The sequence below is a fragment of the Leucopleurus acutus genome (assembly GCF_964270905.1).
Source record: "Leucopleurus acutus genome assembly, chromosome: 15".
Classification (NCBI taxonomy): Eukaryota; Metazoa; Chordata; class Mammalia; order Artiodactyla; family Delphinidae; genus Leucopleurus; species Leucopleurus acutus.
The window spans coordinates 66,815,213-66,959,391 of record NC_139157.1 but is presented as its reverse complement, the minus strand read 5'-3'; the positions used below and the strand labels follow the sequence as shown (position 1 = coordinate 66,959,391).

The window sequence follows — 144,179 nt, the reverse complement described above, 5'->3', positions numbered from 1 at the left end:
CTTTTATTCTGGGCCGTATGGGAAGCCGTGTTCGGGGCTGGGGGAAGGGAGTTTGAAAATGTAGAAGAGTGACACGATCTGACTTGAGGTTTCATCACCTTGGCAGTTGTGATGAGAAACAGTCGTGGGGTGAGGGGAAGGGCTGGAACAGAAAGAACAGGCAAGAGGCTGTGCAGCGCACAGGTGAGATGGGATGGAGGCCTGGACCAGGATGGTGGTAGGAAAACGAGGCAAAGTGGTTACATTCTGGACCTCTTGAGTAATATCCATCTGATGGAGTGGTTGTGAGGTTAAGTGAGATGCATACAGGGTCCTGGCATGTGGCGGGTCCTCAGTAAAGGCCAGCTGCTACTATTGTTATTGAGGGGCTTGTCGTCTTGCAGGACAGTCGTGACGTACACAGGAAACAGGTCAGGGATTTGTCCATCCGGCCAGCAGTAGCACCGTTGGGACTGGAACTCAGAATCACTGGCTTTGAACCAAGTAGAATGCTTCCTGCCTTTCCCTTTAACTGCAGATCTAGATCACTGTGAAACCACAGCGGGGAAGTGCTCGATTAAATCACACATGGAAAAGAGCTGCTCCGTCACACTTTATGTGGTGTGAGCTTTGACAGTAAAGCACTGAGCCTGGTTTCCAGGCCCAGTGTGTCCACAGGCAGGTGCTGCAGCTGATCGGCCCGTTACATCTACTTGAGTTCAGCCTTTTGGTTTTGGTTTCCCCGGGCATCCTCCACCCCCTGCAGGCAGTGGGCCTGACCCTACCCTGGCACTATGTGGTTCTCCACTCCTTACCAGGCCTCTGTATTCTTGTTTACTCCAGGCCTTTGCTGCCCTTCACCCACGTTGAGAGATTGAGCTTTGGAAAGTAAACGGAGGAGGGTAAATTGCATTAGCATTTTTTAATAATTTAAAAGACATAGGATTTCTGTTGTGAAAAAGTAAGGGTTCAGTGCAGGAAACAAACCACTCTGAGTATTGATACTTTAAGCAGGAAGAGGTGGGGATTAAGTGGTCACAGACTTACTGGAAGGGAGAGAGCCCTGAGGAGCCGTAGGCTTGGCCCTGGGGTGATTCCCAGAAGTTTGAAGGACAGGCCTACCAGCAGGCTCCCAACTCAGAGGATGTTAACTGGGGCTGTGGATTCAAGAACCCACTCCCTGAAAAGGAAACCCTCCTGCACTGTTGGTGGGAATGTATATTGGTGCAGCCGCTGTGGAGAACAGTATGGAGCTTCCTTAAATAGCTAAAAATAGAGCTACCATATGATCTGGCAATCCTACTCCTGGCCATATATCCAGAGAAAACCATAATTTGAAAAGATACATGCACCCCAATGCTCATTGCAGCACTATTTACAATAGCCATGACATGGAAGCAACTTAAATGATGTGGTATACACACACACACACACACACACACACACACACACACACACACACACACACAGTGGAATATTACTCAGCCATAAAAAAGAATGAAATAATGCCATTTGCAGCAACATGGATGGACCTAGAGATTATCATACTAAGTGAAGTAAGTCAAAGACAAATACCATATGATATCACTTACATGTGGACTCTAAAAAGATGATACAAATAAACTTATTTACAAACAGAAACAGACTCACAGACTTCAAAAACAAACTTATGGTCACCAAAGGGGAAAGGCATGGGGGAGGGATAAATTAGGAATTTGGGATTAGCAGGTACACACTACTATATATAAAATAGATAACCAACAAGGACCTACTGTATAGCACAGGGAACTATACTCAAAATTTTGTAATAACCTATATGGGAAAAGAATCTGAAAAAGAATATATATGTATGTGTGTGTACATATGTATATATATATATATACACACACATGTATGTGTATAACTGAATCACTTTGCTGTACACCTGAAAGTAACACAACATTATAAATCAGTTATACTTCAATAAAATATAAATTAACTTAAAAAAATAGAACCCACTCCCTGCCTTTGTTTCAGGGATCAGGCAGCCTGAGTGGAGAGAGGCCTGCCACCACCAGGCAGGAGAATGGTCCTGGAAAGCGGCTACAGAAAAACCTCCCGTCTCCGCACCTTGCTCCCCAGTCTCCGCTGTACAGGCCAGGCCTCCTCTTGGCTTCCTAATTTGGCAGAGGTGCCTCTAGTTGGATCACGTCCCAATCACTAGCTGCAGGTGTGGGATCTGCAAAGTGTAGTTTTTAGCTTTCTGCCCTCCAACCAGGAAGAGGATGAGGTGAGGTTAGACAAGCGACCCCCAGTCCCCGTGACCTCCCACTTGTCTGCGGTATGGCAGGGCCCCTTCTTCTGGTCTTGTTAGCTTGGCCGGTGTTGAGAGGATACCACCCACAACATAAAACTCTACGTTAAACACCAAATCCAACTGTCAATATTTCCCAAGCTTATCTTTAGTACAGTGCTGTGTACTTTGTAATGGAGGAGCTCATAATTACATTGTGATGACCCTGTGATGTCTATAAAATAAACAAAGTGGGCCTCATCACTGACGGGCAGATTTCGGTTTATTTATATTTGCAGAAAGTAATGAGTCTGGATTTCTGTTTATCACAAAATGTTTTTATGGTTCGTGTCATTACATAAAAAGACTAGGCTAGTCACACTATTTATCTAAAATTACATTATCAACATTTGGTATGAACAGAAATTTTAGCAGACTGTTTTCACTGTAAAAATGTGCAGGAGTGGGTGTCAGGTCCAGGTAAAGGTTAAGGAAAACATGAACTGGCATCGACACTGCTCTGACCAGTCTGATTTCTCTGGAGCCCAGAAATAGCCATTTCTTGCAGCTCTGTGTCAAGTACATTTTGTAAAAGTTAATCAAATTCCTCTAACCATTACCTGACAAAGCAACAGGGAATTAAGCTAGCCTAATTAGTTTGGGAACTAAATCAGACAGAACAAACAAAGCAAAGCACAGGGTAGGATAAATGGATTCCGGTGGCCTCATCTGAAGGATAAATTACTTTTGACATAATACTAAGTCCTGTCAGTCATAGGGTTCTTGAAAAGTGCCCTGGATGATAAAACCTGAAATTGGAAGATCGGTGTCTTTTTGAAAATTGGAGGTTGGGATAAAAAAATGAGTAAAATACATGTAATACTACTTTATATACACAAATGGATACTTTAAAATATATATAATAAATAACACTCTAAAGACATCTGTTTCCAAAACATACTATGTTCCTTGGTAACCCTTTCAAATCACTCTCTTCTGTCGTTCAGGGACCATAACTGATGCTGCGTCATGGACTGATCCAGCTGCCAGTTTTTTGTTGTGCAGCCTGCACTTTCTTCTCCAACATTTGATTACGAAAATTTTCCTGCACACAGCAAAGCTGAAAGAATTTTACAGTGAACACCTGTGTACCCACCACCACCTAAATTCCACCATCAACATTTTATTAAAATTGCTTCATTACTTATCATTATAGGTGCTTTATCACTTACAGTCAGTTAGGTATTGCTGCATAACAAATTACCTCAAACTTAAGGGCTTTTTTTTTGGGGGGGGTTTTGCTGCTCCTTGTGGTTTGTGGGATCTTAGTTCCCCAGCCAGGGATTGAACCCAGGCCCATGGCAGTGGAAGCATGGCGTCTTCACCACTGGACCACCAGGGGATTCCTGGAGCTTATTTAAAACAATAAGCATTTATTATCTCATTTAGCTCTTGTGAGTCAGGAGTTGGGGAGTGGCTTCTCTGAGTGGTACCAGCTCGGGGTCCCCTGTGAGGCTGTAGTCCAGACACTGGCAAGGGGTTACAGTCATCTGCAACTTGACGGGCTGGACAATCCATTCCCAAGAGGCCTCAGTCACATGGCTGATGGCTTGAACCTTCAAAGATGGAACAAGGCAGTTTGAAATGGGTGCTTCTGAGACTGGTGGTTGCCAAGGAGGAGGGGATTGGGGGAGGGATGGAGTGGGAGGTTGGGGTTAGTAGGTTTAAGCTTTTATACAGAGAATGGATAAACAACAAGGTCGTACTGTATAGCATAGGGAACTATATTCAATATCCTGAGATAAACCATAATGGAAAAGAATATGAAGAAGAATGTATATATATGAATAACTGAATTACTTTGCTGTCCAGCAGTAATTAACACGTTGTAAATCAACTATACTTCAATGAAAAAATTACGTTACAATTGCAAATATATAACCTAATATAAAAAGTTACGACCACAGGGAATTCCCTGGCGACCCAGCGGTTAGGACTCCGAGCTTTCACTGCCGAGGTTGCCGGGTCAATCCCTGGTTGGGGAACTACGATGCCCGCAAGCTGAGAGGCACAGCCAAAGAAAAAAGAAGTGACAACCACAGATGCACACTCAAGCTTATCATTAAAAAAGTGAAAACATTTTGTATGGAAATTTTAGACAAGTTAAATATTTAATATTTTTCCTTATTAAAAAATGGGTGCTGGGCTTCCCTGGTGGCGCAGTGGTTGAGAGTCCGCCTGCCGATGCAGGGGACGCGGGTTCGTGCCCCGGTCCGGGAGGATCCCACATGCCGCAGAGCGGCTGGGCCCGTGAGCCATGGCCGCTGAGCCTGCGCGTCCGGAGCCTGTGCTCCTCCACGGGAGAGGCCACAACAGTGAGAGGCCCCCTCCCCACAACCTTACCCCTTAGCAGTCACTCCAGCCCCTCCCCCCAACCCTAGGCAACTACAAAGCTACTTTCTGTCTCTGTAGATTTGCCTTTTCTGCACATTTCATATAAATGGATTCATATAGAAGGTGAGTTCCATGAGGGCAGGGATCTGTCTGCTTTGTTCTGTGTTGTGACTCCGGCACCCAGTGCCTGGCACATAGTAGGTGCTCAGTAGCTACCTGCTGGATGAGTGGATGGCTCCAATGGCAGGGGCTGAGAGCAGGGCGGCAGTAGCTGGCAGCTGGTAGCTCCAGCATTGCCCTGGATGGAGGGTAAGCGGGCAAGAGAATAACCTGCTAGCAATCTTGGTCTCCTGTTGATCCAGAAACTTCTGTCTCAGGGCTTACCATGAAGGTTGAGAGGCAGGCCCAGTGAAGGCCACGCACTTGATGTGGGGTGAGTCCTAAATAAAATGCCCCCTTTAGGGGTGAGGTGGAGTAGTAGGTTACAGGGTCACCACACCCTATAGATTCCTGTTCCTCCATAGACTCTTCCCAAACCCACAGTGACAGCTGCTGCCCCTTTAACACAGGTGCATCCACCACCCGGGACAGGGGTGGGAGGGTGAAGGTGGGCAGGGGGCTTCTGCGTGGGTGCGTGGGTGTTGAGGTCCTCACCCAGTAGTGGGCGGAGGTGAGCTCAGCCTGCTCCGGGGGAGGCCAGCTGCCCTCTGCATGACTGTTATCCACCCTCTCTGCTCTCCTGGGAGGTGAGGCTCTTTCTTGGAAGTGCACCCAGGACCTGCTTCTCTCCTGACGGCTTCCTGGTAGTCGGGCTGCAGTGGCAGCAAAGGTAGGCCTGCCCAGGGGGCAGAATCCAGGGGAGGTTGACCTTCCTGAATGAGGTAGAGAATGTATTAGTGTCCTCTTGATTCGGAGGGGAAGATTATCCTTTATGGTCAAACAATGAAGAGTAAACAATGAAAAATACCTTATCAGGCCAAGTCAGTGACCCATGAATCAAAAAATTCCAAGTGTTTAGTGCTGGAGAACCTTGGCAATCACCTTGTACAGCTCCTCTTTTAAAGATAAGAAAGAAACCTGGAAGCCAAAGGACCGGGCAGCTGGTTCAAGGCCTGGCCAAGCGGGCCCTGGGCCTCCTGGTATTCTGCTAATAAAGGCTGCCATTTATTTTGTACCTACTTTGTATGTGTTGGCTTCTGTGCTGATACTTCACACAGTGCCCATCCATTAATTATATTACAAAAATAAATAAAAACATTGCCTTAAAATTTTTTTCCCGAAAATAATACAAGTTGTGTGGTACTTATGATATTAGCACTTGCCAGGAACTGTTCTAAATTCCTTACAGATAGAAATACTCAATCTTCTAACAAACCTAGGAGGCACATACTATTACTATCCCCATTTTCTGGATGAGGAAACTGAGGCATGAAGAGATCCCTTTGACTTCTCCGAGGTGAGGTGGTGATGTCTAGCTAGAGAGTGACTGCATGCTGGCTGCACAACCCATGCTCTTAACCACAGTACGCCCTAATACCCTGTGCAAACGTCAGTGCTACTGACTGAATCTTCAAACCTTCAAATCTTCAAACCTTTCTGTTTTCTAGGCATGTGATGGGCTTGTGCTTCCCACCTCCTTGTGTTTGTGGAGCCATGTGACTACTTCTGGCCACCAAGTTGTGAAAAGTGTGTTGTGTCACTTCTGGGCTAGATCATGTGATCACCATTGTGTGACCCTCCAGATCTGTCTTTACCTGTGCCCTGGTGGCTTGTCAGCCTGGGCAAATCAGAGAGGAAACAGAGCCCCAGCCAAGCCTAGGTGGACAGAGCTGGAGTGTGAAATAAACTCCCGTTGAGCCACTGAGATTTGGGGTTGGTTTGTTACTGAGCCTATCCTGACTGATGTATTGATGTGCCTAATATTTTAAGGAGTACATTAGTAATAAGCTGGACACAAAGGTCTCTCCAATTTATTGAATTATTTTACTTATTCACGTTATTATTTACCCAGATTATTATTTGTCTTTCCAGTACCTCATTGGATAGCATTCACTTTCTTCCGTATATATATAGAAAGCAGGCTAGTACTATAGAAATAGCATGGAGCTTGAGGTTGAAAGTTCTGGGTTTGGGTCCTTATTATATTTTTAATACAACAGTTCTATTGAGATATAATTCACATACAGACAGTTCACCTATTTAAGGTGTGCAATGAAGTGGTTTTTAATATAGTCAGAATTGTGCAGCCATCACCATAATCAATTTTAGAACATTATTATCACTCCGAAAAGAACCTCCCCATAACCCTTACCCCTTAGCAGTCACTCAGCCCCTCCCCCAACCCTAGGCAACTACAAAGCTACTTTCTGTCTCTGTAGATTTGCCTTTTCTGCACATTTCATATAAATGGATTCATATAGAAGGTAAGTTCCCTGAGGGCAGGGATCTGTCTGCTTTGTTCTGTGTTGTGACTCTGGCACCCAGTGCCCGGCACATAGTGGGTGCTCAGTAGCTACCTGCTGGATGAGTGGATGGCTCCAATGGCAGGGGCTGAGAGCAGGGTGGCAGTAGCTGGCAGCTGGATGGAGGGTAAGGGGGCAAGAGAATAACCTGCTAGCGATCTTGGTCTCCTGTTGATCCAGAAACTTCTGTCTCAGGGCTTACCATGAAGGTTGAGAGGCAGGCCCAGTGAAGGCCATGCACTTGATGTGGGGTGAGTCCTAGGGCTGAGGACTAAAATAAAATGCCCCCTTTAGGGGCATTTTAAATAAAATAAAATGCCCCCTTTAGGGCTGAGGTGGAGTAGTAGGTTACAGGGTCACCACACCCTATAGATTCCTGTTCCTCCATAGACTCTTCCCAAACCCACACTTTTCTCAGGACCTCACTGAATTCCCTCCTCTCCAGGGAAACCTGCTGTCCCTGTATACTTGGCTGGGGATGAGACCCACTTCTCAGAGGCACACACTGAGGCCTTGGGAGGTTCTTACTGCTCTGAGTAGTGCTGCAGGCACTGCTGGCTTGCCGGCCTGTGGAATTCCTACTCCCACCTGCAAACCCAAGCCTGGGCAGCCTGTCTGCCTTTCCCTGAGTACTCAGCTCACATCATTCAAAACACCAGGAGGGGGCTTCCCTGGTGGCGCAGTGGTTGAGAGTACGCCTGCCGCTGCAGGGGACACAGGTTCGTGCCCCGGTATGGGAGGATCCCACATGCCGCGGAGCGGCTGGGCCCGTGAGCCATGGCTGCTGAGCCTGCGCGTCTGGAGCCTGTGCTCCACAACGGGAGAGGCCACAACAGTGAGAGGTGTGCGTACTGCAAAAAACAAAAACAAAACACCAGGAGGCAGAATAGTACAGTGATTAAGTCTAGGTTTGAGGCCCATACCTACATTCTTTAGCTAAGAGGCTATAGGCAAGTTACTAAACCTTTTTTAGGCTTTATTTCCTATCTGTAAAATGGGGATAAGAATAGTATAATAATATGAATAGACGTGTGAGCTTGTTAGAATGATGCATGTATAGTTCTTAGTGTAGTACCTGGCCCAATAAAATGTTTTGACATTGTTTTTGCTATTATCAATAATTTGGTCATGATATTGTTGATGTTACTATTTCCTAGAGAAGAAAAGAACTAAATTTAAATTAGTTTTTTTTCTAAATTGCCCTAAGATTTGCTAGATGATTTTTATGGTGAGTCACTGAATACCTCTGTGTTATCTCCTGAAAGGGAAGTGGAGGGAAATGGAGAGAGAGGAGATGGATGGCCACAATGGCAGAGACACACTGACCCATGGTTTGGTCTTGAGAATGGTTCTGATCATAGGGTTACCCTGACTATTGTTTCGGTCCTGGGGAATCCAAGTTGAGAGCAGGTGCAGGGCCATGTTGTCAGCCTCTGTGAACCATTTAAACCTCAACATACAAATGTTCTAGAATTTGACGATAATTGTTACCTCCAACGTAAACTTGCAGCAATATTTTTAAAAAACAGTAAATTCTATATTCGCTAAACTCCAAGCATAGCCCGGAGAGAGGCGGGAACTTGGGATCAAAAAAACAAAGGAACAATGTTAAATTTTTATCTTTCAGATATATCGCTCTTTGTACCCTAGTCTCTCCCCTCCCTCAGGAACTGCCAGGAGGCAAATCTGAGCCACCTGTTGGTTTTGTTTTTGAAAACAACCATTGAGTGTCTCTGCCTACACTTGGCGGGGGCGGGCGGAGGTGCAGTCCCGGGTTTGCAGAACCCCAGAACGTCCCCGGGAGCTGCTGTGCAGTGTGCAGCTGTAGGCCAGGGCTGCTCAGGGAGTAGCAGAAGCTCCTCTGTGGCTGTGCACTTGGATTTTGACCAGAAGGAGGTATTTTCAGTGCTTTTGCAAAATCAGTGAACTAATTACTTGGCAGTGTCAGAAATGCCACTAAGCTTAGAGAATGGCTGCTGCAGCACTTTATACATCAGTGTCAATTTTAACCAAAGATCCTGATTGGACTGGGGGGAGATTTCTCAGCTAATCTGGAAAGGAATCATCCTGTTGCTTTTCTTTTCTTAGACGAGTGAGTGGTTTCCTCTCAGAAAATTCAGATCCAGAGGTTTAGAACTTTAACCTTTTTTTTAAAATTAATTAATTTATTTTTGGCTGCATTGGGTCTTTGTTGCTGTGCATGGGCTTTCTCTAGTTGCAGCGAGTGGGGGCTACTCTTTGTTACGGTGCACAGGCTTCTCATTGCGGTGGCTTGTCTTGTTGTGGAGCGCGGGCTCTGGGCATGCGGGCTCAGTACTTGTGGCTCGCGGGCTCTAGAGCGCAGGCTCAGTAGTTGTGGCTCACGGGCTTAGTTGCTCTGCGGCATGTGGGATCTTCCTGGACAAGGGCTCAAACCCGTGTCCCCTGCATTGGCAGGCGGATTCCCAACCACTGCGCCACCAGGGAAGCCCTAACCATGTTTTTGGATTGAAATATAGTGTACCAACTGAAAAGTGCACAAATCATGAACATACAGATGGATGAGTTTTCACAAAGCGAACATAACTATCACCCAGATTAGGAAATTGAATGCTGCCGGCAACCCAGAAGCCTTTCACATCCTCCCAGTTAATACCTGCCTTCCTCCCCAGATCACTCTCCTGACTTCTAACACGATAGGTTCCTTTCGCCTATTTCTGAGTTTTATATAAGGAGAATTATACCGTGTGTCCTTTCTGTGTTGTGAGGTTTGTCCATGCGGTTATCACTTATTGATTTGCATTGCTATATAGTCAGAATGCATCACAATTTATCCCTTCTGCTCTTGATGGACATTTTTGTTGCCCTATGGATTTAAAAAAATTATCTGTATTTAAAACTTTATTTTCAACTTTGTGTGCTACTAAAGCACTAAACAATTACTAAACAATAACTCCTTCAGAACATAACTCAGATACTTTGGTTAATTTTATTCTGGAATAGAAAGGCATTGATGCCAGTGTTAGGTGGCAGTGAGCTTCACAGAAGAGACAGAAAAGTTTATACTTCATTATAAAATAATTAGTGTCTCCCTATTTATGGCATGGTAAAGGGATTCAGGATGTATTTGTTACTTCTATAGATAAATTTAGAAAATTATAACTTGGTGGAAAAATTAAAGTTTCAATTTGTGACAACAAGAATTATCAAATTCTGTCACATTTCAGTTACTTAAGTAGTCAAATCATAAATGGAATTACAGTGCACGTAAGACATCCTCAGTAGCCTGTCATAGCATATTTGTTGGAGATAGAGACAATTTACATTATCCTTATGTTCAGATTGATTACCAGTAACTTATTTTACAGTTTTTTTACAATTATGAGTGATGCTGCAGTGAACATTCCCCGTATGTCCTTTGGTGTATATGTGTTTGCCTTTCAGTGGATTACATACCTAGAGTTGGAATTGTCCGGGCATAGGATATGTCTGTGTTTGGCACTACTGAACACTTGTCAGTGTACACCCCCAACCGGAGGTGTGGGAGAATTTCCATTGCTCCAGATCTGTGCCAACACTTGGTATTTTCAGTCTTTTAAAATCTTAATCATTCTTGTCAGAATGGTTGTTTTCTTTTTCCTTGATGACTTTTGAAGTTGAGCACCTTGCCATATGTTTCTTTGCTATCCAGGTAGCCTCTTCTGTGAAATTACCTGTTCAAGAGTCTGGACCATTCTCCCACTGGATTGTCTATCATTTTCTTGTATTTTTTTTCCCTCTTTTCTCTTTTGGCCGTGCTTCGAGGCACGCAGGATCTTAGTTCCCCGACCAGGGGTTGAACCTGTGTCCCCTGCAGTGGAAGCACGGAGTCCTAACCACTGGACTGCCAGGGAATTCCCTGTCTTTTTTTTTTTTTTTTTTGCGGTACGCAGGCCTCTCACTGTTGTGTCCTCTCCCATTGCGGAGCATAGGCTCCGGATGCGCAGGCTCAGCGGCCAGGGCTCACGGGCCTAGCTGCTCTGCGGCATGTGGGATCTTCCCGGACCGGGGCACGAACCCGTGTCCCCTGCATTGGCAGGCGGACTCTTAACCACTGTGCCACCAGGGAAGCCCCCCCTGTCTTTTTCTTAATGGTTTTGGAACCATTCTTTATGTATTCTCGACATCAGACGTTAACTGGATGTATGAACTGTACATTTCTTCTCTCACTCTTTGATTTCACCAGAATCGATTCCAAGCTCGGTCTCCGTGAGGGCTAGTGTCTTTCTACTTTATCCTCATTCCTAGGGTGATGAGCCCTTTTCAGGGTTCCCCCACTGAAGTGTAGGGGATTTACTCAGGCCCTTCTAACTGGCTCTGTTCCCTGAAGTCTCCTGGCAGCTACTTGCAAATCGGCAAATGCCACAAAGGAAATGTGACTGCAGACGGTTGACTCACCCTCTTTACACTAACCTTTTCTTCATGTTCGTGGCTATGTAGGTGGCTCTCTGATGTCTTCAAACAGATTTTTTAGTGTTTTGGTGGGCTTCTCTGGTTATTATCGGTAGTAGGGGTGGTGTGATTGGCATTCAAAATGGCCCTCTAAAGATATATTCACTTCCTAATCCCCAGAACCTGTGAATATTACTTTACATGATAAAGAGTGAATACTATTGATATTTTGTATGCTGCCCCAATGTGATTAAGTTAAAGATCTTGAGAGGAGGCTTTTATCCTAGATTATCTGAGTGGGCCCTAAATGGTGGGCCCTAAGTGGTAATTTGTTACAGCAGCCAAAAGAAACTAATACAGTTGATCTGATGTAAGTCAGCTTTTCCATAACTTCTTTGAACGAGTAGTAGTTTAATAACTTTGTTACAGTCAGCTTCTAGATTTTAATTGCTATTTCAGATTAAATTCGTGGAATGCAGTTCTTTCTTTGATTATAGTGATGACAGCTGTGTAATTTTTAATACATTGTGAAAGGAAGCATGATGAAATTCCATTATTACTACAGAGCTGGTTTCTTTTATTGTATTAATAGAATCAAGCAACAAATCTGATGAAATTCAGATAGGTTGAAAGTCTGACACCCATTATTTTTCTTCAGTATAGTATTATATTTGTTAAAGAATTTGTGGAGAAACTGATTAAAAACGTCAAGTGGAAAAAAATCAACTTATAGTGGAACCATTACAGATGAAGAAATTGGGATTGATAGTCCCGATAGGTGAGTTATGTTCAATTAATTATGTGCAGTCAACATAATCATCTTTACAACTTGCTGTAAGGAAAAACTGATACTTGTTTATTCTGACCACTCCTAAACATTCAGTGGCAAAACTTAAAAAGAGAAATGACCTTGTCCTTTTGATAGTTAAAAATTGCCAAGTAGAGTAGAAACCCAGCTGTTTGTTTTCCTATGGTTGTTAGGATATGTAGTGGGATGTGGATAAACAATGGTAACACCAACTTGGATCCTGGGATCTTACTGGTCAATTGCTTGATTTTTAAATTTTTTTATTTATATATTTTTTTGATACATGCCTATCTGCAAGTGGTTGAGAGCAAAGCCAGTGTCTTCATACCTTCACTGATTCATTCATTAAATTGTTATTACTTTCCTACCTTGTACCACGTGCTGTGCTAGGTACTAAAGATACTTTGAACAGCAAAAACTGACATGGTTCCTGCTTTCATGGTGTTCACAGTTGAATTGGAGACAGACAAGCAAAGAATCGTTAAAATGAGTAGGTTATATAGACTGAGATAAATGACCTGAAAGAAAGGAGTGTGAGTCTGTGAGAACATGGGAGCACGAGCTCTCGGTGCACGGGCTTCAGTAGTTGTGGCACGCAGGCTCAGTAGCTGTGGCTCGCGGGCTTAGTTGCTCCGCAGCATGTGGGATCTTCCCGGCCAGGGCTTGAACCCGTGTCCCCTGCATTGGCAGGCGGATTCTTACCCACTGCACCACCGAGGAAGTCCCGTATACGTTGTTTTATAATCTGAACTAAAAAAAAACAAAAAACAAAACAAAAAAACCAACTAATTTATTTTATTTTTTTAGCCACAGTGCATGGCTTGTGGGATCTTAGCTCTCCGAACAGGGATTGAACCCTGGTCAATCCCTGGTCTGGGAACTAAGATCCCGCAAACTGCTGCACGGCCAAAAAAAAAAAAAAAAAAAAAAAAATAGAGATGGTTCTCATAGAATTTTTTTTCCCTTTTCTTCACAGCAGATTAGGAGGGAGAGTCTCATGGCCTTGAGCTCCACTCATTTCGACTTGCACCCAGCTGGTCTTAGGTATCTGGCCCCAGCACTGCATGCCGAGGAAAGGATCAATTCTAGTGGCCCGAAGCCCGGTCCCAACCCTCCTGACATCCAGCCTTCAGCACGTCAGTGGTGTCAAAGGTGCAGGGACTAGGGATTGCTCCAGCATTCCTAGGCATCAAAGCAGGGATGACCTTCTGTGCCCTGGGTCTGCCTAGGTCAGAAGGAGATGGCAGGTTTCCCCCGAGAGGGAGCAGCCTCTTCAGCCCGTTGTTTTATTCGCACGCAGTTAACTGGGTTAATGTGTGTACCGTAGTGCTGGAGGGTAGGCCTCAGGAGAGGGTGATGTTTAAGGAGCCGTGACACACCAGGCAGTCAGTTTGGCGGTGAATGAGATTTGCATCTTCCTTTTCCCTCTGAGAGGCAGTTTGCTTCTTTGCATCCGTGAGCAGCTGTCTTCACGGGAGAGGCCTGGGAGGGCTGGCTCTCAGTAAATATAAAAAGGGAACTTGCCTTCGAAGACTGTCATGTGAAGGATCTAAGGAGAAGATGTTTCAAGAAAGTGTTTTCCTTATTTTTTAATTGAAGTATAGTTGATTTACAATGTTGTGTTAATTTCTGCTGTACAGCAAAGTGACAGTTATACACATATAGACACTCTTTTTTATATTCTTTTCCATTATGGTTTGTCCCAGAATATTAAATATAGTTCCCTGTGCTATACAGTAGGACCTTGTTGTTTAAGGAAGGCTTTGTCTGTTACTGGGCCAGCTTATGGTTGGAGGACTTCAGGGTCTTTGGGGGGGTATGCATACTTAGGTATGTCACCAAAAGTGACAAAACCAAGCACTGAACCTTCCATAAGAAGAGCTCAGAGATACTGTTCTGTGGTCACAAGGGGACAGTTCTTTTTATATTTATCATCTTGGTAACCCATTCTTATCCTGCCCAGAGAAGAGCTTCCAGTCCTTTCTGGATCTAGAGTTCTCCATTTTCACCATAAGTGATGCTGTGAAAGGTTTGCTGTCGCAGGATCTGCAGTGTGCCAAGGCTGCCAGCCCCACACCTCTGCTCCGTTTCCTCAGTGGCTGGAGAGTCTGTTTTCACTTATTCATTCAACAACCACTTAGGACACTACTGTGATAGGTGCTGAGCATGTCGCAGCAAGTCTGTTGAAGTCACTACCCTTGAGGAGTTCACTGCTTGAATCAGTCTCTTGGGTGGCGTTGGTGTCTAATATCAGAGACTAGTCCTAATGCTACCTGCTCTTACCTCTAGAGTGTAATAATGGTGCAGTTTGTTGGCTACAGAGCATGTTTCTATAATGAAATGAGCTCGTATGCAATTGGATAAAAGGGAATAACGTCAGTTCATATACTTTTCACCCTCATGGAAGAGGAGCTGGAATAGCAGGGATAGAATTATAACCTTCAACAGGAAAGGGAAATGCCCTCAGCTCAACTTCGGCATCCACAGGACCTCTATCTGCTCTGTTTTAAGAAAATTAGACATGGTTGCCTATGCCCAGGGCTCCATTCCTAGAGACTCACACCCTAGCCTTGAGGGCAGCTGGCAGCAGGTTGTACGTCCTCCTGTCTGGTCTGTCGCTGGGAAGCCAGCATCTTCATCTTGTTGTTTTTGTGTGTACTTTTATTATTTCCTGCAGTAACCTCTTGCTGCCATGAGCTGCTTGCTGGTTTGCTTCTGAGGTACTGATTGTGTGTGTGTGTGTGGGCGCATGCGCGTGGTCTGGCTATCCTAGGCTTTGAGAGGTCCTTGAGTGATCTGTCCCATCCTATATTTATTTCCCAGATGCCCTGGCGCTGACATTTGGAGGGCCAAGACGGTTAAACAACCGTGAACCGAAGAAGTGGGGATTCTGAGCGTCCCATTCCCTCCGTTCAGCCTTGCCCCGGCATCCTTCATCTGTGAACCCTCAAGGAAGAGAGCCCCAGGAGGCCTGTGCGCGTGCAGGCTCTGCCCTGTGGCCACAGCTGGAGAGAGGACTGTCGGGGGGCCTGGCCAGCTCTCAGTGGTTGAGAGTCTGCAGGGGAATTTACGCCCCATTTACTATTTCCTGCATTGGGCACGGAGGGAGGCCTCCTAAACTATCTTAATATCATACAGGGTGGGAACTGAAGGCTGTTTGGAATCCCTTTTTTTGTGGCCTGATTCTGGGGTGACCTTAAGTGAGTCATAACACCCCTTCAGTGGCAGCAGGGAGTTAAGGAGCCTAGTTCCTTTTCAGAGAGACAGAGCATCAGCGGTCCTCACTTTGCGCAGTGCCCAGACAGCATCAGGCCGGCCACTCACAGCGCTCCAGCTCGGGGCCAGTCCAGGCCGCAGGAAGGGCCCAGGTTGGAGGAATAAATAAAGAATGCGGGACACTCTGCCAGGAGGACTTGCTTTGAAAATATTCCCAAGATAAACGTATAACCTGATTCTGAACGTCGTATCTCGCTGTGGGTGGAGAGGTTCCAGCAACAGTCCCACCGAGCTCTCCTGGCCCCTCCTTTCTTTGTACTGAGCGGTGGCAGACCATTTAAAAAGCACAGAGGTTGCTCTGAGGAGCAAATCTGTTTATTCAGCCACTGTATTTGAATGTCAAGGGTTAAAAAGATGCTTGAGATTGTTTGCACTACAGGGATCTAAAAATGCAGCCGTGGGAGTTCATGGGAGGCTTTATTATCCTCAGTCTGTTTCAGGAGTTGTAAGTGAAGGAGCTGATCCTTGTTGCTGTGCACCCCAGAGAGCTGTGTCTGTGTAAACAAGAGGTGGCTCAGTGTGCCTGTGACCACGCACCCCTCCCCAGTGGGTGGGAGGTGTGCTCCCATCTGGGAATTGAGCCAACGTTCCCATCTGTTCTTTCTCTTGGCTCCTGTTTTCACGGTTATGTCACTGTTAGGCTGACGAAAGGAGATAGAGGCATCAATAGAATGGAAGATATGGGCAAATAAATATGTTCCAATTGGAAGAACCAGTGGATCCATTGTACTTTCCTTGAAGGAGAATTACGGGATGCTTTATCTCCCTTTTCAAAGAGAAAAGACATTAATGGCCAACCACGTGGATGAAAGCTCCTCGCTCTTTCATGGATCCTTCTATTTCAGCATCTCTCCGTCCTAACCCCAGTCCAAGCCTCTACATCTGCTGACGCTGCAGCAGCGAGAGCCCCACCGGTAACCCGGGGCTCTACCGTTGCCCCGCCCTCCGCCCTTCATGCTGCACCACACGGACCATTTCAAAATCACAGACCTGACCATAGGGCTTCCTCTCAAAGGCCCTCCCAGGGCTCCCCATTGCCCCATACACCTTCCTTGCCCTCTCATCCCGTGACTTAACCACTGGGATCACTGGAGCTTTGAGTGGCTTCCACCCACACCACCACCTCGTCTCTCCTTACTCCCTGTATTAGTCAGGGTTCTCCAGAGAGACAGACCAATGGGCTATGTGTATATACATATATAGAAGGAGATTTATTATAAGGATTTGGCTCTTGTGATTATGGAAGTTGGCAAATCCAGAATCTGCAGGGTGGTCCAGTAGGCTGGAGACTCAGGAGGGCCGATGTTTCAGTTCCAGTCTGAAAGCCGTCTGCTGGAGAACCAGAAAGAGCTGATGTTGCAGATGAGGTCCAAAGGCAGTCTGCCGGAGAATTCTCTCTTGCTTGGAGGACACTGGTCTTCTCGTTCTAGTCAGGCTTTCAACTGATTAGGTGAGGCCCACCCACATTATGGAGGGCAATCTGCTTTACTCAAAGTCCACTGATTAAAATGTTAATCTCATCTAAAAACAACCTTACAGAAACATCCAGAATGTTTAACTACATATCTGTGCACCCCGTGGCCCCGCCAGATTGACACATAAAATTAACTATTGCACTTCTCTTTGCTTTCTGTCATCTGTCCACACTGGACTTCTTCCAGCTTGTCTAACGTGCTACACTATCTTCTGGCCTCTGGGCCTCTGCACAGGCTGTTTGCTCCACCTGGAGTGCTTTTGCGTCTGGTGCATTCTTATTCACCCATCATATGTCAGCTGAAATTCTGCTTCCTTAAAGGGGCCTTCCCTGATCTCCCAGGCTAGGTTCATTCCCTCAGCTATATATTGCCAGAGCACACTAAACTTCCCTTTAGTATCACACTTAGAGTTACTTGTTCAGTGCCAGCCTTCCCCACTAGACCTTAAGCTCCATGGAGGCAGAAAGCCAGGAAGCATATCTGTTTTGCTGTTATATGCCTGGCTTTTACTACCTATTCAAAGATCATCCAACGAATGAATAAATGCATGTATTGAAAGTTTACACTATATTAAAAGCTTACAAGCTATGAGGCTCTTAACATACACAGATGCAACCCTGTGAAGTAAATATTATTATCTTCACTTTTTCAGAGGCCCACAGAGGTTAGGGACTTGCCCAAAGTCATGCCACTTGTCATATAGAATCTGGGCTTCAAATAAAATAATAATAAAGGTAACCGCTAGCACTTACAGCACTTAATAAGGGTCAGGTACTATTCTATGTATTTGACCATCGACAGCAACCCAGTGTGATAGCATCCAGTAATTGGCCCGCCGTGTTCCCTCCTCCCAGATTCACTCTGGAGGATCCGCTTCATTGTGTCTCAGGAACCCGGAATCCAGAATTCCAGGGGAGGGAGGCTGGTCCCCTCTTCACCCTGGGGGGTCTTCTCTGGACCATCTTCAGTTCTCTTCTCCTCTGCCCCAGGAAATAGGGGCAAGTCAGCAGGTCTGCTGGTCAAACAGTTGTCCAGTTGGGGAACGGAATGCCGCTCTCCCCTTCTTGAAGGCACCTCTAGTCTGTACAGGAATCCCCTTGCGGGCGGAGGTGGGCCTGGCGGGTCCGCGCGGCCTCGGGACGGGAGCCCAGGTCCCCGCCCGCCCCAGCGCCCGCCGCCGGCTGAGCCCCGCGCCCCGCGCCTCCGTCCTGGGTCGCGGCGGCCGGAGGTGCGCCCGGGTCCGCGGAGAAGACGGGCGCCGAGGTCGTTTGTGTTGGGGGAGCGGTGCGCTGAGGTTAGGCGCCTCCCCTGAGCATCCTCCGCGGAGCATCGCGGCCCCGGGGCTGGGGGCGCCGCGCCTTGCTCTGCTCTCCGCACTGTCCCGGCTCTGAAGCCTCAAGAACACGGCTAGGCAGCAGTAGTTTAATGGGGAGTTGGCCTGGTGGGAACTAGGGGTCTGCTGGGGTCTCAGTTCTTGGCTGGCCCCGGAACACGAGGTTGCCAGGCGTGTGACGGCAGCAGGTAGGAGTGAGCCGCTGGTGCGGTGATGAGCAGGGAAGGAAGGACACTGGCTGTTGGCCTGTGAACCTAGGCAAGAACGAGCAGCCAACACAATACAGACCAAGGTCCGTGGGCCCAGCTCGGTCCTGTGCGGCTGGTCAGTGGAACAGACCTGCAGGTGTGGCTCTTGTCACTCTAGGACTGGCTTCGGGACAGATCCTGCTGATGAGCCCGGGGCGCCGCCCGCAGTCCTCCCGGAGAGTGCGCCGGAGTGGAGCCAGGGGGGTGCGCCCGACTCAGGACCACGGCCACATGCATCCAGTCTGCCGGCAAGGGCAGTGGGGAGCCCGGGGAAGTCAGGGCCTTGGGAATGTCCTCTGATGAAAAAGAACCTGCAGGCTTATCAGATAACTTTGGTGTGGAACGTTGGTGTGTTGAAAAGCAGTTCTGTGTGCTTTCCCCCTTGGTGTGGATCAGCAGTGCTGAGGCAGCAGGCGTGATACAGAAGTGAGCAGAGACCGTCTAGAATTCCCAAACTCCAGGGAAACTAGAGGTGACAGCCACCCTAGTGAAGAGGACAGGAGTTAGGGGGCTGGTGGCAGCCCAACAGATATCCCTCATCTCAGGGCCCTAATCCTGGCTCCAGCCGGCTGGTCAGGGGAGCTGCAAGGTCTTCTGGGCGAGCAGAGCCCACAGTCCTGAGCTGTTTTTCGCTGTGTTTGGTCATCGCCCCCATCCCAGGGGAGAAATCTAGATGGGGTTTAAGAATTAGTGCTTTAAGAATGTGGATCTCATAGTTGACACCTTGGAACACGTGTTTTTAGCACAAGGTGTTAAAGTGAACGGAAGGATTCAATGCCTTTTCAAGGAGGGTGTCTCCATGTGGGCAGAACTAGAGAATAAATGGGTCTTGAATAAACGAAAAAGGAGAAACGCTTCTCTTCATGATCATTCTACTCTCCAAAAAGCAGCCCTCTCCCCCTGTCTGCCACTTCTGTAGACCTAGTTGGGGGCTATGGGGTAAGCCAGATTCTCTGAGTGACCTGGGGAAGGTGGGTCCAGGGGCGTCAGATAGTACCTGGTACCAATAAATAGTAGGGCTTGGTTTTCTGAAATCCAGTATATACATGTATTTTTTGAGGCTATGTGTCTTCTCAAGATGACTTGAAAATACATTTGCACTCCCAGAATATGGGGGGATTGTTAGCTAAACATCTATTTCATTGTGTGAAATTACAAACTGATGCCCTAGGAGAATTAATTCCCTAGAGGATGGGGCAGGTCTTTTTCTTTATATATCAAGTTGCAGTATTAATAATGCAGCCACATGTGGCTCTGCTATGGAAGAGTTTAATTTTCAAAGACAGACAATTTTATGGCTGACTTGAAATATTTGTCTCCAACCACTGGGTTGATATCATGTTGCCTCCCTAACAGATTCTTGCTTAGTCAAAGGAGAGATGAGTTGGGGGGAGTACAAAGCTTTTCAATTAATTTATGATCCTGTTAGGTGTCAAGACTGTAATTACTCTGTGATTGTTGCCTTTGCCAAAAAAAAAAAAAAAAGAAAGAAAAGAAATAAAAAAGAAAAGTTGAAAACCTGTTTTATGGAAAAGTTCTTTTCTGAACTTGAAAGATAACATAGGTTAAAAAAAAAAAAAAAAAAAAAAAAAAGCTTGTATCTCCCCTCTCCAGAGCAGGGAGTGGGGAGAAATGAAGATTCCTGGCCTATTCTTTTTCCTAACCAGTGAATTTATAAAGTACTTTTTGGTGAACGGGACCTTTGTTTAAAAGAATCTTTAGATCTTACTTTTACATTCTTGACTACACATCTCACATCCAACTCATTTAGTCATCCATTCATTCAATATCTATAAGTACTGCTGTGCCCAGGGACTGTTGCAGGCTTGGGGATAAAGTGGTTAGCATGGAAGAGGCCCCTGCCCTCTTGGAGCTCCCATGGGATGGGGGTGACGAGGTAGACAATATGCAAGTAAATAAATTAATGAACAAGATGATTTCCAGTTATGTTGACTGTTGTCAGAAAATAGAATTCAGCCCTGTGATGAAGTGTGTGCACTTGGGGAGGAAGCAGCTAGTCCATTCCGACCTGCCCAAAGCATTGTAGACCTAGGGACCTGGTGCCTGAGCAAGGTTCCCCGTTCCCGCCCCTGCTACCAGCACCACTGCAGGGTTGTACCACATACCCGGCAGGTAGAAATGGAAACCTTTGTGAGAACCTGGAAAACTGTTAGCAGGACTCTCTTTGGACTTCCAGTTCAGCTAAGTAGAGCACAGAGTTTCTTTAGGGAAAAGAGAAGAAGGTATTGCAAGTCTTAAACAAGAGTAAGGTTCCCCAATCACTGCCTTAATCAAGTTCATTAAAACTGAATGTATATTTAAAACTTTCCTTATGATTAATTCTGTTATAATATAAGTAGTAATACTTGAATTTCTCCATGAGGTCGAAAGGCCTCTTGATTTAGGAGATAGGGAATCGTGTGCCCCCAGTGTAAACCTTTGGCTTTCATTAAGTGTAAGTAGTAAACCCCAAATGCCTGCAGTATAAATAAGGTAAAATTTCTAAGAATTAGCCATTCTGGGAAATAAATATTTGGTTTGAAAAGCTCTACTGTTGTACTATCTACTGTTTGCATGTTTCCCCAGCCGCTGTATTTTGACAGCTGAGGCAATTAAAACAGACAAGAGTTTAAAACACACACACACACGCGCGCACACACACACACACACACACACACGGAAAGATCAGCGCAAAGCAAAGATCTGAGTTTGTACTTTTGGTTTCACTGATAAATATGGAACGTGATACACATATGGTTGTGTGGCCGCATTCCTGCCCTGTGCCACGCCATAAAGTACCCGGGACACTTCTCTGTTCAACAAGATGCTCTCCAGAGAACCCTTGGCAGCAGTGACCAGTATAATTCAGGGCCTAGTTCTGTATGGAGAGCAAATTTAAGTCAAAAATGCATTTATTCTGAAAGAATGCCATAGAACTTGGCCTCTACTTGGCCTAATGTAGAAAGTTGATGTTTTCTTGAAGCTGGGGAGGCAGCACCCCATAGTTGAGAGCAGTTGCCCTGGAATTTGGCAATCTGGACCACATCCTGACCCGACCATTTTCTAGCTGTGCAATCCTGATTAAGTGGCCTGACCTCTCTCTGGTTTATTTCTTCATCTATGAAATGTGGGTAATCATAGGGCCCACCCCTATGCTGTCAGAAGGATTAAGTGAAGACCTTACCACGATGCATGACCCAGGGTAAAAAGCTCCGTCACTGATCATTCCCACCATCATCGCTACTGGGCTCCACCTGCTGTCCAGGTGAGGCTGCTTTTGCCCTGTTGTGTTTACTCCGCTGCCCTTTCTCTGTAAAGCAGCTTACAAGCTACATCCCCAGAAGTGGAGGTGCTCCTGGGAGGAAGGTGTGTGCTGCTATGAACTTGACTCCAAGTGGCTCTGCTCCCAGTCTCAGAGCTGTGGAATGCGCTCTTGGTGAAATGCTGCCTGACTCTCCTCTCTGTCGCCCTGGTGTGCAGAAAAAGACATGTCTGGGAATTTTTAAAGGAATGTAGCTGATCCAGTAGGAGTTGTCTCCAAAGGCTAACTTGAATGTATGTGTGTGTATATATATACCACACACATATAATTGTATTATATTATTTTATAAAGTTTAAAATATATATTTAATATATATATTTAAAGGCATCAGAACTGATTAAGTAAAATGAATGATCTTATGTAGGGAGGACCTTGGAAAGCACGCCAGTAGACTGGTGAGTCTTCTGCTTCTGCTCTAGGCCATACTGCAAAGCTGGGCAAGATGGGTATCTTCTTTTACCTTCGTTTTCCCATCTCAAAATGAGTGTGATGGATGCAAAGAGACATTTGTTCATTGCCATGTTATTCATGACAAAAATAAAGAATTGGAAACAACCTAAATGATTATCAATAAAGGAATACCTAAATAAACTAGTATTCCACAGAATACTATACAGCAGTTATTGAAAAAAGCAAGTTACAAATAATTCATATAATATAATTATATTAAAATGCACATACACACAACTGTATACCATTGAGAGAGTGTGTGTACTGGTGCTTCTGGGTGTGTGTATGTGTGTGTGCCCATAGAAATGGTTTGGAAGGGAAGACACCAAACTGGGAATGTAGTTTCCTACAGGAAGGGAATTGGGATGGAGAGGAGGTTGTAGTCAGGGGGAATTTTGCTTTAGCTATCATATTTGGGTTTTATTCTATAATGAGAAATTATGTGTGTATTACTTGTACAGTTAAATTTAAAATAATTTCTAAAATAGGCATGTGACCGACTATCTTATTCAGTTCAGACTGCTATAAGAAAAACCATAGACTGGGTGGCTTAAACAACAAACATTTATTTCTCACAGTTCTGGAGGCAGGAAGGTGTAAGATCAAGGTGCTGGGGTGATTCTGGTTTTGTCAAGGACTCTCTTCCTGGCTTGTGGACAGCCACCTCTTTGTTGTATCCTCACATGGCGGAGACAGAGGGGGCTCTGGTCTCTTCCTGTTCTTGTAAGGGTACTAATCTCATCATGGGGCCCCACCCTTATGACCTTATCTAAACCTAAGTACCTCCCAAAGGCCCTGCCTCCTAATGCCATTACACTGGGGATTAGGCTTCAATGTATGAATTTGGGGAGACATACAGTTGGTCTATAGCACCAACCTGCAAGGCTTTTGAAAAGCCCCATTGCAAGAGTATAAGGTCACGTACTTGTGAAGATAACACTTTAAATTCTCACTCCAGGACCCTGGTAGTTTTCAGATAGACTAGCCAGTAATTCTTTGTTAACTAAAATCCATGTTCCATTTAGATTCTAAGTTTTAGATGACTAAGCAAAATGAACGGTGTACCTGCAGTTAGTTAGACTTTGGTCTGCAAAGGGGCTGACTAGACCTCAAACAGCTGGATTCCTTCATCAAACAACTTAAACCTGGGTCAGTAAAAAGGGGTGTGACTAAGAAAGTACTGTAAAACACCCAGGTGGTTCAGATATGACGGCACTTGATCTGTGAGAGCTGAATTTATTAGGCTTCAAAACTAAAGTTGTGCTCTTAAGGGAATAAATGCTGGGCTTGAGAACTGAAGGAGGGAAACCAACTTCGTGGGCAGCAAAAGGAGGGAGGCATGGGGGAGAGGCCACGAGGAGGGAGGGAGGGAACGGGAGAAGCTGGCATTATTGATTTTTCGGTGCAACTAGTTAGGGGTGAACTGTACTCCATCAGTCCGAGCTCAGAGAGGCTGTTTCTGAAGATGGTGTGAACTGTGGGCAGTTAGAATGAGTCTCCTGGAATGGTGGTTTTCAATAGGGAAGAGGGTGTATTTGAAGTGTGTGTGTGTGTGTGTGTGTGTGTGTGTGTGTGTAAGGGGGGACAAACTGTAGAGTTTTAAAAAGCGTATTGTAGATATCCGTATTTGTAATACAAAGGAATAAAAATAATCAACAAAATCTTCTAGATTGGTTGTAATATCCAGAAAATACCATAAAGAACCTGGGTTTTAAAAGATTGAGAACTACCCTAAAACAAGCTTGAAGACGAGGACCGTGGGTGTCTGGGAGGTGTGGCTCTTCTGTGAATCCACTACTGCACTAACCATTTTCCGTGGCCTGGATAATTTATACATACGTGCTACTACTTTTTTTTAATGTCTGTAGATCAATATTAAAATACCAGTTGTTCATAGTAGTAGCTTTTGTCACTGAGTATTTTCCTGATCTTTTAAAAGCTTTTATTATAAAACATTTCAAACACATACAAAGGTAGAAACTAGTACAATGGACCTTCTGTACCAATCACTCCAGCTTTAACACTTTTTCAGGACCAATCTTACGTCATCTGTACCTCTCTCCCCCAGTCCCAGATTATTTTGTGCAAATCCCAGACAACATGTCATTTCATCTGTGAATATTTTCATTCATATCTTTAAAAGCACTCTCTGGAAAAAAAAACATATCCACAGTATATCACACATTCAAAAATTAACAATCACTCCTTAATATCCTAAAATATTCAGTAATTATTTACATTTTTCTGATTGTCACATAAAATTTTAATTGGGATACAAAGAAGGTCATGCATAGTAATTGGCTGATATGTCTCTTAAGCCTTTCTTAATCTCTAGGTTTTTCCTCCATTTCTTTTTATCTTTTGATTTTTTTTTTCGGTTGTTTTGTTGTTGAAGAAATCAGGTCATTTGTCTTACAGAACATTGCTTCTGAAAGTGTGGTCCAGTGCTGGTTTGTGACAGGTACAGAGTAGATGTTTAGAAACTATTATAGCAATTAGATATTTCTGTAACATCCAGGAACGTGGTTATTATCAGCAAATGTGGTTTGGACTTAAATTTTGTGTATGAGGATGTTCTAACGGTGCAGCTAGGATGATAGAACATTCTAGAGTAATTGTGAGGATAAAGAAGCTTGTGTCAGAATGTAAATAAATATATTGCTTCCTTCGTCAAGAATGTCTTGCTGTGGAAATGTGTCAGCAGATCCTGATCGGTAGTTCTGGCTGTAGCTAGCAAGGTAGAGACGAGAGGATTGTGAAGTAGTGCGCAAAAGGTGTCCGAAACAAGCGTTCTCCGCGGGACTTTATTTACAAGATGAGGTCAGAGAAATACTTCATTTAAACCCAGAACTTCCTGGGTGACAGATACATTCACAGGGTTCACAGGAGGCCAGGTGTCTTCAAGTGTCTCCAACCCCCAAAGGTGGATTTAGTCTTGAAGAAAGCAATATTGAATTAAAGTCAATCATGGTTGTCTAACCACAAAGTTGCAATAATAATAGTGGTTACTGAAAGCTGGGATCTGTATACATTCTAGATACATTATCTTATTTCTCTAAGGTAATGTTCTTATATGTGATCTTATTGAATTTTCATAACCATTTTATCAAGTAGATAATATACCCAGTTTACAAAAGAAGCAGCTGATACTCAGAGAAATTAAGTAGTTTCTCCACAGTAAAATAACCAGTAAGGAGTGGATCTAAATTTATCTGACTCTAAAATGTTAACCAACTGATTTTTTTTTAACATCTTTATTGGAGTATAACTGCTTTACAGTGGTGTGTTAGCTTCTGCTTTATAACAAAGTGAATCAGTTATACATATACATATGTTCCCATATCTCTTCCCTCCTGCGTCTCCCTCCCTCCCACCCTCCCTATCCCACCCCTCCAGGTGGTCACAAGGCACCGAGCTGATCTCCCTGTGCTATGCGGCTGCTTCCCACCAGCCATCCATTTTACGTTTGGTGGTGTATATATGTCCATGCCACTCTCTCACTTTGTCACAGCTTACCCTTCCAAAGACACAGACCTAACCAACTGATTTTTTTTTTTAACCAACTGATTTTTAATATGTTGACACCCCAACAAAGCCATGAAAATTTAGCGGAAGAAATTTATATAACGGAATTTTTCATACACATGTAGATAATTTCTGAAAACGGAACAGTACAGCAAGCCAATGATGTTCTAAAACATCATTAAGAAAAAAACCTGAAAGCAATGTGATGCTTTTAAAAATTGCGTTAAACTACATTTAGGAAAAAAATAAATAAAAGAAAAAAAGACAATAGAGGGAAGCCCTTGTTACATAGGATCTTCTCACAGTGATTGGCATTGACATAAATTGCAGCAATATCTTTTTGGATCTGTCTTTTATAGTAATGGAAACAAAACCAAAAATAAACAAATGGGACCTAATGAAACTTAAAAGCTTTTGCACAGCAAAGGAAACCATAAGCAAAACGAAAAGACAACCTACAGAATGGGAGAAAATATTTGCAAATGATGCAGCCGACGAGGGCTTAATCTCCAGAATATATAAACAGCTCATGCATCTCAATACCACTAAAATGAACAACGCAATCAAAAATGGGCAGAAGATCTAAATAGACATTTCTCCAAAGAAGACATATGGATAGCCAAAAAGGACAATGTCATCAAAATAATGGAGCTCCAAGAGACAAGTCCCCTCGGAGAGCCTGCCGCTCCACACTACAATAGTGTTCTAAACACTGCCTTAGAAACTACTGTATTTTATTTCATATTTTGAGAAGAAGACTCAAGAGTTTTCAAGTAAAAGCCCAGTTAAGTCATACAGGTGCCGTACGAGCAGCTCCAAGATGGCCCCAGGACCATGAAGAAGGGCACCCGCTGCAGTCAGTCTTTCTTCAGCCCTTGGTAATTAGAGGATAAATTTGGAACCGCCATCCTGAAATATTACTTTTAAGGAAACTTCTGATTTATGGAGTACTGTTGGCATTGCTCAGTGTGATAACTAGAAAGATCCTACTACAACTCATGTTTTGGGGGATTACATAGAATGTAGTTCAGCAACAAGTTATGGCAGACGTGGCGGGCAGTGGTTGATCTGGCAAGAGCTGGCTCTTGGAGAGAGGGAACCGGCATTACCACACCTTTCTCCTGCCACCGCTGATAGGAGCAGCGTGCCCTGCAGTTTCAGAGGTGGGGTGATGGGACCTGCCTTTTCTTGGACCTGCAGCCCGGGTGTTAATATCCTTGCTCGTACTTGAGCACGAAGGGGGAAGATAGGAAGCCATCGAGCATGGTGTCTTGGGGGGATTGGAGCGGGGGCCACCTGTCCAGCTGATTCTCTGACAATAAGCACTCCCAACGGTATCTGCTTGACAGCCCATCCTCGGGGAGTCTGGAGACAGCTCTTCCCACCCCGTTTCTCTGCTTGTTGATATTTCTTCCTTTATGGCCGATTTCCCCCTTTTGACTGAACAGCAAACCTCACCAGTTTAACTCCTTACATAATATATAGAAAATTATATCCTTTACTGGCTATAGTGGTCTGATAGATGTCATTGATGAGTATATCCCGGGAATGTCAAAAGGTATGTTTGCTAAGAGCTAGTTTCTACTATTTCTGTCACTTTAATGTCAACAGTAGTTTATTGGGCATTTTCTTTTTTTTTTCTTTTATTTTTTTATTGAAGTATAGTTGATTTACAATGTTGTGTTGGTTTCATGTGTACAGCAAACTGATTCAGTTATACACATACATACATATATATATATTCTTTTTCAGATTCTTTTCCCATGTAGGTTATTGAGTATAGATCAAAATATTGAGTATAGTTCTCTGCACTATACAGTAGGTCCTTGTTGATTATCTATATTATATATAGTAGTGTGTATCTGCTAATCCCAAATTCCTAATTTATCCCTCCCCACCACCCTTTCCCCTTTGGTAACCATAAGTTTGTTTTTGAAGTCTGTGAGTCTGTTTCTGTTTTGTAAATAAGTCCATTTGTATCATTTTCTTAGATTCCACATATAAGCGATATCATACGGTATTTGACTTTCTCTGTCTGACTTCAGTTAGTATGATAATCTCTATGTCCATCCATGTTGCTGCAAATGGCATTATTTCATCCTTTTTTATGACTGAATAATATTCCATTGTGTATATTTATACCACATCTTCTTTGTCCATTCATCTGTTGATGGACATTTAGGTTGCTTCCGTGTCTTGGCTATTGTAAATAGTGCCACAATGAACATGGGGGTGCATGTATCTTTTCAAAGTATGGTTTTCTCCAAATACATGCCCAGGAGTGGGATTGCTGGATCATGTGGTAGCTCTATTTTTAGTTTTTTAAGGAACCTCCATACTGTTCTCTATACTGGCTGTACCAATTTACATTCCCACCGACAGCGTAGGAGGGTTTCCCTTTCTCCACACTCTCTCCAGCATTTATTGTTTGTAGACTTTTTGGTGATGGCCATTCTGACTGGTGTGAGGTGATACCCCATTGTAGTTTTTTTTTTTTTAATTTTAGAATTTTATTTTTTTATACAGCAGGTTCTTATTAGTCATCCATTTTATACATATTAGTGTATACATGTCAATCCCAATCTCCCAATTCATCACACCACCCCCACCCCCACCCCGCCACTTTCCACCCTTGGTGTCCATACGTTTGTTCTCTACATCTGTGTCTCTATTTCTGCCCTGCAAACTGGTTCATCTGTACCATTTTTCTAGGTTCCACATATATGCGTTAACATATGATTTTTGTTTTTCTCTTTCTGACTTACTCCACTCTGTATGACAGTCTCTAGATTCATCCATGTCTCTACAAATGACCCAGTTTTGTTCCTTTTAATGGCTGAGTAATATTCCATTGTATATATGTACCACAACTTCCTTATCCATTCGTCTGTTGATGGGCATTTAGGTTGCTTCCATGACCTGGCTATTGTAAATAGTGCTGCAATGAACATTGGGGTGCATGTGTCTTTTTGAATTATGGTTTTCTCTGGGTATATGCCCAGTAGTGGGATTGCTGGGTCATATGGTAGTTCTATTTTTAGTTTTTTAAGGAACCTCCATACTGTTCTCCATAGTGGCTGTATCCATTTACATTCCTACCAACAGTGCAAGAGGGTTGGTTCCCTTTTATCCACACCCTCTCCAGCATTTGTTGTTTGTAGATTTTCTGATGATGCCCATTCTAACTGGTGTGAGGTGATACCTCATTGTAGTTTTGATTGGCATTTCTCTAATAATTAGTAATTTTGAGCAGCTTTTCATGTGCCTCTTGGCCATCTGTAATGTCTTCTTTGCAGAAATGTCTATTTAGGTCTTCTGCCCATTTTTGATTGGTTGTTTGTTTTTTTTGATATTGAGCTACATGAACTGTTTATATATTTTGGAGATTAAGCCCTTGTTGCATCATTTGCAAATATTTTCTGCCGTTGTGTAGGTTGTCTTTTTGTTTTGTTTTCCTTTGCTGTGAAAAAGCTTTTAAGTTTCATTAGGTCCCATTTGTTTATTTTTGGTTTTGTTTCCATTACTGTAGGAGACAGATCCAAAAAGTTATTGCTGCAATTTATGTTGAAGAATGTCCTATTGGACATTTTCTGTGTGTCATCACCGTACCAAACTTATTACCTTGTTTTCTTAAGGTTATGCTATTTTTTTAATTGAAGTATAGTTGATGTACAATATTATATGTTATAGGTGTACAATATACTGATTGACCATTCTTAAAGATTATACTCCATTTAGAGTTATTATAAAATATTGGCTCTGTTCCCTGTGCTGTACAATATATCCTTTTTGCTTATCTATTTTATACACAGTAGTTTGTACCTCTTAATCCCCTACCCCTGTATTGTCCCTCCCTACTGGTAATCACTAGTTTGTTCTCTGTATCTGTGAGTCTGCATCTTTTCTTGTTATATTCCCTATTTTGTTGTATTTTTTAGATTCCACCTGTAAGTTTGAGTCTCACAAGAACCATTTGAGATCATTCTTTTATTATCTCCATTTTACAGAGGAGGAGACTGAGGCTTAGAAGGCTTAGATGGTTTGCCCACAGAATCATGCATGCAGCAGACTGGAGTCAAATCCATGTCTGGTTTCAGTGCCCTGGCTCTTAACTTGATGCTCTTTAAAATTGAGATACATTTCACATGTCATAAAATTCACCCTTTTAAAGTACACAGTTTCGGGACTTCCCTGGTGGTCCAGTGGTAAAGAATCTACCTTCGGGCTTCCCTGGTGGCGCAGTGGTTGAGAGTCCGCCTGGCGACGCAGGGGACACGGGTTCGTGCCCTGGTCCGGGAAGATCCCAGCGGAGCGGCTGGGCCCGTGAGCCATGGCCGCTGAGCCTGTGCGTCCGGAGCCTGTGCTCCACAACGGGAGAGGCCACAACAGTGAGAGGCACGCGTACCGTAAAAAAAGAAAAAAAAAAAAGAATCTGCCTTCCAATGCAGGGGACGCGGGTTCGATCCCTGGTTGGGGGACTAAGATCCCACATGCTGCGGGGCAACTAAGCCTGCACGCCGTAACTACTGAGCCTGCGCGCCTCAACTAGAGAGCCCTCGTGCCTCAAACTACAGAGCCCACGCTCCCTGGAGGCCGTGCATCACAACTAGAGAGAGAAAACCCGCACGCCACAACTAGAGAGAAGCCCGTGCGCCGCGACGAAGAGCCCACGTGCCGCAACTAAGACCCGACGCAGCCAACAATAAATAAAGTATACAATTTAGTGGTTTTTACTATATTCAGAAAGGTGTGCAACCATCACTATCTAACTTCAGAGCATTTTCATCACCTCAAAAAGAAACCCCAAACCCACTAGCAGTCATTCCCCATTCTTCTGTCTCCCCACTCCTCCTGCTAGCCAGCAGTCTACTTTCTGTCTCTATGGATTTTCCTCTTCTGGACGTTTTGTATAAATGCAGGCATACAGCATGTGACCTTTTATGTCTGGCTTCTGTTTACTTAGCTTAATGTTTTCAAGGCCATCCATGTTATAGCAAGTATCAGCCGTTCATTCCTTTTTATGCCTGAATAATATTTCATTGTTTGGATATAGCACATTTTGTTTGTCCATTCACCAGTTATGGACATTTGAATTGTTTCTACTTTTTGGTGATGAATAATGCTGCTCGGACAGCACCTGTATGACTTAACTGGGCTTTTACTTGTTGAAAACTCTTGTCTTTTTCTCAAAATATGAAATAAAATACGGTAGTTGCTGAGGAAGTGTTTAGAAGGCTATCACAATATGGAGAGGCAGGCTCTCTGAGGGGACTTGTCCCTCGGGGATTCATTATTATTATTTTGATGACATTGTTCAGTGGCAAGCAGTGTTGTTGTAAAGGCATGAAACACTGAGTCTCAGCGTGTGGCTGGAGAGCACGTGGTTTACGTAGTAATAATCGTACGTTTCCATTTCTGTTGTCATCACTGCAATGCATTCAAGTGCTTTTTAAGTCTAATTTGATAAAAAAACAAGTCATGGACTAAAGGAGATGCTGTTCTCAGTGTCCTCTTTTTTCCGTCAGTTGGGTATTTACTGCGGGTGGGTAGTTTACTTCTCTGTGGACGGGGCCAGGCTGCTGTTGACCTAGAGAGGAGGGCGGTGCTGTCTGGGGTCAGCCTCCTCCCTTGGTGATTTTTCAGTTAATGATATTCAGGCAGTGGTTGTTCTTTTGCTCTAACATATTTATAAAAAATAACAGAAACACATTAGAGTTAAAGGTTTATTCTCTTTACATGACTTGTTGAAGGCATGGACTGCTTCTCAGTGGTAAGTGATAGAGACCCAGCACCCAGCACTCTTGCCTCTGGGACCCTCACATAGACGCACAGGATACATTTGAATCTTGAGCGATATACATAGAAACATTCGGTACAGTTGAACACACATATGCACACCTAGGACCCAGCAGTTCCACTCCAGGTAAATGTATGTATATGGAGAGTCCCCCAAAGACATACATATAAGAATGTTTACAGCAGCACTGTTTTCAAGACACAAGATACAGAACTACCCAAAAGCCCATCAATAGAAGAATGAACTGTGGAATATTCATTCACACAGTGAAACACTATACTGCAGTGAGAATGAAGGGAGTATAATAACTCGAAGCAACAATGTGGAGGAAGCTCACAAATAAAATGTGGAGTGAAAGAAGCCAGGCGGAAAGGAATACATCCGCTTTGCTTCTGTGAACACAACATAAAGTTCAAAAATAGGCAAAACTAATCTGTGATGTTAAAAATCAGGACAGTGTTTCCTCTTGGGGTGGGAGCGTGGGTGCTGGTTAGTGATGAGAAGGGGCGTGAGGGGGGCTTCTGGGATACTGCCAATTTATTTCCTTGACTAAGGTGCTAGTTACACAAGTCTGTTCTGTTTTTGGAAGTTCAACATTCTGTACATGTATGATTTGTACACTTTTTTGTAAATCATACATTTTAAAATATAAAATGTAATATATACATATATAATTACACATTAATATATACATATACATAATTATTTTCAGGTTTTCCCCACCTCTAGTTTTCATTCTAAAAGAACACATTGTCGGACTTCCTGGTGGTGCAGTGGTTAAGAATCCACCTGCCAGTGCAGGGGACACGGGTTCGAGCCCTGGTCCTGGAGGATCCCACATGCCGCGGAGCAACTAAGCCTGTGAGCCACAACTACTGAGTCCACACGCCACAACTACTGAAGCCCATGTGCTCTAGGGCCTGTGCTCCACAACAAGAGAAGCCACCGCAGTGAGAAGCCCGCGCACCACAACGAAGAGCAGCCCCCGCTCGCCGCAACTAGAGAAAGCCCGCGCACAGCAACGAAGACCCAACGGAGCCAAAAACAAATAAATTTAAAAAAATAAAAAATATTTTTTAAAAAGTTGTTAAACATGATACAGACTATCAGAAGGAATCCTTGAATTAATTCAACAAATTCTGATGAGCAGAGACTGGGCGGGCTGGATGGTGTCTAGCTTGGGCAGGACTGGGAGTTGAGAGGGCTGCAGCATCACCCTCTTCCCCATCAGTAACTGCATCCTCACAGGGGGCGCTCACTGTCTTTTCACATTGTCTCTCCTCCTTTGTTCCCCACTCCCACCTCCCCACCTTTCCCCTTCTTTTTTTCTCTATTGCCTTCCCCCCACCATGCTCCTTGTTTGGACATTGACTGGATACAAATAATCATCGAAGAGGGGATCTGCCTGAAATTGGAGACCGCGCCGTACTGTCCTCACCTAGATTTTTGGGAGAACCCCCTGGAGAAGGGCTGTCAGGAAAGGAATAGTGACTCAGGAGAGGGTCTGTGGATTCTCCCCAGGGACTGGCTGCCAGGCCTCCGAGAGCAAGGAAGAGCTAAGCCTGAGAGCGAAAGCTCCACCACTGACCATAATGAGTCCAGACTCAGGCTTTGCTGAAGAGAGAGCACGACCCTGTGCTCTGAGAAACCATCAGAACGGGGAGGGCACAGGCTTCACCGGGGCCCTTCCGCAGAGGGGCTCATGCTGTGTAATTCCTCAGGTCACCCGTCTCCTGAAGACTGCTGAAGTTCAACTAATTAAATGTAGTTTCATTGTGGAAATAATTTGACAATAATAATGAGAAAATCCTGCGACATAACTATTTTAAGATTGTTTGAAACTCTTGAGAATGAGCATGTCTGGGGCTAATTCTGGGCGTATAATAAGCAAGTCAAGGTCACTGTCATTCCCGCTGCCTTCACTGTAAGGACCTCTTCTTGTAAAGAGGCAGCAGAGTTTTAATTTCGAATAATGCACCATAACTGATGATGTTGACAGTGTTTATCATGTGATAGAATTATGGGAGGGAATTTTGTGGACCAAACTTGCTTATGGTTTATCTGTGACTAAAACTTAAAATATGAACAATCACCAATTTGAGAGAAAGTCTTAGCTGAGAAATAACCAGAAATAACCGGGGCGAGGGAGAGGCTGGTGTGAGGGAAGATGAGTTCCGGCGGGGCCTTCCCGGGAAGCCTGTTTCTCCTCCTAGGTCCTCACCTCCCTGGGGGTTGGAGTCCACCAGGGGGGCTGCATCTTCCTGAGCCGTGGACTGTGCACGCACGTGTGTGACCGTTGGTATATATGGACACGAGGACAGGGACAGAACCGCAGAGCCTCCTGGCTGGCGGCTCTGCTTGAAGTCCTAATTCCCTTTCTCTGCAGGGAGGAACACTTACTCCCAGCAAAGCTCTGTGCTGGAGCCAAACGCTGCATCATGCTGCGTGCTGAGCAAAACCAAGGGAGCAGAGCCTCCTTGGGGCAGCCCCTCTTTAAAGAGAGGTGAAGGTGTAAGAGATGCAGGAAGGATTCAGAAATCTAATTAGAAAGTTTAGCCTCCCGTAGACTTGATACTATACATGCACACACGCACACCTACTGTTGCCTGCGTGCTTACTCTGTGCAAGCGCTGTGCTAAGTGCTTGCTGTCCACTCCCACAGGGAGTCCTTGTAGCTGCCCTATGAAGTCAGTAGCTACCATTATTAGCCCCATTTTATAGTCGAGGACATTACGGCCCAAGGAAGTTGTGTAACCTGCCCAGGGTCATGGAGCACGCTCTGTGGTGGAGGGTCTTCATAGACACTCTTTTCCTCTTGATTCTCCCCAGTCCTGCCTCTGCCAGGAGGAACTGGAAGGGAATTGAGATGAGGGGTCCAGGCGTGGAGCTTCTGCAGGCAGTGGTGTATACGTAATACCGGCATTGCCGGACCACTGGTGTCTCCTCTTGTAGGTGATGGGCAGTGTTACCATCAAATCACATCTAACCTAGACGTGCTTGCTGAAAGCTGTAGCTTTTAAAAAGAGTTATTGTGCACCCCAATGTTCGTTGCAACACTGTTTATAATAGCCAAGACATGGAAGCAACCTAAAAGCAACGTGGAAGCGACAGATGAATGGATGAAGAAGATGTGGTACATATACAATGGAATATTACCCAGCCACAAAAACGAATGAAACAATGCCGTTTGCAGCAACATGGATGGACCTGGAGATTATCATACTAAGTGAAATAAGTCAGACAAAGACAAATACCATATGATATCACTTATATGTGGAATCTTAAAAAAAAAATGACACAAGTGAACTTATTTACAAAACAGAAACAGATTTACAGACTTAGAGAACGAATTTATTGGGGGGAGGAATAGATTGGGAGTTTGGGATTGACATGTACACACTGCTATATTTAAAATAGGTACAAGGACCTACTGTATAGCACAGGGAACTCTGCTCAATATTCTGTAATAACCTAAATGGGAAAAGAATTTGAGAAAGAATAGATACATGTGTATGTATAAATGAATCACTTTGCTGTATACCTGAAACTAACACAACATTGTTAATCAACAGTACTCCAATATAAAATAAAAATAATAAAAGAGTTATTGGACACTAGTATATAAAGTAGATAACCAACAAGGACCTACTGTATAGCACAGGGAACTATACTCAATATTTTGTAAAAACCTATAAGGGAAAAGAATCTGAAAAAGAGTGTGTGTGTGTGTGTGTGTGTGTGTGTATAACCGAATCACTGCTGTACACCTGAAACTAACACTACATTGTAAATCAACTATACTCCAGTAAAAAAAGTAAATAAAAATAAAAGTTATTGGAGAAAGCCATGTGGTTTAGGAGAGATGGGAGTGAGAGAAGGGTGGTATGCATCATAGCATCTGGAGTTTCTAGTATCACAGACATTATGGTAAGAAATACTTCATTGGCAGCGCTACTGAATAAAATGGGACCCCTGCGATGAAAACCTGCTCCAGCAGAGGTAAAAATGACCATTTCTGGAGGATCAGGTAGCAGACATTGATAGGCAGAATCAATCAGTATGTGGCTGGGGGAGTTTGAGTGGTTTCACAAGTCATGGACATGAGAGAAGGCCTCTGTCCTCTGAGGAATATGGTGGAGGAAATACGCTGAAAAACAAATTATAGTGGCAAGTCACAGATGGTGTTTACTTCTGAGTAGATGACACTCCTGTTAATCCCTGACTTCCCTTTGCCTTATTTGGGATTGTGTTTGCAGGGTTACATTCGGACACACTTAATTCCTGGCCAGCAGAGCAACTTCATGTTTTGTCTTTTTTGTGTGCGGAATCGGAAACTGACAGCCCGACGTGGCTTCCTCTCAGTTCTGCGTGTTTCCTGTAGGGAGGCTGCCGAGTCTTCAGCCTGAGTCGGCTGCCAGCTGGAGAGACCCCAGTGAGGTGTTTGTCCATCGGAGGGGCCATTGCTCCTCCTGGCATCATACCATCTCCTTCCTGAAGGAATGGGTGAAGGATGTTTTATAGGAATAAGTTGTCGAAACTGTCCCTCAGACAGCAGTGAGGGACGCCTTGGTTACAACAGCATTTACAAGTGTTGAAGTGACATAATGGAGTACTGGCTTTTGGCCAAGAAGGTGTTGGGATGTGTGAGTGACTTTAAAAAGGAAGCACAGGGCTTCCCTGGTGACGCAGTGGTTGAGAGTCCGCCTGCCGATGCAGGGGACACGGGTTCGTGCCTCAGTCCGGGAAGATCCCACATGCCGCGGAGCGGCTGGGCCCGTGCGCCATGGCCGCTGAGCCTGCGCGTCCGGAGCCTGTGCTCCGCAACGGGAGAGGCCACAACAGTGAGAGGCCCGTGTAACGCAAAAAAAAAAAAAAAAAAAAAAGGAAGCACAGCCTGTGATTGTAAGTGACCCAGACAGGTCACTGATAGAGTTATTGAGCATGCATTATGTATAAGGCGTTTGTACGCGTTTCCTGTGGCCACTGCAACAAATTACCACAAACTAAGTGGTTTAAAACAACAGAAATTTATTCTCCCATGTTCTGGAGGTCTGAAGTCTGAAGTCAAGGTGTCAGCTGGGCTGTACTCCCTCTGGAGGCTGTAGAAAACAATCCTTTCTTGCTTCTTCCATCCTCTGGTGGCTCCAGGAGTTCCTTGGCATGTGGCCACATCCCTCGCGTCTCTGCCTCTGGGGTCACGTGGCCTCCTCTTCTTCTGTCTTAAAACTCTCTCTGCTTCTTTTATAAAGATGCATGTGGTAACGCAATTATACTCCAATAAAGATGTTAAAAAATAAAATAAAAGAGCATCCCTGAAAGAAAAAAATTTAAAAAATAAATAAAAATAGAAGAGCATCCCTGAAAAAAAAAAAAGAAAAAAAGATGCATGTGATTGCATTTAGGACCCACCCAGATAATCCAGGATAAGGTTCTCCTCTCAGGATCCTTAACATAATCACATCTTTCGTCATATAAATTAATACTCACAGGTTCTGGGGATTCAGACGTGGACATATACTTTTGGGGGCCACCATTCAGCTCACTACCGCATTCATTGATGTATTTGGACGCATGGAAAAATAAGAGTAGCTCCTTGCTCTGTAGGAGTCTATAATCCACTGGATAGGCATAAGTGTATTTATTTATTCAGCAAGCATTTATTGTCCATATGCCATATGCCAGGCTGTGTTGTTGCATCGGATTTACACAGCTGGAATGAGACACAACCCCTTACTGGGGGAGCTGAGTCTGAGAAGAAAGACATTGAAAATGAGGGTAACCCTAAAGAACCTCAGTCTCATAGTCTAGTGTTTGTTTGGAGATAGTCAAAGCACAGTCCAAAGACCAAAAGTAATTTTTAAAGGAATAGTAATCATTTACTTATCAAAACACTTAAAAGAAACCCAACTCATAAACTCCCAGAAACAATTTTCATATCCCCTTTTCTCTCTCTAATTCTCTCACATTCCGTAGGGTTCAGAAGCCCATTGTTTACCATCAGCCCCTGGAAACACTTGTTCCATTTTCCATTCTGCACAGCACAGTTATATAGATTAGCTTAGCTTCCCTTGACAAGTCAGCCTTCCTTCCCATCTTTCTTGCCTGTCCTCTAATTCTGCATCCTAAAGTCCAGAAACTTCTCTGGCTAGGGCAGTCCCCTTACAAGAGGAGGTGAATGGAGAAGGCTTTTAATCAGAAGGTAGGAAGAGAGGACAAGAACACTGACATCGCACACGTGCAGTCTGGTTTGGTTACTACTAAGAAGGATTTGAAAGAATACAGTTTGTTATGGCCTCATTCAACCTTTGCAGCAACCCAATGGGTTAAAACGGTTGTTCTTCCTGTTTTATACACAAGGACAGGAGCTTAGATTCATTAAGTACATTGCCCAAAATAAGTGGCGGAGCTGGGATTTCATTTCAGGGTACCTGGGGTTTTGGCCTTGGGTACCTGGAGGGTGGAACAGCATTGGAGAAGGACACCTTGAATCAGGTTGGAAGATATAGAAGGAGTTTGGAAAAGAGCTAAAGATCATTCTAAGCAAAAATGACGGGATGGGGCTTCCAAGGTATCCTGAGCACCCCTGTGGCCAAGCGAGGGTGCAGGATGGGTGGGCAGATGGGGTATCAGAAGAAGAGGCGGTGGGGATGAGCTGAGACCAGACCACGCATGGGTTTGTGTATTGCTGGACTTTGTGCTGGGGGAGTGTGAGTCATTGAGGGTTATAGGCAGAGGAAAAACACTACCACATTTGTGCTGTGCAAACAGCATTCTGATATCAGTGATCAACATACACTGAGGTAGGGGAGGGAATTGAGGCATGGAGACCAACATGGCAGAACGGCTTCTACATGCAAACTTCAGTCCTATAAACAGAGCCTCCAAGCCCCCTGGATGGTCCATTCACATGAAACGCTCTTTGTTAAGAAGCACAGAGGAAGAGAGGTCCACAGACAAAGGCAAAATAATGGGCACCAAAGGCCCAGGTGCCACCCCCCAGCAAACCACCGCCTGGCAGATAGGAACGGTGTTGATGGCCCCTCCTGCACTGTAGCTCGGCTGTCTGTGCTCCAGCTCTGCCATCTTGAAACAAGCTGGAGGAGAAGGCTGTTTCTCATGACTCCCTTTCTTCTAACACTGGCATATCAGAAGCGGGGACTTACCTGTTATTGGCTCAGTGGTCTCTAAGAAGAGAGAGAATTTAACCACTGTTGGCTCAACGGCTGTCTTTCCTGAGAGTCAAGTTTAAGAAATCCCAGCAGCTCTCTGTCTGGCCAGGTTGTGGTGAACTCTACAAAGTTATCTTTTATTGAAGATACATTTCAGGCCAATGTACACTCACCATCTGAATCCTGAACATTAGTCTGGCCTTGGCTTCTACCGTTTCCTAGGCAAAAACTCATCTGCAGAGGCAGATTCTATGATGCAAGCTGAAACCTAGGTCACCTCTCTCATCCCAACTCTAAGTTTAGAACAATTTCAGGAAACATATTCAGTGTTCCGTTGGAGACCACTGCAACAGTTCAGGTAAGGAATGCTGACAGCCTGAACGAAGGCAGTGGCAGTGCAGCTAGAGGAGAGAGAACAGATCAAGGAACATTTAAGCAGTAACCATACAACCATGCTTAATGTTTACTGAGCACTTTCTACGTGCTAGGCTTGTATAGCCTGTGTATTATATCATTCAATCTTTGCAACAATCCAGTGAGGTAGGAGTTGTTATTCTCTCTGTTTTACACATGAGGAAGCAGGCTTAGAGTCATTAGGAAATTTGCGCATGTTAAGTGGCAGAGCTGGGATTTGAGCCTGGGCAATCTGACTTCAGAGCTTGCATTTTATTTTATTTAGTAATTTTTTAAAGATTTATTTATTATTTTTATTTATTTATTTTATTTTTAGTTTTGGCTGCCTCGGGTCATAGTTGCGGCACACGGGGGATCTTCGTTGACGCATGTGGGCTCTCCGTTGTGGTGCGCGGGCTTCTCTCTAGTTGCGGCATGCGGGTTTTCTCCTTCTAGTTGTGGCGCACAGGATCCAGAGTGCGTGGGCTCTGTAGTTTGTGGCATGTGGGCTCTAGTGGGGTCTAGTTGAGGCGTGTGAGCTCAGTAGTTGTGGCCGGCGGGCTTCCTTGCCCTGCGGCATGTGGGATCTTAGTTCTCTGACGAGGGATCGAACCCGCATTCCCTGCATTATAAGGCAGATTCTTTACCACTGGACCACCAGGGAAGTCCTCTCAGGGCTTGCATTTTTAAATCTCTATGTTTTACTGTCTGAAATCAGGAGGATTTGGTAAATTATTGAATGTGGAGGTGGGGAAAGGGGAATAAGAGGAAGGAGAGGAGTGTTCCAGATGAGGGAGCTAGGCAGACGGATGGAAGGTGGAGCCCCTCCCCAAGAGGGAAACACAGGGAAAGGCACGGGTTTAGAAAGAAGGATGGTGATTGGCTGTGAACACGTTGATAGGGGACATCCGAGTAAGATGTCTGTTAAATGGTTGGGTGTTTAAAAAATGGAGTTTTAGAGGGAGTGATTGAGGCTAAAGAAGATTTGGAGCAATTCGTATCTAGGCAGCAGAGGAGTGCGTGGGCAGCAGGTGTGGAGGATATGTATGTACTGAGATCTTCTAGGGAAGAAGATGAGCAGAGACAGCAACCTGGGATAGAATCTCAGGGACCTGCAACATTTAAGGGACCAGTGAAAGAAGAGCCCTTGGATGGGAGAAAGAGATAGTCCAAGGGATGGTAGGAGCGTGAGGACAGAGTGGGTCACGGAAACCAGAGGAGGAGGAAGTGTGATGAGGGAGGGATGGTAGCAGTGCCTCGTGCAACAGAGAAATCGTGTATGGTAGGAACTGAAGGTTACCATTGTGTTTGGCAACTAGGTCAATGTAAAACCAGCTGGTTACAATGCAAAATGTTATAGCCACTTTGGAAGGCAGTAAAGCAGTTTCTTACAAAGCTACACATTGTCCTACAATACGATTCAGCAAATGTATTCCTTGGTATTTACCCAAATGAGAGAAAACTTATGTACACACAAAAACCTGCACATGGGTGTGTTTTTTTTTTAAGGTACTTTTTACTTTTTAAAATAAATTTATTTATTTTTGGCTGCATTGGGTCTTTGTTGCTGCGCCTGGGCTTTCTCTAGTTGCGGCGAGCGGCAGCTACTCTTTGTTGCGGTGCGTGGGCTTCTCATTGCGGTGGCTTCTCTTGTTGCGGAGCACGGGCTTTAGGCCTGCGGGCTTCAGTAGTTGTGGCTCGCGGGCTCTAGAGTGCACGCTCAGTAGTTGTGGCTCATGGGCTTAGTTGCTCCGCAGCATGTGGGATCTCCCTGGACCAGGGCTCAAACGCGTGTCCCCTGCATTGTCAGGCAGATTCTTAACCACTGCACCACCAAGGAAGCCCTGCATGTGGGTTTTTTTAAATTGAAATCTACTTGACATACAGTATTGTGTTACTTTTGTGAACTGCACAGTGACTCAACATTTACATACATTATGAAATGATCACCATGATAAGTCTAGAAACCATTTGTCCCCATACAAAGTTATTACAGTATTATCGATGATATTCCTTATGCTGTATATTACATCCCTGTGGCTTATTTACACACGGATGTTTATAGCAGCTTTATTCATAATTGCCAAAACTTGCAAGCAACCAACATGTCCTTTATTTATTTATTGAATTGAATTTTATTTTATTTATTTTTTTATACAGCAGGTTCTTCTGAGTTATCCATTTTATACATATTAGTGTATATATATCAATCCCAATCTCCCATTCATCACACCACCAGGCCCCCCCGCCACTTTCCCCCCTTGGTGCCATGCGTTTGTTCTCTACATCTGTGTCTCAATTTCTGCCCTGCACACTGGTTCATCTGTACCATTTTTCTAGATTCCACATATATGCGTTAACATATGATATTTGTTTTTCTCTTTCTGACTTACTCCACTCTGTATGACAGTCTCTAGATTCATCCATGTCTCTACAAATGACCCAATTTCGTTCCTTTTTATGGCTGAGTAATATTCCATTCTATATATGTACCACATCTTCTTTATCCATTTGTCTGTCAATGGACATTTAGGTTGCTTCCATGACCTGGCTATTGTAAACAGTGCTGCAATGAACATTGGGGTGCATGTATCTTTTTGAATTATGGTTTTCTCTGGGTATATGTCCAATAGTGGGATTGCTGGGTCATATGGTAATTCTGTTTTCAGTTTTTTAAGGAACGTCCATACTGTACTCCATGGTGGCTGTATCAATTTACACTCCCACCAACAGTGCAAGAGGGTTCCCTTTTCTCCACATCCTCTCCGGCATTTGTTGTTTGTAGATTTTCTGATGATGCCCATTCTAACTGGTGTGAGGTGATACCTCATTGTAGTTTTGATTTGCATTTCTCTAATAATTAGTGATGTTGAGCAGCTTTTCATGTGCTTCTTGGCCATCTGTATGTCTTCTTTGGAGAAATGTCTATTTAGGTCTTCTGCCCATTTTTGGATTGGGTTATTTTTTTTTTTAATATTGAGCTTCATGAGCTGTTTATATATTTTGGAGATTAATCCTTTGTCCATTGATTCGTTTGCAAATATTTTCTCTCATTCTGAGGGTTGTCTTTTCGTCTTGTTTTTAGTTTCCTTTGCTTTGCAAAAGCTTTTAGGTTTCATTAGGTCCCATTTGTTTACTTTTGTTTTTATTTCCATTACTCTAGGAGGTGGATCAAAAAAGATCGTGCTGTGATTTACGTCAAAGAGTGTTTTTCCCTTGAGCTATGTGTAATGAGGTGGATAGACCTAGAGTCTGTCATACAGAGTGAAGTAAGTCAGAAAGAGAAAGACAAATACCGTATGCTAACACATATATATGGAATTTAAGAAAAAAAAATGTCAAGAAGAACCTAGGGGTAAGACAGGAATAAAGACACAAACCTACTAGAGAATGGACTTGAGGATATGGGGGAGGGGGAAGGATAAGCTGTGACAAAGTGAGAGAGTGGCATGGACATATATACACTACCAAACGTAAAATAGATAGCTAGTGGGAAGCAGCTGCATAGCACAGGGAGATCAGCTCGGTGTTTTGTGACCACCTAGAGGGTTGGGATAGGGAGGGTGGGAGGGAGGGAGACACAAGAGGGAAGAGATATGGGAACATATGTATATGTATAACTGATTCACTTTGTTATAAAGCAGAAACTAACACACCATTGTAAAGCAATGATACTCCAATAAAGATGTAAAAAAAAGAAAGAAGACTGTTCTTCCTATGCCTTCCTCTAAGAGTTTAATAGTGTCCAGTCTTACATTTAGGTCTCTAACCCATTTTGAGTTTATTTTTGTGTATGGTGTTAGGGAGTGTTCTAATTTCATTCTTTTGCATGTAGCTGTCCAGTTTTCCCAGCACCACTTATTGAAGAGACTGTCTTTTCTCCATTGTATATCCTTGCCTCCTTTGTCATAGATTAGTTGACCATAGGTGCGTGGGTTTATCTCTGGGCTTTCTATCCTGTTCCATTGATCTATATTTCTGTTTTTGTACCAGTACCATATTGTCTTGATTGCTGTAGCTTTGTAGTATAGTATAGTGTATATATATATATATATATATATAGTATAGTGTATATATATATAGTAGTATAGTCTGAAGTCAGGGAGTTTGATTCCTCCCGCTCTGTTTTTTTCCCTCAAGGCCGCTTTGGCTATTCGGGATCATTTGTGTCTCCATACAAATTTTAAGATTTTTTGTTCTAGTTCTTTAAAAACTACCATTGGTAATTTGATAGGGATTGCATTGAATCTGTAAATTGCTTCGGGTAATATAGTTATTTTCACAATATTGATTCTTCCAATCCAAGAACGTAGTATATCTCTCCATCTGTTTGTATCATCTTTAATTCCTTTCATCAGTGTCTTACAGTTTTCAGCATATAGGTCTTTTGACTCCCTAGATAGGTTTATTCCTAGGTATTTTATTCTTTTTGTTACAATGGTAAATGGGAGTGTTTCCTTAATTTCTTTTTCAGATTTTTCATCATTAGTGCATAAGAATGCAAAAGATTTCTGTGCATTAATTTTGTATCGTGCAACTTTACCAAATTCATTGATTAGCTCTAGTAGTTTTCTGGTGGCATTTTTAGGATTCTCTATGTATAGTATCATGTCAGCTGCAAACAGTGACAGTTTTACTTCTTCTTTTCCAATTTGGATTCCTTTTATTTCTTTTTCTTCTCTGATTGCCGTGGCTAGGACTTCCAAAATAATGTGGAATAAGAGTGGTGAGAGTGGGCAACCTTGTCTTGTTCCTGATCTTAGAGGAAATGCTTTCAGTTTTTCACCATTGAGAATGATGTTTGCTGTGGGTTTGTCGTATATGGCCTTTGTTATGAGGTAGGTTCCGTCTGTGCCCACTTCCTGGAGAGTTTTTAATCATAAATGGGTGTTGAATTTTGTCAAAAGCTTTTTCTGCATCTATTGAGATGATCATATATTTTTTCTTCTTCAGTTTGTTAATATGGTGTATCACATTGATTGATTTGCATATACTGGAGAACCTTGCATCCCTGGGATAAATCCCACTTGATCATGGCGTATGATCCTTTTAATGTGTTGTTGGATTCTGTTTGCTAGTATTTTGTTGAGGATTTTTGCATCTATATTCATCAGTGATATTGGTCTGTAATTTTCTTTTTTTGTAGTATCTTGGCTGGTTTTGGATTCAGGGTGATGGTGGCCTCATAGAATGAGTATGGGAGTGTTCCTTCCTCCGCAGTTTTTTAGAAGAATTTGAGAATGATGTGTTAGCTCTTCTCTAAATGTCTGATAGAATTCACCTGTGAAGCCATCTGGTCCTGGACTTTTGTTTGTTGGAAGATTTTTAATCACAGTTTCAATTTCATTACTTGTAATTGGCCTGTTCATATTTTCTATTTCTTCCTGATTCAGTCTTGGAAGGTTATACCTTTCTAAGAATTCGTCCATTTCTTGCAGGTTGTCCATTTTATTGGCATAGAGTTGCTTGTAGTAGTCTTTTAGGATGCTTTGTATTTCTGTGGTGTCCATTGTAACTTCTTTTTCATTTCTAATTTTACTGATTTGAGTCCTCTCCCTCTTTTCCTTGATAAGTCTGGCTAATGGTTTATCGATTTTGTTTATCTTCTCAAAGAACCAGCTTTTAGTTTTATTGATCTTTGCTATTGTTTTCTTTTTTTCTATTTCATTTACTTTTGCTCTGATCTTTATGATTTCTTTCCTTCTGCTAACTTTGGGTTTTGTTTGTTCTTCTTTCTCTAATTCCTTTAGGTGTAAGTTTAGATTGTTTATTTGAGATTTATCTTGTTTTTTGCGGTAGGGTGTATTGCTATAAACTTCCCTCTTAGAACTGCTTTTGCTGCATCTCATAGGTTTTGGATCATCATGTTTTCATTGTCATTTGTCTCTAGGTATTTTTTTATGTCCTCTTTTATTTCTTCAGTGATCTCTTGGTTATTTAGTAATGTATTGTTTAGCATCCATATGTTTGTGTTTTTTATGTTTTTGTCCCTATAATTGATTTCTAATCTCCTAGCATTGTGGTCAAAAAAGATGCTTGATATGATTTCAGTTTTCTTAAATATACTGAGGCTTGATTTGTGACCCAAGATGTGATCTATCCTGGAGAATGTTCCGTGCGCACTTGAGTAGAAAGTGTAATCTGCTGTTTTTGGATGGAATGTCCTATAAATATCAATTAAATCTATCTGGTCTGTTGTGTCATTTAAAGCTTGTGTTTTCTTATTAATTTTCTGTTTGGATGATCTGTCCATTGGTGTAAGTGTGGTGTTAAAGTCCCCCACTAATATTGTGTTACTGTTGATTTCCTCTTTTATAGCAGTTGCCTTATGTATTGAGGTGCTCCTATGTTGGGTGCATATATATTTATAATTGTTATATCTGCTTCTTGGATTGATCCCTTGATCATTGTGTAGTCTCCTTCCTTGTCTCTTGTAACATTCTTTATTTTAAAGTCTATTTTATCTGATGAGTATTGCTACTCCAGCTTTCTTTTGATTTCCATTTGCATGGAATATCTTTTTTCATCCCCTCACTTTCAGTCTGTATGTGTCCCTAGGTCTGAAGTGGGTCTCTTGTAGATAGCATATATGAGGGTCTTGTTTTTGTATCCATTCAGCGAGCCTGTGTCTCTTGGTTGGAGCATTTAATCCATTCACATTTAAGGTATTTATCGATATGTATGTTCCTATTACCATTTTCTTAATTGTTTGGGGTTTGTTTTTGTAGGTCTTTCCTTCTCTTGTGTTTCCCACTCAGAGAAGTTCCTTTAGCATTTGTTGTAGAATGGTTTGGTGGTGCTGAATTCTCTTAGCTTTTGCTTGTGTATAAAGCTTTTGATTTCTCTGTTGAATCTGAATGAGATCCTTGCAGGGTAGAGTAATCTTGGTTGTAGGTTCTTCCCTTTCATCACTTTAAATATGTCATGCCACTCCCTTCAGGTTTGTAGAGTTTCTGCTGAGAAATCAGCTGTTAACCTTATGGGAGTTCCCTTGTACATTATTTGTCATTTTTCCCTTGCTGCTTTCAATAATTTTTCTTTGTCTTTAATTTCTGCCATTTTCATTACTATGTGTCTCAGTGTGTTTCTCCTTGGGTTTATCCTGTATGGGACTCTCTGTACTTCCTGGACTTGGGTGGCTGTTTCCTTTCCCACGTTAGGGAAGTTTTTGACTATAATCTCTTCAAATATTTTCCCGGTCCCTCTCTCTCTCTTCTTCTTCTGGGACCCCTATAATGTAAACGTTGTTGTGTTTAATGTTGTCCCAGAGGTCTCTTAGTGTGTCTTCATTTCTTTTCATTCTTTTTCTTTATTCTGTTCTGCAGCCGTGAATTCTACCATTCTGTCTTCCAGGTCACTTATACGTTCTTCTGCCTCAGTTATTCTCCTATTGATTCCTTCTAGTGTATTTTTCATTTCAGTTATTGTAGTGTTCATCTCTTTGTTTGTCCTTTAATTCTTCTAGGTCTTTGTAAAACATATCTTGCATCTTCTCAATCTTTGACTCCATTCTTTTTCCGAGGTCCTGGATCATCTTCACTATCTTTATTCTGAATTCTTTTTCTCGAAGGTTGCCTATCTCGACTTCATTTAGTTGTTTTTCTGGGGTTTTATCTTGTTCCTTCATCTGGTACATAGCCCTCTGCCTTTTCATCTTGTCTATCTTTCTGTGAATGTGGTTTTTGTTTCACAGGCTGCAGGATTGTAGTTCTTCTTGCTTCTGTCTGCCCTCTGGTGGATGAGCCTATCTAAGAGGCTTGTGAAGGTTTCCTGATGGGAGGGACTGGTGGTGGGTAGAGCTGGTGGTTGCTCTGGTGGGCAGAGCTCAGTAAAACTTTAATCCGCTTGTCTGCTGATGGGTGGGGTTGCGTTCCCTCCCTGTTGGTTGTTTGACCTGAGGCAACCGAACACTGGAGCCTATCCGGGCTCTTTGGTGGGGCTAATGGCGGACTCTGGGAGGGCTCACACCAAGGAGTACTTCCCAGAACTTCTGCTGCCAGTGTCCTTGTCCTCACGGTCTCCAAAACTAGCAGGTAGGTCTGGTTCAGTCTCCTATGGGATCACTGTCCTTCCCCCTGGGTCCTGATGTGCACACTGCTTTGTGTGTGCTCTCCAAGAGTGGAGTCTCTGTTTCCCCCAGTCCTGTCAAAGTCCTGCAGTCAAGTCCTGCTAGCCTTCAAAGTCTGATTTTCTAAGAATTCCTCCTCCCGTTGCCAGACCTCCTGGTTGGGAAGCCTGACATGGGGCTCAGAACCTTTACTCCAGTGGGTGGACTTCTGTGGTGTAAGTGTTCTCCTGTTTGTGAGTCACCCACCCAGCAGTTATGGGATTTGATTTTATCATGATGGCACCCCTTTTATCGTCTCATTGCAGCTTCTCCTTTGTCTTTGGATGTGTGGTATCATTTTTAGTGAGTTCCAGTGTCTTCCTGTCGATGATTGTTCAGCAGTTAGTTGTGCTAACTGTTCAGCAGTTACGGTGCTCTCGCAAGAGGGAGTGAGAGCAGGTCCTCCTACTCCACCATCTTGAACCAATCTCCAACATGTCTTTTAATAGGCAAATAGGTAAACCCTGATACATCCATACAATGGAATGTTATTCACCACTAAAAAAAAATGAGCTATCAAGCCATGAAAAGACATGGAGGCATCTTAAATTCATTTTACTAAGTGAAAAAAGCCAGTGTCGAAAAGCAGCATATTGTATGACTCCAACTGTATAACATTCTGGAAAAGGCAAAACTGTAGAGACAGTAAAACGATCAGTGGTTGTTGAGGGTTGCGGGGGAGGGAGGGATGAGTGGGTGGAGCATTAGGCCAGTGAAGCTATTGCGTGTGATACTATAGTGATAGATACATGCCTTTATACATTTGTGCAGAGCCAAGGAACTGTACAACACAGAGTGAACCATATGCAAACCATGGGCTCTCATTAATGATAATGTATCTATATTGACTCATCAGTTATAGCAAATGTATCACACTAAAGCAAGATGTTAATAATAGGGGACACTATGTTTGTTGTGAGGGCGGGAGTATGGGTGAAGTGGTATAAGGAACCTCTTTATACTTTCTGCTCAGTTTTTCTGTAAACCTAAAACTGCTCTAAAAAATAAAGTCTAGGGCTCCCCTGGTGGCACAGTGGTTAAGAATCCGCCTGCCAATGCAGAGGGCACGGGTTCAAGCCTGGGTCCAGGAAGATCCCACATGCCACGGAGAAACTAAGCCTATGCGCCGCAACTACCGAGCCTGCGCTCTGTAGCCCACGGGCCACAACTACTGGAGCCCGCACATGTAGAGCCCGTGCTCCGCAAGGAGAGAAGCCACCGCAATGAGAAGCCTGCACACTGCCACGAAGAGTAGCCCCTGCCTGCTGCAACTAGAGAAAGCCAGTGCACAGCAACGAAGACCCAACGCAGCCAAAAATAAATTTTTAAAAATTTTAAAATAAATAAATTTATTAAAATAATAAAGTCTATTAATTAAAATAAAAAGAAAGAAGAATAGAAGAAAGGAAGGAATAAAAGAAGAAGTAAAGGAAGGAAGGAAGAGAAAGCTGTGTACATACAGTCTTGAAAGTGTAGCATGAACCCATAATTATGACTAATCCATTCTGTATGTTTGAGTTCCAAGTAGTACACAAATCTGACTAGTCTCTCTTCTTACCAACATTTAGGATTCCCCATCACAAATGCAAGATACAGTCCCATGTCTTTGGCATGATGTGAAAATTTTTCCACAGACTGACTTTGCAACATCATCTCTGGTCTTTGCCCACGTATTGTAAGCTCCAGCTGCAAAAGTCTCTTTGTTCCTCTTTCCTACCCTTCCAGACCACTCTGCCTTTGCTCTTGCTGTTTCCTCTGCCTGTGTCCTCCCCCGCTTCTCTATCTAACAAAATCCTCCAGTCCTCCAAGACCCAGCTCAAATGTGACCTTCTCTGTAAGAACATTCCTGACCTGCTTTCCACCCCAGCACACCAAGCAAGAAAGCTGTCTCGCCCAATTTCCATAGTTCTTTGTGCCCATCTGTTCAATCAATGCTTAATACACCACAGAATTAACAACCGCAGCATCAGCAACGGTTTAGTAGGAAAATTCGGGGCAGAAAGAAGCCAGATCAAAGTAGATTGAAGGAGTGGGTAGGAGGTGAGCTATGGATACATGGCAGGTGGGCTACTCTCTGGGGATTGGTTTTCTTGTCATTTGGTGTTGCTTGTTTAGGTTTATCTTTAGCATTTGTGGTTTTACCCAACATAAGTTAAGGATGGTGAGAGGAAAATTCCAGGGGTGACTGTGGTGCTGTCCAGTGCTTGGGTGCTGACGGACCTGTGTCACTTGAGATCAGTAATTCTGATCCCAGGAGCTGGGATCATCCTCAATTTTGGGGAGGAAGTAAAAGGGAAGAATGAAAACATCCACCATTTGTTATCTCTTGAAGGTTCTGCAGCCATAGCCTGTTTGAACTTTGGGGAAAGGGAAAAGGCTAGCTGACTCGGTTCGTATCCCCTCTATTTCTCATGGGATCTACAGACTCCTGAAGACCAATTAATGATTAGAAAAAGCAATTGATTATTAGATTTTCTAGCATCCACTGAACAGACATTAAAGGCTAAGTATATTCCGGGAACTGTGCCAGGCACTGGAGATACAAGATAAACAAAATAGGGTTCCTGCCCTCAAGGAGTTGCGTCTAACCAGGAAGACCAACCTTGAGCTCATGCCAGCAAATTACACTGTGAGGGAAGCTCGGGCCTTAGTCACCAGGGCTGCCATAACAAGATACCGTGGACTGGGTGGTTTCAATGACAGGCATTTATTTTCTCACAGTTCTGAAGGCTGGAAGCCCCAGATCAAGGTCCAGCAGAGTTTGGTTTCTGATAATGATTCTCTTCTTGGTTTGCAGATGGCCACTTTCTCGCTATGTCCTCACATGGCCTTTCCTGTGAGCGTGGCTCGGAGGTGAGGGTGCAGGTGTGAGAAGAGGGGGCTGGGGAAGAGAGTGAGCGGCGGGGGGGCTCTTTGGTGTCTCTCCTTATAAGGACATTAACCCTATCAGATCAGGGCCCCACCCTTAGAACCTCGTTTTACCTTAATTACCTCCTAAAGGCCCTGTTTCCAAGTACAGTCACACTAAGGGTTAGGGCTTCAATACCTGAATTTGGGGGCACACAATTCAGCCTCATCTTGTCTAGGGAGAGATGGGGCAGCGGAGGGCTCAGCAGTGGATGACTGTCGGTCTGGATTTGGGGTCATTTGCTATGTGATGTGAGTGCCTGGCCCCCAACTTGGAGGCTCTGGTGATCTAGCAGTGCCAGGCAACTAAACAGTAATTATTGCCCCCTGTAAAAAGGGAAAGTGTCTACATCGCAAGCCTCCTGTCAGTCATATCTGTATTCAGTGATGTGTCCTTGAACCTCCGATATATTATTTTTACATTTGTTAGCAGCTCTTCTTGATGGTAGGGTATGTCGTAGGTCTACTGAATAGTATCCAGATGTCACTCGGCTTTCACTGCAACAGCCTCTCCACGCCTCCTGCAGAGGTGATTGTTTCAAAGATCCTCTAAGTGTCAGACTCAGAAGAGAATAGTTACTGTACTTGACGTCCTCAAGAAATAAGCATACGTGTTCCTTTGCCATGGTGGGCTTGCCAAGAGGTGCCTCTCCGCCCCTGTCTTTTGCAGATAGCACTTGTGAACACCAGACTCTGCGAGCAGCCAGTGTTGTTCTATCCTCATGGATAGCATTGTGTTGAGGGGCCCCATCTGGGGAGTCCGTTTTCTCAGAAGAAGGAAATGTCAGAAGCTCTGAGAAAATTAAGCACTCCTTGCTTTATACTTCTGTCGCATTTGGTGTACAGTTCTCATCTGGCATCTGGCCTTTTGGGCCCCATCAAGGCTGATCAGGGCCAGATGATGAGTTTTTTCAAGGTAGGGAGCGGGTCACGTTCATCTATATTCTAACCTCACTGGTCCTCCAGTGGTGGTTGCAGTATCCCGGCAGTGATCACTTCTGGATAAACTAGTATGAGGGTCGTGCATTAAAAATAGGATTATCATTCTCCTGGCATTTTGTGTCCCCAGGGGAGTTCATTCTCTCTGCAGCGCACCAGCCCCGGTCCCTGGCTATTCTCCTGCCCTTGGTGTAAGGCGAACACTGGCCAAAGCAGAATCCCAGCCCCTTGCCCATAGGAGCTGCTACCCTTAGGGTAATGGAAGCAAGGCTTTGGGCCGGGATGGTGCTTGGAGGGTTCATGTTGACAGTGTTCTCTTCCCCTCTCCAGGACCAACAATTCTTGCTTTAGAAATGAGGGGGAAAATAGTAATATTGGTTCAAGTCAAAACCAAAACCCTCTTCCTTTCTATGATTACTCATAGAAATAGTTGGGAAGTTGGTTTTCTGTTGCTTCAACAAGTGGTCTGGAGGACACACCTGCAATGTGGAGGGCCATTGACAGCACTTGAAAAAGCTCCCTGTTTCCTCCCTTCCCCCTTTCCTGCAGAGACTCCGTTCAGAGGAGGATTTTTGCGACAAACTATGGGTTCACAAACACGGGGAATGGCTCCTCAACCAGGCCCTAGTCTCCTTGCTGCTGCGGTCACTGTGCTGGAACTCTCTGCCCAAGGAGGGCAGGGAGTGTCTGGGTCTCCGCTGTTTCCACAAAACGGGCATTTCCATAACTGTTGTCACAAAGGCAGTTCATTACAGATTTTGACCCTTCCTGCATCCTCCGTCCCTTACAACACGTGCATTCATTTCCCCGTATTACTGCTGAAAGAATACAAACTTCGTTTCTCTGTCGTCCGAGCATCATTCAGAAGCACCCCGCCCATCTGTGAATCATTCCCCGACTCTGATCAGAGCAGTGTTACAGGTCCTCTGCTGGCAGGAGGCAGCAGCCCAACAAAGTCTGAAGACCCAGGACTTCTGTGCCAGGCAGACTAGGAAGCCACCAAACATTGCGAGCTGAATGGATGTCTTACTAAGCTTTTAGATGTGATCTGGCCAGTACTGGCAGAGGAAGCTCAAGGGGAGAAGGCAGCAAGCACTGTAACGTAAATCACTGCAGACCCTTGGGCGTTACAGCCCTAGGAAGCTAATGATCTCTCCAGGAAAGACCTGACCGTGGTTTTCCAGCAACAGAACACGATGTAGAACGGGGAGGACAGACCCCCGGATGTGAGTACAATCTCTCAACACAGGGTTTGGACCAGTAGGAGCAAAGCGAGTTATCGTAACTGATGGTGCTTCCTAACCACTGGTTCCTGGGTGCCTGTGGACCGTCTCTGGGTGGGCTGTGCGTAATGCCTGGCTGGGACTTTTGTTTGCAGGTTTCTTCTAGAATATTTTGCCTGTTAGGAGACTGGATGCAGTGGCTTTGGGATACCGGTACCGGGGGACTTTTTTGTAAATCTTCAAGAAAACCTCATAGACCTTTCACTGTAAAAAGAAAACCTATCGCATCACAGACCAAGCAGCTGTTTGGCCCTCTGGCATTTGTGATGAGAGACAAAAACACTGGCGAACTGGAGAGCAATGAAAATGGGGCAGTGGACTGGGAGGAAGGAGGGGAATCTTTCTTAGGAAGCTAAATCCCTTTCTGGATTCAGGATGCTCATTGCGTATTTATGATCGTGCATTATTTCATTTCTGCTTAAAGAACTCGCAGCTTGTTTGCATTTTAAGGTTTTTCTCCTGTGAAAAATGCTGTGCAAGTGACAAAGAGGGATGTGATTGATAGACTTGGGGCAGAAATTCCTCACCTCCTGCAATGGGAAGTGTCTTGAATGACAGGTGATCTATCTGGAAGCGGAAGCTCAGATTGAATGAGGGAACAGAGCTGCTTGCAGCCTGGGTACCCAACAGGTTGGCAGTGAAGTTTAACTCCTTGATTTCAGACTGGTCCTCTGCCCTCCCCACTCACTGCTGGGGGTCCAACAGCCTCTTTATTCTTCTCCCCAGCCCACTTCCTTCCGCCTGGTTTGATTTGTCAGTTCAGAGGTATCAGATGAGAAGCCAAGTATCCCCTCACTGCAAAAGGATGGGGATCATTGTTCTAGGTGGGAGGTAAGGATACAAAGATTTAGGGCAATGATCATGAGAGAGGTGGAGAGGAACGTGAGCTGGGCCCTGCACCCCAACCCAAGGTGGAAGTCAGAAAGGAGGCAGAGGGACTTCCCTGGCGGTCCAGTGGTTAAGACTCCGTGCTTCCATTGCAGGCGGCATGGGTTTGATCTCAGTTTGGGTCTGATCCTGGGTTGGGGAACTAAGATCCCATATGCTGCACGGCAGGGCCAAAAAAAAAAAAAGGAAAGAAAGAAAGGAGGCAGAAGACTCAGCCACTTTGATCCCTCCCTCCGCCCCCCTCTGCCGTGTGTAAATGAAAATGAAGGCGAATACTGGAGGTCCTACTAGTGAGGCTACTGGGTTTAAACTGAGCATGAACTTGAGATACCCAAGCACACAGCGATGGTGCTAGCAGCAGACTAGGAACTGGAAACCTGGGATTCTGTTCCTGATTTTGCAGGCAGTTTTCTGGGCATCTCTGGCGGTGGTGAGGTATCCAGAATCTCCTGCAGGCCGCTCTCTGCCTCCGGCGGGCTGTGCACTGGCTGTGGTGGAGGGTGTGGGATGGCTTGGGGGTGGGGAGCATTTTATTCTTAAGTAGCTGCCATTGAAATTTTAAAAAAAGAAAAACCAAAACGCTGACATTTCTGCTTGGCCAACATTTTCTCACAAATGTAGTGTTTCTGTCTCTTTAAAAAAAAACAAAAGGAATAGTAATGTGCGCTGGGCTTGTAAAGGGCTGTTTACCAAGGGTAATCATGGGCTGTCTCAGTAGCTGGCAACCATGGCAATCAGTGCACCTTGGCTTTTGTCTCAGTGTCCCCGAGGCTGAATTTATGGCATGGGACGGAAGGGAGGGAGGGGAGCAACTGTCAGTGTAGACAGGCCGGTTAACCCATGCTTCCATTGCTGGGGAGGCCGGGCGGCTTGCTGATGGGCTGCCCTGGGGTTGCAGCAAGAAGATCTCTGTTCCGCAGGAGTTAAGCTGTGGAGTGAAATCATGAAATTTTAGCCATGATGATAATGTTTGTATGAACCGGGCCATTGTACTTGAGACACTCAAATGCCCGTTGCAGGAAAGGTTTGGGAAATAAATAACAAATGAGTGAGTGCAGAAGAATGTGGCTGAGGGAGGGAGAGCATTGAGGAAGCCAGGGCTCATTTTCTGCGTTTTCCTGCCATTTGGGCCTGGAGTGCTTTCGCAGGATTGGGGCAGACAGATCAGAAGCTCAGGGTAATTGGTTTGGACGTGCCGCAGGTTACCTGAATAAAGACAGACGGTGTATCCTGTGTTTACGAAAACAAACCACTCCCCAACAGTAGAACATTCTGGGAAACATAAAGCCCAAACTACAGTCTTTCAGTGCGACCCTGGGAACTTCCAAAGGCTTTTCCAGCTCCATTTCTCTCTGTTTTGAGTCTCAACTTTATTCTTTCATTGGCGCATTCATTCAGCAAAGATTTGGGGTGCATCCCAGCGATCTCTGACCGTGGCTGCGGGAGGGGTCCCCTGCTTGTACCTTCTCCAGGTTTGTTGCGCTTCTGATGAGTCTGGTGATCAGAGCAGGGTGGGTTTGTGAGGGTTCCTCGTGTCTCTTTCCTTGTTATCTCTTTTTTTTTTTTTTTTTGGCCGTGGTGCGTGGCTTGTGGGATCTTAGTTCCCCGACCAGGGATTGAACCTGTGCCCTCGACAGTGCAAGCGCGGAGTCCTAACCACTGGACCGCCAGGGAAGTCCCTTTCCTTGCTCTTTTTTATCCACAATTTGGGCAACAGATGGACGACAGTGAGAACATTTGATCATTTGCAAGCTGAGCAGGGAGAAGAATGACCTTTCAGAAGTTATACTACTCACATTTGGCCAATACTTTCACGTAATAAAATACCATCTTTAGTCCCTACCACAGTCCTGTTGTTCCGTCTGTTTTATACATGAACGTTTAACCCCAGCTGCCCGGAGCTGCTGGTGACACGAGCCACCTGGATGTCACGGTGATGCAGAGTCAGAGCAGGTACCGACCAGCCCTTTCTCAGTCACATCACAGCCAGTGAAAGGAGCATGGGGTTTGCCTGGAAACCGCTGTAAAGGACGTCTGTATCTTCTGGTCCTTCATAACTAAAACGGGTGGTAGGTCCTGGGATTCCTTGTGGTACAGCATTTTCTCTCCATCTGCAATATTGGTATTTTTAGCTAGCACATTTTAAAACAAAAAGAGGCCCACATTGCCTTGCCCTCCTAATAGGAATAGGTCAGATTCTTAAGCTTTCCTTCTTTGGCCCCCAAAACCCTTCACCTTTGGCATAATCCCAGTGGCTTTGGTTTGCTCTAATGGTGGTCCAGCGCTACTGGGAAGAGTCAGTCTTTAAAATTCTATCCATTTGGCCATTTGGTGGAAAGAGGGCTTGAGTTTACTGCTAGTTACTGCCCCCAGACCACGGCTCCGAGACGGGGCTTAGCATTCTGTCACCGGTTTGAACTGCCCACTTACTTCCCTCTTGTTAAGCCCCTCCCTAGAGTAACTGTTTGTAGCATCAGTTTTGTTCCCAAGATGGGTTGTTCCAGCAGTTATTGGCTAGGAGATGGTCCGGGCCTGCTCCCAGCTCTCCACCTGTTGCAGATTTCTGGAACCTGCACCATTTACAATGGGAAAAGGGTGAAGGAAGAGAAAGGCTGGAAATGCTGGGAGAAAGCCCCATGGGTGTGGCCCCCTCCTCAGGGTCTCTGTGGGGTGTGGTCCACAGGCACCTAACTGGCCAGGGGAATAGGCATGTTAGCCGTGGCGGGCCCACAAAATGCGGTCCAGAGGGCCCTGTGTGTTCCCACACAGTGTAGTTTCCTGCCGAGGGTGGGCCTGGAAATCAGGCTACATTCAGGGGATTGTGTCAGGCCGCTGCTACCTGGGTGGGAGACGCAGAGCAGACCTCGCCGTGGTCTGGAGTCTGCGGGGGTGGGGATGGGAGCGGGGTGTTTCCGTATACTCTTCGCCTTCCATGTGCAATTTCAGGGTTTGCTCTGCAGAGGGTGCTTGCCGCCTGTCCTGTCTCCCCCAGCTCCCCTCCCCTGCACTGAGCGATCAGCAGATGCCCTAAAACCGGGGAGGAGCGGTGTGGACTGTCCTGGGTGCTGAGTGGTGCTGACGGCAGCTTTGTCCTGTAACCCCTAGGTCCCAAAGATGGCATAGTGATGAAGGCCCCTTCCAATGACCGGAACGTCTTTACCCGAGGGTGCCTGCCTGGGCCCGTGGCATCGCGTTGAGCCAAAGGAACTTGTCTACCACTTCCCGGAAAACGTCTTTCTCTCCTAATTCATGAGCCAGCAGGATGCGGTCGCCGCGCTTTCAGAACGCCTGCTCATAGCTGCATACAAAGGCCAGGCGGAGAATGTGGTTCAGCTCATCAACAAGGGTGCCAAGGTAGCGGTTACCAAGGTAACAAGAGAATAAACACTTTAGCCATTCCCTGGGGAAAAGCCTGCCTCTTAAGCATTGTCCATAAAACTGTTGTGTTTCGTTCAGTTTTCAAAGAACTGGTTGGTTTTGTTTTTTGTTTCCAGTGCTGGAGGTTTGGGGAGAAAGAAGAAGGATTAAACATGCTTTCGTTGCTATGTTTCAAATGGAGCCACTCGTAATTAGCATTTGACCCTCTTTAAAATCGCAGTGTAGATTTTTCTCACCTACTTCTTTAGCCAGATGGACAAGAGATCTCTCTGGAGAAATTGGGGCACAAGAACTTACTGGGTAGAGTGTGTGAGAATCACGTTAGGCTCCCTTGGGAGGCCTGTGGACGACGGGGCAGCCCAGACGCCATGCAGAACCTCACTGCTCCCATCTGGACAGTGATAGGCTTGGACCAGATGCCTCCCAATGACCTCTTTAGGCTGATTTCACGTGGGTCAGTGAGAATGCGTGGCAGGCTTTGGAGGGCATTGCTGACCCCCCACCAACAGATGACACCATGGTAGACGAGAGAATGCACAGGCCCAAGGGCAGTTTTATAGCAAAACTGAGGTAAGGCAGGCTCTGCCCAGTTAGGTGACAAGTGCAGATACATAGACGAAGTAATGCTGACGGCAAGCACTTAGTATTGCTCTAAGCACTTTATAGACCTCTAGAAGAGGTTCTTTTTTCATCCTCACTTTAGAGATGAGGAAACTGAGGCACAGAAAGATTGAAGTAATTTACTCAAGGGGCCCCCAGCTGCTGAGTGGCAAAACTGCAACTTGGACCCAGTTATGACTCCAGAGCCCCCCACTCCAGGCCACCCCAGAGAGAGCCATGGAGAGAGGCGAAGTTTCATTTTCAAATAGTAACGTCTGTTGACCTCTGACCTCCCATGGCAAAGATTGGCCAGCTCACATTTTTGGTTAGTCACGTGCAGTCTGTGTATTTCCTGCTTCTGATGTGTGCTTTTTCCAGCACCACCAAGCAGTTAACTCAATTCTGGCAGTATCTGTCTGGAGATAGCATCAGCTCTCACAGGCTAAGGGCTCAGTCCCATAAGACTGCTTCAGACACCAGTCACAAGTCCAGGTTGTCACCTGTGCTTCTGACTGACTGGCTATAAATCAGAGGTTCCCACAACTCACTCCTTGGGTTGAATTAATTGGCTAAAGCAGCTCACAGAACTCAGGAAAACATTTTACTTACCAGATTACCAGTTTATTATAAAAGGATATAACTTAGGAACAGGCAGATGGAAGAGATGCAGAGGGCAAGGTATGGGGAAAGGAGGCTGAGCTTCCATGCCTCTGAGCGCACCACCCTCCCAGCACCTCTGTGTGTTCACCAACCCGGAAGTTCCCTGAACTCTGTCCTCTGGGTTTTTACGGAGGCTTCATTACATAGACATTATTTACTAAATCATTGGCCATTGGTGATTGATTCAACCTCCAGCCTCTCTCCCCTCCCTGGAGGTCAGGGAAGTGTGACTGAAAGTTCCAACCTGTAATCACTGTTGGTTCCCTTGGCAACCAGCCCTCCATCCTTAGGGCTTTCCATAAGTTATCTTATTAATATAACCTCAGGTATGGTTGAAAGGAGGTTATTAGGAATAACACACTCCTTTCACCTTTATGGCTCTGGAGCTATTTCAGGAACTGATAGCAGAAGACCAACTATTATAACAAAAGATGCTCCCGTTGCTCTTATCACTCAGGAAATTCCAAGGAGCTGTGAGGAGCTGTGAGCCAGGAACGGAGATTAAGAGCAAACCTGTATTTCTTTTTTCTTTTAATTAATTTATTTTTTATTTATTTTATTTTTGGCCACGTTGGGTCTTCATTGCAGCCCGTGGGCTTTCTCTAGTTGCGGTGAGCAGGGGCTACTCTTCATTGTGGTGCGCGGGCTTCTCATTGCGGTGGCTTCTCCTGTTGCAGAGCACGGACTCTAGGCGCACGGGCTTCAGGAGTTGTGGCACGTGGGCTCTAGAGCACAGGCTCAGTAGTTGTGGCTCACAGGCTTAGTTGCTCCACGGCATGTGGGATCTTCCTGGACCAGGGCTCGAACCTGTGTCTCCTGTATTGGCAGGTGGATTCTTAACCACTGCGCTACCAGGGAAGCACTGTATTTCTTATTGTAAGTCACAGTATCGCAATGCTGGTCTCTAGAGAGACTGAAAGTCTTTGGGTACTCAAAGTTCACTCATTAGCCTAACAGCACTCTGACCTAGGTGGTGACTAGGTTGTATGGAATCCAGGGTGAAGGGAACCTTGACTCAGGCCTCAGCATGATCTAACCACAGCTCTTCAGGACCCAGGCAGTCACACATGGGAGAAAGTACAGGAACTCTGTAGTTAGGGCACATGTGCACACATTTTCACTTTGCTGTGTTTGCTCATTGTGCAAGTTGCTTAACTTCTTTGAGCCTCAGTTGCCTTATCTGTAAAATGGGGATAATAATACCAACCTTTCAGAATTGTTATAATAATAACTTATTAAAGCACTTAGCTCATAGTCTGCAAGTTCTCTTTTTTAAACAGTATCATTTGCTTTTTAAAAAACAGCTTTATTGAGGTATAACTTACATGCCAAAAAGCTTACCCATTTTAAGTGTGAAATTTGATAATTTTTTTAAAAGTATTTATTTATTTGGCTCCGCCAGGTCTTAGTTGCGGCGTGCGGGATCTAGTTCCTCCACCAGGGATCGAACCCAGGCCCCCTTCATTGGGAGCGTGGAGTCTTAACCACTGAAACAACAGGGAAGTCCCTGAAATATGATAATTTTTAATGTATTTACAGAGTTGTGCAACCAACACCATGTTCTAGTTTTAGTACATTTCTAATTTTAGAATCCCAGTAAGAAACTCCATACTTCTTAGCTCTCATTCCCCATTCCCATCCCCAGCTCCTGACAACCATTGATCTACTTTCTGTTTCTACAAATTTCCCTTTTATGGACATTTTATATAAATAGAATTATACATTATGTGGTCTTTTGTGTCTGGGTATTTTCATTTAGCCTACTGTTTTCAAGGTTCATCTGTGTTGTAGCATGCATTTTCTTTTATTGCAGAATATTATTCCACTGTATACATATATCACATTTTGTTTATCCAGTCATCAATTGATGGACATTTTGGGTTGTTTCTGGTTTAGAACTATTACGAATAATGCTGCTGTGAACATATTTGTTCTCATTTCTCTTGGGTAGACACCTTGGAGTGGAATTGCTGGGTCACATGGTAAATCTATGTTTAACGTTTTAAGGAACTGCCAAGCTATATTCCAGAGTATCTACCATTTTACATTCCCAACAGCAGTGTATGAAGCTTCCAGTCTCTGTGTCCTCACCAATGCTTGTTATTATTTTTTTTTACATCACTTGCTTTTTAATAATTATCAAAGTAAAGCATGCACATAGAAGCTTTAAAAGAATAAGTTCAAATACCGTTAAGAAGGGTTTTGACAAAAACTCCAATCTGCTCCTCTGCAGGAAAAACTTTTAAATTTTTCAGATTTTTTTCCCCCCTGGCATTTATTTTAATATTTCTAATGAATATGCAAATACTACTAATTTGATTAATCAGTTCAATTTTTAATTTAAAAACAATTTAGGTATATTTTAATTTTTATGTTGCACATACCCATAAGTTAAAGCATCAGATATTTTTACTATGTTTGCCTTCCAGTTTTGATTCTCTGTAGGCAATTACTTTCAACTCTTTTGGTAGATTCTTTTTTTTGCGGTACGCGGGCCTCTCACTGTTGTGGCCTCTCCCGTTGCGGAGCACAGGTTCTGGACGCGCAGGCTCACGGGCCCAGCCGCTCCATGGCATGTGGGATCTTCCCAGACCGGGGCACGAACCGACGTCCCCTGCATTGGCAGGCGGACTCTCAATCACTGCGCCACCAGGGAAATCCAGTAGATTCTTTTAGTGCTTACATCCATAAAGATATCGTGATACTGCTAAATCTTGATTTTTTCCATTTTTGGCATTATCTGTTTAACGATGTGAAAAGCGATGATTTAAGATTTAGCTTTCTTTCCCTCTCCTGCCCTCTCACACATACTTTCATAACAATGACCTCAGCATTTCATTTTTACATATTTTAACCAGTTTATTCCAGTTATAGCTGAGCCCTGTGGTAGGTACTATCATAACATTAACTTTTTTGCAATAATTTGTTTACCCTGGTGTTTATAATTGTCTTATGTTTATTTCTTTAGTTTTGTCTCTTACTGTCACTAATCGTCCCCATCTGTGTAATCTCTGGATGTACAGAATGTTCGGTCGTCTCTCCATTGATTCTCCTGGAAGAGCTGTCCCCTGGAGCCCCTTCCCCTGCTTCAGTCTGCACTGGAGGCTCTCAGCCTCTGGCGGCTGTCTGAGGATCTGCCTTTACTCTTACCCTAGGGATTCCCCTTACCGCTTTTATATATGTTGACTTTGTATTTTCTGGGCCCCAGTGTCTTTCTCCTTCTTTGTTTTGTTGTGGTACACCCTCTAGTGCAGTGCTGTCTGAGAGAACTTTCTGTGATGGTGAAATGTTCAATATCTGTGCTGTCTAAACAGAGTAGCAACACATGTCTGTTAAGTACAGTTGAACAGAAGAGTTTGAACTGGGCGGGTCCACTTACACATACATTTTTTTCAATAGTGAATACTATAGTACCATGTGGTCGGTGGTTTGTTGAATCTGCGGATTTGCAGCCGCAGATACTGAGGAACCATGGGTATGGAGGACCTGGGAATATGAATATCAGTTATACTCGGATTTTTGACAGCGCGGAGGGTTGGCACCCTTAACCCTCATGTTGTTCAAGGGTTGGCTGTACTTGAAATGTGGCTAGGATGACTGAGGAACTGAATTTTAAATTTAATTAATTAAGTTTAAATGCCATGTGTGGCTGGACTACCATATTGTTTGGTTTTTTTTAAGGCTCCACAAGTTGAAGTTACATTTAATTTGTTTAGTTATATTAAAACATATATATTATGTGTTTATATTATTATATAAACACACATATATAAACACTCATATATTATTATATATATGTACATATATTATGTGTATATATTATTATATAAACATAATACCAAGCTTAATTTTAGGTATTTAATATTCACTTGCATCATGTGGACTTTCAAATTTATTACATTTTTTAATTGGTTAATAATTTCGATTTACAAGCAGCTCATGCAGCTCAATATCAAAAAAACAAACAACCGAACCCCAAAATGAGCAGAAGACCTAAATAGACATTTCTCCAAAGAAGATATACAGATTGCCAACAAACACATGAAAGGATGCTCAACATCACTAATCATTAGAGAAATGCAAATCAGAACTACAATGAGGTATCACCTCACACCAGTCAGAATGGCCATCCTCAAAAAATCAACAAAGAATAAATGCTGGAGAGGGTGTGGAGAAAAGGGAACCCTCTTGCACTGTTGGTGGGAATGTAAATGGATACAGCCACTATGGAGAACAGTATGGAGGTTCCTTAAAAAACTAAAAACAAAACTACCATACGACCCAGCAATCCCACTACTGGGCATATACCCTGAGAAAACCATAATTCAAAAAGAGTCATGTACCACAATGTTCATTGCAGCACTATTTACAATAGCCAGGACATGGAAGCAACCTAAGTGTCCATCGACAGATGAATGGATAAAGAAGATGTGGCACATAATAGACAATGGAATATTAGCCATAAAAAGAAATGAAACAGTTATTTGTAGTGAGGTGGATGGACCTAGAGTCTGTCATACAGAGTGAAGTAAGTCAGAAAGAGAAAAACAAATACCGTATATTAACACATATATATGGAATCTAAAAAAAAAAAAGTGGTTCTGAAGAACCTAGGGGCAGGACAGGAATAAAGACGCAGACGTAGAGAATGGACTTCAAGACACAGGGAGGGGGAAGGGTAAGATGGGACGAAGTGAGAGAATGGCATGGACATCTATACACTACCAAATGTAAAATAGATAGCTTGTAGGAAGCAGCCACATAGCACAGGGAGATCAGCTCTGTGCTTTGTATCCACCTAGAGGGGTGGGATAGGGAGGGTGGGAGGGAGACGCAAGAGGGAGGAGATATGGGGATATATGTATATGTATAGCTGATTCACTTTGTTATAAAGCAGAAACTAACACAGCATTGTAAAGCAGTTATACTCCAGTAAAGATGTTAAAACATTTTTTTTCATAGATACCTTGGATTTTTTTTTTTTTTTTTTTTTTTTTTTGCGGTACGCGGGCCTCTCACTGCTGTGGGCTCTCCCGTTGCGGAGCACAGGCTCCGGACGCGCAGGCTCAGCGGCCATGGCTCACGGGCCCAGCCGCTCCGCGGCATGTGGGATCTTCCCGGACCAGGGCACGAATCCGTGTCCCCTGCATCGGCAGGCGGACTCTCAACCACTGCGCCACCAGGGAAGCCCCCCTTGGATTTTTTATATAGTATACTGTCAAACCAAACATAATAAAATGTCTTCTTTATGAAAAAATCTTATAAAACTTATTTTGTTATCTTCATCAATAATCTACCATATGTCATTTATTGGCTACCATATTGAACAGCACAGCTCGAATGCCTTCCTGAGAATGAGCGCACAGGAGAGACTAATCAATTTTAGACACAATCTATTGCCCCTTTCTCTCCCACATTTCTCCCTATGTAGTTGTATCACAATTTTGGAGCAGATCCACAATTAGTGTGTTTATATAAATACTCTTCACTGGTGAGCCAGTAATTGTACTATCATTACATTTCCATTGTTTGTATAACTTGCTGCTTTCCCTGAACTTGATCATTGCCTTGATTTTTAAATTTGTTTAGTTTTATTCAAACTTATAGTTAGATGTTTCCTCTACCTTTCAACTCTGTAAAACAGTTCTTAGGGGGAGTTCCCTGGTGGCCTAGTGGTTAGGAATCCAGGCTTTCACTGCCATGGTCCAGGTTCAATCCCTGGTCAGGGAACTGAGATCCTGCAAGCCGTGCAGCGTCGCTGCGGAAAAACAAAACAAAACCAGTTCTTAGTGTAATTTCCATGATTAAGCCTATCACGTATTTACCAGTTTTATTCTTTTCCTGGAGATATCCCTTCTGGAGTCATCCATCCTTCTGTTCCAGTTTGATCTGGGCTACTCTCTAGTTCTGATGCATGGAGTCGTCCTGAGAATTCCTTTCACCTCTCCCCTGTGTTAGACCCCCTGTTTGCCAAAACCCATGTCACCCTCATTTTGGTGGTGCATATCCTCTGGCAGTTTCCTAAGAGAGGGAACATGGGAGACAAATGTTTTGAGAGTCTGCATATCTGAAAACAGAATCTTTATTCTACCCTCTCATTTAATTGACAATTTGGTATGAAACCTAGAACTTCGAAGGCAATTTTGTTTTATTGTTTTTGAGTGTTGCTGTTGGGAAGTCAGCTCATAGATTCTAACTTGCAGCTGCCTCCTGAAAGGCCTTTTGTATCCACTGTGCCCCCGAAGGCCTGCCTACTCAGAACCCAGCTCATGAGCCTCCACCACCAGGAAGTCCACCGAGAATGGTTCTGTGCAGGTGCCCTGCGTGGAACTCACCTCCTCTGCACTGGTGCAGCACTTGCTGTGCGTTGGCTCTGAGTCCCTCATAATTGCATACCACTCTGTGGGTGCTCAGAACTCCCCAGCAGACTATCACTCTGACCTGGGCCAGTTTCTCTTTTGTGTTTCTCTGTGTTTGACACAGAAGGAAAGCTCTGGATTTGGAATCCAAAGACTTTGTTACAGGTGTCTGCTCTACTGCTTATTAACTGCTTGTTCATGTAGGCCAGAGTTTCTCAGCTTCTGTACTATTGATGTTTTGGGCCAGATAATTCTTTGCTGTGGGAGGTTGTCCTATGTATAGTAGACTGCCTTGCAGCATCTCTGGCCTCTGTTCATTAGATGCATGGTACTCCCTTCTCCCTGGTTGTGACGATCAAAAATGTCTCCAGACCGTGCCAAATATCCCCTGGGAGGGGGGCAAAATTGCCCCTTGCTGAGAAGCACAGATGTAGGCAAATTTCTTCACTTTACAGGTCTCATTTTCCTCCCCAAACTTAGAGGATTTCCATAGGGCCTAAATGGGATAACACATGTGGCTGCAGTTATAAAATCTAAGTGGGCACAAAATATTGGGTCTGTTTTTTTAACCCCTCCAGTGCCTAGCACAGTACTCACTCATTAGGCCCCATGTGTGTCCAGTGAGGGGAACAATGTTGTTTAGTGTAAGTTGCTTATACTCAGTGCTTACTAGGTGTCAGCTACTCTTGTAAGAGTCTACAATGATTAAGTCCTCTAAACCTCACCACAACTCTGTTCTCATTATACAGATGAGGAAACTGAGGCAAGGAGAGGTGAGGTAACCTTCCCAAAGTTTCAGAAAGTTTCAGGACTGGGATTTGAACCCTGGCCATCTGGCTCCAGAGTTTTTGCTCTTAAACACCATGTTTTCCCTGTGTGTTTATGACTTTGGGTTGGGAACATCCTGTGGGCTGCTTGTTACTAGAGCATCTTCCTTGGCATCTTACACATAGGAGATATAATCTGCTAATGTTTTACTGACTAGTAACTCATGTGCCCAGGTACTTGTAACTCATGTGCCCAGGTACTTTAATAAAGCGCTTTCCCAATAGTGTATTGTACATGTGTGTAACGTTTTGTACTTTGCAAGTTATTTTCGTATATGTGCTGCTCATCCCCAGAACTCCATGAGCTTTTTCTTTTGGACTTGTGAGGAAATGGAGGCCCCAAAAGGGAAGTGACATACAAGCTAGGGCATGCCACAGGTGGCACCAGAACCGGGATCTCCTGGCTCCCATGCTGATGTCATCTCTGTTACACCAGGCGCCTCAGATAAGGGCAGCCTCTTCTGTCCTCATGGGGATTTTACCTGGTAGCTAGTAGTGTGTGGGTATGATACCCTATCCACCAAGCACGAGTGGAGTTGCCATGCACAGGGCAAGTCATCAGAGGCAGTGGGCTTGGGAACTGGGAATTGGTGTAGCAAGTACACTTAAACATTTTAAATTCTTTTTTTTTTTTTATTTTATTGGAGTATAGTTGATTTACAATGTTGTGTTAGTTTCTGCTGTAGAGCAAGTGAATCAGTTATACATATACATATATCCACTCTTTTTTAGATTCTTTTCCCCTATAGGTCATTACAGAGCATTGAGTAGAGTTCCCTGTGCTATTCAGTAGGTCCTTATTAGTTATCTCTTTTATATATAATAGTGTGTACATGTCAATCCCAATCTCCCAATTTATCCCTCCCCACACTTACCCTCTGGTAACCATAAGTTTGTTTTCTACATCTGTAACCTATTTCTGTTTTGTAGATGAGTTCATTTGTACTCTTTTTTTAGATTCCACATATAAGTGATATCATATATTTGTTTTTCTCTGTCTGACTTACTCCACTCAGTATGAGAATCTCTAGGTCCACCTGTGTTGCTGCTAATGGCATTATTTCGTTCTTTTTTTTTTAGCAACTTTTTTTTTAGTAAATTTATTTGTTTGTTTTTTGGCTGTGTTGGGTCTTCGTTGCTGCACACGGGCTTTCTCTAGTTGCGTCAAGCGGTGGCTTCTCTTATTGCAGAGCATGGGCTCTAGGTGCACGGGCTTCCGTAGTTGCAGCACACGAGCTCAGTAGTTAGTGGCTCGTGGGCTCTAGAGCACAGGCTCGGTAATTGTGGCTCACGGCTTAGTTGCTCCGCGGCATGTGGGATCTTCCCAGACCAGGGCTCGAACCCGTGTCCCCTACACTGGCAGGCGGATTCTTAACCACTGTGCCACCAGGGAAGTCCCACTCCAGTATCTTTTTAAAGAACTTTTAGGAAGCTGGTCCTTGGGATGTTTCACCACAGCTTTCGTTTTCTCTGAAAGTAACCAGACAGAGGTTATTTGATGCAGCTTTAGTTAAGAAAAATGCAGTTTCATTCATAAAATTAATGTTTATCAAACTTCTATTTGATACCTACCACCACCCCTGAGTAATGACATAGGATTTAGATGATTAAGAAGTACAGACCGCAGGGCCTCAAGGCATAGAAAGTGAGCCCCCCAGAGTTCACTGCTGAGTGGATGGGCAGAAAACTCAGCAGGTGGCAACATGGAGGGGGTAAAACATGGAGGAAGGGAAGGAAGGGAGGAAGGCAAGGAGAAAAAAGAACTAAAGACCGTATGCAAACTTACGCAATGTCATGTGTATCTAATTTATGTAATTTATGTAAAATGTTACATTTGCATACATGTTCATGCACAAAGAACTTGGAAAAGAGTTACATTTATATTGACCAGTTATATCCATTGATAAATGAAAACGGCAAATAGGAAAGTAGCAAGTGATGGGTACAGTCTGATGCATTTTGGTTAAAGCGCAAGTCCACTTCTGTCTGCCAGCCTGCCTCTATTTGTGTGAGCACAGAGAACCGTGGGGAACACAATAGACTGCTGACGCCGTTTGCCTGGCAGTGAAGATGATTAGCTTTGCTTTTATAGATTTTTCCATTGTATTTTTCCCCTTATTAAAACAAGCATATATTACTTGAGTAATTTGTGAAACATGAATTCAAGTTCAGAAATGTGTGTTGAGTGTCTGTGCCAGCACTGGCCCAGTGCTGTATATTTACCATCTCACTGAAATTCTCGCCGCTCAAAAGCCTGTGCTCCTGTCTGTGTGATACCAAAGGGGAAAGGGAGGCGCTGAGCAGGAAGCAGTTCGAGCAGTTGAGTAACTTCCCAGTTAAGTGGTCAGTAACCCCGGGGGGAACCAGCCCTGTCTGGCTGCGAGGCCCATGCTAGGACGGCACCTGCGCAGTCCCTGTTCCTTCCAGCACCCCGCCAGCCACCCTTCCCCAGCTGCTTCTCCACATCAAGGCACACAGAGAAAGAGGTCGTCCTGTGGGAGGGGCTTAGGCCAAAGGCCTTCTCTGCCCCCCACCTCCAACACCACAGACACACCATTCCCAGAGTTTTCAAGCAACTTCAGGAATTCCCGACCAAGGAAGTGTAGTGCAGAGGGTATGACCTGGACCCAGGAGCCAGACTCGCCTGGGTTCAAACGCCAGCGTATTTACTAGCTCTGTGATCTTGGGGAAGTTACTTGTTCCCTTTGTCATTCATATCCTCACCTCTGAAATGAGGATTAGGTAGTACTGGCTACCTCATGAGGTTGTTTCAGCACCAGCGGAATCAATTATGCAGGGTACTTAGAACAGCACTTGGCACATGGTAAGCGCTGGATGTGGCAGACGTTATTACCAGGCAGTCCTGATGATGCAACAACCAGCATATCTTATGGTCTGAGAGTCGTGGTCCGAGTACCAGGCAGGGAGTCCTGAGGGGAGGACACAGGCCAGTCAGTGCCCTCGTCTGAAAAATGAGGCTAATCCCCCACCTTGCGGGGTTGCTGTGAGGATTAAACGAGATGACAACTGTGTAGCGGTGTCCAGCGCTGAATGAAGAGAGAATTCTGCTTCCAGCCTGCCTGCCTACCTGCAGCTAGGACTTGCCAACCTCCACAATCGGCAAGAGCCAATTCCTTAAAGTAAACCTCCTCTCATCCATGCTGCTGAATTGATGAACATACTGGGGAATGCTATTCAGCAACAGAAAGGACTGAGCTACCAATAGAGGAAAGAACATGAATGACTCTCAAAGCATTACACATTTGAAGCCAGACACAAAAGGCCACACACAGTGTGATTCCCTTTGTAGGACTTTTTAGAAGAGTCAAAACTATAGGAACAGAAAATAGATAAGTGATTGCCAGGGACCAGGGATGGTAGAAAGGGATGACCGGGGTGGTGGTGGGGGGGCGGGGAGAAAGAAAAGCAGATGGAAATTTGGGGGAGGAAATGAAAATCTCTGTTTTGCTTGCACTGGTGGTTTTCTATGATTCTATACATTGATCCAAACGCATCAAACTGAATACTTAAAAATGGTGAATTTTACTGAATGTAATTCATACCTTGATTTTTTAAAAGATAGCTGTTCTAAATATAGTAATTGTTATATAAGGAAATAAACTTAAGGGGGTTTAATAACTTTGTTCTAGGCATTTGTTGGGGAGGGGGAAATTTCCCCTCACCCCCCGCCCGAAGTCCTTTTGGTTGGTCTAATAATTAAGTTGACACAAGACCCATCAACAGGAGAAAAGAATTTAATTCATACACACAGAGGTCTCACAGAAACGGGATCCCCGCCCACCCCGTCCCACAGTGACCAAAGCAGTTTGTTTATATATCATTCTTAGACAGAGGAACAATTATTTGTGAAGAGTTAACAAAACAAAGGGGCTTGTACTTGGGAAAGCAGACTCAGGAAGAAGTTTGCTTATACAGCTATTTTTAGCCTTGAATTCTCTAGCTTTCAGAGAGAAAGAGGTGGGGTGGTCAGAGTGTTTTTTTAAAGTCTTTTTTCTCACCGGCTATTTCTCAAGTAACTTTTTTTTTTTTTTTTTTTTTGCGGTACACGGACCTCTCACCGTTGCGGCCTCTCCCGTTGCGGAGCACAGGCTCCGGACGCGCAGGCTCAGCGGCCATGGCTCATGGGCCCAGCAGCTCCGCGGCATGTGGGATCTTCCCAGACCGGGGCACGAACCCGTGTCCCCTGCATCGGCAGGCGGACTCTCAACCACTGCGCCACCAGGGAAGCCCTCAAGTAACTTTAATTCAAAATAATCACTGTGCTATTGAGGCCTATTTTGGGTGGCCTCACCTGGGCCCCGACACATTTATAGGTTGTTTGTGGCTCCTGTGGAGCTTTCATATCAGGTATCCCATTACTAGCGAATGACTATGCTCCACTAAATATAAACTTTAAACCTTTAAAAAGAGAACTGCAAATGGTTTGATTGTAGTAACGTCACTTTCCCAAGCATGACTTTTGATCGTGTCTGCAGAAATGAAGAGCATGCAGGGCTGGCGGATACTTTCAGCAGCCACTCCCAAGGGAAGGCTGGAGGTGGATAAATGCTGTACGTTCACGGCCTCAAGAAATGCAGCCAGAACAGTGGAAGCCAAGGATCTTTTTTGTTGATGTTCATTTGCTTTGGTTTTGATTCTGTGGGAGTGTGTCTAATATTAGGACTTACTGGAGTGGGGTGGGTCTGAACTTGTTCGCCAGCCTGTTGGTGTGTAGTCCTTTCCTGAAAGCTGCCAATCCCCAGTCCCCAAGAGGAGGGCGGCGTGAGAAATAGACGCTTACGAGGCCGTTGATCAGATGAAGTGTCCACTTGAGAGAACGTGTTGTCTGTCGCATGCTTCTTCCAGAAGACTCCATACATTTGTTTAAAAAGATATAAAAGGGACTTCCCTGGCAGCCCAGTGGTTAAGAATCCACGCTTCCACTGCAGGGGGCACGAGTTTGATCCCTGGTTGGGGAACTAAGATCCCACATGCCGCGCGGCACAGCCAAAAATTAAAAAAAAAAAAAAAAAAAGATATCACCAATTTAAATATTTTGAACAGGTAATATTAACATTCACATGGTTCTAAAACAGAAGGCACAAAAAGTTGATAAGTCTTTCACACTCTCTCCCAGCGGCTCAGTGTCTCCTTTTCTGAAGGCAACCTGTGTTACCTGTTTCTTGCGTTTTTTTCCTGAGATAGTTTATGCGTATATGTGCAAATAGATGTATCTCTATGTATTTCCCCACAGATTGCTTCTGTACAAACTGTAGGACACTATACACACCCTTCTTCCCTTTGCTTTTCTTCAGTGAACCGTAATTGGCTTCACCCATCCCCTATTGATGGGCATTTAGATGCTGTTTATCTTCTGCTCTTAGAAATTATGTGGCAGCTACTGACCTTGTCCTGAGGTCTTACTCCACAGCGTGGTGCTGTCTGTGGGACAGGTTTCTGTGAGTGGCACTGATGGGGCAGGGCATAATTACAGGGCAGGCCCTTGTAATTTTCAGAGCTGGAGCAGAACGGCTCTGCGTGGAGCTTGCACTGGGGTACACTCTCCCGGCAGAGAGAGGGGGGCCTGGGAACACTGCCCTTTAAGCGCGCTGTGACCAGTGCTATACCAGCCCCTCCTTCCTCCCTCTTTTCCTGGCCCTTCTTCCGAATTTATCCTGCCTTTCTCCATTCCTTGCCAGGAGTTCTCGGCAGTGGCTCTATTTGGCCTTTGTTCCTGTCCCCTTCGGCGTGGGTTCATAGAGTTTTCTCTTTTTCACCAGCTCTGGCCTGTGTCTAGTGCCAGCTTCCCGGGAGTCAGGGGGAAAAGCAAGGGGTGGCTGATGGGAGGTCAGTGGTGGGAGTCTCCACACATCTCCTCCCCTTCCTCACCCTCCCAAGGCGGCCTGGGACTTCGCATCTCACACCCAGTAGCCAGTGTGTTCTCACCTCCTGAGTGAGGGCTGGGCCTGCGCAGGGCTGATGCAGCCCCGGTCCTGCTCTTGGGTCCACACGCTCCATGGGGGCCCTGAGGGTGCGGAGTTACACGTCAGGTCACACAGAAAATCCTCTTTTTGTTCTCCAACAGCTGGAAGCATCACCCTGTGGGAAGAAAATCTCCACCGGGCAAACTCAGGCCTTTGTAGTTTATTGTCAGAAATCAGGGAAACTTGACATATGGTGGTAATTCTGAGCAACTCTTATAAAACGAACACGTGTTCAGATTTTATTTAATCAATTAGTGAGGGAACCAGTAAGATGTTGCAACTGCTTCAAAAGAGAATGCGGAAAATTACAAATATGCAGGTCTCGGGAAAGTGGAAATAAATTTGCTTATTAGGTATAAAACTGGCCAGTATACACTGAATCTGCTAGACACAATTTGTTGGCATCACCCTCAGGGTTCTAAGACTTACAGACTTGTGAAATAGCTCAAAGACAAGGAAGGTAACCCGGAGATGACCTGGAATTGCACTGCGCCTGAAATGGGGCACTTATCTCTCTCGCTTTCACCCACTTTATATTTTTATTTTTAAATTCTTTTCATTTTTAAAAATTATAGTAAAATATACATAACGCAAAACTTACTACTTTAACTGTGTTTAAGTGTTCAGTGGGATTAAGTCCATTCACCTTTTTGTGCAACCACCAGCCCCATCTATCTCCAGAATTCATCTTCCAGACGGAAACTCAGTACCCCTTAAACACTTCCACCCCATACCCCCCTGGCCCTGGCAACCACACCTCCACTTCCTGTCTCTATGACTTTGTCACCCGTTTAAAAATCTCCCAATTTTTCCTTCCCGAGAGCAGAGGCAGAGAATCACTTCACCATCTCTGTGACCCTGGCCTCCTTGAACCTTGGTTTCCTGTCTGTAAAATCAGCCTAACCCCTACCTCGGGGATTTGCTGTCAGGGTCAAATGAGGTGATCCATGCAGAGTGCTTGTACAGTGTAGTAAGGATGTAGAACGAGCTCAGAGGAGGGTAGTTATTATCATAATCACTGTTTTCTCACTTGCATCCGTGGTCCTCAGAGGCACAGAAGTTCCCCTCGGTAGGTCGGCAGTTTTCAGTATTGACCACATGTATGATCACCTGGAGAGCCTTAAAAAGATACTGATGCCCAGGTTCTGATTTAACTGATGTGGGGTGTGGCCGGGCTTGTTTCAGAGCCCCCATGACTCTAACGAGCAGCCGGCTGGTTACCAGCTCACTGCTCCGGGCCTTCCTCCCGGGAGCCTGGAGCCCCGTGTGTGGGACGGGGCAGTGCTCTCTGCAGAGCGCTGCCAAGTCGGTGGTTAGGTGCCTGGATTTCATGGCGCTTTTTGTGGAACACCACGGAGTACTGATATTATCGATGCCGTAACGCAAGCTAGAAACGAGTTCACCTGCAGGAGATCCACGTCTTGAGCGTGGGAAGGCAGATGCATGCTGTGAATTGTCGTGTGGCCCGCCTGTGAGACGTGCGTGGCACGTTGCTGGGTTAATACTAGGAAAGCCTCAGTGAGGGTTCACTTAGGATGATGAGGGTGTTAGTTAAGCTAGTGTTTGCCGCCAAGGTAGGGGGCGCCCCCCGGAGATGCTCCTTTGGGGGAGGGAGAGGGCAGTGTAAGAATTGGTGTCATGGGTCAGACTTAAGTCCCTGCCTGGCCTGAGGGGGAGACGTGCTGTGACTGAGGAGAGCAAGCCTCGGAACGTCGGGGATGGACCCTTAACACTGACTCAAGCACCTCAGGAGAGGCAGCCGTCGCTGCTGTTGGGACGGGAGTCCGGGGTCGGCCCTGAGTCTCTCGGCGGCTTGCTCGTGGCCTCTGGGGAGGTCTTGGGAGGGGTGCCTCGCTCTGCGGGGCCTCTTCTGTTGCCCTCTTGCTGTGTCTGCAGTGGTGTTCAGCGGGGGTGAAGGCAGGCCCTCTTTCCCCAGCTCCGGGCAGGCCTGCTGGGTGCGGTGGCCCAGAGGCCCAGTCCGTACCGGGGTGCTCACACAGCAGGTCAGCTGCATGTCCCATCCCTGGGTCTGTCTGTGCAGCGTATGCTCTGTTGCCTTAGGAGTCTGCGCTGAAAACGGAAGCCTCAAGCTGCACAGCTGACTTTCATAGCCCAGATTAATGTGCTGGTAACACCCCCTAAGTACCTGTGTCTTTCCTGAACGAAACGCATTGGAGGATCACGGGTTTCCAGGCCAGTAATCGTCCTGTTGTGAAACTTCCACGAAGTGTCATCACCTCATCCACGCTCTAGGGTTGCTATAAAATAAGGAAGCTAGAGAGGAAAGAAGCTTTGGAAGCTGCTGAGTTGCCCACTTGGGCCTCTGCTCAGCTGCCAGTGCAGACGGTCTGTTGGTGGATTCTCTATTAGTTTTCTTCTTTCTCTTTTCTTACTCTTAAGCTGTAATGACTTCGGTTTCAGAAAATAAATGAAGCCAGGAACTTGTTTGGAGACTGAAAATTCTTTCTCAGCAGGCCTGTTGGTTTGTTTCCAGTGAGAACTGGCTGTTGCATGTGTAAGTTGTTATAAACCGAGGATATAAACCAAGATGGGTGAGTAGGTGGTGACTATGCCTGGTCTTCTTCCAGCCTGTGTTTCCATCAAATAGAGCAACGTATAAAGAATTCTACACCATGAGCAAGTGAAAACGCAAGGCTGATTCTACATCAATCAGTGTAATCCCCATATCAATAGTTGTCTTAGTCTGTTTAGGCTGCTGTAACATAATACCACAGACTAGGTGGGTAAACAGCAAACATTTATTTCTCACAGTTCTAGAAGCTGGGAAGTCCAAGATAAAGGTGCTGGCAGATTTGGTTCCTGGTGAGGGCCCTCTTCCTGGCTTACAGACAGCCACCTTATCGCTGTGGAATATTAGTCAGCCTTAAAAAGGAATAGAATTCTGATACATGCTGTGACATGGATGAACCTTGAAAACATTATGCTAAGTGAAATAAGAGAGACACAAAAGGACAAATATTGTATGATTCCACTTGTATAAGGCACCTAGAATAGGCAAATTAATAGAGAGGAAAAGTAGCGTGGGGGGAATTCCCTGGCAGTCCAGTGGTTAGGACTATGTGCTTTCACTGCCGAGGGCCCAGGTTTGATCCCTGGTCGGGGAACTAAGATCCCACATGCTATGTGGTGAGGCCAAAGTAATAAAAAAGAAAGAAAAGAAAAGTAGGATAGAAGTTAGCAGGGGCTGGGGGAGAGGGGAATTATTGTTTAATGGCTACAGAGTTTCTGTTTGGGATAATTAAAAGTTCTGGAATTGAATAATGGTGATGGTTGCACAACATTGGAAATATACTTGATGCCACTGAATTATAAACTAAAAAATGGTTAAAATGGTAAATTTTATATTATGTATATTTAACCATAACAAAAAAAATTTTTTAGTTCACCCAAGAAGCAGAAAACTTAAAGTCTAATTACCATAGAAAAGATTAGAAATGTGATTAAAGATGCAACCTTTAAAAAAGCGCTAGAGCCAGATGGTTTCACAGCCCTGTGCTGTATTTTAACAAAAAACCAATTCCAATGTTGTTTAAACTATTGTAAAGCATAGAGCAAAATGGAAAGCTGGATTTGTGTTATGAAACCAGTGCAACCTTAATACCAAAACCAGGTAAATATAAATGAGAGTGAGAGAAATAATACAAGAACTATAGAGCAATCCCAATTGTGAATTAGAAACAAAAATTCTTAATAACCTTACTTAGTAAAATACAGCACATATCAGAGTAGTACAATGTGACCAGGTAGAGTTTGATCCAGGAATGCAAGGATGGTTCCGTAATTCATTACACCAACAGGTTAAAAGGGAAAAAAACCCACGTGATTATATTAACAATTGCTGAAAAGGCAATGATTCCAATAAAAATCAGGAAATAAGAGAGGACAGTTCTTACCTCTCAGCCATAGTTCATCAGGCATTGGACCACTGTGCTTTGCTCTGTCAATGTTTCAACGTATTGAAAATGTAGTCTAAGTAGCTACCTGTAAGGAGCATGGAGGCCATTAACTGATACCTTCTAACTTAGGAATAGATGTACTATAGGAACCAATGGGATTCTTTTTTTAAAAATTAATTTATTTATTTATTCAGCTGCGCCAGGTCTTAGTTGCGGCACGCGGGATCTGTTAGTTGTGGCACGCGAGATCTTTTAGTTGTGGCATGCGGGGTCTTTAGTTGTGGCATGTGGGATCTAGTTCCCTGACCAGGCACCAGACCAAGGCCCCCTGCATTGGGAGCGCGGAGTCTTAGCCACTGGACCGCCAGGGAAGTCCCTAACCAATGGGATTCTTTACAGCCAATTAAGTTGCTTGAAATATTTTGGTCCTTCTGGTTGGTGGACCTTTCTAGAAGCAAGCCCAACCCTAACAGTTTCTGTATCACCTCAAAAGGAATTTTCTTATTAATGAAGCCATTATGTTTGAATAATTGATTCCTAACCATACACATTTAAAATCATCTCTCCCAATTATTTATGATTATTAGGCCCTCCCCAAAGTAAGACTTAGAGAAACATTATGAAGCTTTTTGGCACTGACCGTTTTAAAAGGAAGGACTGTTATTTTAGAGGACAATCCCAGTAGCCCTGCCCGAGTATGATTGGACTGTTGACCCCCGCCAGCGCAGGAATTTTACATCTGCCCCCATTACATTTTGTCTTGTTAAAATTAGCCTGTCCTTCCAATCTGAGATTGTATTGGATCCTGATTTTTGTCATCCAAGGACTGTATTCCCTCGCTGTTTCTTGTCACCTACGGTCTGATTAAGATGTGATGTGTCACTCATTCAAGTAGGCAGGTAGACAAATCACATTTCCAAAAAGGAAAGAAAGTTCTGAAGTCTCTTTACACTATACATTTTTTTTTAAACGTAAAGTTTTATTTTCTCACTTTCCTTTTATCCGTGGCACTTTTTCTTTGTCCATTTTCTCCCCTGAATATCTTGATAACTGTGTTTTCATTGAATCATAAGCCTGAGAAGGACTTTGAAGTTTTGGACCCAAATCGACACCATTCCAGGCAGTCGAAGCTCTGGGAATACTGTTTATGATAAGGGGACCCTGGGGACACCTAAGAAAGTTTGTGGGGAGCCCTGTAATACAATTTAAAACCGGAACAAGGGGCCAAGTGGCCAGGATTCCAGCTGTTATTTGTTCTGCCACAAATAAAACTTGAGCTCTTGAAAATCACTGACCCTCTGCTAGCCTTACTTATCCTCTCCAAATTAAATTCTCAAAGACCCTTTTCAATCCGAGTATTATATTGTTTCTAAAGTATGTGCCACTCCTACTTTACTACTGTTACAACTTTCTTGCTTCCTCTCTCTCTTTCCTATTTCCTTAATGCTGCAGGTAATACAGACAGACTTTACTCGCCTCAAAAGACTGCATGATCCTGACCTATTGTATTTCTCATGATCTGAAGAAAGGAAGTGTTGTCATTTTGAAATTATTACACTAATTTAGGTTATACCTAAATTCTTCTTGTTGAACTGTTTCCCTTCATGTGGGTCACATCTCTGCAACTGCCCTCCTTGTAACCACACCCAGTTAAGATGGCTCAATTGTTTTATTTCGTTGAGCTAATGAGTCTCAATTCCTTTAGCCTCCTTTTGCCCCGTGTGTCTGTGTGAGCTTGAGCAAAAGCATATCATTTTGTTCCAGGAATGGCTAAGCACCCTTTCTTCTCACTCCTCAGGTCCACTCTGTTAGACCAGGCAGCTTCCTTGAGGAGTCAGGGCTCAGCACCCATGGGGCAGGTGTTCATGGGGCGAGTGTTGTCAGTGTGAAAGGCCTGCCCTTTAGTAAGGAGGATCTGAGATACCTAAGCAGGAGAAGGAAGCTGTGACCCATCTTCCAGGTCCTGACTGGAGTAATGAGTGACCAGGGTCACAGGGCAGGACTCTCGGGTACCATGGAGTCTGTAGGAAGAGAGAGTCTTTCCAGGCTTGTTTCGGTGGCTTGTGGTTCTCAGGTTACCCCTGGTTCGCCTCCCTGGGGCTCCGCCCCTCCCGAGGGAGGTGTCTCCAGTGTAAATACCTTGGTCCACCTGGAGTGTCTGGTGAGAGGGATTAAGTGCCACATGTGAACACAGGGAGGAACAAAACACCTCCACTTTCTTTCAAGGTGTATTTTAAGCTGGTTACCTTTGGCCGGGCTCCCTTGTTGGTGGGAGATCTTTATCTGAACAGAAATTCTTCTCCAGGAATATTCCCTGACCGAGCCCCACCCCCTCCAGCTGGGAGTTAGGCTCTTCCAAACGAGTAGCAGGGACTTTTCATTCTGAGCGCCCTTTATGATCACCTGAGAGTGTAATTTACGGGTCACCTGCTGGAACGGGAGTCACTCTTCTGTTACCATGCAGCAGTTCTGCTGGAAATCGGGACCCGCAGGGCTCAACATGCCAGAACAAAGCAGCACCCAGACCAGAGCCCAGAGCTGTTGACAGTGAGGCCACTTTTTTGTTGTTGTTGCCTGGCTACGTCTCAAGGCCCTTTGCCATTCAGTTCCCTGGAAGTGAGTGCGCTCCAAGCCTCTGCCTCTCCCTGGTTGGATCAGGGAAATGTGCTCTCTGCAGGGTCCTGCACCCTCTCTCCCCTCGCTGTTCTCAGAAGGCCCATCCTGACCCCAGGGCAGGTTGGAGGGACCAGCACATTTAAAGCATGCAATGAGGGATTCATAACCTCCGGCTGCACGTTAGAATCACCTGGAACTTAAAAAACACCCACTCCAAGACCCCACCCTAGGCTGGTGGAATCTGGGGTTGAAATTTGAGATCTTAAAAATATTTTCAGGTGACTCTAATGTGGAAGGGCATTGAAAACCGGTGGTTTACGTTAGTGGCTCTCAAAATGTGGTTCTATACTAGCAGCATCTGCTTCTCCTGGGAACTTGTTAGAAATGCAAATTCTCAGCCTCCACCCCAGACCTACAAAATCAGAAACCCTGGAAGGGGGCCCAGATAGCTGTCTTTAACAAGCCTCTGCTGCCCAATAAAGTTTGAGGACCGCTATTAATGCACAAGCAAGCTAGTTTCATGTGACCTGTGAATGTAACTGCGAAAGCACCAATAGAAAAGATGCAGTGGAAGAGACGGGGTAAAGACGATGATCCTTGTAGGGGTGGTGGAATCACAGATGATTTGCTTTCATTTTCCGAATTTTTAGTAGTGTCATTGTATCGTTTATATACTCTCTTAAGATACAGAAAGTTCTGGGTTGAGGAGATGCAGTCTTTTAGTGTTTTGCACTGACAGCTGGGGACGAAAGCGTCATGAGGAATGTACCGAGAGGAATGACTCCTGCTGGAACGGTCCCCACTGGGCAGGTTTCACCTGAGGGCCTGTGGCTGCTCTGGGGAGGATTATTCCGGCCCCTCCTCAGCCCAGGTCACTCATTGGAATCACCTGGGGAGGATGTATAACCACCCCCTGCTGCCTGCGCCCCACAGAGCACTGAGTCAGCAACTCTGGAGGAAGGCCTCAGGCATCAGCACGGGTGGACAGACACACAGACCAACCTCCCCAGGCGATTCAGATGTACAGTGAGAATGGACAGCCTCTCTCCTCATCTGGAGATTCTGAGGAAACCAGGTAATTTGCAAGCACCCTCAGGGGCGATCATCTGGGAGCCGCGGGAGCGTCCTGAGAGTGGAGCCCTCTGCTAGGGGAGTGCCTCCTCCCACAGGAAGCAGCTAGCAGGGAGTGTGGTGGGCCAGAGCATGCGGGCTGGGGTCAGATGGCTTAGGGGTGAATCCAGACTCGAGTTACCTGCTGCGTGACATTGAACAAGTGACTGTCTCTCTATGCTGCAGTTTTCTCATCTGTAAAATGGGCTTAATAATGCTGCCTACCTCCTAGGGTCGTTGGGAAGATTGAATGAGCTAATACATGTAAAACTCTTAAGATGCGCCTGCCATGCCGCAAGCGCCCCATAAATGTTAGCTGCTGCTGGCCCTTGCTCTCATCCTTGTTGCTATTGGTCTTGCTGGGCTCACCAGGGCCTGGGTTGAGTTGGGTTAAACTGGTCTTTGAATTAGGCAGGGCCTAGGACAAACCAGTGCTTCAGAAACTTCTTCCTCTTATCATTCATGGTCCACGGTCTTTTCTCCTCTTCCCATGTCTTCCACTGGCCATTCCTAGGGGCGTGGAGGTTGAGACCGGTTGTACCCTTAAGTACAGGTCATTCAAAGACCCCTCTAAGGATCAGTTTTTATTTGCCCCCTCACACTTAGGGTGGTTTCAGCCTTCTGCGTTTGACAGGCATGACCTTGGGGTATCCCTGTGTGCTGGGTGGGAGCAGCTACTCCCCTGAATGGCTCTACTTCTGTTGCTTTTCACTACAGAATGTTCTGGAAAACCAACCACATTTCTGGGTGGGTGGTGTGTGTGTGTGTGTGTGTGTGTGTGTGTGTGTGTGTGTGTGTGTGTGTGTGGTTGTGTTAGGAGAGTCCAGGGAACAGGAGTGGACAGCTTCAGGGTCAATGGGAAACCAGTTACTACCGCCTTTGCTACTCGCTACAGTTTTACCGGATGCCAGAAAAGGAGCCAGACATGCAAGGGGGGCACTGACCCTCCTCAGAGGAGCCCCTGTGTCACTGTTGCAGCTGCTCAGATGCTCGTGAAACCCCCAGGATGCCTACACCTCCTCTGAGGGGTTGAGACGTCCCCGAACCTGGAGGCTGCAGCCCGCCGGGCCCGCCTTGTCTCTGGTCAAGCGTGGAACTGTGGAATTTGCTCCAGTGACCCTGGGAGGCCCGGCCTGCCCTGTGGTTGAGGAGCGCCGGGATTGGTTTGAGGTGTAGTCCCGCACTCGGGGAGATCACGGCCTTGTGGGAAGGGCCCTCAGAACAGGACTGGTGGTTCCCTGAGGGGAGCCGAAGTGCTGTGGGTGTGGAGAAGGCAGCCGTGAACATTTCTTCTCGCAGAACTGGAGAAGGGTTTTCTCAGTAAAGAAGCCCCTTCCAGAGAGACGTGGAGACGTGGGACCTTGTATTTCAAAACCCTCTGGCAAGGGCCCACCTGGCTATCCAGGTGACCCAAGGTCCAAGTCTTCTCCCAGGTCTGTGCCCTTGAAAACATCTCACTTGTCTCCGAGGCAACGGTGCAGGGGTGTCAGGGAGGAGAGGCAGCAGTTGGGGTGTCTTCAGGGGCGAGGCTGGGGACAGTTGGAGGGAAGGAAACCCGTGATGGATGGTGGGCGTTCCCTCACTTATCCTGTTTGAAGCCTGCGGGGTGAGTAGTGGAGACCGTTCCTGTTTCACAGATGAGGAAAGGGGCTTAGGAGAGTGTCCTGCACAAAATCTCACAGGTGTTACTAGTCAGAGCCTGGATTTGAACGAGGCTTGTCGGGCTCCAGTGCCTCTGGCCTCTCTTTTCTCCACAGAGGGGACTCTGCTGACCTTGGAGGGGGAAGCTGCCTCCAGTCCAGGGCCGCCTCGTTAGTAATCTGTAGTTTCTGAAGTGCCCTCCAGACGTGGCCTGGTTGGAACCACATCGGTGTTTCCTTCTCTGCATCTTCTGATTCTTTGGTGTTCACTTGGGCAGACCCTTTCGCCTCCTTGGGCCTCAGCTTCCACACTGTAATATCTGGTTGCTGACAGGATGTTCCTTGGGGCTCCCCTGACCTGTGGCACCAGCTACTCCTCGGCCTGTGGCCTCCTTCCCAGCCTCTGTCGGGGCAGCTTCTGCCCGCACGGTCTGCACTTTCCAGATGCTCAGAAGCTCTTGTGTCCCGCCATCCTGTCAGCCCTCCTCACAGCACACACGTCTTTCTCCTCACAAATGCAGTGGGCTTCCCCTTGTTTCAGGATGCTCTAGAAGCCTTGTGAAGGTCACTGATCCGATGACCTGGACGAGGACGCAGGACAGGTGGAGCCCGGGGCCAGGCCCAGCGAGGGGGGAAGCAGGCTCTCTGGCTCCATCTCATCAGCTGTGGACATTTCGTCGGAGGAGTCAAGGTTAAGCGGCCCGCGCTGAGCACAGTTGCCAGCCAAGGCAGGTCACGCTTTCATCTCATCTCAGACGTTGCCTTTTTATGCAGGCTTTTTATAGCCCACTTTCTTAGGACAAACTTTTTTCTTAATTAAGAATTCTAATTTTAAAGTGAGCTCTGACCTCTTTCTTTCCAGAATCATTCTGATGCTTTGATTGCATTTCGCGGGTTGAAGTTAAGATCCTTTATTGTCTGCCATCTTGTTTTCCTGCAAGGCTAGTTACCCACGGCAAACTGGCGCTTGATCGAGATCATAAATGGGTTTATCCTGCTAGAATATCAGTAAAGGCCTTTGGGAAGTTTTACCAAGATGCGAGAGAGGACTCAGGCCGTGTGAGACCCTTATTCCCCTGGGAGTGTTTCAGCACAGGTGGGGCCGTGCATGGTTAAATGCTGTTTGGAGCTGGGGTGGGAACGTTTCTTCACTGTGAACTTGAGGGAGAAAGCAAAGGCAACATAATGGCTCCTTCAAAAGTTGGAGAATTAGGCGTTTGGCAAGGTCAGTTCTCTAGGTGGAAACTGATTTACACTGAAGAGGATTATTCTGAGTGCGACCCTCAGTGTCACAGCTCAGGAGCCCGCTTGCAGGGAGCGGTCATCTCTATGACCCACCAGCAGGGCTGAGAAGCCCGCTCAGGTGCACAGGAGACGTGCACTCACGTGTGTTCTGCCAGCCACTGGGAACAACCTGGAACCCATCAGTGGGAGAATGAGTGAATGATGTGACAATATTTTTAAAAAACTCAAAAATATAATGTTGGACCCCCCAACTTGCCAAATGACATTGTACAGTTTAATACCATTTATGTAAGGTTTGAAGACAAGCAAAACGATGTTCGTCTATTATGCGTGGCTACAAACGTGTAGTAAAGTGTAATAAAAGGAACAGGAATGACGAATCCCAAATTGAGCGGTTACCTCGGGGTTGAGGGGAAATGAGATCTGGGAGGGGTTCACGAGGAACGGCTACGGTTTCTCTAATTTTTTCTTAAAGTGATTGGTGGTTGTGTACATTTTAAAATGTTCATATTTTTGAATGGCTGAAATACTTTGTAATTTAAAAATTTGTTTCTAAAGAGGGAGGAATGTGTTCTAGCGGTTTGTCCATCAGTTTCAGTTGTGAGGAATTACTAACTAGACTTCTCCGGGGCTGATTAGCTTGACTCTTTGCTGCCCTCCCATCTCTTACCCCCTCAGATTCACTGTGGCCACTTCACCATCCCTGACTATCAAACCAGTGGGGAAATAAGAGAAAACTTGAAAGCCCTCACTTTCCTACTAGCCGGTTGGATGAGCGGGGAGTGGAAATTATGCACTAAGGGAAGTCTCCACAGTTTGAGCATATTTTGTTCCTTGATCACAGTGCCAATAGCCAAGGTTAACCAAGACAAACTTGAATTCCGGATGAATCCATAAGAATCTCCTGCCAAACTGAACGGGGGGGGGGGTGTGGGGGTGGCGGGGAGCGCCACTGTGCAAACCTTGCTCTAGGCTCCCCGCCCCCAGGGGAAGAGCGCGTGACGTCTTGTTCTGAAATCAGTGTTTGCTCTGCATTGACAGCATGGCCGGACCCCCTTGCATCTTGCTGCCAATAAGGGCCATCTTTCTGTGGTCCAGATCTTGCTGAAGGCTGGCTGCGACCTCGATGTCCAGGACGATGTGAGTAGAAGCCATCATTCTATCAGGGCATGGTTGTCAAGGGGGCTTGTCTGCCTCAAATCCCACAACATGTAACTAGCTATGAGGGGAGGGAGGGGGCGGTAGGAGATGCTCTCCAGCACTTTGTAGCTTCATCTTGGTGGGAAGAACTTCCTCTTGAAGGTCTGCTGTGGGCCCCATTCTTAGTAGCAAGGTTGAGTTTGGGAGTGTGAGCTGGTCTTTCCATCATGGTTCCTATCTAGTGGTAGTATTTCCTGTCTAGTATTATTCAAGTGCAGAGCCTCGAAGGGCATCTTGTCTGTGTCCTGTCTCAGTATGAAGGAGCACACCACACACACACACACACACACACACACACGAGTATGGGCAAGGCTTGCTGGAAATGTGTCATTGACCAAACTTATAACTGGAGAAAAGGTGAGGCTTAAAAACTTACTTTTTTAATTTTCTCGCCTTGATTTCTCTTATTCTGTATACATTCAGCTAAAAAGGACCTATTTAAAGAAACAACAGCACACTGATCTCATGGAATCTGAGAAAAAGGAGGCCTCCAGAAAGAGTTCACTCTGGTGCTCTGCCATGATTGAAACTCAGTCTCTGAGTTTCTTTAGTCAAATTATCTAGAAAGAGATTCCAGTGGCTCTTTTGGAGTCAAGAATCCATTCCTGAGTAAATCAGCAGTGGCTGGCATGGGGTCACCTAGTGCATAGGGTGGCCCTGTTGGGTCTTTGAAGAGGGTGAACTCTCTAAGAAGGGGATGTAGAAAAGATTATGTAAATTGCCGTCCAGTGAGCTATTAGGCAAATATCCTAATGATAATCTGATTGGAAGCTATTTTCAGAGACTTTCAATTCTGTTTCTAACTCTAATTTGTATAGTAGGACTCAAAGGAGAAAGAACTTTTGTGAGGAACACAGAATCTTGGAGAGTTAGTATTTATAAACCCCTTCCAGATTCACCTGTAATCTCTGTGGTTACAGAACGTTATCAGATTTCAGACACTCAGGTGGGCTAGGGTGTGGGTTACCGTAGCGCTTCGAGTTTTCTTTGAGTCTCTGTGTAATGTCCTAAAACTTGGCAAACACACCAGTTGAGAAGGACAGCATTCACAAAGAAATAACCAAGTATGTCATAGACACGGGCATAAGGCTGTCAGTGTCATTCATAAATTTCTGGTTATGTTTGGAAACTATTGAGTCATCAAGGATATTATTTTCAAAAGATGCTGATCTAGCTTTAAGCTGTTGATTTCTACCCTGGGTCACAACACTTTTTTCTTTCCTTGCACTGTAGCCATCATAACATACCTGATTATATCTTATCCTTACATGACAGGAGTAAAAATACAGGGAGAGAGAAGAGATTCTGACCACAGGAAACGCAGGGCATTCAGTGCTTGGTGCAAATATGTCAGACTGCATCTGGTTTTCTCTGTATAATTGAAGCCCTTGCTTGCCACGGTGGCAAGGCTGCAGTACCAGGCATGCTAACCCATCCTGACCCAACACTCCTGTCTCAGGTCCTGAGCTGCGAGTATCACTGTGTTCTCCTGAAGCAAAAGCCATGCTGACTTTCTAGAACTACTGCTGTTTATATCAGGCAAGATAGGAAGTAAAAACTCAGGAGCCAAGGCAGCCAAAGGGGGACATGGCCGCAGAAGGAAAGCCAGCTCTACGTTCAGAGAGGAACTCTTTCACTTATTGAAATCTTTTTTTTTTTTTTTTTTTTTGCATCTTTCCCTTGGTCTAGACGATGCGTACATTGCTTCTCCCAGGTAGCTTAAAACAAAACAAAACGAACAACAAAACAGTGTAGAAACAGCTGGGAATGGAGAACGTAGAATTGATCTTTACTAGTTCTGAAGTAATGCATTTGCCAGAATATGGTTCATGTGTGTCTTCTATACATTTACTGTGCTTGTTGGTCAGCCTTGAAACTCATGTAGGAATTCAAGGAAGAAAACTCTTTATGAAACTGGTGGGAGATGAAGTATTGGAAAAAAATCATTTCAGAAGTTACCTGTCTTGGGTGATGGGTAGCGATAGAGAAGGTTAATGTTATGAAGAATTTACTCCTAACTTCGTGTTCTACAGATACTGTGCTTTATGTCATGGTAAAGACTGAGAATTAGTTGAAGAATGACCTCCAGTGCCCTGGAGTGGGATTATTATGAATTTGAACCTGTGGAAACCAGTTCTTTAGAATATGCAACTCCAGGGGCAAGTTCCCTCTTGCCTCCTGCCAACCCTGTCAACTCTCATTGGAGCTCTAAGGCCATCTCTGATTGGTCAATGAGCAGTCACACGGCCCCCACCTCAGAAATAGTCCAGGACCCCGTGGCCACAGTAAAAGGCATGAAGGAAGAGAAAAATAAGAAAAACCAGAGAAGCAAGGCTAGGAAGAACCCTGGAAGATCAGAGAGAGAAAAAGAGGTCAGCAATTATTTTGTGCACCTACCCTGTCTTGAGCTTCCTTGCAACATGTCTGCCTGTGGCACCTGGGAGGGATTCCTCCTGAAGAGGGGCATGGTCCACCCTTGCATGACTGGGGTTTCTCCCATGAGCTTGGCTTTGGAATCTGCCCACATTTGTGCTCACTCTTTTTCGCCATGTAGGAGAGAACACTAAAAGTATTTCAGAACAAAGTTCTAGACCTCAGTGGTTGCAAATCGTTTGAAATCCCAAAGTAAGGAACACTGACGTCTTAGAAAAATGGAGAGCTGGCAGTTCATGCACTTTGCAGACAGTTGCCGTCACTTTGGAACACGATTTGCCTGTTCCAAACCGAAGTGCCAAAGTGCAAGATTGCTGGGTCTTCAAGTTTCCAGCTTCAGCACTTTCCTTCTGCTTCTTTCTTTGTAGTCAGTCATTCAACAAATACTTCTCAGGTGCCTATACTTGCCAAGGCACTGGGCTCAGTCACTTAGCTTGATGATGCCATAAACACTTAGCTTGATGATGCCATAAAGAGGCAGCCCATCCCACGGAAGCACCTGATCCTTTTTAAGGCCTGTCTTAAGGTCAATTGACTTCACAGGTTGTGAACAGCTCAGGGTGAGCGCAAAAAGCCTTACCAATTTGAGTTCTGCCCCAACCATGCTACCCCAGATTAGCTGGTTATCCCCTGAACCGCACTGGGCCTTAGTTTTTTTTAATTAATAAAATGAGAGAATTAGGTGCCACGGTGCTTGGAGCGTAGTAGAGGATTAATAAATATTTGCTGAATAAATAATGAGTAAATTTTGTTGAGAGTGCCACACTTTTCCTAGCTTTTTTTTTTTTCCTCCAAAGTTTCAGAATTTCATGGTTGATATTTAGATCATATAGAAATAAAGATTATGTCAAAGTTGCTGCTTGGGTCTGTTATAAGTACGTAGTGAGGATACATCTTGTTCTTTTCTGTGTCGTATTTCAAAGAGGAAATATTTCAAAGGTAAGTTTTAGTTTTATAGGAGGAAGAGTTGATTCACAGGTAATTGACCCTGTTTCAATCAGGAGTCTCAGGTGTTTGCTTATGTTGTGTTCTGCGGGGGAGTAGCTCTGAGACAGCCCGAGGTGGTCCTTGGCTTATGTATTTCGTGTCTCTCAGCCTGTGATGCTCACCTTGGCAACTTCAGGGTGGCTGGTTTTCATGTACTAGAGAAAGTGTCTCACCCAGTCCTCCAAACCCACCCCACCTGGTGTGAGCAAAGCTAACGGTCCTGCTCAAGGACCACTCAGGGTGGGGAAAGGCTGGCTTTGGCCTTCACAGCCGTGTATATCCGACACCTGAGGCAAGGACCCTGGCTTTGAGCGGGTCTGTGACTGAGGGGTGTGAAGATGGAGGGGAGGCTGTGGCCTGGAGACAGGCAGGGCCAGGAAAGGGGACACGCAGGAGACACCTGTGCCAGGTGCCTGAGGACCCTTTGTTCCCACCATAGCCTCACCCAGGTCGTCAGGTCTCCTTGCGCGTTTTGCTCGTCCCTCTGGAAATTGACGTTTAAGGGCTGAACTAGAAGTGAGATTTAGCTTCTTGCGTTGAGCTAGAGTTTCACAAAGGAATGTTACCCCCAGGGAAGCAAGTACAGGAGATTCATGCTAAAAGCAAGTAATAAATACTGGTGACATTCTGGCTCCAAAGCTGCCTCAACTCATGATTTAGTGGCAGCCCGTGAAACACAATAAAGCATTTGACCTGAAGCCAGGCTGAGGTCAGACTGCACCTTGACTTAGCAGCAAGAGTGGCCCACACGGCCCACACTTTATGCAGAACATGCACAGAATGGTTACATTTGGTTACGTAAAAGGGTTGTTCTGACTGGGCCAAGGAGTGCTAGTTAGAATGCCGGCAGCTTGTGGGGATAGTAAAAGGCCGCTAATGATTAGAAATCTGACTGAGGCGGTGTTTACCCTGAAGGAGGGGCTGCAGCCTCACTTTTGTTGCTGAGAACAGGGCACCACATTTCTTATCAGGTCAGTAACAAATTGCACTTGGGGTCCATTTTGGGAAAACCCATCACCATGCTGGTAGAGAAACAGGCAGTCTTGGAGATTCTTATAGAAGTTTTAAAAAGTTAAGACTGGGCAATTTTTCATGATTACTAAGTACACCTCATCTGGAAACACTTCCTAAGTTGTTTGAAGACGATGTGTGATGGCTTCGCACACCTTGTGCAAACACTGACCCAGTGGCCATGTTCTGCTTTTGACTGCATGGCACACAGAAAGGGTCCTCTTTGAGTAAGGGGTCTTGGAAAGGTGGGTGAGAAGAAAACCAAGGCTAGAGCTAATTTGTAATGGGAATAATAGCTTAGGATTCCAAGGGGAGGGTTTGTTGACAGAATGCAGTGGACAGTGGATGGAATCATGGTAATGGGAGGGTGGAGGTCTGGATCCATCACTGCAGAATGAACAGTGAGAAAAGCTTCTGAGACATGGACAGTCCCTTTCCTGGTATATTGGTACAGCTTAGACTTTTAATAAATAGCAGTTTTTCCTGATGCTAGAAATTATATGTGTAAAATGTTGGAAAGTATTAAAAAGTATAAGGAAGAAAATAAAAATCATTTCCCCTCATGTTTCTTTCTTTGTTTTTGTTTTGGCTGTGTTGGGTCTTTGTTGTTGTGTGCTGGCTTTCTCTAGTTGCGGTGTGTGGGCTTCTCATTGCGGTGGCTTCTCTTGTTGCGGAGCACGGGCTCTAGGTGTGTGGGCTTCAGTAGTTGTGGCACGTGGGCTCAGCAGTTGTGGCTCACGGGCTCTAGAGCACAGGCTCAGTAGTTGTGGCGCACGGACTTAGTTGCTCCGCGGCATGTGGGATGTTCCCGGACCTAGGGCTCGAACCCAGGTCCCCTGCATTGGCAGGTGGATTCTTAACCACTGTGCCACTAGGGAAGTCCCTCCCCTCATGGATTTTTAAAGGGAGATTTAAAAAAATTTTAAGAATGTGAATTTGGTTTTTAAATAGGATTAAGTACTTTTTTTACTGTCATAAACTATACATAACATAAAATTGACCATCTTAACCATTTTTAAGTGTACAGTTCAGTGGCATTAAGTACATTCCCATTGTTACAAAACCATCACCACCATCCATCCCCAGAACTTTTTTTTGGATTAAGTGCTTTTAAAGTGCATTGTCATTTGTTACAGGTTCCAGGGATGTAAGTAGAATCAGCATTTGATTAAGGCAGTTTATAGGTAGCAGTGCATCCTTCTTTAAAAATCCTCCATGTTTTCTGTCTTCTAATTGTCTTTCCTCTCTCTGGGCTAAGGACCAGGAGTGCCCCAGGGCATGTCTTTTGCCCCTCCAGTGTTCCACCAGAAAACTGTTTATGTAAAACTCTTGCCAACCACATCATAGACCCCAAGAAGCGCAGGGAGGGACCTTGCCTCCTTTCACAGGTGAAGAACCTGAAGTCCAGCAAGGTGACAGGTGTCTCCCAAGGCTATGCGTGACGCACATCTCCTGACCCCCTTGCCCTGCGCCCCTTCCGTCCCACCAGGAGTTTTCCACACCGTTCACGCATCTCCCCATTCAAGCCTGCGCCCCAGGCTGGACTTGATATCCTGAGTGCCTGTCAGAGATAAGATGTGCCCTCAGAGACTTCAGAACTCTCTCTTGCTACAGACTTGACGGTCTTACTTCTGGGATTTTAGTCCTTCTCTCAACTGCAATTAGGGGAAGAGTCAAGTTCCCTTTGGCGCCCTGACAGAGAAAAAGCAGGTCAGCAATCCCAGGAATCTGATCACAGAGAAGGGGGTCAAATGCAGCATAAATCAGCGAGAATGCTGTCCTGAAACATCAGAAGAGGCTTCTGAGAGACGTGCAGTGACAGCCTGAGCCCCTGGCCTCCTCAGATGTCCTAGCGTAACCCCTGCATTGCTCTAGGCCAGGGCCAATCAACACGTACACCCGCTCTCCGGTCGTGAGTGCCGCTAGCTGACAGAGCAGGCCAGTGAGTCCTCTGACCCTGGGGAACGGGAGGCCTCCGCAGGGAGTAGAGATTCCAGGCATTGCTGGTTCCATTGCACAGCGCACAGCCCAGCCCGCTGACCCAGTCTTCACAGATGTGACAGTCACACTGCCGTCCCCTGGCGTGGCCCTCATCCAGAGGTCGGCTCTGTGGCCCAGGGCTGTTCTGCAGTTGGCTTAGGGTTACCACTGAGTTTGTGAACAAAATGACTCTCCAGGCATGCACTGTCTACTAACCAGCCCACCAAGCCCGGCTGGCGCGCGGTGATGGGGATGTCCCTGTGTCCGGTGGAGGGAGGGAGCGAGTGGTGAGGGGCCGGGGAGGGCTGACTGCTGTCCCTGTCTCCCCGCCACCCGCAGGGGGATCAGACCGCCTTGCACCGGGCCACGGTGGTGGGGAACACCGAGGTCATCGCGGCGCTCATCCAGGAGGGCTGTGCTCTGGACCGACAGGACAAGGTGAGGAGGGAAGTGGGACGGGTCAGCCTGAGGACCCTCTTTGGGACCTGCCGAGCTCGTGAGATGCTGTCATTCCTGAGTCAGCTCTCATGCCTTAACATGAGGAAATTGTCCCAGCGTTCCTCTGAAAGAGTATCTGAGATTGAATTTTTAAAAAACTCATCCCTCTGTTCTGTGGCAGCAGTGGGCAACCACATAAATATAAATGGTGAAGAAAAAAAGTCTAGAATTAGTGACCTTTGGAGGCCTGGGTGGGGGAAGGGATGTGCCCCAGCCTCTCTGTTTCCTTTTTTTTTTTTTTAAGATAACGGAGTGAGTTAATTTATTTAAACTACACTGGAAGAGAAAATAAGCAAAATCAAGTCTTTAAAAAATCCCAATGACATAGTGTTTTTAAATAATTGTCAAACCATCTTAAAACATGGGACTTTGCAATTAAGTGCAGTCTGGCCTCTGTCCACTTTTTTTAAACAACCTTTTATTACAGTGTAACATACATATACAGAAAGGTGCACAGCTAATACGTGTGCAGCTCGGTGAGTTTGCACTGCCTGAGCTCATCTGTGTGAGCCCCCAGATCGAGAAGGAGGTCATTACCAGCACCCAGAAGTGTTCCCACCCGGGACCCCCTTCACTCTTCCTTCTGCTTCCTGCTTCCGGGCCACATATCCGCCACCACCATTCCCAGCACCTGGCCTTTGGTACAGCCCTCGAGACCCTAGACTTCCCCTGTGGGTGTCAGCAATGTCAGGCCCGTGGCTTACTGTGTTGAATGAATGTCTAAGCCAGAGCCTGGACGCAGTTGGACACTGTCCCTGCACTGCCCCCAGCTGACGGCCCTGTGCCTGGCCTGGAACAGCCAGGAGGGCATTTCCATCTCTCCTCTCTGTGCCCCCGTCCCCTCACCCCTAATCCCAGGTCCCACCCCATGCAGTTCATTGCACTTAATATGTCTTTTTTTAATAGTAAGTTAAGCAAATACAAGCTATGTTTAATGGGTTGATTTCTATTGAAAAACCATCCGTTGAGGACACTCGTTTACCTTATTTACAGATAGATCACTGTTCTCAGTGCCTGCTCATTTGTTTGGGGCCCTGAGGCTTTTGGATTAAACTAGGAGAGATTAAATTTGGGGGAAGAAAAAGGAGCAGTGGAATCTACCTGTCTGCCCTTGGGGCCCTGGAACTTGTGAAGCTGGACTCTTCATTTGCCTGACCTCTGCAGGGTTCTCTCTGGGGCCAGAGCAGAGCAGAGGAGGCCCTCAGGGGCCATAGAGGTGGGAAGAAAGGGGCATTGTATCTCCTGATGCTACTTTCTGTTACATATGAGCTGTGCATGGGCCCTGGAGCCTTTCTCACCCTGGGTTCCCGGAGAGACTCAAGCCCTAATGCCTGAAGTCATCCACTGTAATACATCCTAAATCTAGAACACACCTGGGACGGTACTTGTTAGGTGCCGTTTCTGGAAGAGTGGAGAAACTGACCACTCAAATCACTGCCTGGGTTCTGTGGTTCGGGTGAGAAGCCCCGGCGGAGAAAGGCCCCTGCTTGTGCGCTGAAGTACCGTGTGCTCTGTTGGCGGCAGTGAGGCGGATCGGGCCCAGCTCATGTGCTTCCTCCTGTGTGTGCTCCCCAGGACGGGAACACGGCCCTGCACGAAGCGTCCTGGCACGGTTTCAGCCAGTCTGCCAAGCTGCTCGTTAAAGCAGGAGCCAACGTGCTTGCCAAGAACAAGGTGAGGCCCGGCAGTTGCTAGATCCCCTCGGCCACAGGTGAGGACAGCCCGCCCGCCTTCCCGGCAGGAGCCTCCTCTCGCTGAGCAGGGCGAGGGCTCAGGGCCGCGGAACCTGGTGGGAATTGAAAGCTTGCAGCCCCTCGGTGGGAGCGATGCACGGGGTCCACGTGGGGGGGAGGAGGACCTACCTGGGGCCCCTGCCTCCTGTGAGCGCTGCAGCTTCCCTGCTGTCCCGTCGGTCTATGAGTGTGCGCTTGAGGGGGCCAGCCCTGTCCTGCGGGGACAGGAAAGGACAGCAGCCTCTCCTCTCTCTCGTTGTCCTCTGTCACCCCTCTCTCCTCCGTCCCTCTCCTTCCGTGCTTATTATTAGTGTGTCCCTGGACTAGTGTAGAAGCCTCACAGCAGACTGGCCCATCTGCCTGGGGCCTCCCCAGAGTGGCCTCGGCCTCTGTTGCTGTTGTCTCTCTGGGAGAGCTTGGCGTGTACCTCCTGCACAGCAGTGTGGGCTCACCATCCCCTCCTGCTGCCCCCTCCCTCGGGGGTACCCTGTTCCTTTCTGCCCACTGGCCTCCAGCCCAGTCCCCACAGGCCCATCGGGCGGTTTTTTAGAGGGCTGTCTTGGACTGCACACAGCTCTGTGCTGTGTTGACTGGTGACATGTTTCTCATGGTTCCCTCAGGGGCCGAAAGCTTGAGGAAAGCAGCAAGCCATGCATCGTAACACCTCCAGTAATGCCTGGCTCACTGCCCGGCTCGCTGGTGGCTCTCCATTTCTTCCAGGTGGTACATGGTCTGGAACATTATACCAACTCGAAGTAGGTGGTTTCCAGTTAATGGATAGGGAGGCCTAAGCTGGGAGCTAGTAGTCTTTTGTAAGATACATGATTCGTTTGTGACACAATTAGGGCCGTAAACCAGCCCTGGTGGGTCTCCACCACGCTCCCTCTTGTCCCCTGCAGGGCCCCAAAAGTATTGTGTGGGAAGCCATGTGTCCTGTCTCTAGATAAAGCAGCAGGGGCTGTTGGAAGCACAGGTGAGGTGCCGTCCCAGAAGAGGGACTTCCATTCTTTACCAGCCACAGCCTCTGCGGAAGCCTCTAGAAGGTCCTTCTCTTTTTTTTCCCCCCAGCTTTATTGAGGTATAATCGACAAATAAAATCGTAAGATATTCAAAGTGTACAACGTGATGATTTGATAATTCCCAGGGGTTAATGAACACATTGATCACCTCACATATTTACCTTTTGTGTGTGTGAGAGAACATTTAAGTTCTCCAATTAGCAAGCTTCAATTATAGAAGACAGTGTTATCAGCTGTGGTCACCACGTTATGCATTAGATCCTCAGGCCTTGTTCATCTTACAGCTGAAAGTTTATACCTTTTTCCCAACCTCTGTGTATTTCCCCACACCCCAGCTTCTGGCAGCCACTTTTCTACTCTGTTTCTACCAGTCCATCTTTTTTTTTTTAGATTCCACGTAGACGTGAAATCATACGGTATTTGTCTTTCCCTAACTTATTTCACTTGGTGTATTGCCCTAGGTTCACCCATGTTGTCGCAAATGACAGGATTTCTTTCTTTTTTAAAGGCTGAATAATATTCCGTTGTATAAGAAAGGTCCTTACTCGGCAAAGTATAGCAGCCCTTGTCAGGGAGATCAGTACTCATTACTCAGGGTGGGGAAAATGCCTGCTATGTATATCTACCTAGGTCACAGTTGTTTTTAATTTCAGGTTTTGACATTGCAGCCTTTTGCATCTGACGTCTTTCACTTTGTACAGTGGTTTTGAGAGTCTTATATTGTTTCGTGTGTGATTAGTTCATTCCTTTTTATTGCTGAGTAACGTTCCATTGTATGGATGTACCACAATCTGTATTCTAACCCATGTCTTTTCATTTTCTTCATCCAAATGCTTTTCAGCATAATTGATTTTTTTTATTGGCAAAGTAAATTTTGGTATATTTCTACAGCCATCAGATTTCTTTTATTTCAGTCATTTATTCAACACATTTAATGACTCCCCGAAGCCAGCAGCTTTGAGACAACCTTCTCTATGTGCACTGAGAATCATACCAAGCTGAGCCCTGAGCCTTGCCACAGGGAGCGGAGTGTTTAAAACACGGGCAGACCCTTCATTTTGGAGGACTAAGCTAGCAGTGGTTCTCCATCCGGCTGCGCTTTAAAATCTCCCGGGAAACTTTAAAAACACGGGGAGAGGGGAGAAAACCAAACCCACCTGATGACCAGGCCTGGGGTGACCAGCTGTACCGTTTTTTGCCCTGAGTTGGGGGTGGAGTTTCCCAGCATGCCGGCCTTTCAGTGCCTACACCCAATTGGCCTGGCCCCACCCCCTGGGGCGGGGCCATCAGAGTTGCGTCTGCGCACTGGTCTATTTAAAGGCCCCCCCCCCCCCACCAGGTGACTCCAGACTGCAGCCGCGGGTTGATGACCGACGGACGAGCTCCCGCAACTCTCGGGCTTAGAACTCACCACGTTCCTAGAGGTAACAGCAAGGAAGGAAGACTCTGCCCAGGCTGGTTAGAGCTAAGGTGGTGAGAGGGGAGTGAGTGACCCAGCAGCACACAGTTTTCCTTTATTTTTAAAAACTCATTCGTCTTTTTAAAGGGAAGGAATATAAACCATCCTTGAGTATGGGCAGACAGTGCTGTGTGATCTAGAGAGGAGTAAAGCAGGCCAGGGAAAAGCCCTAAACAGGCAGGCTGATAGCTCTGAGCCCGCAGCTGCAGGCCTGACGCAGCTTTTAAGCTCAGCAGAACAAACATTGAGCTTATGTATTTAATCTCCTGAGTCCTTGCAGGCAGACACCAAATCACGTTGCCCGTTTCTCCTGTTGCTTTTCTAGGGGTTAGCAGCAGCCTTGCAGGCCTTATTCCCATAGTTTCAAAGAGTTCTCTTGTCAAAAATTCTTTCTGCAACGTTACTGTGGGCATGATTCTGACCTTTGGTTGCTATTTTGACCTTGAAGGTAGAGTCCAAAAGCAAGAGGGTCTCTATCTGTGTGGGAAGTGACAGGTGCAGTTGTATTATGGCCTGTTGGGTGGAGGCCTTGTCCGTAGTTCAAATTTTGATGTTTCAAGAAAAACCCAAGATTTAAAAAGGCTTGCAAATTCTGTTAACCTTTAGCCTGCAGTGTCGGATGTGGCCTGTTTGCCTTCCTGACTCTGTCGGTAGGGTAGCCAACCAACAGCCACCCTAACACAGCTCTCCTCTGTGTTCCTCTCGTCGCTAAGAGGAACAACCTTGTGCACGTGCACAGCACTCTGCCATTAAGAAGATGCTCCCCTAGGCTCTCCGAATCAATCCTCACAGCCTCAGCATGTAGGAGTCATGCTCCATTTTACAGGTAAGGAATTCAATTAAGAGCCTTGCCCAGTAGCTTGCAACGAGTTAAGTGGCAGAGCCAGGATCTTGGAACCAAGGTTTCTATGAGCGATGTGACTCTTCTGCCCGTTTGGATTCCCAATTAAATGTTCTTGCCACTGAAGCCCTGGGGCCACCGATCGGGAAGCAGCGAACGTGAGCCTTGACTCTTCTGTGAGTAAGCCTCGGCCCCCGGCAAGGCCTGCCCGGTGCAGGCCCGCGGAGGAGGGGTTGCTAACGTGTGCTTCCTTCTGTCTGCTTCCCTCCCAGGCGGGGAACACGGCACTGCACCTGGCCTGCCAGAATAGCCACGCCCAGAGCACACGCGTCCTCCTGCTGGGCGGCTCCCGCGCCGACCTCAAAAATAACGTGGGTGGACAAAACCGACCTCCCTCGCGCTGTCTCATGTCGCCTCGGAAAGTAACCCTGCAAGCATGCTAGAGTATTCACATGTAGACAGTAAAAAGGGTTCGGGGGCTGCTGAGAAAGTTCATTTTTTGCTAATTCCTAAGGGGTCCTTTAGGGGGATGGGAAGAGGACTCAACACTCGGAAACACTGCTTTTCTCCCATCCTTGCTCCCTTGCCCTTCAGCCTTGCAGGCTGTTTTATTGCCCACAGCAGGTGTCTAGCATTTGAGTTTAGGAACGAAGCTAATTGTTTTCAGGACGCCTCTGCCCGCAGAGGCGTCCTGAAAACTCTTAGCAAATACTGGTTGATGCTATACCCGGGAGGCCTTCTGATGCTCCATGCCCGGCGTCTACAAATCCATTACTGAGGCATCCTTGGGACGAGCTGATGGGCCAGTAGTTCTTAGAGGTGCCTGACCTGCAAGGTGCCGTGGGTATCCCTCCTCCCTCCACAGAGCTGCATTTCCTTCATGAAGCCCGTGTCTCAGCCATGTGACAAGAGAATCTGAGGCTTCTCTCAAAAATGGCTTTAGCCGGGGCCCCCCTGATTGGGGGCAGGCTCATCTAAAGTGGTTCTGAGAATGCTCTGAACTTCAGCTTTGAGCTTGGTTCCTTCTTAATCCGGGGGGAGAAGGTTGTGCGGACGGCCAGCATCTCTAGACAGAACTAGAGCTTGACTGGAAACGCCAGGGGAGCACTGCAGAAGGTCACCACGTTGTCTCCAGTTCTGTTGTTTTCTCTCTGGGAGCAGGACTAAGGCAAGTCCTGATCCCGAGTTTTTCTGAATGCCCTGTTTTATGCTCAGCGATTGCTTCCTCATCAGCTCCCTAGACTACATTGCTCCCCATGGGATACTGGGGTCCAACTAAAATGGGATGCACTTGAATGTTTTAGAGTACATGCTCTTAAAGTCCGACGGCTCACCCTGCTCTCCTGGCCCTCTCAGCCATGATGGATCTGTGATGGGAAAGTCTCATTTCCAAAGCAGTGCTGTTGGTCTTAATCAGGTTACTCCAGAGCCTTCGGGTCTTAGGAGAGGCTGGGGTCAGCTGAGTCTTAGTAAGTGCCAGCTAAGCAGAGCCTCCCTTAGCTCTTGCGAAGGTCTCATGGGGAGCAGGCATCCAGTGTACGAAACCTGGAACAGTCAGCATGGTGGGGAAAAAGCAGGGCTGCAGACAGAAAAGGGCTGTGAGTTGTGGAGTGAGCGTCTGTGATAAAGGAGATGCTTACAATTCAGGCTGTTACCTTCTAAAGAATATATGCTAGCCTGCCAGCTTTTAAATGATATTTTCTTTTTATCTTCTCTGTTTTGTAACTGCTCAGACTGTGCTTAGAGTTTGATTTCTGTCCGCAGGCAGGCGACACCTGTTTGCACGTTGCTGCGCGCTATAATCACCTGTCCATCATTAAGCTCCTCCTCAGTGCTTTCTGTTCTGTCCATGAAAAGAACCAGGTCAGTGCATGTGTCCTCCCCATGGTTAACCTGCAGGTGTGTTGGCACAGACGGGAGCAGAGGCTGCTGGGGGGCGGTGTCCTTTCCCAGCCTGGGACTTGGCCAGTGCTGGCCTGCAGGACCCATGGAGTTCCTGTGGCCCTGGTTTATCTGGCCTCCTGGAGAAAGCATGCCCTTAGCATTCCAGTTCATATCACCACATTTGCATAGTGAACATTTTCTGGAGATCCTGCTGTGGGTTTTGTTTTTAGTGTGATTTTTAAAAAGGAAACCCACAAGAAAGAGTGGCTTAGTAAATAAGGAAGGGCATTAGGTGTCTCATGACTCCTGAGTTCTCTTACCTGAACTGCCACCTTTATGTGAGCTGAGGGAGTCTCTCTTTTCTGTAAAGTTCGGCACCTGATCAGTATCTATGCCATATACTGGGGTTTTGAAATCTGTGATGATCAGTGTTCTGTGGAAATGTGATTTTCGTAGTTACATGGATTTTTAAAAAGTTGTCTTGTTATTTATTGATACCTATACCTAAGTGTTGCATTGTTTGACTTTTCTGAGTTTGGGTACGTAAATCTGAAATTTTAAAAAAAAGTTAGATGGTGATTCAGATTAAAAATACCCTATAATGGTGGTTACTGACCCTGGCCGCATATTAGAATCAACAGGATTTAAAAATACCATTCCTGAGTCCCACCCCAATATAAATGATCAGAACATCTTGGGGTGAGGTCCAGGCAATGGTATTTCTTTTTGTTGTTGTTGGTTTGTTGTGGTACGCGGGCCTCTCCCTGTTGTGGCCTCTCCCGTTGTGGAGCGCAGGCTCAGCGGCCATGGCTCACGGGCCCAGCCGCTCCGCGGCATGTGGGATCCTCCCGGACCGGGGCACGAACCCGTGTGCCCTGCATCGGCAGGCGGACTCAACCACTGCGCCACCAGGGAAGCCCAGGCAATGGTATTTTTAAAAAGCTCCTGGCCTGAGTGTGCAGACAGGATTGAGAACCACTGACCTAATAAAATAGCTAAATTCTGTCATTCTCCAGACTCGCCATGGACTCTAGGTTCATCAGGTTACCCCAAACAGCCCTCGCCAACCAGTGCTGCTTCTCAACCTGGGTGGTATATTACAGTCACCTGCCAGCTTTGGGAAATCATCAGACCCAAGCCACACTCCAGGCCAATTAAATCAGTGTCTGTGTGGGACCCAGGCATCAGTAGTTTTTAAGGCTTCCCAGCTGATTCCAATGAGCAGGCGAGACTGGAAACCACTGCTCCAGAGCTTCCCTCCAAACACACAACTAGGTGACTCAGGAATGAAATGAACGCTTTCTTCGGCTACTTACCAGAGAAGGAGGGCCTTGGGATGGCGGGATTTTCATGCTTTACTTGTTCACCTGCCAGGAACGAATGAATGATTTCACTTCTATATTGGTCTGACTTATTTATGTCATTCTGTTTGGGAATTAAAAACAGTTTGCATGTGGAACTGGCCCACCAAGCTGCATTTGACATAGCCTTCTTTCACAGTTGATTGAAATATTTTTTTGTTAAAAACAACAACAAAAAACTTACAGGCTATTTGGTAAGAGTTTGAAAACATCTGGTGTTAAGCGAATACTGATTCTCAGTGACTCCACCCAAACAAAACACCCTGGCCTGCAGGATGATTCCAGGTGGCCCTTTCACATCCCTGAGGATGGCTGCAGGGCTGGGATATTACTCCAGGGCCTGTGCACGTAGCCATCTTCAAAGCTTCTACTCATTCTAATTCAGAAACCAAGGGGTTCTCTGCCCACCCCCTGCCTGGGCAGAGGGACAGGGTCCAGAGCTCCTGGCTACCTGCCTGTGATCCTGCCTTTCAGGTCAGGTCCCACCATTCCCAACAACCCAGGCCCAGCATGACACTGCCCCCTGCATTTAATCCTGTCCTGTGATTTCTGGCCTCTCCACTCAGAAGGGAATGTGGTATTCGTGCATAAGTTCATTCAGTTGCAGAGTCTCTTTCAAAAGAGCCACATTTAAACAACAGGGTCCTACTGTATAGCACAGGGAACTATATTCAATATCCTGTGATAAACCATAATGGAAAGGACATGAAAAAATATATATATTTATAAAATGGAATCATTTTGCCATACGGTAGAAATCATCACAGCATTGTACATCAGCTATCCTTCAATAAAATAAATTTTAAAAATAAAAAATGAAGTATGAGTTAATAAAAGAACCACATAACACTTTAGCCAAGGTCAGTCAGTCTAAGACAGATTTTAGTTTGACTTTGAAAAGCCACCGCCAGGCCATGGACGCCAGAGGCCTGTGGGCCACGATCCGATGGGGTTTAGCCGGCTTTCTTCTGATTAATTTCAGGCTGGAGACACAGCACTTCATATTGCTGCTGCCCTGAATCACAAGAAGGTGGTTAAAATCCTACTGGAAGCCGGAGCAGATGGGACCATTGTCAATAACGTAAGTGGAGTTGCAACAGTGGTTTCTAAAGGTGTTCCCACCCCTTTCTGGATCAGGGCCTGTTGTTGCTGCCCCACCCCCTGCGGACTCCAGAGCACAGCCTCACCCAGGCTCGCTCGGGAAGACCATACGGCGGCACTGGCCCCACGATCCTGGGGCCAGCGGGGGTGGACTTGGGGGATCCTTGCTCTCAGCAGCCCCACGAGTTACAAACCCTGAGGGCTCATCTTCAGACAACTCAGCGACATGTCCTGGCGTGAAAAAGGGTCAGGGGTGTGTAAGTAAACTGGCAAGTGGATGTTACCGAAAGTGAGTTCCAGGCCTTTTAAACAGATGTAGTCCTCAGAAAAATGGCCACCAGGCTAATCTTCCTCAAAACTCCAACTGCTCTCTCTAAAATCACCTTCTCTCACGCCCTCTCTCTCAATGTTTCCCTCCTCCCCTCCCCCTCTCATCCTATAGCAGGCACCAGCTCAGGCACCCTCTCTTCCTCGAGGTTGGCCTGTGATCTCTGTGCTTCTGAAATTGCACAGACTCGTGGGGCACTGGGGGTGGAACAGTTGTCTGGGGAGTTGGGGGTGTCGAGGCTGGTAGTCCCCCCTCCCAGCTCTAGTACCTGGATTGGTGGTACCTCTCCCATGATGCCATGAGCACCTTTCCCTTCCTTTGAATCCCACTGTTTTCAACTTCTGGTCTGGGCTTTAATCTCTCTAGAGTCTCTGTTATGGTCATAGCTTCCTAAATGTGTTTCACAGTCCAGTTCCTGAGACTCTGTGGCTGGGCCCTGATCCGCCCTTCCAGGTGTTTTCTCCATTGTACTCCCGGAAGATGTATCGCTTGGCTGGGTTTTATGATGCTTTGTGTTTTCTCAAGTGACATGTTCCACCTTGACCCCCATCTGTTTTGTTTTGTTTACCTTCCTCAATCCCTTTTCCAGGAAGCCTTCCTGGGTGAGCAGTGCCCCTGACCATTCTCTTAGAACACCTACTGCTCACCTGGTCAGCACTTACCCCGTGTGCCTGTGTCCTCAGGTGTGACTGGGCTCCCCGTTGGATGGATGAGACTCAAGAGCAGGACCATGTCCCATGCACGGTTGTGTTTTGCTGAGCACATGTGTAGGTGCTGGTGTGACCGGGTTGCTAGTTCCTGGGAGAGCTGTCCCCGCTGGGCTGTGCATGCGTGGGGCTGCTGTTCCGTACTCACTGGTCCTCCCTTTGCCTTTCCTTAGGCAGGTCGGACTCCACTGGAGACTGCCCGCTACCACAATAATCCGGAAGTTGCTCTCCTCCTCACTAAAGCGCCCCAGGTAGGATTTTTTGCATTTTCCATTGTATTGATTATGTGGGGTCAGCAGGGTCGTTGGGATTCCCCGGTTGCCATCTACTGAAGCCAATTCAGACCAACTTAAGAAGGGGACAGATGGGCTTACTGTCCAGGCAGCAGGAAATGTAGGAATCCACATGAGCCTCCAGGATACCTGGAACCAGAGATCTCAGGCCCAGCAGGCTGTTCTCATACATGGGCATCATTTCCTCTCTGTGGCTGGATCATTGTCACAACCAGTTTCCTGCATCATAATTTCCCAGCCAGGGAAAAGTTCCAGTTTAAAATGTCATAGGAGGGGGCTTCCCTGGTGGCGCAGTGGTTGAGAGTCCGCCTGCCGATGCAGGGGACACGGGTTCGTGCCCCGGTCCAGGAAGGTCCCACGTGCCGCGGAGCAGCTGGGCCCGTGAGCCATGGCCACTGGGCCTGCGTGTCCGGAGCCTGTGCTCCGCAACGGGAGAGGCCACAACAGTGAGAGACCCGCATACCGCAAAAAAAAAAAAAAAAAAAAAGTCATAGGAGGGACTTCCCTGGTGGTCCAGCGGCTTAAAACTCAGTGCTTCCAATGCAGGGGGCGTGGGTTCAATCCCTGGTCAGGGAACTAAGATCCCACGTGGAGTGCGGCATGGCCAAAAATAAATAAAAACGGTAAAACATCGTAGGAGAAGATCATGATTGGCGAGCTTGGGGCAAATGCCTGGAACAGGTGGGGCAGAGGTGCTTTAGGAAGATGGTGGCATCCGTTTGACCACGTGGTTAGAAGAGAAGTATTTCCCAGACAGAGGTGGGATGAGGCATCCATCTGGGCAGACAAAGCCGTAAATGTCTACTAGAGGCAGTATAGTTTTCTCATTTTTTATTAAATAATGGTATATTGGCCATCATTCAATTTAAGAAGATGACTGATATCTTAGTTGAGGTTGAAACGATCTAAGTCACAAAGAAATTTAATAGTGATGATTTATAAGCTATTTATAATTTTAGTACCCTGAAATAACTGTTTATAGTACCTTCCACAGACACATAATTTTTATATAGTTGTGTCCACAATGTGTATACTCTTTGGTATTATGCCCTTTATCCTAAGTGTAATAGGAAACTGTTCTGTAGTCTTTACAGTTATTTATCACAGTGGAAGCATAATATTCTTTCTTTGGTTGCTGTTCAGTATCTTGTTAAACCATTTCCTTAATGTTAGACATTTAGGTTATTTCCCAGTTAGAGCTAGTCTCTTACCTTACAGCAAACACTGATTGGTTTTCCACCTTATTCTGGCTAATGCTGCAGGAAGACAAAGTCTTAGGGAGCCAGAGGGAGAGTCCGGACTCCAGCCTGCTGCACCATGGCCCAATCCCAGCCAGCCTGGGGTTCTGCACGGCCTTGATTCCATTTAAGTTTTAAAAACATGCCTGATATAACTAGCAGTTTCTGGAAATGGTTAAGATTTTTGTCTCTTGCAAAATCAATCCCTCTCTTGCCTGTGGAGAAGGTCCTTCTCAGTGGGCTCTGGAAATCCACAGAGCTCCTGACAGGTGTGAGTCGGGTGCTCCTTTGGAAGAAGGCTCCACCTCTGCCTAGCTGTTTGCAAACAAATCCTCAGCAGAATCACCTTTGGGAATCCTGATTAAAAAAAAAAAAAAGCTAGTCTCTTGCAGATCAAAAGGGACACGATCGGGGGGCTTCCCTGGTGGCGCAGTGGTTGAGAGTCTGCCTGGCGATGCAGGGGACACGGGTTCGTGCCCCGGTCCGGGAAGATCCCACATGCCGCGGAGCGGCTGGGCCCGTGAGCCATGGCCGCTGAGCCTGCGTGTCCAGAGCCTGTGCTCCGTAATGGGAGAGGCCACAACAGTGAGAGGCCCATGTACCGCAAAAAAAAAAAAGGACAGGGTGCTATATAAGTGTCAGAATCCGTTAGTTACCTGGCATTTCAGTGCCTAGCAGTTTGATGGACAGCTAGCTCCGTGCTCAGCCACGTGAGGATCATCAAGTCTTGTGGGATGGAGGGTCCCCCGGCACACGAGGATTGATGTGCCTTTAACCTGCCTGTCATTTATCTTCCAGAGCCCAGGAATCTCGATTCCCAGGGATAAAGCTGTCTTGTGGACTATTTTCCTGTGTGGTTCTCCTTTAGCATTTCCATTAAAAAAAAAAATGACTTAAGCTAGTTTTTCCACACCCATATTGAATAGCAAATAAATAGGATATTTTTAAAGTTTTTGTTTTTTTACATAATTGTACATACTAACCCTTATTTTCAGTGCAAAGAAAAAGCTTTGGAATATGCGTAAAATTGCATGCATACTGTCCTGTCGATCTGCGGTTATAGAAATGGTCTTGTCTGAAACGAGAAATCCCCTTGCCTTGGCCCCTTAGTTGACCATGGATTTCGATGGTTCACAGCAGTACTAAGAGGATACTTCTTTCCGAGGCCTTAAGATCAATATTTCCTGATTTCTGTGAAGTGGGAAAGATTGATGATGGTACATTTGGTGGATGGCCTGAGAAAGGCTGTGAGCCATGCAGAGTTGTTTTCATTGGCCAATAACATGGAATTTTTCTGATTATTTTGTGTTTGGGTGAAGTGAGTGTTACTTCTTATTTTTGATTGATGTGGTTCACAAATGCTTTGGAAAGTGAATTTCAGGCTGATTCTGGAGCTGTGTCCTGTTCTAAGTGTCTATAAAGCAGATGAGCAACGGGCCTTACTTCCCTTCATCAGACTCGACTTCTGAGTCTAAAATTTAGCTGAGGACATTGGTTCTCAGACCTTTTTGGTCTAAGGACCCTTTTACTTCCTTAAATATTACGGAGGCCCATAAAGAGCTCTGTTTATGGGAGTTTATATCTATCAATAATTACCGTATTTGAAAATAAAATTTAGAAATATTAAAGGTATTCATTTAAAAATAAGTCCATTTTGTAGCAACATAAATAGCATCATTTTGTGAAAAAGAACTTTTTCAAAACAAAAATGAGAAGAGTAGCATTGTTTGACATTGTTTGCTCACGTCCTTACTGTCTTACTTAGAATTCTGACATCTTTTATTGCTGCCTGCAGTCTATTGTAATGTCACTGACGTTGCTTCTGGCAAACACCACAGTACACTCATGAGAGAATGAGCATGAAAAATGCCAATGTTGTTGTAATATTATGAAAATAATCTTAACCTCACGGACTCGGGTCCCTGGACACTTCCAGAACTGCTGGCTTTAGGGGATGAGTATATAATTTAAAAATCCGGTTCAGCTGCAGGCAGGTATTGTCAGGAATTCTCCATTTAGGAGGTACCCACTGCCCGTGGAGGATTTTTTTGTCCTCTAATGTGTCACTTGAATTTAATGAACACAAGAAGGAAGTCTGACATTGAGATGCAAAACACTAGGCTGAACTTCAGAGAGCCCTTATCTGTCTGTATAAGAAGACAGTGGAATATTGTTTTATTGCAGAAAGATAGTGTGGCCTTGAAAGTGCTTTCACCGTCTGGACCCCCTTGGGTTTTTTAAGGGGGGTGAACCCTGGAACTAGGAGTAGGGAGTCTGGAGGAGAAGGGTGTGGACCTGAGCCAGGGATTGCAGTTTTCCACCAGCGCACAGGTCTGCACTCCGTGATTAACCATCTCTTCCAGCTGAGCACTCTAAGGCCCCCAGGCAGGTGGACACACCCCCAGGGACCACTGGTCCAAGGCGCGCCGGCCACCTACGTTGTCTCGGTTAATTCCGGCAGCTCCCCATTCTCACGTTGAGAAGACAGAGCACAGAGAGGTCAAATCACTTGCCTGAAGATCCCCAGCTAGCTGCTGCTGGGCCCCTCTGGGCCTGTGGGGTCCCACGTGTACTTGCCTGTGTCCATTCCACCTCTCTGCCCTCGAAGGGGCAGACCACAGCCTTCTTTTAGGGGAAGAGACTCCTGCCCCGTGGTTGGTACCATGGCTCACAGGTACATCTCAGTTAGGCTTGAATTAAAGTTATGTTTGAGTATGACTTGGATACAGTTTGGCCAAGAGAAAATCTGATGGGCTACATCAGGTCCAGTGTCCCAAGATAGACCGTGCCTGGCACAGGGCTGCTGTGTCGCACAACTCCAGGGGACACCGTTCACATCCTAGTCTATGTGAACCATGCTCCCTGGAGCTGAGCCATGCACGGCCTGCTCACACCTACGTGGATGCCCTGGCCCATCACTAAGTGCCTGTTAGTGTTGCTGTCCTAGACTCTGAGCTCAAGGTCAGGAATGATGTCCTGCCGTCTCTGGGACCCTAAGCGCCCAGCACAGGATGTAGGAGGCATAGTGGGTGGTCTAGAGGCGCTTGTTTGATGTGAACGCCTGGTTCCCCCCCTCCCCCCGCCCGCTGCTCGGCTGGAGGCTCCATTAGGTCCGCGCACACCAGTGGTTTGTAACGATGCCTCTTGCCTCCTTCAGGTCTTGCGCTTCAGTCGTGGGCGAAGCCTGAGGAAAAAGAGAGAGAGGCTCAAGGAAGAGAGGAGAGCTCAGTCTGTGCCAAGAGATGATGTGGCACAAAGCAAGGTGGGGGGGTAGCCCTCCCGCCCACTTCCAGGGTGGGAAACTGTCTCCCTGCCTCCTCCGGGCCCGTCTGGCGGCTGCCGGGCCCTCCTCTGTCTCTCCTTTCCTCGGGGTCCTTCAGATCTTGTCCGTCTTTCCTTCTGGCCTCTTGTCTTCTCCTCTCCACGATTTCAGGCCGTGTACTCCCATGCCGCCCGTCTTTTCCAGCACCCTGTGTAGCTGTATTTGCGAGCCCTGTGCATCCGTGGCCTTGTCGCTTCCATGTGGACAGCACAGCCTCTCTGGCACCGCACCCTTCATCATGTAGAGCAGAGGTTTTCAAAATGTGGATCCACTTGTCACCTGGAGCCTTGGTAGAAATGCAAATTTGGCGGCCTCACCCCAAACCCACTGGATCAGAAACTCTGGGGTAGGGCCCAGCAATCTGTTTGAACAAGCTCTCCAGGTGATTCCAATGTGGACTACAGTTGGAGGACCAGTGGCGTAGCTTGTTGCCTCTCCTTCTGCTTAGGGAGTGAACAGAGGCTGTGCTAGCCCATACGGCTCCTCTGTGCAAATTAGAAAAAGATGCCTTCTGGGCAGACCAGCCTAGCACAGGGCACGTATGGTGAATAGAGCCCAAGGTGGACTTCAGCTCCCTCAGCCCCACTCATGCCCTCGGCTAGGTGCCTTTGTGCAGTGAACAGCTTGCACAGCTGTGCACAGCAGCCCTGGAGTGAACCATGCCTTTCAACTCTCCCGGGAAGAAGACTAGGATATAGAGACAACTTCTGGCACATAAAATTTTATACCAACTATTTGTTTTTCTCTCTGTTAGAAAATCTTACCAGTTTCCAGGGTTAAGGCATTGTAACTCGCATTGGTTCCTGTGTGTGAATTGTACATATTAACTTGTAAAAGTTCTCACAAGGACCAGAAATTTGATTTTTTTTTTCATTTCTGAAGGTTCTCACTCTCCTCTGTGAATTGTGAGGGTCCAAGATCAAAGAATGAGTGGCGTTGTCTTTTTGTTGAAATGTAAAAGACCAAAAAATCTCTAATGCTGAGGTGTTTTGTGTGTACTACGTTCCTAAAGTTGCAGAACATAGAGTTAGACCCAAGGCAATATCTAGTTTGGCACCTAATAAATGAAAAACCAAACAGTCAACTCACCAGGAAAAGCAGAGGTGTTCAGTTAAATCCACCAAGCAGTGCTTCCTATGTCTGAAATTTGTCATTGGAAAAGATTCCCAGGGATCCTTTAGTGGATGGAGGCTGGGAAATTTTATGCCGTTATTGAAAAAGGCTGGGGGATCAAGTAGAAGAGGTTTCTGGGCTTCTTTTCCTCTGTAGGGAAGTGTCTCAGCAGGAGACACCCATAGCAGTGAACAGGCTGTACCCAGAAAAGAAGAGTCCAGAGAAGATTTCCTGTCTGCCTCCCCGGAGCCCAGAGCAAAGGACAACAGGCAGAAAAAGTCAAGGCCCAAGGTCAGGAGGCACGTGAGAGCTGCCAAGAGGGCTGGGAGGAGGGCTGGCGGAGGGCCCTGGGGTAGCGTCATGCCCAGCAGCTAAAAAGCCACTGCAGTTGCCTTGCTTGCTGGTTTGCAGCCAGAGCACAGAACTCGGCCCTGGCCGGCTGTGGACACAAGGTAAGCATGCTGGTACAACTCTTCTGACACGTACCTGGCGTAGAACGCTGAGAGACTAGCAAGGCGGGCTGGACGGGAGCCACCGGCTGGGCATCAGGCTCGCAGATGTCACGGCGCTCAGGGTGGCTGTCGCCTTCTCTCCCACAGGCGTCAGCGTTTTCTGACCCCACCCCACCAGCAGACCAGCAGCCTGGACAGCAGAAGAGCTCTCACACTCACAGTCACCCTAAAAAGAGGCCCAGACATCGCTGTTCACCCCCAGGTGCCCCCCACGAGTTCAGAGCGTACCAGCTCTACACGCTGTACCGGGGCAAGGACGGCAAAGTGATGCAGGTACCTGCCGGGCCCTGTCAGGGCAGGACTGTAGGCTGTAAGCGAGGTGTCTGTGTAACCCTGTTGCTAGGGGTAATGTCCACTTTCAGCGGTGACTACAGAAGGCATGAGCTTTGAAGATAAGCCAGCTGGCCCTCTCCACCTAAACTGTGCAGTACCCTCCTGCCACGTAGGCCTGGAGAGCACAGGGATGTTACAAAGCTCTCTGCACCATCCTTAGGTACTGCATAGATAATCTTGAGGCCGGATAGTAGATAAAAGCAGCTTGAGGGCTGGGACCGTATGTTACACTCTCTGAATCTTCTTAACGTCTACGGAGCCAAGGCTTGGCCTGTCAGTCCAAAGTTACCACAGGGATGAGTCTCCTCCATCACGTGTGGTCCCCTGGTGTACTGACAGACACATATTCTCAGAAGGAACGAACGACTTGGATTGATTGCTTTTTGGCTTCCCTCTTAGGCCCCAATAAATGGCTGTCGATGTGAACCCCTGATCAACAAGCTGGAGAATCAGTTGGAGGCAACTGTGGAGGAGATCAAAGCAGAGCTGGTGTCGGTTCAGGATAAGATGAACACGAAGCTGGGGCACATGGAGAATAAGACCCACCACCAAGTAAGCGGTTGCCATCCTTCTCGTGGCGTGGTGTCCTGGCAGAAAATGAAATCAGACCTCAGCACACCTTTCTGTTCTGCAGACTCTGCCCTGAGCATGTCGGGCAGGCTGTCAGGGAAAGAGACCTGTGATTTCTTTTTTTTTCCTAATTTTATTTGTTTATACAACAGATTCTTATTAGTTACTTATTTTATACATATTAGTGTATACACATCAATCCCAATCTCCCAATTCATCCCACCACGACCCCACCCTCCTGCCGCTTTCCCCCCTTTGTGTCCATACGTTTTTTTCTCTACATCTGTGTCTCTATTTCTGCCCTGCAAACTGGTTCATCTGTACCATTTTTCTACGTTCCACATACATGCGTTAATATACGATATTTGTTTTTCTTTCTGATGTACTTCACTCTGTATGACAGTCTCTAGATCCATCCACGTCGCTACAAATGACCCAATTTCGTTCCTTTTTATGGCTGAGTAATATTCCATTGTATATATGCACCACATCTTCTTTATCCATTCGTCTGTCGATGGTCATCTAGGTTGCATCCATGTCCTGGCTATTATAAACAGTGCTGCAATGAACATTGGGGTGCATGTGTCTTTTTGAATTATGGTTTTCTCTGGGTATATGCCCAGTAGTGGGATTGCTGGGTCATATGGTAATTCTATTTTCAGTTTTTTAAGGAACCTCCATACTGTTCTCCATAGTGGCTGTACCGATTCACATTCCCAGCAGTAGTGCAAGAGGGTTCCCTTTTCTCCACACCCTCTCCAGCATTTATTGTTTCTAGATTTTTTGAGGATGGCCATTCTGACCGGTGTGAGGTGATACCTCATTGTAGTTTGGATTTGCATTTCTCTAGTGATGTTGAGCATCCTTTCATGTGTTTGTTGGCAGTCTGTATATCTTCTTTGGAGAAATGTCTATTTAGGTCTTCTGCCCATTTTTGGATTGGGTTGTTTGTTTTTTTGATATTGAGCTGCATGAGCTGCTTGTATATTTTGGAGATTAATCCGTTGTTAGTTGTTTTGTTTGCAAATATTTTCTCCCATTCTGAGGGTTGTCTTTTCATCTTGTTTGTAGTTTCCTTTGCTGTGCAAAAGCTTTTAAGTTTCATTAGGTCCCATTTGTTTATTTTTGTTATTATTTCCATTACTCTAGGAGGTGGGTCAAAAGGATCTTGCAGTGATTTATGTCATAGAGTGTTCTGCCTATGTTTTCCTCTAAGAATTTTATAGTATCTGGCCTTACATTTAGGTCTTTAATCCATTTTGAGCTTATTTTTGTGTATGGTGTTAGGGAGTGTTCTAATTCCATTCTTTTACATGTAGCTGTCCAGTTTTCCCAGCACCACTTATTGAAGAGACTGTCTTTTTTCCATTGTATATCCTTGCCTCCCTCGTCATAGATTAGTTGACCATAGGTGCATGGGTTTATCTTTGGGCTTTCTATCCTGTTCCATTGATCTATATTTCTGTTTTTGTGCCAGTACCACATTGTCTTGATTACTGTATCTTTGTAGTATAGTCTGAAGTGAGGGAGTCTGATTCCTCCAGCTCCCTTTTTTTCCCTCGAGAACGCTTTGGCTCTTCGGGGTGTTTTGTGTCTCCACACTTTCTGTAGAGTTTTTGTCATAAATGGGTATTGAATTTTGTCAAAAGCTTTTTCTGCATCTATTGAGATGATCTTATGGTTTTTCTTCTTCAGTTTGTTAATATGGTGTATCACATTGATTGATTTGCATATATTGGAGAATCCTTGCATCCCTGGGATAAATCCCACTTGATCATGGTGTATGATCCTTTTAATGGGTTGTTGGATTCTGTTTGCTAGTGTTTTGTTGAGGATTTTTGCATCTATATTCATCAGTGATATTGGTCTGTAATTTTTTTTTTTTGTATTTTTGTCTGGTTTTGGTATCAGAGTGATGATGGCTTCATAGAATGAGTTTGGGAGTGTTTCTTCCTCTGCAAATATTTGGAAGAGTTTGAGAAGGATGGGTGCTTGTAGCTCTCCTTTAAATTTGTGATAGAATTCACCTGTGAAGCCATCTGGACCTGGACTTTTGTTTGTTGAAAGATTTTTACTCACAGTTTAAATTTCATGTAATTGGTCTGTTCATATTTTCTATTTCTTCCTGGTTTAGTCTTGGAAGGTTTGTCTTTCTAAGAATTTGTCCATTTCTTCCAGGTTGTCCATTTTATTGGCATAGAGTTGCTTGTAGTAGTCTCTTAGGATGCTTTGTATTTGTGCGGTGTCTGTTGTAACTGCTCCTTTTTCATTTCTAATTTTGATTTGAGTCCTCTCCTTTTTCTTGATGAGTCTGGCTAATGGATTATCAATTATGTTCATCTTCTCAAAGAACCAGCTTTTAGTTTTATTGATCTTTGCTATTGTTTTCTTTGTTTCTGTTTCATTTATTTCTGATCTGATCTTTATGATTTCTTTCCTTCTGCTAACTTTGGGTTTTGTTTGTTCTTCTTTCTCTAGTTCCTTTAGGTGTAAGGTTAGATTGTTTATTTGAGATTTTTCTTGTTTTTTGAGGTAGGCTTGTATTGCTATAAACTTCTTCTTAAAACTGCTTTTGCTGCATCCCATAGGTTTTGGATCATAGTGTTTTCATTGTCATTTGTCTCTAGGTATTTTTTTATTTCCTCTTTGAGTTCTTCAGTGATCCGTTGGTTATTTAGTAACATATTGTTTAGCATCCATGTGTTTGTGTTTTTTATGTTTTTGTCCCTGTAATTGATACTAATCTCAGAACGTTGTGATCAGAAAAGATGCTTGATATGATTTCAGTTTTCTTAAATTTACTGAGGCTTGATTTGTGACCCTAGATGAGATCTATCCTGGAGAATATTCCGTACGCACTTGAGAAGAAAGTGTAATCTGCTGTCTTTGGACGGAATGTCCTATAAATATCAATTAAATCTATCTGGTCTCTTGTGTCATTTAAAGCTTGTGTTTCCTTATTAATTTTCTGTTTGGATGATCTGTCCATTGGTGTAAGTGAGGTGTTAAAGTCCCCCACTATTATTGTGTTACTGTTGATTTCCTCTTTTATAGCTCTTAGCAGTTGCCTTATGTATCGAGGTGTTCCTGTGTTTGGTGCATATATATTTGTAACTGTTATATCTTCTTCTTGGATTGATCCCTTGCTCATTATGTAGTGTCCTTCCTTGTCTCTTGTAACATTCTTTATGTTAGTGTTTATTTTATCTGTCATAAGTATTGCTACTCCAGCTTTCTTTTGATTTCCATATCCATGGAATATCTTTTTCCATCCCCTCGCTTTCAGTCTGTATGTGTCCCTAGGTCTGAGGGGGTCTCTTGTAGACAGCACATATATGGGTCTTGTTTTTGTATCCATTCAGCGAGCCTGTGTCTTTTGGTTGGAGCATTTAATCCATTCACGTTTAAGGTAATTATCCATATGTATGTTCCTATGACCATTTTCTTAATTGTTTTCGGTTTGTTTTTGTAGGTCCTTTTCTTCTCTTGTGTTTCCCACTTAGAGAAATTCCTTTAGCATTTGTTGTAGACCTGGTTTGGTGGTGCTGAATTCTTTTAGCTTCTGCTTGTTTGTAACACTTTTGATTTTTCCGTTGAATCTGAATGAGATGCTTTCTGGATAGAGTAATCTTGGTTGTAGTTTTTTCCCTTTCATCCCTTTAAATATGTCAGGCCACTCCCTTCAGGCTTGTAGAGTTTCTGCTGAGAAATCAGCTGTTAACCTTATGGGACTTCCCTTGTATGTTATTTGTCATTTTTCCTTTGCTGCTTTCAATAATTTTTCTTTGTCTTTAATTTTTGCCAGTTGGATTACTATGTGTCTCGGCGTGTTTCTCCTTGGGTTTATCCTGTATGGGACTCTCTGTGCTTCCCGGACTTGGGTGGCTATTTCCTTTCCCACGTTAGGGAAGTTTTTGACTATAATCTCTTCAAATGTTTTCTCGGGTCCTTTCTCTCTGTCTCTTCTCCTTCTGGGACCTCTATAATGTGAATGTTGTTGTGTTTAATGTGGTCACAGAGGTCCCTTAGGCTGTCTTCATTTCTTTTCATTCTTTTTTCTTTATTCTGTTCAGCAGTGAATTCCAGCATTCTGTCTTCCAGGTCACTTATATGTTCTTCTGCCTCAGTTCTTCTGCTATTGATTCCTTCTCGTGTATTTTTCATTTCAGTTATTGTATTGTTCATCTCTGTTAAACATTTCTTGTATCTTCTTGATCTTTGCCTCCATTCTTTTTCCGAGGTCCTGGATCATCTTCCTTATAATTATTCTGTTTTCTTTTTCTGGAAGGTTGCCTATCTCCACTTCATTTACGTGTTTTTCTGGGGTTCTATCTTGTTCCTTCATCTGATACATAGCCCTAACTCTACATCTTGTCTGTCTGTCTATGAATGTGGTTTTTCCCCCACAGGCTGCAGGATTGTAGTTCTTCTTGCTTCTGTCTGCCCTCTGGTGGATGAGGCTATCTAAGAGGCTTGTGCAAGTTTCCTGATGGGAGGGACTGGTGGTGGGTAGAGCTGGGTGTTACTCTGATGGGCAGAGCTCAGTAAAACTTTAATCCACTTGTCTGCTGATGAGTAGGTTTGGGTACCCTCCCTGTTGGTTGTTTGGCCTGAGGCGACCCAACACTGGAGCCTACCCGGGCTCTTTGGTGGGGCTAATGGCGGACTCTGGGAGGGCTCACACCAAGGAGTACTTCCCAGAACTTCTGCTGCCAGTGTCCTTGTCCCTGTAGTGAGCCACAGGTACCCCCCGCCTCTGCAGGACACCTTCCAACACTAGCAGGTTAGGTCTGGTTCAGTCTCCTATGTGGTCACTGCTCCTTACCCTGGGTCCTGATGCACACACTACTTTGTGTGTGCCCTGCAAGAGTGGAGTCTCTGTTTCCCCCCAGTCTTTTCAGAGTCCTGCAGTTAAACCCCACTAGCTTTCAAAGTGTGATTCTCTAGGAATTCCTCCTCCCATTGCCAGACCCCCAGGTTGGGAAGCCTGACGTGGGGCTCAGAACCTTCACTCCAGTGGGTGGACTTCTGTGGTCTAAGTGTTCTCCAGTTAGTGAGTCACCCACCCAGCAGTTATGGGATTTGATTTTATTGTGATTGCGCCCCTCCTACTGTCTCATTGTTGCTTCTCCTTTGTCTTTGGATGTGGGGTATCTTTTTGGTAAGTGCCGGTGTTTTCCTGTTGATGATTGTTCTGCAGTTAGTTGTGATTCTGGTGCTCTTGCAAGGGGGAGTGCGAGCAAGTCCTTCTACTCCGCCATCTTTCAGATGATGTGTGACTCCTTTAAAGGCATTGACTTAACATTTTTTAGGAGCATGTTTAAATTACTTCTGATTATAAAAATAACATATACCCATTATGGAGCATTTTTTAAAAATATGAAAACTAGGAAGGAAAATAAAATCACCTATGAGCCCATTATGATGAGAAAGCACTATTAATATTTGGGTTTATTTTCTTCCAGTCTTTTTATGTCTGTGTGCTTTACACCCGTTTCCCACTGTTCACTAAAGTAATATAACAATGTCTGTCTTGTTTTATTTTCCCACCATTATTTTGAAAGGGAGCATACATACAGAAAAGTTGAAATGATAGCTTGCTTGTTCACTCTTCGCCTAGGTTCAACCAGTCGTTACTATGTTGCCACGTTTGCTTTGTCTCTCTCACACACTTTTTGTTCTCTTGCTGAACTGTTTGAGATTTAGCCATAGACTGTCCTGACCCCTCACTCTAAGTACTCCACAGCACATTGACTAAGAATGAGGATTTTGTCCTTCCTAACAGTACCATTTTCATATCAGAGAAAATTAACACTAATTGCATAATATCCATCCATATTCAGATTTTCTCATTTCTCCGAAAATGTTTTTCTTTTTTTTTTTTTTTTTTTTTACTATTTTTTATTTATGGCTGTGTCTCCATTGCTGCACGCACACTTTCTCTAGTTGTGGCGAGCAGGGGTTATTCTTTGTTGCGGAGCATGGGCTCTAGAGCACAGGCTTAGTAGTTGTGGCGCACAGGCTTAGTTGCTCCGCAGCATGTGGGATCTTCCGGACCAGGGCTCGAACCCGTGTGCCCTGAATTGGCAGGCAGATTCTTTCTTTTTCTTTTTAAACATCTTTATTGGAGTATTATTGCCTTACAATTGTGTGTTAGTTTCTGCTTTATAACAAAGTGAATCACTTATGCATATACATAAATTACTATATCTCTTTCCTCTTGCATCTCCCTTCCTGCCACCCTCCCTATGCCACCCCTATAGGTAGTCACAAACCACCGAGCTGATCTCCATGTGCTATGTGGCTGCTTCCCACTAGCAATCTATTTTACGTTTGGTAGTGTATATATGTCCATGTCACTCTCTAACCTTGTCACAGCTTACCTTTTGCCCTCCCCATATCCTCAAGTCCATTCTTCAGTACGTCTGTGTCTTCATTCCATGTTACCCCTAGGTACTTCATGACCTTTTTTTTTTCCTCTTAGATTCCATATATATGTGTTACCATACAGTATTTGTTTTTCTCTTTCTGACTTCATGCTGTATGACAGACTCTAGGGCCATTCACCTCACTACAAATAACTCAATTTCGTTTCTTTTTATGGCTGAGTAATATTCCATTCTATATATGTGCCACGTCTTCTTTATCCATTCATCTGTTGATGGACACTTAGGTCGTTTCCATCTCTGGGCTATTGTAAATAGAGCTGCGATGAACATTTTGGTACATGACTCTTTTTGAATTATGTTTTTCTCAGGGTATATGCCCAGTAGTGGGATTGCTGGGTCATATGGTAGTTCTATTTGTAGTTTTTTAAGGAACCTCCATACTGTTCTCCATAGTGGCTGTACCGATTCACATTCCCAGCAGGAGTGCAAGAGGGTTCCCTTTTCTCCACACCCTCTCCAGCATTTATTGTTTCTAGATTTTTGGATGGTGGCCCTTCTGACTGGTGTGAGATGCTACCTCATTGCAGTTTTGAGTTGCATTTCTCTACTGATTAATGATGTTGAGCATCCTTTCATGTGTTTGTTGGCAGTCTGTATATCTTCTTTGGAGAAATGTCTATTTAGGTCTTCTGCCCATTTTTGGATTGGGTCGTTTGTTCTTTTGTTATTGAGCTGCATGAGCTGCTTGTAAATTTTGGAGATTAATCCTTTGTCAGTTGCTTCATGTGAAAATACTTTCTCCCGTTCTGAGGGTTGTCTTTTGGTCTTGTTTATGGTTTCCTTTGCTCTGCAAAAGCTTTGAGGTTTCATTAGGTCGTATTTGTTTATTTTTGTTTTTATTTCCATTTCTCTAGGAGGTGGGTCAAAAAGGATCTTGCTGTGATTTATGTCATAGAGTGTTCTGCCTATGGTTTCCTCTAAGAGTTTGATAGTTTCTGGCCTTACATGTGGGTCTTTAATCCATTTTGAGCTTATTTTTGTGTATGGTGTTAGGGAGTGATCTAATCTCATACTTGTACCTGTACCTGTCCAGTTTTCCCAGCACCATTTATTGAAGAGGCTGTCCTTTCTCCACTGTACATTCCTGCCTCCTTTATCAAAGGTAAGGTGGCCATATGTGCGTGGGTTTATCTCTGGGCCTTCTATGCTGTTCCTTTGATCTATATTTCTGGTTTTGTGCCAGTACCATACTGTCTCGATTACTGTAGCCTTGTAGTATAGTCGGAAGTCAGGGAGCCTGATTCCTCCAGCTCCGTGTTTCTTTCTCAAGATTGCTTTGGCTATTCGGGGTCTTTTGTGTTTCCATACAAATTGTGAGATTTTTTTGTTCTAGTTCTGTGACAAATGCCGGTGGTAGTCTGATAGGGATTGCATTGCATCTGTAGATTGCTTTGGGTAGTAGAGTCATTTTCACAATGTTGATTCTTCCAATCCAAGAACATGGTATATCTCTCCATCTGTTTGTACCATCTTTAATTTCTTTCACCAGTGTCTTATAATTTTCTGCATACAGGTCTTTCGTCTCCTTAGGTAGGTTTATTCCTAGATATTTTATTCTTTTTGTTGTAGTGGTAAATGGGAGTGTTTTCTTGATTTCACTTTCAGGTTTTTCATCATCAGTGTATAGGAATGCCAGAGATTTCTGTGCATTAATTTTGTATCCTGCTACTTTACCAAATTCATTGATTAGCTCTAGTAGTCTTCTGGGAGCATCTTTAGGATTCTCTATGTATAGTATCGTGTCATGTGCAAACAGTGACAGCTTTACTTCTTCTTTTCCGATTTGGATTCCTTTTAATTCTCTTCTGATTGCTGTGGCTAAAACTTCCAAAACTATGTTGAATAAGAGTGGTGAGAGTGGGCAACCTTTACTTGCTCCTGATCTTAGTGGAAATGGTTTCAGGTTTTCACCACTGAGGACGATGTTGGCTGTGGTTTTGTCATATATGGCCTTTATTATGTTGAGGAGAGTTCCCTCTGTGCCTGCCTTCTGCAGGGTTTTTATCATAAATGGGTGTTGAATTTTGTCGAAAGCTTTCTCTGCATCTGTTGACGTGAGCGTATGGCTTTTCTCCTTGAGGTTGTTAGTATGGTGTATGACATTGATTGATTTGCGTCTGTTGAAGAATCCTTGCATTCCTGGAATAAACCCCACTGGATCATGGTGTATGATCCTTTTAATGTGCTGCTGGATTCTGTTTGCTGGTAGTTTGTTGAGGAGTTTTGCATCTATGTTTATCAGTGATATTGGCCTGTAGTTTCCTTGCTTTGTGACATCTTTGTCTGGTTTTGGTATCAGGGTGATGGTGGCCTCGTAGAAGGAGTTTGGGAGTGTTCCTCCCTCTGCTATGTTTTGGAAGAGTTTGAGAAGGATAGGTGTTAACTCTTCCCGAAATGTTTGATAGAATTCGCCTGTGAAGCCATCTGGTCCTGGGCTTTTGTTTGTTAGGAAGATTTTTAATCACAGTTTCAAATTCAGTGCTTGTGATCGGGCTGTTCATATTTTCTATTTCTCCCTGATTCAGTCTTGGCAGGTTGTGCATTTCTAAGAATTTGTCCATTTCTTCCAGGTTGTCCATTTTATTGGCATAGAGTTGCTTGTAATCTCTCGTGATCCTGTGTGTATTTCTGCAATATCAGTTGTTACTTCTCCTTTTTCCGTTTTTTTTTTTTTAACCTCTTTATTGGAGTATGATTGCTTTATAACGGTGTGTTAGTTTCTGCTTTATAACAAAGTGAATCAGTTATACATATACATACGTTCCCATATCTCTTCCCTCTTGCGTCTCCCTCCCTCCCACCCTCCCTATCCCAACCCTCTAGGTGGCCACAAAGCACCGAGCTGATCTCCCTGTGCTACGCGGCTGCTTCCCACTAGCTATCTATTTTACGTTTGGTGGTGTATATATGTCCATGCCACTCTGTCACTTTGTCACAGCTTACTCTTCCCCCTCCCCATATCCTCACGTCCGTTCTCTAGTAGGTCTGTCTTTATTCCTATCTTGCCCCTAGGTTCTCTATGACATTTTTTTCCCCTTAAATTCCCTATATATGTGTTAGCATATGGCATTTGTCTTTCTCTTTCTGACTTAACTTTACTCTGTGTGACAGACTCTAGGTCCATCCACCTCATTACAAATAGCTCAATTTCGTTTCTTTTTATGGCTGAGTACTATTCCATTGTATATATGTGCCACGTCTTCTTTATCTATTTATGCGATGATGGACACTTAGGTCGTTTCCATCTCTGGGCTATTGTAAATAGAGCTGCGATGAACATTTTGGTACATGACTCTTTTTGAATTATGTTTTTCTCAGGGTATATGCCCAGTAGTGGGATTGCTGGGTCATATGGTAGTTCTATTTGTAGTTTTTTAAGGAACCTCCATACTGTTCTCCATAGTGGCTGTACCGATTCACATTCCCAGCAGGAGTGCAAGAGGGTTCCCTTTTCTCCACACCCTCTCCAGCATTTATTGTTTCTAGATTTTTGGATGGTGGCCCTTCTGACTGGTGTGAGATGCTACCTCATTGCAGTTTTGAGTTGCATTTCTCTACTGATTAATGATGTTGAGCATCCTTTCATGTGTTTGTTGGCAGTCTGTATATCTTCTTTGGAGAAATGTCTATTTAGGTCTTCTGCCCATTTTTGGATTGGGTCGTTTGTTCTTTTGTTATTGAGCTGCATGAGCTGCTTGTAAATTTTGGAGATTAATCCTTTGTCAGTTGCTTCATGTGAAAATACTTTCTCCCGTTCTGAGGGTTGTCTTTTGGTCTTGTTTATGGTTTCCTTTGCTCTGCAAAAGCTTTGAGGTTTCATTAGGTCGTATTTGTTTATTTTTGTTTTTATTTCCATTTCTCTAGGAGGTGGGTCAAAAAGGATCTTGCTGTGATTTATGTCATAGAGTGTTCTGCCTATGGTTTCCTCTAAGAGTTTGATAGTTTCTGGCCTTACATGTGGGTCTTTAATCCATTTTGAGCTTATTTTTGTGTATGGTGTTAGGGAGTGATCTAATCTCATACTTGTACCTGTACCTGTCCAGTTTTCCCAGCACCATTTATTGAAGAGGCTGTCCTTTCTCCACTGTACATTCCTGCCTCCTTTATCAAAGGTAAGGTGGCCATATGTGCGTGGGTTTATCTCTGGGCCTTCTATGCTGTTCCTTTGATCTATATTTCTGGTTTTGTGCCAGTACCATACTGTCTCGATTACTGTAGCCTTGTAGTATAGTCGGAAGTCAGGGAGCCTGATTCCTCCAGCTCCGTGTTTCTTTCTCAAGATTGCTTTGGCTATTCGGGGTCTTTTGTGTTTCCATACAAATTGTGAGATTTTTTTGTTCTAGTTCTGTGACAAATGCCGGTGGTAGTCTGATAGGGATTGCATTGCATCTGTAGATTGCTTTGGGTAGTAGAGTCATTTTCACAATGTTGATTCTTCCAATCCAAGAACATGGTATATCTCTCCATCTGTTTGTACCATCTTTAATTTCTTTCACCAGTGTCTTATAATTTTCTGCATACAGGTCTTTCGTCTCCTTAGGTAGGTTTATTCCTAGATATTTTATTCTTTTTGTTGTAGTGGTAAATGGGAGTGTTTTCTTGATTTCACTTTCAGGTTTTTCATCATCAGTGTATAGGAATGCCAGAGATTTCTGTGCATTAATTTTGTATCCTGCTACTTTACCAAATTCATTGATTAGCTCTAGTAGTCTTCTGGGAGCATCTTTAGGATTCTCTATGTATAGTATCGTGTCATGTGCAAACAGTGACAGCTTTACTTCTTCTTTTCCGATTTGGATTCCTTTTAATTCTCTTCTGATTGCTGTGGCTAAAACTTCCAAAACTATGTTGAATAAGAGTGGTGAGAGTGGGCAACCTTTACTTGCTCCTGATCTTAGTGGAAATGGTTTCAGGTTTTCACCACTGAGGACGATGTTGGCTGTGGTTTTGTCATATATGGCCTTTATTATGTTGAGGAGAGTTCCCTCTGTGCCTGCCTTCTGCAGGGTTTTTATCATAAATGGGTGTTGAATTTTGTCGAAAGCTTTCTCTGCATCTGTTGACGTGAGCGTATGGCTTTTCTCCTTGAGGTTGTTAGTATGGTGTATGACATTGATTGATTTGCGTCTGTTGAAGAATCCTTGCATTCCTGGAATAAACCCCACTGGATCATGGTGTATGATCCTTTTAATGTGCTGCTGGATTCTGTTTGCTGGTAGTTTGTTGAGGAGTTTTGCATCTATGTTTATCAGTGATATTGGCCTGTAGTTTCCTTGCTTTGTGACATCTTTGTCTGGTTTTGGTATCAGGGTGATGGTGGCCTCGTAGAAGGAGTTTGGGAGTGTTCCTCCCTCTGCTATGTTTTGGAAGAGTTTGAGAAGGATAGGTGTTAACTCTTCCCGAAATGTTTGATAGAATTCGCCTGTGAAGCCATCTGGTCCTGGGCTTTTGTTTGTTAGGAAGATTTTTAATCACAGTTTCAAATTCAGTGCTTGTGATCGGGCTGTTCATATTTTCTATTTCTCCCTGATTCAGTCTTGGCAGGTTGTGCATTTCTAAGAATTTGTCCATTTCTTCCAGGTTGTCCATTTTATTGGCATAGAGTTGCTTGTAATCTCTCGTGATCCTGTGTGTATTTCTGCAATATCAGTTGTTACTTCTCCTTTTTCCGTTTTTTTTTTTTTAACCTCTTTATTGGAGTATGATTGCTTTATAACGGTGTGTTAGTTTCTGCTTTATAACAAAGTGAATCAGTTATACATATACATACGTTCCCATATCTCTTCCCTCTTGCGTCTCCCTCCCTCCCACCCTCCCTATCCCAACCCTCTAGGTGGCCACAAAGCACCGAGCTGATCTCCCTGTGCTACGCGGCTGCTTCCCACTAGCTATCTATTTTACGTTTGGTGGTGTATATATGTCCATGCCACTCTGTCACTTTGTCACAGCTTACTCTTCCCCCTCCCCATATCCTCACGTCCGTTCTCTAGTAGGTCTGTCTTTATTCCTATCTTGCCCCTAGGTTCTCTATGACATTTTTTTCCCCTTAAATTCCCTATATATGTGTTAGCATATGGCATTTGTCTTTCTCTTTCTGACTTAACTTTACTCTGTGTGACAGACTCTAGGTCCATCCACCTCATTACAAATAGCTCAATTTCGTTTCTTTTTATGGCTGAGTACTATTCCATTGTATATATGTGCCACGTCTTCTTTATCTATTTATGCGATGATGGACACTTAGGTCGTTTCCATCTCTGGGCTATTGTAAATAGAGCTGCGATGAACATTTTGGTACATGACTCTTTTTGAATTATGTTTTTCTCAGGGTATATGCCCAGTAGTGGGATTGCTGGGTCATATGGTAGTTCTATTTGTAGTTTTTTAAGGAACCTCCATACTGTTCTCCATAGTGGCTGTACCGATTCACATTCCCAGCAGGAGTGCAAGAGGGTTCCCTTTTCTCCACACCCTCTCCAGCATTTATTGTTTCTAGATTTTTGGATGGTGGCCCTTCTGACTGGTGTGAGATGCTACCTCATTGCAGTTTTGAGTTGCATTTCTCTACTGATTAATGATGTTGAGCATCCTTTCATGTGTTTGTTGGCAGTCTGTATATCTTCTTTGGAGAAATGTCTATTTAGGTCTTCTGCCCATTTTTGGATTGGGTCGTTTGTTCTTTTGTTATTGAGCTGCATGAGCTGCTTGTAAATTTTGGAGATTAATCCTTTGTCAGTTGCTTCATGTGAAAATACTTTCTCCCGTTCTGAGGGTTGTCTTTTGGTCTTGTTTATGGTTTCCTTTGCTCTGCAAAAGCTTTGAGGTTTCATTAGGTCGTATTTGTTTATTTTTGTTTTTATTTCCATTTCTCTAGGAGGTGGGTCAAAAAGGATCTTGCTGTGATTTATGTCATAGAGTGTTCTGCCTATGGTTTCCTCTAAGAGTTTGATAGTTTCTGGCCTTACATGTGGGTCTTTAATCCATTTTGAGCTTATTTTTGTGTATGGTGTTAGGGAGTGATCTAATCTCATACTTGTACCTGTACCTGTCCAGTTTTCCCAGCACCATTTATTGAAGAGGCTGTCCTTTCTCCACTGTACATTCCTGCCTCCTTTATCAAAGGTAAGGTGGCCATATGTGCGTGGGTTTATCTCTGGGCCTTCTATGCTGTTCCTTTGATCTATATTTCTGGTTTTGTGCCAGTACCATACTGTCTCGATTACTGTAGCCTTGTAGTATAGTCGGAAGTCAGGGAGCCTGATTCCTCCAGCTCCGTGTTTCTTTCTCAAGATTGCTTTGGCTATTCGGGGTCTTTTGTGTTTCCATACAAATTGTGAGATTTTTTTGTTCTAGTTCTGTGACAAATGCCGGTGGTAGTCTGATAGGGATTGCATTGCATCTGTAGATTGCTTTGGGTAGTAGAGTCATTTTCACAATGTTGATTCTTCCAATCCAAGAACATGGTATATCTCTCCATCTGTTTGTACCATCTTTAATTTCTTTCACCAGTGTCTTATAATTTTCTGCATACAGGTCTTTCGTCTCCTTAGGTAGGTTTATTCCTAGATATTTTATTCTTTTTGTTGTAGTGGTAAATGGGAGTGTTTTCTTGATTTCACTTTCAGGTTTTTCATCATCAGTGTATAGGAATGCCAGAGATTTCTGTGCATTAATTTTGTATCCTGCTACTTTACCAAATTCATTGATTAGCTCTAGTAGTCTTCTGGGAGCATCTTTAGGATTCTCTATGTATAGTATCGTGTCATGTGCAAACAGTGACAGCTTTACTTCTTCTTTTCCGATTTGGATTCCTTTTAATTCTCTTCTGATTGCTGTGGCTAAAACTTCCAAAACTATGTTGAATAAGAGTGGTGAGAGTGGGCAACCTTTACTTGCTCCTGATCTTAGTGGAAATGGTTTCAGGTTTTCACCACTGAGGACGATGTTGGCTGTGGTTTTGTCATATATGGCCTTTATTATGTTGAGGAGAGTTCCCTCTGTGCCTGCCTTCTGCAGGGTTTTTATCATAAATGGGTGTTGAATTTTGTCGAAAGCTTTCTCTGCATCTGTTGACGTGAGCGTATGGCTTTTCTCCTTGAGGTTGTTAGTATGGTGTATGACATTGATTGATTTGCGTCTGTTGAAGAATCCTTGCATTCCTGGAATAAACCCCACTGGATCATGGTGTATGATCCTTTTAATGTGCTGCTGGATTCTGTTTGCTGGTAGTTTGTTGAGGAGTTTTGCATCTATGTTTATCAGTGATATTGGCCTGTAGTTTCCTTGCTTTGTGACATCTTTGTCTGGTTTTGGTATCAGGGTGATGGTGGCCTCGTAGAAGGAGTTTGGGAGTGTTCCTCCCTCTGCTATGTTTTGGAAGAGTTTGAGAAGGATAGGTGTTAACTCTTCCCGAAATGTTTGATAGAATTCGCCTGTGAAGCCATCTGGTCCTGGGCTTTTGTTTGTTAGGAAGATTTTTAATCACAGTTTCAAATTCAGTGCTTGTGATCGGGCTGTTCATATTTTCTATTTCTCCCTGATTCAGTCTTGGCAGGTTGTGCATTTCTAAGAATTTGTCCATTTCTTCCAGGTTGTCCATTTTATTGGCATAGAGTTGCTTGTAATCTCTCGTGATCCTGTGTGTATTTCTGCAATATCAGTTGTTACTTCTCCTTTTTCCGTTTTTTTTTTTTTTTTAACCTCTTTATTGGAGTATGATTGCTTTATAACGGTGTGTTAGTTTCTGCTTTATAACAAAGTGAATCAGTTATACATATACATACGTTCCCATATCTCTTCCCTCTTGCGTCTCCCTCCCTCCCACCCTCCCTATCCCAACCCTCTAGGTGGCCACAAAGCACCGAGCTGATCTCCCTGTGCTACGCGGCTGCTTCCCACTAGCTATCTATTTTACGTTTGGTGGTGTATATATGTCCATGCCACTCTGTCACTTTGTCACAGCTTACTCTTCCCCCTCCCCATATCCTCACGTCCGTTCTCTAGTAGGTCTGTCTTTATTCCTATCTTGCCCCTAGGTTCTCTATGACATTTTTTTCCCCTTAAATTCCCTATATATGTGTTAGCATATGGCATTTGTCTTTCTCTTTCTGACTTAACTTTACTCTGTGTGACAGACTCTAGGTCCATCCACCTCATTACAAATAGCTCAATTTCGTTTCTTTTTATGGCTGAGTACTATTCCATTGTATATATGTGCCACGTCTTCTTTATCTATTTATGCGATGATGGACACTTAGGTCGTTTCCATCTCTGGGCTATTGTAAATAGAGCTGCGATGAACATTTTGGTACATGACTCTTTTTGAATTATGTTTTTCTCAGGGTATATGCCCAGTAGTGGGATTGCTGGGTCATATGGTAGTTCTATTTGTAGTTTTTTAAGGAACCTCCATACTGTTCTCCATAGTGGCTGTACCGATTCACATTCCCAGCAGGAGTGCAAGAGGGTTCCCTTTTCTCCACACCCTCTCCAGCATTTATTGTTTCTAGATTTTTGGATGGTGGCCCTTCTGACTGGTGTGAGATGCTACCTCATTGCAGTTTTGAGTTGCATTTCTCTACTGATTAATGATGTTGAGCATCCTTTCATGTGTTTGTTGGCAGTCTGTATATCTTCTTTGGAGAAATGTCTATTTAGGTCTTCTGCCCATTTTTGGATTGGGTCGTTTGTTCTTTTGTTATTGAGCTGCATGAGCTGCTTGTAAATTTTGGAGATTAATCCTTTGTCAGTTGCTTCATGTGAAAATACTTTCTCCCGTTCTGAGGGTTGTCTTTTGGTCTTGTTTATGGTTTCCTTTGCTCTGCAAAAGCTTTGAGGTTTCATTAGGTCGTATTTGTTTATTTTTGTTTTTATTTCCATTTCTCTAGGAGGTGGGTCAAAAAGGATCTTGCTGTGATTTATGTCATAGAGTGTTCTGCCTATGGTTTCCTCTAAGAGTTTGATAGTTTCTGGCCTTACATGTGGGTCTTTAATCCATTTTGAGCTTATTTTTGTGTATGGTGTTAGGGAGTGATCTAATCTCATACTTGTACCTGTACCTGTCCAGTTTTCCCAGCACCATTTATTGAAGAGGCTGTCCTTTCTCCACTGTACATTCCTGCCTCCTTTATCAAAGGTAAGGTGGCCATATGTGCGTGGGTTTATCTCTGGGCCTTCTATGCTGTTCCTTTGATCTATATTTCTGGTTTTGTGCCAGTACCATACTGTCTCGATTACTGTAGCCTTGTAGTATAGTCGGAAGTCAGGGAGCCTGATGCCTCCAGCTCCGTGTTTCTTTCTCAAGATTGCTTTGGCTATTCGGGGTCTTTTGTGTTTCCATACAAATTGTGAGATTTTTTGTTCTAGTTCTGTGACAAATGCCGGTGGTAGTCTGATAGGGATTGCATTGCATCTGTAGATTGCTTTGGGTAGTAGAGTCATTTTCACAATGTTGATTCTTCCAATCCAAGAACATGGTATATCTCTCCATCTGTTTGTACCATCTTTAATTTCTTTCACCAGTGTCTTATAATTTTCTGCATACAGGTCTTTCGTCTCCTTAGGTAGGTTTATTCCTAGATATTTTATTCTTTTTGTTGTAGTGGTAAATGGGAGTGTTTTCTTGATTTCACTTTCAGGTTTTTCATCATCAGTGTATAGGAATGCCAGAGATTTCTGTGCATTAATTTTGTATCCTGCTACTTTACCAAATTCATTGATTAGCTCTAGTAGTCTTCTGGGAGCATCTTTAGGATTCTCTATGTATAGTATCGTGTCATGTGCAAACAGTGACAGCTTTACTTCTTCTTTTCCGATTTGGATTCCTTTTAATTCTCTTCTGATTGCTGTGGCTAAAACTTCCAAAACTATGTTGAATAAGAGTGGTGAGAGTGGGCAACCTTTACTTGCTCCTGATCTTAGTGGAAATGGTTTCAGGTTTTCACCACTGAGGACGATGTTGGCTGTGGTTTTGTCATATATGGCCTTTATTATGTTGAGGAGAGTTCCCTCTGTGCCTGCCTTCTGCAGGGTTTTTATCATAAATGGGTGTTGAATTTTGTCGAAAGCTTTCTCTGCATCTGTTGACGTGAGCGTATGGCTTTTCTCCTTGAGGTTGTTAGTATGGTGTATGACATTGATTGATTTGCGTCTGTTGAAGAATCCTTGCATTCCTGGAATAAACCCCACTGGATCATGGTGTATGATCCTTTTAATGTGCTGCTGGATTCTGTTTGCTGGTAGTTTGTTGAGGAGTTTTGCATCTATGTTTATCAGTGATATTGGCCTGTAGTTTCCTTGCTTTGTGACATCTTTGTCTGGTTTTGGTATCAGGGTGATGGTGGCCTCGTAGAAGGAGTTTGGGAGTGTTCCTCCCTCTGCTATGTTTTGGAAGAGTTTGAGAAGGATAGGTGTTAACTCTTCCCGAAATGTTTGATAGAATTCGCCTGTGAAGCCATCTGGTCCTGGGCTTTTGTTTGTTAGGAAGATTTTTAATCACAGTTTCAAATTCAGTGCTTGTGATCGGGCTGTTCATATTTTCTATTTCTCCCTGATTCAGTCTTGGCAGGTTGTGCATTTCTAAGAATTTGTCCATTTCTTCCAGGTTGTCCATTTTATTGGCATAGAGTTGCTTGTAATCTCTCGTGATCCTGTGTGTATTTCTGCAATATCAGTTGTTACTTCTCCTTTTTCCGTTTTTTTTTTTTTTAACCTCTTTATTGGAGTATGATTGCTTTATAACGGTGTGTTAGTTTCTGCTTTATAACAAAGTGAATCAGTTATACATATACATACGTTCCCATATCTCTTCCCTCTTGCGTCTCCCTCCCTCCCACCCTCCCTATCCCAACCCTCTAGGTGGCCACAAAGCACCGAGCTGATCTCCCTGTGCTACGCGGCTGCTTCCCACTAGCTATCTATTTTACGTTTGGTGGTGTATATATGTCCATGCCACTCTGTCACTTTGTCACAGCTTACTCTTCCCCCTCCCCATATCCTCACGTCCGTTCTCTAGTAGGTCTGTCTTTATTCCTATCTTGCCCCTAGGTTCTCTATGACATTTTTTTCCCCTTAAATTCCCTATATATGTGTTAGCATATGGCATTTGTCTTTCTCTTTCTGACTTAACTTTACTCTGTGTGACAGACTCTAGGTCCATCCACCTCATTACAAATAGCTCAATTTCGTTTCTTTTTGTGGCTGAGTACTATTCCATTGTATATATGTGCCACGTCTTCTTTATCTATTTATGCGATGATGGACACTTAGGTCGTTTCCATCTCTGGGCTATTGTAAATAGAGCTGCGATGAACATTTTGGTACATGACTCTTTTTGAATTATGTTTTTCTCAGGGTATATGCCCAGTAGTGGGATTGCTGGGTCATATGGTAGTTCTATTTGTAGTTTTTTAAGGAACCTCCATACTGTTCTCCATAGTGGCTGTACCGATTCACATTCCCAGCAGGAGTGCAAGAGGGTTCCCTTTTCTCCACACCCTCTCCAGCATTTATTGTTTCTAGATTTTTGGATGGTGGCCCTTCTGACTGGTGTGAGATGCTACCTCATTGCAGTTTTGAGTTGCATTTCTCTACTGATTAATGATGTTGAGCATCCTTTCATGTGTTTGTTGGCAGTCTGTATATCTTCTTTGGAGAAATGTCTATTTAGGTCTTCTGCCCATTTTTGGATTGGGTCGTTTGTTCTTTTGTTATTGAGCTGCATGAGCTGCTTGTAAATTTTGGAGATTAATCCTTTGTCAGTTGCTTCATGTGAAAATACTTTCTCCCGTTCTGAGGGTTGTCTTTTGGTCTTGTTTATGGTTTCCTTTGCTCTGCAAAAGCTTTGAGGTTTCATTAGGTCGTATTTGTTTATTTTTGTTTTTATTTCCATTTCTCTAGGAGGTGGGTCAAAAAGGATCTTGCTGTGATTTATGTCATAGAGTGTTCTGCCTATGGTTTCCTCTAAGAGTTTGATAGTTTCTGGCCTTACATGTGGGTCTTTAATCCATTTTGAGCTTATTTTTGTGTATGGTGTTAGGGAGTGATCTAATCTCATACTTGTACCTGTACCTGTCCAGTTTTCCCAGCACCATTTATTGAAGAGGCTGTCCTTTCTCCACTGTACATTCCTGCCTCCTTTATCAAAGGTAAGGTGGCCATATGTGCGTGGGTTTATCTCTGGGCCTTCTATGCTGTTCCTTTGATCTATATTTCTGGTTTTGTGCCAGTACCATACTGTCTCGATTACTGTAGCCTTGTAGTATAGTCGGAAGTCAGGGAGCCTGATTCCTCCAGCTCCGTGTTTCTTTCTCAAGATTGCTTTGGCTATTCGGGGTCTTTTGTGTTTCCATACAAATTGTGAGATTTTTTTGTTCTAGTTCTGTGACAAATGCCGGTGGTAGTCTGATAGGGATTGCATTGCATCTGTAGATTGCTTTGGGTAGTAGAGTCATTTTCACAATGTTGATTCTTCCAATCCAAGAACATGGTATATCTCTCCATCTGTTTGTACCATCTTTAATTTCTTTCACCAGTGTCTTATAATTTTCTGCATACAGGTCTTTCGTCTCCTTAGGTAGGTTTATTCCTAGATATTTTATTCTTTTTGTTGTAGTGGTAAATGGGAGTGTTTTCTTGATTTCACTTTCAGGTTTTTCATCATCAGTGTATAGGAATGCCAGAGATTTCTGTGCATTAATTTTGTATCCTGCTACTTTACCAAATTCATTGATTAGCTCTAGTAGTCTTCTGGGAGCATCTTTAGGATTCTCTATGTATAGTATCGTGTCATGTGCAAACAGTGACAGCTTTACTTCTTCTTTTCCGATTTGGATTCCTTTTAATTCTCTTCTGATTGCTGTGGCTAAAACTTCCAAAACTATGTTGAATAAGAGTGGTGAGAGTGGGCAACCTTTACTTGCTCCTGATCTTAGTGGAAATGGTTTCAGGTTTTCACCACTGAGGACGATGTTGGCTGTGGTTTTGTCATATATGGCCTTTATTATGTTGAGGAGAGTTCCCTCTGTGCCTGCCTTCTGCAGGGTTTTTATCATAAATGGGTGTTGAATTTTGTCGAAAGCTTTCTCTGCATCTGTTGACGTGAGCGTATGGCTTTTCTCCTTGAGGTTGTTAGTATGGTGTATGACATTGATTGATTTGCGTCTGTTGAAGAATCCTTGCATTCCTGGAATAAACCCCACTGGATCATGGTGTATGATCCTTTTAATGTGCTGCTGGATTCTGTTTGCTGGTAGTTTGTTGAGGAGTTTTGCATCTATGTTTATCAGTGATATTGGCCTGTAGTTTCCTTGCTTTGTGACATCTTTGTCTGGTTTTGGTATCAGGGTGATGGTGGCCTCGTAGAAGGAGTTTGGGAGTGTTCCTCCCTCTGCTATGTTTTGGAAGAGTTTGAGAAGGATAGGTGTTAACTCTTCCCGAAATGTTTGATAGAATTCGCCTGTGAAGCCATCTGGTCCTGGGCTTTTGTTTGTTAGGAAGATTTTTAATCACAGTTTCAAATTCAGTGCTTGTGATCGGGCTGTTCATATTTTCTATTTCTCCCTGATTCAGTCTTGGCAGGTTGTGCATTTCTAAGAATTTGTCCATTTCTTCCAGGTTGTCCATTTTATTGGCATAGAGTTGCTTGTAATCTCTCGTGATCCTGTGTGTATTTCTGCAATATCAGTTGTTACTTCTCCTTTTTCCGTTTTTTTTTTTTTTTTAACCTCTTTATTGGAGTATGATTGCTTTATAACGGTGTGTTAGTTTCTGCTTTATAACAAAGTGAATCAGTTATACATATACATACGTTCCCATATCTCTTCCCTCTTGCGTCTCCCTCCCTCCCACCCTCCCTATCCCAACCCTCTAGGTGGCCACAAAGCACCGAGCTGATCTCCCTGTGCTACGCGGCTGCTTCCCACTAGCTATCTATTTTACGTTTGGTGGTGTATATATGTCCATGCCACTCTGTCACTTTGTCACAGCTTACTCTTCCCCCTCCCCATATCCTCACGTCCGTTCTCTAGTAGGTCTGTCTTTATTCCTATCTTGCCCCTAGGTTCTCTATGACATTTTTTTCCCCTTAAATTCCCTATATATGTGTTAGCATATGGCATTTGTCTTTCTCTTTCTGACTTAACTTTACTCTGTGTGACAGACTCTAGGTCCATCCACCTCATTACAAATAGCTCAATTTCGTTTCTTTTTATGGCTGAGTACTATTCCATTGTATATATGTGCCACGTCTTCTTTATCTATTTATGCGATGATGGACACTTAGGTCGTTTCCATCTCTGGGCTATTGTAAATAGAGCTGCGATGAACATTTTGGTACATGACTCTTTTTGAATTATGTTTTTCTCAGGGTATATGCCCAGTAGTGGGATTGCTGGGTCATATGGTAGTTCTATTTGTAGTTTTTTAAGGAACCTCCATACTGTTCTCCATAGTGGCTGTACCGATTCACATTCCCAGCAGGAGTGCAAGAGGGTTCCCTTTTCTCCACACCCTCTCCAGCATTTATTGTTTCTAGATTTTTGGATGGTGGCCCTTCTGACTGGTGTGAGATGCTACCTCATTGCAGTTTTGAGTTGCATTTCTCTACTGATTAATGATGTTGAGCATCCTTTCATGTGTTTGTTGGCAGTCTGTATATCTTCTTTGGAGAAATGTCTATTTAGGTCTTCTGCCCATTTTTGGATTGGGTCGTTTGTTCTTTTGTTATTGAGCTGCATGAGCTGCTTGTAAATTTTGGAGATTAATCCTTTGTCAGTTGCTTCATGTGAAAATACTTTCTCCCGTTCTGAGGGTTGTCTTTTGGTCTTGTTTATGGTTTCCTTTGCTCTGCAAAAGCTTTGAGGTTTCATTAGGTCGTATTTGTTTATTTTTGTTTTTATTTCCATTTCTCTAGGAGGTGGGTCAAAAAGGATCTTGCTGTGATTTATGTCATAGAGTGTTCTGCCTATGGTTTCCTCTAAGAGTTTGATAGTTTCTGGCCTTACATGTGGGTCTTTAATCCATTTTGAGCTTATTTTTGTGTATGGTGTTAGGGAGTGATCTAATCTCATACTTGTACCTGTACCTGTCCAGTTTTCCCAGCACCATTTATTGAAGAGGCTGTCCTTTCTCCACTGTACATTCCTGCCTCCTTTATCAAAGGTAAGGTGGCCATATGTGCGTGGGTTTATCTCTGGGCCTTCTATGCTGTTCCTTTGATCTATATTTCTGGTTTTGTGCCAGTACCATACTGTCTCGATTACTGTAGCCTTGTAGTATAGTCGGAAGTCAGGGAGCCTGATGCCTCCAGCTCCGTGTTTCTTTCTCAAGATTGCTTTGGCTATTCGGGGTCTTTTGTGTTTCCATACAAATTGTGAGATTTTTTGTTCTAGTTCTGTGACAAATGCCGGTGGTAGTCTGATAGGGATTGCATTGCATCTGTAGATTGCTTTGGGTAGTAGAGTCATTTTCACAATGTTGATTCTTCCAATCCAAGAACATGGTATATCTCTCCATCTGTTTGTACCATCTTTAATTTCTTTCACCAGTGTCTTATAATTTTCTGCATACAGGTCTTTCGTCTCCTTAGGTAGGTTTATTCCTAGATATTTTATTCTTTTTGTTGTAGTGGTAAATGGGAGTGTTTTCTTGATTTCACTTTCAGGTTTTTCATCATCAGTGTATAGGAATGCCAGAGATTTCTGTGCATTAATTTTGTATCCTGCTACTTTACCAAATTCATTGATTAGCTCTAGTAGTCTTCTGGGAGCATCTTTAGGATTCTCTATGTATAGTATCGTGTCATGTGCAAACAGTGACAGCTTTACTTCTTCTTTTCCGATTTGGATTCCTTTTAATTCTCTTCTGATTGCTGTGGCTAAAACTTCCAAAACTATGTTGAATAAGAGTGGTGAGAGTGGGCAACCTTTACTTGCTCCTGATCTTAGTGGAAATGGTTTCAGGTTTTCACCACTGAGGACGATGTTGGCTGTGGTTTTGTCATATATGGCCTTTATTATGTTGAGGAGAGTTCCCTCTGTGCCTGCCTTCTGCAGGGTTTTTATCATAAATGGGTGTTGAATTTTGTCGAAAGCTTTCTCTGCATCTGTTGACGTGAGCGTATGGCTTTTCTCCTTGAGGTTGTTAGTATGGTGTATGACATTGATTGATTTGCGTCTGTTGAAGAATCCTTGCATTCCTGGAATAAACCCCACTGGATCATGGTGTATGATCCTTTTAATGTGCTGCTGGATTCTGTTTGCTGGTAGTTTGTTGAGGAGTTTTGCATCTATGTTTATCAGTGATATTGGCCTGTAGTTTTCTTGCTTTGTGACATCTTTGTCTGGTTTTGGTATCAGGGTGATGGTGGCCTCGTAGAATGAGTTTGGGGGTGTTCCTCCATCTGCTATATTTTGGAAGAGTTTGAGAAGGATAGGTGTTAACTCTTCCCGAAATGTTTGATAGAATTCGCCTGTGAAGCCATCTGGTCCTGGGCTTTTGTTTGTTAGGAAGATTTTTAATCACAGTTTCAATTTCAGTGCTTGTGATCGGGCTGTTCATATTCTCTATTTCTCCCTGATTCAGTCTTGGCAGGTTGTGCATTTCTAAGAATTTGTCCATTTCTTCCAGGTTGTCCATTTTATTGGCATAGAGTTGCTTGTAATCTCTCGTGATCCTGTGTGTATTTCTGCAATATCAGTTGTTACTTCTCCTTTTTCCGTTTTTTTTTTTTTACCTCTTTATTGGAGTATGATTGCTTTATAACGGTGTGTTAGTTTCTGCTTTATAACAAAGTGAATCAGTTATACATATACATACGTTCCCATATCTCTTCCCTCTTGCGTCTCCCTCCCTCCCACCCTCCCTATCCCAACCCTCTAGGTGGTCACAAAGGACCGAGCTGATCTCCCTGTGCTACGCGGCTGCATCCCACTAGCTATCTATTTTACGTTTGGTGGTGTATATATGTCCGTTCCACTCTGTCACTTTGTCACAGCTTACTCTTCCCCCTCCCCATATCCTCAAGTCTGTTCTCTAGTAGGTCTTTCTTTATTCTTATCTTACCCCTAGGTTCTCTATGACATTTTTTTCTCCTTAAATTCCCTATATATGTGTTAGCATATGTCATTTGTCTTTCTCTTTCTGACTTAACTTCACTCTGTATGACAGACTCTAGGTCCATCCACCTCATTACAAATAGCTCAATTTCATTTCTTTTTATGGCTGAGTACTATTCCATTGTATATATGTGCCACATCTTCTTTATCCATTCATGCGATGATGGACACTTAGGTCGTTTCCATCTCTGGGCTATTGTAAATAGAGCTGCGATGAACATTTTGGTACGTGACTCTTTCTGAATTATGGTTTTCTCAGTATATGCCCAATAGTGGGATTGCTGGGTCATATGGTAGTTCTATTTGTAGTTTTTTAAGGAACCTCCATACTGTTCTCCATAGTGGCTGTACCGATTCACATTCCCAGCAGGAGTGCAAGAGGGTTCCCTTTTCTCCACACCCTCTCCAGCATTTATTGTTTCTAGATTTTTGGATGGTGGCCCTTCTGACTGGTGTGAGATGCTACCTCATTGCAGTTTTGAGTTGCATTTCTCTACTGATTAATGATGTTGAGCATCCTTTCATGTGTTTGTTGGCAGTCTGTATATCTTCTTTGGAGAAATGTCTATTTAGGTCTTCTGCCCATTTTTGGATTGGGTCGTTTGTTCTTTTGTTATTGAGCTGCATGAGCTGCTTGTAAATTTTGGAGATTAATCCTTTGTCAGTTGCTTCATGTGAAAATACTTTCTCCCGTCCTGAGGGTTGTCTTTTGGTTTTGTTTATGGTTTCCTTTGCTGTGCAAAAGCTTTGAAGTTTCATTAGGCCCCATTTGTTTATTTTTGTTTTTATTTCCATTTCTCTAGGAGGTGGGTCAAAAAGGATCTTGCTGTGATTTATGTCATAGAGTGTTCTGCCTATGATTTCCTGTAAGAATTTGATAGTTTCTGGCCTTACATATAGGTCTTTAATCCATTTTGAGCTTATTTTTGTGTATGGTGTTAGGGAGTGATGTAATCTCATACTTGTACCTGTACCTGTCCAGTTTTCCCAGCACCATTTATTGAAGAGGCTGTCCTTTCTCCACTGTACATTCCTGCCTCCTTTATCAAAGGTAAGGTGACCATATGTGTGTGGGTTTATCTCTGGGCTTTCTATGCTGTTCCTTTGATCTATATTTCTGGTTTTGTGCCAGTACCATACTGTCTTGATTACTGTAGCCTTGTAGTATAGTCTGAAGTCAGGGAGCCTGATTTCTCCAGCTCCGTTTTTCGTTCTCAAGATTGCTTTGGCTATTCGGGGTCTTTTGTGTTTCCATACAAATTGTGAGATTTTTTGTTCTAGTTCTGTGAAAAATGCCGGTGGTAGTCTGATAGGGATTGCATTGCATCTGTAGATTGCTTTGGGTAGTAGAGTCATTTTCGCAATGTTGATTCTTCCAATCCAAGAACATGGTATATCTCTCCATCTGTTTGTATCATCTTTTTTTTTTTTTTTGCGGTATGTGGGCCTCTCACTGTTGTGGCCTCTCCCATTGCGGAGCACAGGCTCTGGATGCGCAGCCTCAGCGGCCATGGCTCACGGGCCTAACCGCTCCGTGGCATGTGGGATCTTCCCGGACCGGGGCACGAACCCATGTCCCCTGCATTGGCAGGCGGACTCTCAACCACTGCACCACCAGGGAATCCCTTGTATCATCTTTAATTTCTTTCACCAGTGTCTTATAATTTTCTGCATACAGGTCTTTTGTCTCCTTAGGTAGGTTTATTCCTAGATATTTTATTCTTTTTGTTGCAGTGGTAAATGGGAGTGTTTTCTTGATTTCACTTTCCGGTTTTTCGTCATCAGTGTATAGGAATGCCAGAGATTTCTGTGCATTAATTTTGTATCTTGCTAGTTTACCAAATTTATTGATTAGCTCTAGTAGTCTTTTGGGAGCATCTTTAGGATTCTCTATGTATAGTATCGTGTCATGTGCAAACAGTGACAGCTTTACTTCTTCTTTTCCGATTTGGATTCCTTTTAATTCTCTTCTGATTGCTGTGGCTAAAACTTCCAAAACTATGTTGAATAAGAGTGGTGAGAGTGGGCAACCTTTACTTGCTCCTGATCTTAGTGGAAATGGTTTCAGTTTTTCACCACTGAGGACGATGTTGGCTGTGGTTTTGTCATATATGGCCTTCATTATGTTGAGGAAAGTGGGATCTAATTATCCGTTCTGGAGTATTTTTAATTTCATTTCTTGTGTTGTTCATCATTGCTTGTTTCATCTTTGGTTATTCTAGGTCCTTGTTAAATGTTTCTTGCATTTTGTCTATTCTATTTCCAAGATTTTGGATCATCTTTACTATCATTATTCTGAATTCTTTTTCAGGTAGACTGCCTATTTTCTCTTCATTTGTTAGGTCTAGTGGGTTTTTATCTTGCTCTTTCATCTGCTGTGTGTTTCTCTGTCTTCTCATTTTGCTTATCTTACTGTGTTTGGGGTCTCCTTTTTGCAGGCTGCAGGCTCGTAGTTCCCGTTGTTTTTGGTGTCTGTCCCCAGTGGCTGAGGTTGGTTCAGTGGGTTGTGTAGGCTTCCTGGTGGGGGCGAGTAGTGCCTGTGTTCTGGTGGATGAGGATGGATCTTGTCTTTCTGGTGGGTAGGTCCATGTCTGTTGGTTTTTTTTGGGGTGTCTGTGGCCTTATTATGATTTTAGGCAGCCTCTCTGCTAATGGGTGGGGTTGTGTTCCTGTCTTGCTAGTTGTTTGGCATAGGATGTCCAGCACTGTAGTTTGCTGGTCGTTGAGTGAAGCTGGGTGCTGGTATTGAGATGGCGATCTCTGGGAGATTTTCGCCGTTTGTTATTATGTGGAGCTGGGAGGTCTCTTGTGGACCAGTGTCCTGAATTTGGCTCTCCCACCTCGGAGGCACAGCACTGACTCCTGGCTGCAGCACCAAGAGCCTTTCATCCACACGGCTCAGTATAAAAGGGAAATAAAATAGAATAAAAGAGGATAAAATAGAATAAAAGAGGATAAAATAAAATAGAGTAAAATAAAGTTAGTAAAATAAAAAATAATTATTAAGAAAAAAGTTTTTAAAAGTTAAAAAAAAAAGGCAGACAGATCCCTGGGACAAATGGTGAAAGTAAAGCTATACAGACAAAATCTCACACAGAAGCATACACATACACACTCACAAAAATAGAAAAAGGGGAAAAATAATATATCTTGCCCCCAAAGTCCACCTCCTCAATTTGGGTTGATTCGTTTTGTATTCAGGTATTCCACAGATGCAGGCACATCAGTTGATTGTGGAGCTTTAATCCGCTGCTCCTGAGGCTGTTGGGAGAGATTTCCCTTTCTCTTCTTTGTTCGCACAGCTCCCAGGGGTTCAGCTTTGCATTTGGCCCCGCCTCTGCGTGTAGGTCGCCTGAGGGCGTCTGTTCTTCGCTCAGACAGTACGAGGTTAAAGGAGCAGCTGACTCGGGGGCTCTGGCTCATTCATGTTGGGCGGAGGGAGGGGTACGGAGTGCGGGGCGAGTCTGCGGCGGTAGAGACCAGCGTGACGTTGCACCAGCCTGAGGCACGCTGTGCATTCTTCCGGGGAAGTTTTCCCTGGATCCCGGGACCCTGGCCGTGGCGGGCTGTACAGGCTCCCGGGAGGGGTGTGGATAGTGACCTGTGCTCGCACACAGGCTTCTTGGTGGCGGCAGCAGCCTTAGCGTTTCGTGCCCGTCTCTGGGGTCCGCGCTTTTAGCCGCGGCTCGCGCCCGTCTCTGGAGCTCTTTTAAGCGGCGCCCTTAATCTCCTCTCCTCGTGCACCAGAAAACAAAGAGGGAAGAAAAAGTCTCTTGCCTCTTCGGCAGCTCCAGACTGCTTGCTGGACTCCCTCCCGGCCAGCCGTGGCGCACTAACCCCCTGCAGGCTGTGTTCACGCCGCCAACCCCAGTCCTCTCCCTGCGCTCCAACCGAAGCCCGAGCCTCAGCTCCCAGCCCCCGCCCGACCCAGCGGGTGAGCAGACAAGTCTCTCGGGTTGGTGTGTGCAGGTCGGCACCGATCCTCTGTGCAGGAATCTCTCCGCTTTGCCCTCCGCACCCCTGTTGCTGTGCTCTCCTCCGTGGCGCCGAAGCTTCCCCGCTCCGCCACTCTCAGTCTCCGCCCGTGAAGGGGCTTCCTAGTGTGTGGAAACCTTTCCTCCTTCACAGCTCCCTCCCACTGGTGCAGGTCCCGTCCCTATTCTTTTGTGTGTTTTTTCTGTTTTATTTCGCCCTACCCAGGTATGTGGGGAGTTTCTTGCCTTTTGGGAGGTCTGAGGTCTTCTGCCAGCGTTCAGTGGGTGTTCTATAGGAGCAGGTCCACGTGTAGATGTATTCCTGATGTATCTGTGAGGATGAGGGTGATCTCTGCGTCTTACTCTTCCGCCATCTTCAACGGACTCGGCAGTCAGATTCTTTTTTTTTTTTTTTTTTTTTTTTTTTGCGGTACGCGGGTCTCTCACTGTTGTGACCTCTCCCGTTGCAGAGCACAGGCTCCGGACGTGCAGGCTCAGTGGCCATGGCTCACGGGCCCAGCCACTCCACGGCATGTGGGATCTTCCTGGACCGGGTTACGAACCCGTGTCCCCTGTATCAGCAGGCGGACTCTCAACCGCTGCGCCACCAGGGAAGCCGGCATGCAGATTCTTAACCACTGTACCACCAGGGACGTCTCAACATGTTTTTTTTTAATAGCTGGTTTTTGTTTTTAATTCCAGCCCAGCATCTAGTGAATATTCTGTGCTTTTATGTTATGTGTTAGGTCCCTGTGGTCTCTTTTCATCTAGAGCAGTCCCTGGTTGCTTCTTGCAGTTTCTGTTTTCTTCCATAATATTAACTTTGTAAAGAGTCCAGGCTGTTTGTTTTATAGGATGTTTTATATTCTGAATTTGATAGTTTCTTCATGGTGTTATTTAACTTCTTTCTCTATCCCTGTATTTCTGAACGTTAGGTCTAGAGCAGTAATCCTCAAAGTGTCATCCCCAAAGCAGCAGCAGCAGCATCATTTGGGAACTTGTGGGGAAAAAATGCAAGTTCTTGGGCCGCATTACAAATCTACTGAATTTAACTGTGAATAAAACTCGGGGGGGGGGCAGGGTCTAGCCACCTGTGGTTTTTTTTTTTTTTTTTTTTTTTTTTTGCCACCTGTGTTTTAATAGGACCTCCAGGTGATGCTGGTAAAAACCTAAAGTTTGAGACCAATGGTTAAATATTTTCAGCAAGAATACATCATATTTAACTGTGTAAAGTTCAAATTACATCACATCAGAAGAGATAAATGTCAGGATGTCTCATCTGGCTAACCTGGTAACCACCATCTCTTTCCATTGTAAAGGTATACTTTCCCTTTGTAATTAATAAGAAATGTGTGACAGATACAGGTTTTTAAATGGGAAAGACTTTTAAGAACTTATAAAATAACACATGTTCATTGGGAAAAACATTCCACATTCCACCTACAGAACTATTTTCATAGTGACACTCCCCAGAGATCCCTTCCATTACTGTGAATTTTCCCATAGGTTTTTTCTTTTATAGATATAACCTTACTAATTTTTCTTTTTAAACAAAAATGGAACTATACTATGCTTTTTCTTGCAGCTTATGTTTTAATTTAGTAGTACCTCTTAGACTTGTAGAGCTACGGTGTGCTTTTTAATGGCAGTGTACTGTTTCTATGCAAAGAGATATACACATACTTTTTTTTTTTAACATCTTTATTGGAGTATAATTGCTTTACAATGGTGTGTTAGTTTCTGCTGTATAACAAAGTGAATCAGCTATACATATACATGTATCCCCATATCTCCTCCCTCTTGCATCTCCCTCCCACCCTCCCTATCCCACCCCTCTAGGTGGTCACAAAGCACCCAGCTGATCTCCCTGGGCTATGCGGCTGCTTCCAACTAGCTGTCTATTTTACGTTTGGTAGTGTATATATGTCCATGCCACTCTTACTTCGTCCTAGCTTACCTTCCCCCTCCCCGTGTCCTCACGGCCCTTCTCTACATCTCCATCTTTATTCCTGTCCTGCCCCTAGGTTCTTCAGAACCATTTTTTTTTCCTTTAGATTCCATATATATATGTTAGCATACAGTATTTGTTTTTCTCTTTCTGACTTACTTCACTCTGTATGACAGACTCTAGGTCCATCCACCTCACTACAAATAACTCAATTTCGTTTCTTTTTATGGCTGAGTACTATTCCATTGTATATATGTGCCACATCTTTTTTATCCATTCATCTGTTGATGGACAGTTAGGTTGTTTCCATGTCCTGGCTATTGTAAATAGAGCTGCAGTGAACATTGTGGTAGGTGTCTCATTTTGAATTATGGTTTTCTCAGGGTATATGCCCAATAGTGGGACTGCTGGGTCATATGGTAGTTCTATTTTTAGTATTTTAAGGAACCTCCATACTGTTCTCCATAGTGGCTGTATCAATTTACATTCCCACCAACAGTGCAAGAGGGTCCCCTTTTCTCCACACCCTCTCCAGCATTTATTATTTGTAGATTTTTTAATGATGGCCATTCTGACTGGTGTGAGGTGTACAGTGAGGTACAATACCTCATTGTAGTTTCGATTTGTATTTCTCTAATGATTAGTATACACATACTTTTGCTTCCTGCTTTTTTTTTTTACTGAATTTTATATCATGAGCACTTTCCCATGTCCTTGGCTTCATAGTATTCCAGCATATTAATACAACATAATGTATTTAAACATTCCTTTTGTTAGACACTGAAGTTGCTTATAGGTTTTCATTCAAATAAGTGCTGTGAACATTTATGTGCATAAACTTTTGATTGCATGTGAGTTTATTTGCTCAGAATTAGGATAATTGGGTCCAAAGTTTAGAGTATGTTTAAGGCTCTTGATAAATTTTGGCAAGCTACTTAACTGAAATGTTGTACCAATTTATATCCTACCAGCCATGTCTGAGCCTCCAACTTCTGCCATCATTAATTTTAGCATTTTTTAAGTTTTTCCCAATTGATTAAGGACATTTGACTATTTAATTTTTACTTCCTTGTTTACTGGCGAAATTTTTAAGGTTTTTTATTTGCATTTCATTGAAAACCCATTTTAAAAATCTTTGAGCCATGATAGATTAGTTACGACCGTTTTGTAAATAAAACGTCACTTCAGCTAGCTCAGGTCCAGAGAGGAATGTGTTAGGTGAGTGCTGGGATGTCTCAAGGATCTCTCTTTGGTTCAAAGAAGGTGACAGATTGGGATGTGTAGAATCTTAGTCCTAATTCCAGATCTCAGGGGAAGGACTCTGGTCCAGCATGAGTCAGGCGCGCATGCCCGGACCTGTCCGCCATGCCTCAGGAACACATTCGCGTATCCACTTGGGTGCTCTTGGCCGAGCCATTCGTCCGGGCAGGGCGGGCAGGAGGTGGCGGAAAAGGCCAGTCATAGAAAACAGGCAAAGAGCAGTTCACAGAAAATCGTGAGGAACCAAGCAGGAGGTGCTTGCCGCATCTGCAGACCTGCTGCTGCCTTTTTATTATGGACATCTGAGTGTGGAGCATCAGCTGTGTCCCTGACAGGAGAGGAGGCTGCCGCTGAGCCCTCCATGGCTGGCTCCCGCTCACAACGGTTCCCTTCTCTGCTTTGGCCCTTGTCAGGCAGTGGGAGTGTGGCCCCATTGGGTGTTAGAGCCCTACAGGAAGTGTCCAGCTGGGGGAGCACAGGGGCACGTGATTGGAAGGTGACAGTCATTTACTCCCTGAAACAGTCCCTTTTTTTTGTTTTTTTGCTTGTTTTGGCCATGCGGCTTGTGGTGCCTGACCAGGGATTGAACCCACACCCTTGGCAGTGAAAGTGAGGAGTCCTAACCATTGGACCGCCAAGTCCCTTGAAGCAATCCCTTTGAACTCTGTCCACAACCTTCTTCACATGTGCTTTGACTACTTTCAGTGAAGGGCCAAGAGGATTTGTTCACTGGGAGAGCTGGATGAAAGCCCTGAGTATTCAGCTTCTTTCATTTCCTCTTGGGCAGCCACTGACATTTAAAAAGGGGAAGGGGGATTAAAAAGACAATTTTTTAATAAGGGGAGTTGGGGTAGCTCCATACTCCTTGACGTAGTTTTTCCTTGCAGTAATAGTCTTGGCAATAATGTTCTAAGACCCATACAGATTCTTTTTTACCTACCAGGACTGTGTTGGCTCAAGTTGTCTATTTACTGTGTATGTATAGTCTCTTCAACCCCTCTGGACTTTTAAATGAGAAAAAGAAGCTTTGGCCTCCACAAAAGCATGCTCAGGAATTCTGGAAAATCCTGAATGCCACGGGAAAAGACTCCGCTGAGGAGTCTTGCTTTGGTACTCCTGCGCCCGCCTCAGGAGTCAAGATGCCAGGTCCCATCCTTAGACCATCTCAGTCACTCGCCCTTCGCCCATTGAATCCTAGATGCGGGTTCTGGACAAGCTGATGGTTGAGCGACTCTCAGCAGAGAGGATGGAGTGCCTGAACCGCCTGCAGCAGCACTCGGACTCAGAGAAGCACGAGGGAGAGAAACGGCAGGTGAAAACCAGGATCTGTCCGTGCTGACCTTGCCACTTGCCACTCTTTTCCCCCCGAGTCAAGGGACTCGGACCCATCACTGAAAACTCCCAGGCCGAGATCCCCTAAAGGCGTTGGTGTCAAAGCACGTGCCATTTTTATAACCTGAAATGAAGTCAGTAGGAAGGAGCCTGGAGTGTGGTTCCTGTTGGCGCTGAATGTGCTGGCCGGAGGTGGAGGCGGGGCAGTTTGTAGAACGTGCTGGAAAGCCAAGCTCCGCCCTGGATCACTGCTATGTATCGCGCCCCTGCTGGGCCTGCACAAGATTGGGTTCCTGCCCTCAGGCAGTTTGCGGTCCACCCCGGACAGCAGACGTGAAATGAGTACTTGCGAGCATGTGAGTGAGTTCGTGCGCCTAGCAGCCAGACGTGCTTGGCGTGGAAGCCGTGGGAAGCTGTGGCTGTTGGCGTCTAAGGAGTCTCTAAGTCGCTTAATGAAGATCATAGTTAGCTATCGGCTTGGGCGCTGGGTGAATCCTGGGCTTCAGAGGGCCAACAGAGAAGGCCGTGTGGCCTGTGGGAGGCGGGTAATCCAAAACTTTGGGGCTTGTCCGGAAAAGAGCCTATCACAGTCGGAAAGTCCACATTCTTGAGGTTTTAATTCATAAGCCATGTATCAAAGTCTCCTGATGATTTGTGTACTAACTTGTGGGGTTTTTTTTAGATGTCCTTGGTGGATGAATTAAAAACTTGGTGCCTGTTAAAGATTCAGAATCTGGAGCTGAAGCTTTCTGGAGATTCTAGGGCCTCCAGGACTAAATCCACACCATCCACTTGCGAGTCCTCCACAGGTAACCGACACCAACATGCAGAGAGAGCCCTTTCATCCAAAGGTGATGAAACCCCCCGGTCGCGTTCTCTTCTCCATCTGAAGGCAGTCTGTGTGACAGGGCTGTGGGCAACACTGGATTGTAATGTGAACTCTGTAGGGGCAAGGACCATGCTTTGCCCACTACTGTATACACAGTTCCTATACAGCAATAAAGCACTCCTACTCAAGTGTTCAGGAATATTTGAATGAAGGAATAAAAGAATTGTTGATCCGTGATAGCAGTGCAATCTTGATGGTGTCAGAGTTGGACCCCAACGATGAGGGTGAGGAAAGGATGTGTCGTCTCAGAAGGGCACTCGCCCCTGCCTTTGTGACTGTTTTCCCTTTCTTGTCCTTGATCAGCCTTTTCTACCTTTGGCCAACTCCGTACAGCCTCATTAAAAAACAGTTCATGTATCAAAGCTGCCCCAGGGGCTGGATAAGAGATGCTTTGAGCCAGAGCATCTTTACATTAGCTACAGTGGCTACACTCAATGATGATCAGTTGAGGAGATTCATAGCCTTAGTAATTAGACCTCCATGGGGAGGTTTTGATATGTCACGTGTTTCATGTTACCATAGGCCATCTCTGTATTTGTGGTTTTATCTTCTTTGTGCCCGTAACAGTGGGGAAAATCCTGGGCAAACTTTTCATGCTAGGACTAATTATGGAACTTGTCATGGAGCTCTGGGTATGGGTATAGGACCGCCTCTCCAAGTGGGAGCTTGGATCAAGGAACTAGTAACTGGGGCTATGGTCTGTAAAGGGCCCGGAAGTTAGAGAATGGGGGTATTGATTCTGATCAGTAAATGCCCAATTCTGTTTTAGGACAAGTAGTGAGATGTGTCATCCTTAGCAATCAGGAAATGGTACCCAGAGCCCTTTACTGTAGGTTGAGACAGGCTAAAGGAAAGGCCAGTAACGTTTTTGGCTTAGATGCCACCAGTGAGTCTAACGCAACATCCCTGAAAGCCCTGACAAGCCAAGATGATAATCAGGGGAGAAGTGGAGGGGAAGGACACAAGTTGCACACGGTGGGTGATGGTTGATAATCAGGGGAGAAGTGGAGGGGAAGGACAGGAGAAGTTGCACACGGTGGGTGATGGTTGAGAAGGCTGGTTTATAGGATTCCCGGGACTCTCAAATGCCAGCCCACGTGACTGTATGAACACGGATTCGGCTCTCACTTTTGTTTTCCTTCCGAAACCAGGTGTGGATCAGTCAGTGGTGACCGCAGGTCCAGTAGCAGCCTCTGACAGCCCCCCTCAGGTGGTCAGGCCCAAGGAAAAGGCCCTCAGCTCCACAGCCGCCCACAGACTCCAGCAGGAGCTGTCTTCCTTGGACTGTACAGGCTCCCGACTGAGGAGTGTCAAGGTCCAGACAGCCTCGTTACCCTTGAAAGAGGCAGCCAAATGCGACCCGCAGGCTGGGCCCTGTGTTGACAGAGGCACCCAAACCAAGAAGTCTGGGAAAAGTGGGCAGACGAGGCACCGCGGCCAGCAGCCAGCACCCAGCACCACCTGCGGACAGCCGCCACCAGCAGCAGGTGGCGAGCAGACTGCCCCTCATACTCGGGACACCTCCCAAGCACTGGAGCTCACTCAGTATTTCTTTGAGGCTGTTTCCACCCAGATGGAAAAGTGGTATGAAAGGAAGATTGAAGAAGCACGAAGCCAAGCCAGTCAGAAAGCCCAGCAAGACAAGGCCACGCTGGAGGAACACATTAAAAGTTTAGAGGAGGAACTTGCTAAACTAAGGACTAAGGTACACAAGGAAAACTAGGGCCTGGGAAGTGGGACGAGAAAGGATTCCTGGGACTTCCCTGGTGGTCCAGTGGTTGACTGTGCTTCCAGTGCAGGGGGCGGGGGTTCGATCCCTGGTCTGGGAACTAGGATCCTGCATGCCGTGGGGGAGGGCGGGGGGCAAGGATTCCTGAAGATTTCCGGTCCTGCAGCTGCAGAAGAGCTATGTTGGAGGTGTCAGTTATTGTACACATAGCAGACCTTGCCTTTTAAAAAAATCACTAATTTCTAAAACGTGCCAGACACATGCTTCCTATGCCCTGAAGTTGTGAAGACTTCAACAATTAGACTGAAACTAGGGGACACTTGGTTTCAGGTTTCATTACAGATTTGAAACCTCAGCTCAAGTTCATCTGAAGTTCAGAAGCTCAGATTAAGCGAGCTGTGCTAAGAAACTGAAGGATGTGTAAGCCTAAACCCCAATATTCAGGATATGAAATAATGTAAATGAAAAGCAAGAAAAAATATTAATCCCTGTGCATTCAAGTCAAGCAGTCATTCATATCAACATGCCTGCTGTGCCTGGACAGTGTCTTTCTGTAAGAGCTGTAACAGACACGCTGAACTCCCTCAAGTTCATAGTTCCCCAAATGCTGACATCTTAACCAGGGAAAACTCACCAAAGAAGCTTTGAGGAGAAGGATTTTCATGATGTCACAAGATCCACTATATCGTAAAATGTTTTGAAAAGTCGGAGTGTATTTAAATAATGGGTTAATTGGCTAATAATAGCGCTGGGAATGTCAATGAACTCAAACGAGAAAGATTCAGATCA

At 44.8% G+C, this 144,179-nt stretch overlaps 1 protein-coding gene across 4 annotated transcripts; it reads left to right on the top strand.

The window, feature by feature from the left end:
* Positions 1-56,564: 56,564 nt before the first annotated feature.
* Positions 56,565-143,384, top strand: ANKRD6 (ankyrin repeat domain 6; the record flags this gene model as incomplete). Of its 4 annotated transcripts, none has more annotated exons than XM_082855258.1 (15): positions 56,565-56,806; positions 82,815-82,913; positions 89,724-89,822; positions 91,458-91,556; positions 95,207-95,305; positions 96,699-96,797; positions 99,162-99,260; positions 100,489-100,566; positions 105,004-105,108; positions 106,438-106,572; positions 106,881-107,066; positions 107,526-107,678; positions 140,639-140,752; positions 141,455-141,581; positions 142,828-143,384. In XM_082855258.1, exons 1-15 carry the CDS (start codon positions 56,687-56,689, stop codon positions 143,382-143,384), a joined length of 2,169 nt encoding a protein of 722 aa, XP_082711384.1. In that variant the 5' UTR covers positions 56,565-56,686. The 4 variants fall into 4 exon arrangements, with proteins under 4 accessions (XP_082711384.1, XP_082711383.1, XP_082711385.1 ...); XM_082855257.1 differs by having other exon boundaries at positions 142,813-143,384; XM_082855259.1 differs by lacking the exon at positions 105,004-105,108 and having other exon boundaries at positions 142,813-143,384.
* Positions 143,385-144,179: the final 795 nt, after the last annotated feature.